The sequence below is a fragment of the Vitis riparia genome, chromosome 14, assembly GCF_004353265.1.
Source record: "Vitis riparia cultivar Riparia Gloire de Montpellier isolate 1030 chromosome 14, EGFV_Vit.rip_1.0, whole genome shotgun sequence".
Lineage (NCBI taxonomy): Eukaryota > Viridiplantae > Streptophyta > Magnoliopsida > Vitales > Vitaceae > Vitis > Vitis riparia.
Window position 1 is genome coordinate 27,010,158 of NC_048444.1, and position 139,960 is coordinate 27,150,117.

A 139,960-nucleotide genomic window follows, 5' to 3' on the forward strand; every position below is an offset into this window, starting at 1 on the left:
AAAGAAACGTGATTACAAATTAGAACTAGTCAAAAGCTTTTGGAGAAACAATCGGCTTTGTCATAAAGACAGTTTTTCTTTTTCTTCTTTGGGAGATTTTTTATATAAACTTGATGACTTTCCTGGATACGTGAAAAGTTTTTGGCATATTTTTACCTGTGCCAACTTAAATTTGTCTAAGGGAGTGCAGTATGCTGGTAGCTTAGTTCCATCTAAATCATTCTTTATGTCTTCATTCTCTTTTTGGTCAACACTCTTATGCTTCATATAAAAAAGAATCTACAGAGTTGAACTGGGATTGCCTGTCAAAAACTATAAAGAAAAAAAAAAGTTGAAGTGGGATCAAGATCTGTTCTTATGTAGGGAACAGAACAACCACCACCAATACTCCCAAGATAAAGCCAGCCCAGGCCAGGGCTTTGCTATGCATTTAAGTGCCCCTCATGTATGTAAAGAAAAGATTTGTCTGGAGGGGAATTATTTATGGGCAGTTTTGTCTTGGTAGCCGATGGTTGAAAGGGTCTTGGATTATAGATCCCATAAGGGTGTTGGGTTGCCTTCTCTCATGGAAGTCTATGGATTGGAAGCTGGCCAATGGAGGATCCTTTTATCTAGTTGATCTCATTGGGGATTTTATGCCTTCTTGAGTCTTGTTGGATGGTTCCCTGGGTTTGGAAAACCAAAGGTTTCTGCTTCTGAGGGCTTTGTTTACTTGTGAACATTTTCCTTGTTTTATCTTTTGTTTACTTGTACATCTTTCCTTTATCTACTGTAAGACAAGTATAGTTGTTAATAAAAATGTATGGGGTAAAAAACAGAGCCAACCAGCATTGGACCATGGCTGTTGCTATGCATTCTACTACTTCTGTTAATTCTGGATGATGGAACAAGGAGTTGAATTTTGTAGAAGTGTCTTTGTTTATAAATTTCATTGATAGGTTGGGATTGATGGCCTTTTTTTCTCTTCTTCTTCTTATATCTTCTTTTTGTCCACTCATTCAGTGTTCTTTGCGCACCACCTTTGTTGAAGGGTTGCAAACCTCTTAATCTATTCCTGATTTTCCTGTCAAAAAGAAAAAAGAAAAAAGAAATAAATAAAAAAATCACTACCAGCAGCAACAACTATTGTTCCATTCTTTCTTGAGAAATCAGCAAAGAGAAGGATATTGATTTTAAGAACCAAAGCTTATGTTGACAAGCATCACAATCAGAGATTGATGAGGATTTAAGGCTAATATGGCTGAGGCAGTTGTAAGTGCCGGGGAATGTGAAGATGCTCATCTTGAAATGGACATTTTGTGCTTGAAATCTTGCAGAAGAAAACCAAGGGAGGACACTGCAAACTAATGCATTGCAGCAGCAATCATGAGGACAATATCTTTGACATTTGATCAACATTCTGCCAAGACAGGATTGAAGTGCTTGCATCAATCCTGAAAGGAACCATGCCTATTGGGGCCCCTGCTGATGCACCCTCTTATTACTTATGCTGCTCAGTACTCATCTCATGTTGAAATTCCAGGAATGATCATGGGGATGCTTGCGATGGACCCAGCTTTGTATGCCCATTAACCTCATCTCTACATGGGTCAATTGATGTGGCTGTTGCAGGAAAAGCAGCAATGGCAATCACCATCAGATTCTTAGTGGCTGCCAGCTTATCGCCAAAAAAAAAAAAAGATTCTTACTGGCTGCCAGCACACAAATTGAGGAAAAGGGTAAGTTCTTTTCAACCATAATTACATTGTGATTGAAGGATGAAAATTTGAAGTGGTTATTTGGATGGCACGTTTTACATACCTATTGTGGTCTGATTACCAGCAATATAATTTTTTTATGCTGACTTTCTGAAATTTAGTATCTTTACGCTCTTTATTGAAATATATGGATGATGATGCCACAGATCATCAAAGTTTAGTAGTATGCTTCACATTTTCTTACTAATATGTATGGGTCAATATGTCATTGTCATCATTTTGATCTTGATTGCATAAATGATCTTTTATGCCTGATCCTTTTTCAAATGTTAAGTGCAACCTGATATGGTCCAATGTTTTTTTTCTACTGTTATGTCTGTTGATCAACTTTGCAATCTCTCTAGCAGTACAGATTAACCGTCCCCCTTCTGAAAGGGTAAAATTTACTGCTTTTAGTTTTTAAAAGTAACAGTTCTGTTTGAGATTGTTGAGTTTCAAGAATCGAGCCTTTTTTTTTCTTCAGATTGTTCTGTCCTTAAATTCAAGTTGTAAATTAGAGTCATAGTCAAATGCTCTTATTGTTCTCCTGGATGAACACTCAAAAGAATGTTGTTTTATTTTGAGGGAAGCACATCAATATAGTGGACAGCTGATCATTCTTTTGTGAATGATTCTTTGCACTACTTAATCCCCATCCAATCCCTCTACTAATTATTCCTTAACAAAACAGGGGGACAAAAAAGAAGTTTGACAGAGTTGGTTTTGCGTGTGATTGTTTTTTAAAGGGTATGTTAAGGCTTTTGGCTAATTCAGTTTGATATACATTGCTGGCCCATCAGTACCAACAACTTAATTAGTACCTTAACATGGTATTAGAGCCTTGGTTGTCAAGAGGTCATGAGTTTAGACCTCATTTGATATTATTTCCCCCAATTTATTGAGGTCATGTGCAAGCCCAAATGAAGGCTGTCTGTGATGCAAGGTGTTAGGGTGTTAAATTAGCTTAATATACATTGTTGGCATATCATTACCTAACAGCTTAAACTTTTGGGTGAATTGGCCACTTGACAGGGTACATATATCCGTATCATTCATCACTATGAGAAGACTTAAAAATGCTTTAACCGTTAAGTTTCTAACCCAGAATAATAACATGGGTTAGCAAAATTTTATTTTTGTATCTATTATTCAATTTTTTTTCTTGAATTCATGAAAACTCTTATATTTTACCTCATCAAAAGTTCTATTCAACTCTCACCTCAGCATTATTGGGAAGGTATGGAATTTGGTACATCATACTTTCATGATTCTCATTACCTTCTGCAGAATGATTATTAATCTAAATTGTTTTTCTGCATCCATGGGAAAGCTAGACTTTACCAAATGGGCATACTAATGGTTTTGCAGCTATCCTTGGAGATGAAAGATTGCCGCCGAAATTGCAAGTAAGAAATATCTTAGCTTTCTCTTCCAATTCTATTTTTCCTTCTACTTATAAGTTTCAATTGAAAGTGCACAACTTCTCTTCACTTGATTATGAGATTAACTCTGTTGTAGTTATTGCTTTTCTAGAGACGAGTTTAGTATTTATTGGCGTTTTAACTTTGAAAAACCACATAGACACATACTTCACTAGCTTCTAAATTGGTTTGTTCGATTGAATCATCCATATATACATATATATGTACTTTTTTATAAAAAAAACTTCCCTGATTTTGCAGACATTTTCTTAATAAATAAAGAGATGATACATAACATCAAATTATGCTCTCTTAGTGCCCAAGAGTTTTCTTAAACCAACCTGATTAGTTGGCTACTAATGTTCACTATAAGTTGGTCTTAGTTATATTGCTATTGTGTTTTGCATGGTTGATTTGCCTATTGACTAAACATTTGATGTTTATAAAGAGAGCTATAAACTGAACATTCATACTTCCGTTTGAAGCTACCTAAATAAGTGTTATTGTTAATGGAATTAATCTACCTAAATAAGTGTTAAAGAAGGAGCTTTTCAACTCTGAGATCCTGTACAGGTTCATACAGTTTCTTAAGTGCAACTTCAGTGTGAAATTATAATGTGCAAGAACCCATCTGCTCTAATTTGCAGCCACTCAAATCTCATAGGTGAGAATATTTTTGGATTCTATTTATTCTTTGCTGGCTCATTGCCAATGCATCTAAGGCTTCTTGTTTGTGTTGATTGTTGGGTATTTTTCACTTTTTCCAATTTTATTAAAATGTGGTTACCATACGTGTTAAGATAAATCAACCCAAAAGCATAAGTTTCCCCAAAACTAAAACTCCACTACCTAGTTGAGCTTCCAATTTATCCAAAAGTTTGAATTGTTAATAATAGGTGAACCATGTCTGTCAAACCCATGAGAGCATAATATATATTGTGAGCCCAAAACCTAACAATTTAAACTTTCAGGAAAATTAGTAATTCAACATGGTATCAAAGCTTTGATTAACTACAGGTCTTGAGTTTGTGCCCTCCCCCTATCTATTTATCTGAGTTAGCATGTACAGCTGATGTACAACTGTGTGTACAGGTGTAATGTACAGCTGTGTACAATTGTAATTGATTGTGTAGTTGTGATTTATACAGCTAACATTATTTTGTATAGTTGACTATCTTAAAATAGCCTTGTGTACGCTGTATAATTGACTATCTTAAAATAGCCTTGTGTACGCTGTATAAATACCCTTGAGATTTATGAAAATATTCATTTAGCAATTTATCAAGTTCGTATCAAAGAGAAAGCAAAGAATTTCCACTACTGCCTAGCCAACACTTCTTCCATTTTTTTTCACCCTCTTCATTACCATATGATCTGCAAAAATAGATATGAGTATTTCTAATAGTAAAAAGTCATCCATGGTGACCATTCATAAGATTGCCTCTCCAGCAATTTCTATTAAGTTGATGGTGCCAATTATTCTGTTTTATCTCAAATTTTGGAAATGCATATTGCTACATAAAGAAGAAGGGATATATCATAGGAAGGAAGGTTGCAACTGCAGAGAATGATCCAAACTATGATGAATGGGAGGCAAAGACACTCTAGTCAAGTCTTAGCTCATCAATTCTATGACCGACCGGCTAATGTCACACTTTGTGCAATGTCGAACGGCTAAGGAGATGTGGGATGCAGTCAAGAGGAGCTATCTTGATGTCTCTGACTCTTCTCTCCAGTATATGAACGGATGAAAAAATCCTTTCAATCACGCCAAGGTGGTTGCCCTCTTGTAGAATACTACAATGAGTTAAACTCAATATTCATGGAGCTTCATTATCGAAGACCCAATGATATGACATGCGTAGCTAATATTGGGAAACAAAGGAAGTGTACTATCGAGGATCGGATTTATATATTTCTTACAAACCTTGATCACAGTTGGAAGGTCGTGTTTTTAGCCACCTCTCCTTTACCAAATCTAAAGGAAACCTATTCACTAGATCATCGTGAAGCGCAGAGACAAGTCACTATGGGAACAAAAGACCACTCTGAGGCATCCATTATGGCTGTCCATAAGAATAACACACAACCAACACCTTTTACTCCTATCGACTCTTCTTCTTGCTTCTGCACTCACTGCAATAACACCAAATATACAGTAGATGTTTGCTAGAAGAAGCATGGTTATCCAGAGTGGTATAAGCTTAAACAAGCTGAAAGGAAGAACAAGAAATTAGCTTAGGTTGCTTATAGTAATGCTACTCCTCCAGCTTCTACTTCTTACGTTTCTCAATTATCTTCTCAAGAAGGTAATTCTGCTTTGGCCTTTATTTCTACTGCCTCTAACATTTGGATTATTAAGTCAGGGGCCATTGATCATATGACTAGTCATTCTTCCTAACTTAACTCTCTTATGCCCTCACTTGTTAAGTCTGTTCAAGTTGCTAATAGGACTCCTATGCTGATTTCAGGAGCTGAGAATATCTCACTTTCCCCCCATACTCTCCATGTCTTTTGTCTTACTTGGGCCAAGTCTCTCATATGTTTTTGGACAATCTTATGAAGATGACGATTGGCATTGGTAAGGAGAGGGAAGGTCTTAACTACTTAGAGTGGGCAAGGGAGTTACAATCTAAATTTGACTGTGTTTTTCAAGTAGCAAGAGAGACGTTTGATAAAAAAAAAGATTCTTTTATGACATTGTAGATTAGGTCACCCATCTTTTTCTTATTTGGAATGTTTATTTCCTTAATTGTTTCGAAACATTTAAGTTTCTAGTTTAAGGTGTGAACAATGCATTTATGCTAAAAATAATAATGTGCCTTTCAAAATAAGTCTCAATAAAAGTCTGATTCATTTTACCCATGTTTTTACTAATGTTTGGGGTCCTTTTTCTACTCCTACTCTGGGTCATAAATACTTTGTGTCTTTTATTGATGACTTTACTGGGGTGAGTTGAGTATATTTGCTTAAGTCTAAGAATGATGTTTTACATGTTATTCCTCAATTTTCCAAAATGATTGTCACACAATTTAATACTCAGGTTAAGTTTTTTCACTTTGACAATTGTTTGTGAGTTTGTGAATCAGTCTCTTGCTGATTTATTCAAAGAAAATGGAATCCTCCACCAGACAACGTGTACATATACGCCACAACAAAACAACATGGCAGAGTGTAAAAACAACCACATTCTAGAGGTGGCTCTAGCTTTACACTTTACCTTGCGTGTTCCAAAACTTCTAAGTTGAGGCCATCCTGACTACTATCTTTCTCATCAACTGAATGTCTGCTCGTGCCATTGATTATCAAACCCCGTTACAAATATTATCACGATTTCACTCCATTCCTTCTACTTTGAATTTTTATCTTAAAGGTTTTGTTGTGTATTTTATATTTGGGAGAATTACCATATAGGGTGGGCTATGAGTGATAATGACCCAAAGGGGTCATCAACTTTGATAATTCTTCAAAAGGCCTCAAAATATAAAAACTCAAATACACCCTTATACCTTTCACTTTAAAGTCAAACATATCCCTACTTTGTCTTTTCTCTATTTTGTCTTTTCTTCATTTTATCTTTTTCTTTTCTAATTATTATTATTTTAAAGATATTATAAATAACTTATTCAAAATAATAATAATAATAATAATAATATAATCTTAAAAATTATTATTTCATTATGATAATTAAAAACATAAATTTATTATTTTTTTATTAAGTAGATTTCATAAGAAGATATTATAATAAAAAATTTATTTTTTATCTCTTTATTAAATAGATTTTAGAAATTTTGAATTGTTTAATTTGCAATGTAATTATTTAAAAAAATATTATAATAAAAAATTTGTTTTTATAATTGTTAGAAAGAGAAATTAAGGCATGTAATAATATATTGTACTTTTAGTATACTTATATTGTAAGTTCAATACATAAGTATCGTACATACAATTTACGTCTTTTTAATTTTCTAATTATTATTATTATTATTATTAACCTATCAAATAAGAATAATAGTAATATATATAAATAATATAATAATTAATTATAAATTATTGTTTCGTTAATTATTATTTTAAAAATATTATAAAATAACTTATCCAAAATAATGATAATAATAGATAATATAATTATTTTACAAATTATTGTTTCATTCTTATAATTAAAAATATAAAGTTATTATATTTTTATTATATAGATTTCATAAATTTTGAAATGTTTAATATTAGAAAATCTATGTATTTTTGTCATACCTATAACTTAAATATTATTAGTTGCATTAATAATATTAATAATAAAACTAATATCATAAATAATAATAGTAATTATGTGTTTACCATAATAATTTAGTTAGTCTTAATGTAGCATATAAAGCATAAAAGGAAAAAAAAAATAAGAATAATTTTTTAATAAAGCTTACTTGCCTTAAGAATTAAAAGAATAGAAATTATCTTTTAGGGTTTTTTTAGTAGTAATAATAAAAATATAAATAATAATCATAAAAATATATAATATTAATAAGAACGATATTAATAAATAACATGAATAATTCAAAATATTAATATCATAAATAATAATATTAATAGTAATAATAATAATGTGTAAAGAAGTATAAAAGAAAAACAATTAAAAGGTAAAGTTAAACGAGAATAAGAGGAAAAAGACAAACAATGGTATAATTGGAATTCCAAAATGGTCAACTTTTCAAAGAACATGATAGGAATTTGCAAACACGGTGACCCTTTTGGGTTATTATCACTAGTAGCCCACCTTAAATGGGAATTCTCCCTTTATATTCATATATGCTTGTCAAAGGGATAAGCTTGATCCTAGTGCTCTTAACTGAATCTTTCTTGGCTACTCTAATTCCCAAAAGGGCTATAAATGTTTTCATCCTCCTACAAGCAAATACTATGTCTCCATGAATGTTCAATTCTATGAAATGGAGTCTTATTTTTCTAGGAATGTGTCCCTAGTTCCTCTTCAGGAGGAGATTGGTAGCAATGAAGAAGAAAAGTTATGGTTAGAAGAGAAGTTATAAATTTCAGGTCAAGGGGAGGATTCAACTGATTTGGGAAGCAGGAACTCTTTAGAGACTCCCAATACCATGGCAACTAAGTTTGAATATGAGGAAAGAAAGGATGAAAGACCGGCCAAATTATTTTAACAAGGTTATACAAGGAAGAACAAAGATGCTATTGTCATGCCCCCTCTAGGCTCCAATACTCCTCTTGATGATACTACTATGCCATCGAATGACTCTTCCAAGACTAATCCTAAGATACATGTTCTTTCACCTTTAACTTTTGAAACTAGTACCTTGAATCCATAAGTTGGTGAACAAGGTAGGAAATATCCTTTTTGTGCTTATAAAGAACCGGATAGGCTGGGTTTCTCAAATTATCCTCTAATGTTATCTATCTCATTTCTAATTTTGTCTCTTATCATTGCCTATCTAAGGGTCACCTTGCTTTTGCTCTTCAATTATCCTTTGTGTCTATTCTTAGTCATTTTTTGGAAGCCCTTGAAGATCCTATGGAAGTTTGCTATGGTAGAAAAAATGAAAGCTCTCCAAAAGAACTCTACTTGGGAGATGGTCGAGCTTCCTCAGGAAAAAAAGTCAGTGGGATGTAAGCGAGTGTTTTCCATAAAGTACAAACTAGATAGGACAATTGACAAGTACAAAGCTAGATTGGTTACCAAAGAATACACCTAGACTTAAGAAATTGACTATCAATAGACCTTTGCCCCTGTGGCCAAGAAGAACGTTGTTAGAGTCATACTCTCTTATGGTCAATTTGGACTAGCCATTAAGACGATTTGATGTAAAGAATGTCTTTTTCCATTGTGTTTTGTTAGAGGAGGTGTACATGGATCCCTCTCTGGGGTTTACACCAAAAGGAGGCAAGGTATGCAAACTAAATAAAAAGGGCTTTGTATGGATTGAAGGAGTCACCAAGGGAATGGTTTGACAGGTTGAGCTGCTCAATGAAGGAGTATGGTTTTAAACAAGGAATGGCAAATCACACTGTTGTATAAGAGAGATGGTGATGACATTACTTTGCTTATTGTTCATGTTGATGACATGATTGTTATAAGTAGTAACTTTATAAAAATAGAGAAGCTTTGGAGCTATCTGGCTAAGGAATTTGAAATAAAGAATTTTGGGTACTATAAAATACTTCTTGGGTATCGAGGTATCTTAGTCCAAGCAAGGACTCTTTCTCTTATAACGAAAGTATACATTAGATCTTTTGGTTGAAAATGGTAACTCCATTTGCAAACCTGTAGATACTCTCATTGAGATAAATCATGGCTTATCCATCTGCCTTAAACAAATTCCAACAAACAAAGAAAGATATCAAAGACTAGTGGAAATTAATCTATGACCCACACTGGACCTGACTTGTCATATGCGGTTAGTGTTGTAAATCAATTCATGCACAATCTGAGTGACTGACACATAAATGCAGTAAATTGTATTCTAGTCTATTTGAAGTCCTCTCCCAGCAAAGGTATTATGTTCTTCAAACATGAACATCTAGATATTAAGGATTACACAGACTAACTTTGTCAGATCTAGATTGGATAAAAAGTCTACTTCAAGGTACATGTCATTTGTAGGAAGAAATTTGGTGACTTGGAGGAGTAAGAAACAAAATGTGGTCTCTTTGTCTAGTGTAGAAGTTGAATACTGTGCGCTTCATCATGCAACTATGGAACTTATTTAGCTAAGAATTCTCTTAAGTGAGCTTTGGTTTGGTTCCAAGAAACCTATGGTGCTCTTTTGTGATAACACGGCAGCTATTAAGATTGCAGATAATCCAGTATAACACAATTGAACTAAGCATATTGAACTTAACAGGAATTACATCAAGGATAACCTAGATTCTAGCATGATAAAGGTTTCCTACATCAAGAGTGAAGATCAGTTGGTGGATATAATGACTCATGTTGTTACTAGTGATCTATTCTATGCATCATTATCCAAGTTGGACATGTGCAATATCTATGTACCAACTTGAGTGGGAGAATTAGCACATAAAGCTGATGTACAGTTGTGGCCGTGCACAGCTGTGTGTACAACTGTAATTGATTGTGTAATTGTGATTTATACAGTTATACATTATTTTGTATAGTTGTCAATTATTTTATATAGTTGGCTATCCTAAAATAGTTTTGTGTACCCTGTATAAATACCGTTGAGATATGTGAAAATATTCATTCAATAATTTATCAAATATCTGTGATCACAAACCGTTACCCACAAAATGTGTTTGGCCTGTTTTAGAAAACTGGAAATGACACCAAGGGTGATGTCCTTGCAACAGGTCTACTCTATTTTATTCAGCATATTTTCTCCAAAAAAAAGAACAATGAGATATTTCTTTTTCATATCTTCTCCATAGAGAAAAATATATATATATATAAAATAAAAAAACAATGAGATATTTATTTTCATTGTTTGATTGGTTACTGAAATCAAACACTACCTACTCGTATTATTAAGAAGATAAATGCTCCTGCTAATTGCTGTTTTAGTCTATGTAAGATAGCTCCTTTCTTTTTCTTTTTCCTTCCATTTTAGTTGGAACCCATTCTCCCTCTATAGAATAAGTGAAAGGAGTTGATGTTTGTATTTCGTTGGGCTAGGTTTTGATCATCATTGCCTTACATCTGTCAATTTCGCAATGGCTTGATTTGAGATGATAAATTTGTATTTTCAAAATGCCATGTAAGATTCAATGCACTCTTTTAATTAAAAAATGGTTGGCTTTACCTTCTCCAAAATAGACAGAAGACTTGGACAATGCCTCATCCCCAACCATTTAAGAGAGGTAAATTGTACAAATTGATCACATAGAAACTATAAAAGAAACTACTGAAGCAGTTTTGATGATTCAATAATATTCTTACGTCACTTCAGAGTTCTTAGTTACCTCAAAAAACCGAATGTTAGCAATGGAATAACCAAATCATGATTCATTGGTTGATTTACCATTAACCTTTTTTTATTTTGGTGTTAGGAACTTATTGAATCCACTGGCTGTAGGGCTTGCTTCTATTGGACTTGGTGTCCAAGTACTACAGCAGACCAGGCTGTAGAAATTATCACATGACAGCCTGATGTGGAGAGAGAAATTTGAGGTACTTCATTCTTTAGTCTAGATATGATGAAGCTTTAACAATTTATGGACTGGTTATAGCATTAGCACTTTTATGGGCAGATCCTTTTATTTAATTGTTAATCCTCTAAATATGTAACTACATATTTCTTTCTTATTTTATTTCCTTGGACTTGCCACTTGCATTTTCAAATTATATCTATACTGAACTACTAGATGATAACCCATGGAAAGGGCTGATTTGGGGATGAGGAATTAGAAAACTGAGGGTGGGCAGTTACTAAGGTTGACTTCTAGCAGATAATAACGCAAAATATGTCTCAGTGAATGGATTTTTCCTACATTATCCATAGGAAAATTTATCTCCCCATTAAAAAAAGAGAACAATCTTGCAATTGGAGTTCCTTGATGTTATTGCAACGTCAAGTCTGTTTTATAGGGTGGGTGCATGTGAAATGTTTATCTTGGAACTGACTTTGCACTCTTGGAGTCTCACAAAACAGCACAGAAGGAGGATACAGCAAAACAATGACACTGGGTCACTTGTGGGAGCTACATCTTTGGCTTTTTGGTTGACATTGTTCAAGGAAGGATTTGAGAGATGAAACCTACGAGAGTTGGAGTTTTGCATACCAAGAGCCTCGCCTTACATGGGTCAATCAACTTAGTCTCAGCAGGCTCCAGAGCAAGAGCAATCATCCACAAAACACGAAGGGGCTGCAGCATATACAGTTAGGAAAATGGTACGTGACTTTTTGAATTTCATTTGTTGTTTGGATGGCATGCTTTAGAAAGCTAATTACATGGTCCAACTGCTTGCACTTCAATTTTTGTGTCCAATATCAGAAAACTAATCTCTTCAGTCTTTATATTCATTTTTGGTGAAAAGTTTGGATTGTGATGGTCTAGTTAATAGAGGCTTAGTGGCGCTTAACATTTCCTTACTGATGGATATGGTAAATGTCTAACTGGGTACATTGTAGATATGTCATTGCCAGTGGTTTTTATGCCTAATGCACCTTAGTTATTCCTATGGTATATTATTCTATTGCCATATATGTTAGACTAATTTTGCAATCTGTCTAGCAGTCCACAGTAGGCATTCCCTTGTGAAACTGGAAACAATATGAGAAAGATCTAAATCTAATCTTATTTAATTAATTTCACATTTCATGTTAGCTGTGTGAATCTACAAATCATAGTATGCTAATTGTATTTGATGAGGACATCCTTTGACATTATTGGCACTGACCTACCTAGGTGACTGAACTGGCCAATTTAGGTGATCTTGTCCTGTTGCAAGTTTTAAATTTAGATTTATTACTTAATTTAGTCTTTTAATTTTTTTGTTATAATAAGAGAAAATCTCAACCAATTTCACATGAGGATAAGCTTTGAATTTGTTACTTAATTTTTTTTTTCCCTCTTAAGTTTCTTAATTTTTTATTTAGATTTATTACTTTAGAGGTTTCAAAAATGCCTACCAGATTTGCAAGATTTTCTAAGTAACTTTTTTTTTTTTTTTTTTAACAATTTTTACTAATAATAATAAGGTGACAAACCCAAATGGGAAAAGGTAAGTTTTGACTCACTAATTTAATATATCTATATATATATATATATATATATATAAAATAGAATCCCAAATTTTATAAATCAGATTTATTTTTATCCATTTAAAAATATTTTAAAATATATGTATTTTTTTCATAAGCCAAATAATTATTTTCTGAAATGTTCCTTTTACTTGTTAGGTTAATAAGCAATTTTTTTTTATGTCCAAAACTGATTTGAGATCAATAAAATAAAAAATTTTAAAAATATAAAAATAAAATATTAACTTTCACTTTGCTAAAACACACTATTGGAAAATATAGATTTTGAGAATGATTCAAAAATAAAATGGGAGTCAATATTTTATTTTATTTTTAATTTCTAAGTTTTGTTGTTTTAATTGTATTTTTAATTTAATTTTTTTTTTATTTGATTGTTGAAGCCAACTCACATTCAATTTTATTTAAAAAAAATGAGAAGATGAGTGGATTTATATAATGCATGATATAAAATCATTATTAATTAGAGAATTAGAAAGATTTTATTTATCTTGAGAATACTAGAGAATTTTTTCACAATAATTTGTATTTTATATTATATAATAAAAATTTTATAATATATTTATTTGTAAGAAATTAAATGTTAAATTAATTTTTTGACAATTTTATTTAATATTATCAAGTAAAATGATATTTTAAGAAATAATTATCTAATTTTTGAAAATATACGTGTATTTTAAAATATTTTAAAATAAATAAATATAAAACTGATTTATAAAAATTTAGATTTTTTTTCTATATTTTTTTAAATTAGTGAATCAAAATCGACTTTTCCCAACCTGAATGCCCTACTCTTAACTCACAAACCACACTCACCTTTATAACTCTGACTTTACCCAAGAAAACCTCTACAACCTGTTCCATACACTTCACTCAGCTCCTCAGACATCTTGCTGCTGGAACTTGTTTCTTTACCATCTCTAATGGTGTCTCCAATCCGGTACTTTTCTTTCCAATTGCTTTTTTCTTTGATTTGTGGAGGCATGGGTTGGTTGCGGGTTCTTATTTGTTATCCAAATATTAAGAGTGTTTTTGGTTCCTTCTATGCACTGTTGTTTCTACGTCGATATTTATCCTTGCTTGAGTTCACTTCGGTTTGATCAACCAGATTTGCTTTTTGGGTTTTATTGCATAAATATTGCTACTTTGCCTTGGGATCATAACCCACTATATTTGCGGTTCTGATGGATTTGCAGGCCTTCTGACACCCATGGGGAAAGAGGTAATGAAAAAGAGCCTGGGAATCCTCAGCAGCATGTTCTTGCTGTTGGGCCCCTTAACAGCATACCTTTTTTTAACCCTGATATGCTAGAGTCATGGTCACCTGAAGCAGACAATGAAAAGGTAGAGAGAGCTGGACCAGGAGTCATTCTGCCAAAGAAAGAGTGGGATGATAGCATTGATGCCACGAGAAGAGGAGTTGGGTCAACCAGGACTGCGGCTTTGGGAATGGTGGGACCAAGTGTAGGACTTCTTGACATTGGGGAGATGGAGGATTCATACATGTTTCGTGTATGCCTCCCAGGGGTTGCAGCCAATGAAAGTAAGTTGCTATATATCCCAAGTAACTTTCTGTAGTTGTAAAACGTTTTCAAGATTTTTTTTTTTTTTTTTGAGGAATGCCTCTTGTTAATTCCACATCCTTGCCTTACCTTTGATTTCTAGGAAAAAAATCATAAGCTTTCTTCCAAATCGATAAAGCTGATTTATCAAATTCTAACAAAATTAAACTCTTGATACAATTTTATTTACACATGGTGTCCAAATGCTTTATGATATTATTGGTCTCATAGACAGAGTTATACATGTGACCATGAACCCTGTGATTGCAGGGTTGTTCAGTTGTAATATCAAGCCAGATGGGAATGTTTTCATCAAGGGAGTATCAACAACAGGTGAGGAAACTGTGTACAGAAACTCCCAACTTTTCAAAATGAAATCCCATAATCTCTGCCCTCCAGGGCCCTTCTCTATCTCTTTCGAGCTACCGGGTCCAGTTGATGATCAACAAATCTCTACTAGTTTTGAGAATGGGGTTTTTGAAGCTATGGTGAAGAAAAGATGACCAACAAGTATTGAAAGGATCAATGAATGGGCCAGTAGGTAGGATTCAAGAAAATCCTTTGCTTTCACAGCTTTTGAATCAGGATTCCGTGTTTTTCTATGAATCCTCAACTTTCTTAAACCCCATTCCCTCCCTTGACTGCCTATTTTTCTTTAACAAGAAACATTTAGGAGAATGTTATGATCTTTCCCTTCTATTGGTCTCAGAACGTGATGAACTGAAAATAATACATTCTGCTGTTGCAAACCTGCATGTCAGATGCCATTGGTTTATTGCACAATTGGTTAGCTACCTCCAGTATAGGATTATTATGGCAGAATTGCATTTGGAGTGAGCATGTTTTTGGCAGTTCACCTAGCATTCATCTTAATGGTTGTCTGTGAAACAAACCGATTTTCTAAAGAACCTGCAGGGTCAGAGCCCAAACCCAGATACAACCAAGTTGGGGAACCAAACACAGACCAATCATACAAGCTATGTATGCCAACTCTGATCTATGGGTTGCCAGCCAGAAATCATGCTCAGTAGGCTTTGCACCATTATAAAGTTTCAGGAGGTTATGGAATATCTAAAGCTCAGTCATCGGTCATCTATTCTCAAGAAAACTGAAAGATGCTATAAACTGGAAAATTCGCCATCCTACAACTCAGCAAATTAGCATTTCTAGCCAACATTATAGTTACTGGTTCAAGCTTGAGCAGCAAGGTTTATGACAATGTGTTAGTTCAGCTACTCATCATCGTTTGTCTCTCTTCATCACAATTCCCTCAAGAATCCCATCAATTCCAAAATTACCAGAGAACTGTTGAGGATCAACAGGACCAGGCAGCTGAAAAGAAATGGAGAAGTGCCCTGATGGACAAAGGTTCTGTGTTTGCATTTCAAACACTTGGTTGCCTGCATACACAGTTCTCTCCCCTGTCGTTGTCACACCCCTTATCGATACTTTCCCATCGTTTTCAACTTCACAGCTAAATTCCCCTGCAGTCAGGAAATCAATACTCATATCAAGCAGCAGCAGTAAAAATCAGGTCATTCCTTGAAATCTTGAGATGAACTGTGTGCAAATGAATGAATTAGGTGATTGATAAATTCTATGTCCTAATTCACAACTTACGTTCATCCCTTTTCACCCCAGGAAGGGATACACGAAAAAGATATGAGTCCTCGCACTCCCCAATATCCATGTGCCCAATGGCTGGTCCTATCTGCCCAACAGCAGCACTTCCAGTCAATGCAAATCCACCTCTTGTGGCAGCAACAATGTTCTTCAACTCCTCCATTGTTGGGTGAGAAGGGAGAAAGATCTGAGCTGCTTCAACCCTATCAGCAGCCGCGGTGTCTCCTTCTCTAGGCAATATAGTCATACCACTGCTAACGGATGTCATACAGTGACTCCGTTGTGGGGGATCATCTGCATGTCTTTTTCTATAAGAATCATGGCAAGACCTGGACGGAGGCTGCTGTCCAGTACATTCAGCTCTCTGCACTGACACATTATGCAAAGCTCCACCCACCCTGGAAATGAGAGATTCTTTAGTTGGAGATGATTCTTTAGTCTGAGATGAACCGATCATTGCAGTTGCAGATATAGTTGTTGGAAAATCTGCAAGAAAAAGTAGCAGCACTTCAGGGGAAATTCATGTGCAAAGTAGAAAGCAGATTTCCACTTAATACTCCCAAGATATGTATGCATTGACAGTTTATCGTTTAATTTTCAGAAGCACCCTACAGTCAAACTCCTTGGTAGAGGATGCCCAAAGAGATGTGAAACATACTCCTATGAGTAATCAACAGATCTTTTCCTGTCCTCGAAGATCCTAGAGTTCCACTTAATACAAATTACCTGAAAAGCTGTTAGCATATACCTCTTCAGTAGCACCCTCCCCCAAAGATTTTCCAAATGCCCCAAAACATAATAACCAACATATCAGCAACATCTCTAGGTAGAGACCAAGAAATTCAGAATATAGGATTTTGCAGGGGAGGTTTTCACTTAAAAGAGAGGAGACCCACCTTATATTCTTGAAGTGTTGTGCCTAAGATCCATTCTCCCTATAACACTAAAATCTTGAAAGTATAGTAAGCAATGGATTTTAACCCATCATATTTCAGGATTCATCAACTTGATTTAGATAAAGAGGAGTGGAGAAAAAATCTTATTGAGCAGAAAATTGATTCTTTTTCCTTCCTTTCCCTACCATTTCCTCCAAATGCTTCAAGATCCAAACACAGCCTTAGAATCATCCTTATTGAAAATTACACTTCCCGTTTAGCTAAATTATGGGAACCTCCCCTCCTTTTCTGCGAAAATACACTCCTTCGAGTTTTAGCCTCAATTGCATGAACTTCAACAACCAGCCCTCAGTTGCATTGGTGGAAATTTTATATTCATGCATCATTTTTCATATCATAGCTATCTGACCATGCCAGAGAACCCAATCAAATTATAAATTCTCTACTTGCTCATTTCTCAACATACGCCAGCCTTAGATTCTATTGATGGTACATGTTGCAAATATAGACAGTTCATTCTTGCATCCAATTATCAAAAATTTGTTCCAATTGTGAGCAGCAACAGAACACTACAAAGTCAATAGCTGTCCAAGATAAACTTTCCCAAACCCAAGCATTGCAAGGAAGCAATTTCTAGGCAATTCTCTCCAACTGGTTTCTCTCACTGCTGAGGTAAAAATTCAAGTGAAAATGTGTGAAAACTCATAGGCTTCACCCTAAACTTAGCTTTAACACCAGACAGCACATTGCAATCTAAAAACTAAATGACTCGAGATACAAAAACCCAGCACAATCCATGAATTGCATTGAAGAAATTCCAGCTATTGAGATTGAAATTCCTGAAATTCACACCTATGCATTTCCAATTACATTCTTGATATGAGGAACAATCAGCCAATTGCAATTTCGGAACTTAACCATCCACAAGTTGCATGGTAAGAAATTTAATTGTTTGTGATTGAAATCTTTACATACATTTTAATTTACATTCTTCATCTACTGTGAAAGGAACATTCAGTAAATTGCAATTTCAAAACTAAATGATCAAAATACACAAAACCCAGAAACATTCACAAATCCTATTGAAGAAATTTCAGTATCCATGATTGAAATTGTTGAAACTTTTTTATCCACTGTGGGAAGAACAATCAGTAGGTGCAATTTCAAAACTTAATGATTATATTACACAAAACCCAGAAAAGCCGAGAAATGTTATTGAAGACATTTCAGTATTTGCGATTAAAATCTTGAAACTTAAACAAATGCATTACATTCTGGATCAACCAGTTGAGAAACAGTCAGTAAATTACAATTTCAAAACTTAATGACTAAAATACACAAAACCCAGCAAAACCCACGAATGGTATTGTAGAAATTTCAATGTTTGTGATTGAAATTGTTGATGTTTAATCCATTTCATTCTTGATTAACTATGTGATCAACATCAGTAAATTGAAATTATTCAAAAATATACAGAACCCAGAAACATCCCCAGAAGAAATTTCAATTTCTGTGATTGCAGTAGTTGAAATTTGCAGCCATGCATTTCCAATTACATTCTTGATTAACCGAGTGAGAAACAGTCACTAAATTGCAATTCCAAAATTTAGAGATTCAAAACACACAAAACCCAGAAAAACCCACAAATTGCATTGAAGAAATTTCAGTGTTTGCTGAAATGCATGCGCATACATGCATTTCCAATTACACTCTTGGGCAAATGTGTGAAAAACAATCTAAATATTGCAATGTCATAAACTTAACTATTCAAAATACACAAAACCCAGAAGAACCCACAAATGATACTGAAGAAATTTCAGTCCTTGAGATAAATTGTTTGAAATATGTATAAATGCATTTCCAATTAAGTATCTGAAGAAAAGTCACGAGGAAAACAAAGGAGATCAAGAAACAGAAAACGTACTAAGAGAAATGGTTTTTGCAGAGACAATGGAGATTGTAAGAGAACCAGCCATGCCATTTGGACCCTTCAGAATTCAGAAAAAGCAAACAAAAGAAGGGAAGAAATTAAGCTAGAGTAGAGGAAGGACCTGAACAAATATTCACAGCAATGGCGGTTTGTTTGCAGCAATCGCTTCAGCTTCTTCTATTTCTTCTTCCCACAGATTATTATTTTGATTTTTCTCCTTTTTATCAAACCAAAATGATTGATCTTTTACGAGGCTAAATTGATGAAAATCAGAAAATGACTACAATTTAAGAATTTTTAATATATATATTATATTTGAAGTTGATATTTCCCCATTTTGAAGTAAGGCAACAAAACAATAAATAAAGTTGATCGCGTAAAATTTAATATTTATTATTTAATAACTTTTTATGGATATTTGGTAAATTAATTTGATAATTTAAAGTGATTTAATAACTTAATTTAAATCATTAAATAAATTAAATATATTTAATAAAATAACTTTAAAAAATAAATAAAATCAATCAACGTATGTTTATTTTATCTTTCTGCCACAAGTTACTTAGTTACTTTTATGATTTCCTTTATTAGTCCACATCTTCACTATTACTCATTTATCCTAATTATAATTTATGAAGATAAATATATTAACAATCCTAATAATTAAATTAAGAATTAAATAATAATTTTTAAGTTAACAATTTAAGTATAATTTAACTTAAAATCAACTTAAGTCATTAAATAATAAGTATTAAGTTTTACCGAACAGCATATTGCTGACTTAAAACTTATTACTTAATCCTTACTTTAAGTATTAAAGTTGTTTAATAAAATTAACTTAAAATTTGTTCTAAATCATCAAATTAATAAATTTATCATTATAAATTATAATTAGGGTAAAAGTGGTCAAATAACAATAAAGGACATAAAATAGCAAAATGGATCATAGAAACAATCAAGACAAATGAAAGTAAAAAGGTAAAATAAAAATGTGAACTTAAAAATAAGTTAATTATTTTTACTTATTAATTAAAGTTAATTTTTCCTTTAAAGCATATCACTAAGTTATTTTACCAAATATACTTAATTTATTAATGACTTAAATTAAGATATTAAATCTTGGTTTATCAAACACCAACTAAAAAATATAATTATTTTTATTTTATAAAAGTTAATAAAAGGATGTATAATTTATGTCTTAGTTAAAATTCTTTATCTATAATATTATATTTTAAATTTAATTTTGTAGAAACATTTTTCCAACTTTAAAGACATGCTTAGAATGTTGGAATAGAAAATAAAAATGAAAAATAATATTTAATTTAAAATATAAATTAAATATATTGAACAATTGAACCAGACATAGACATATTTCCTTGGAATGGTTTGTTTCAACAAAGACCAAATGGTTTTATTTGGAAAGGAAGAAAAGAAGAAAGAAAGAAAGAATCCATTTGGTTGACTGATGAATACTTATGAAAATAGTGCAAAAAAAAAATTTAAGAATTTTTAACTAAAAGTGTCATTTTGAGGTAAAGCAGCGAACATTCTGCAAAACTCTCACAGAACTGAAAAGGACATCAACAGTTCTTGCTTCATTCAGCACTGTTCATAGGTCATTCAAATATTATAATAAATATATATTTTTTCTTTTTTTTTTGGTAAAATATAATTTTATAACTACACAAATTATTCAAATTTTTAATAAAAATAATAATTAAATATTTGTAGTTAGGGTATATGTTTTTTTTATGATTAATTTTTTATTTATTGAGTATATATATATTTTTAGTCTTATTATTTAATAACAAAAACACTCTCAAAATTTATTTTAAAAAAAAAATTATTTTAAATTATATAGAAGGATATTATTATACATTTATTTCTTTTTCATTTTTATTTCTATTATTATCAAATTGGAATGAAAAAATAATCATTCCAATCATCCAAGTGTTAGAAATAGAATCATCAAATTTATTTTTATCCATTAAGAAATAGGAATGGAAACAAAATATTCATTTTTATTTTTTATTCCGACGTACCAAACACCCCTTTAATGTTTGAATTTCAAAAATCACTACTAACATACATTTGGTGGATGTTATTAATATATTGTAAAAAACATTATTAAAAGAATTTTTATTTTTAATCAAATAACCTTATATAGTCAAACCCCTTAAGATTCTCCATTATGAACCAAATCTCAGAACCTGAGGTGTGGAATACCCGTAGGATTTGAACCCTAAGACCACATTTCCCAGTGTTACCTTGATCAATTGGACTATCCTAATAGGTTGAAAAAAAATATATTTATATTTAAATAATAAATAAAATTATATAAAAATAATTACAATAAAAATGTTACTAACAAAAACGAACTTTTACGATACAAGTTGTGGATACGGGTGATTACAAATGGTATCAAAGTGGTCGGAGTCGGAGAGATCTCTGACCTGTATGAAGGTTTGTTTGGTCTTGTGAAGGCTCCACAATCCCATGTGATACAACGAGAACATTCTATAACCACGTCTTAAAGCCGTAAGTGCCCTTTAAGGTAGAGCTGACAGTATCTAAGATATATTTTTATTTCCAAAAACAATTGATTACTATTTTTAGCAACAGATTTAAAGAACATTGCTAACTAAGGCCCAAGTCTTTAGGGCGATGGAACTGATACAAGAGCATGAATGTAGAAAACACAAGAATCATGAAGCCAACATCTTCATTTCAACTGAGCTATGCCCAAGACTTTTCTGAATCTTTCTTTCCTTCATTAGCTCTCTAGCCATCTTCACTTCCTCCCATCTACAGGCTCCGGCGTATATGTTAGAAAGCAGCACATAAACTCCACTCCCATCAACCTCCAGCTCTCTTACCCGCCTTCTTACCCGGTCTGCTACATCGATGTTCTGGTAAATCTTACACCCATTCAAGAGAGCACTCCATATGGCAGTGTTTGGTTCAACTGGCATTTTCTCTACTAGCCTCTCTGCCTCTCCCAACCGGCCTGCTCGGCTGAGAAGATCAACCATGCAGCCATAGTGCTGGGTTGTTGGCTCTATGCCATGAACATTCTTCATGGAGATGAAGTGGTTTTTCCCATCTTCCACCTTTCCAACATGGCTGCAGGCAGATAAGACCCCAATATATGTGATTTCATCTGGAATAAGGGCTGTGTCCTCTTGCATTTTCTTGAAGAAAGTCAGTGCTTCCTCACCATGTCCATGCATAGCTAGGCCTATGATCAAGCTGGTCCATGCTGTGACGTCTTTCTTCTGCAGTTCAGAAAAGACCTGCTGAGCCCTTTCTGCATCTCCACTCTTGGCATACATGTCCACCAAAGCAGTCCCAATGGCAGTATCATCAGTAAGGTTCGTTTTTGAGACATAGGCATGCAGAGCTTGGCCTGATACTAAGGCCCCCAAATGGGCACAGGCACCAATCACACATAAGAATGTAGCTTTGTCTGGATCAAAACCAGCAATTCGCATATCAGAGAAGAGATCCAATGCTTCATTGGCCTGGCCATACTGATTATACGCTCCAATCATGGAATTCCAAGCAACCAAATTTCTGTGAGGCATTTTGTTGAACAAGTCCCTGGCTGTCTTTAAGCTACCGCACTTTGCATACATATCAACAATGGCAGTGGCGAGAATTACATTGAAATTTGAATTTGACTGAAAGGGATCAAGTCCCATTTGGCCAGTTCGATCATGGACCCATCTTCCAGCATTGATATCCCTACTTCTAGCACATGCAACCAACACATTCACCATTGTGATCTCATTTGGGGCGACACTCCAAAGCTCCATATCCTCATACACCCTCACAGCTTCGCTAGGGCAATCATTACTGATACACCCGGCAATCAAGCTAGTCCAGGCCACCACATTCCACTTGGGAATATCATCAAACACTTTCAGAGCCGCCTCCATATCACCACAAGCTGCATACATCTGGAGCAAAGCAGTAGCAGCATACACATCCACTTCAAACCCAGTTTTCACAATGCAGTTGTGAACACACTGCCCCGAATTGTATCCATTAACCAATGAACAAGCTTTGAGCACAAAGGGGAAGGTGAAATGATCCGGGGCATAACCCTTTTGCCGCATTTCTCTGTACATAGTCAAAGCCTCATCTGGGCTTTCACTAATGGAGTAACCCTTGATCATGGAATTCCAAATGTACAGACTAGGCCGATCAATTTGGTTGAAAACTGACTTTGCATAGTTGAGGTTTCCAGAATCCGAATATGCACAAAAATCAACAAGCCTGCTCAGTGGGATTACATCTTGGATTACTGATGTAGTGATCATTAATCCATGCAATCGTTTCAACTCAGCCATGGTTTTGCATTTTTCCAACAAAGAGAGGATGGAGTTGTAGTGTTTCTTCATGAGCTTTTTTGCTGTTCAGAAGCAGCAGACTCATGGGATTTGTAAAGGGTATCTTCAAGAACTGCCAAAAAATATATGGCATCATTAGATATATTTCAATTTCTGCAACTTTCCTAGGAAAATTCAAACTCATCAGCACATATCAAGTTTGGAATGTCTTCAACTATTCATAGGATAATTCAAATCAATTGGTCTGTTTCAGAATTTAAATGTCTGCACATTGTCTAGGAAAATTCAGTCCCAACTCATTGATCAATTCATCAATATGATTGTCGGAGAGATTGATAAAATAAATAAATAAGCAATATCTTATTACAAGGTAAACGAATGTAACAAATTTGATTTATGGTTTTATTTTTCTTCTTCTTCTCCTTGCAACATTCATAATTGGAGAACAAACCCTAGACCTTTCAAGCCATTTCAGCACTTCCTTATTCCTCAACCCTAAACCCATCAAAACTGCACAGCAGCAAAACCCTAAAACCCAATCTTTGAACCCTCTCTTCCACCCTCCAATGGAAAACCCAAATAGAGAAACCCTAAAAACCCCCAAAAATATTCAGTTCCTAGTTCTCGCCCAATCAACACAGCAAAACCAAAAACCATAATCAACCCAAAGAGCGTTAGCCCTAATCGTCTCTTCCTTCCTCTCCAACCATCAAAGCCTCCTCCTCCTCCTCCAAAACCCTTCCGAAACCCCAGTCCACCACCATTACCATTCCCAGCACAGAGTTCTGAAACAACCAAATTCAAGGGCTCCGGTAAGATTTTCAAATTCGATGCGATGACCCACATTGATTCGAGGATGAACTTTGTCGATAATGAGGACCCAGATCGCCTTCTGTTCCTTCTTGCACATACAATTGGTTCGAATGTCTGTGTTTGGTTTGAAAACTGAAGCAAAGACCAGCGAATGGGTGCCGAGAAATTGGAGCATTTGGGAAAGCAATGAGGATTAGGAGATCGGAGAGGAGAGACTTTCAATAGGATAATTTGGGGGTTGAAGTAAAGCATCTTCTGCGTTTTCCTCTCTCCTCTCTTCCCTTCCCCTCTCTGTTTCCCCTTTTACAGAAGAATGGAGGAAAAGAAGAAAGAAAATTTAAAATAAAACAAAAATATATATACATGGAGATGAAGATCAAGAAAACTGACCGTTGAAGGAGACTTTTTGAAATTTATCCGTTTCTTTTTCTTTTTTGAATTCATATACTTTTGCAATGTGGGACATGAAATTGGTAAGCTTGTGGTGGCTAGAGGCCTTAGACAATATTGTGAAATATGGGAAATTTTGGATACCACCAAAATTATACTTAGATTAGGCTTCAAGCCTGCATCAAATTATGTTATTTGTTAATAAAAATAAAAGATTTCCTTTTATCATTCTTACCATTTTTACTTCAAAATTAGTAGCTTATTGTTATAGGCACAAAATATATCCCCAAAATTCTTTTGTTCTTACCATTTTTAAATAGGATTTCACCACTACATACTATATATCTCAACATTGCATAGATTTGCTTAGATTGTGTCATTTGTCAACAAGCTTCTCAATTCACTGTGTTTGTCCTATGTTAGATGCTTTGTAACATCCCATGCTATATGTTATTTCCTTGATGTGTCAACAGCCTTGTGTTTGGGCTTCCACCGTTTCAAGATGGTACGCTCTTATGCCTCGAGTTGTCATGCTATTGGTATCCCGTAACCTTTTGATTGCATTATTGCCCCACACATGCCAACCTTGTTGATTTCTTCCATTTGAAACAGACATCTCATGTCTTGTACTACAGTATATTGCACTTATGAGTTGCACCAAACTTGTGACATTACGTTCATCCATCAATGCTAACAAGGCTCACCAATAGATCTTGACCATGTATAAGGCTCCATGTCTCGTCCTTAGTGTGGCATAGCCATTAACGTCCGCATTCTATTATCACCCTTTGAAAGAGTTAAGGTGTTGACACTCACCATTCTGATGCACATCCATTGCACCATACTTTCATATTTCAATTGGAGACGAGTGGTCTTTCCATTAGGCACTTGATCTCTTCATTTTTCAAAATAAACTTCCTCCATTCGATTTGAATAATAAACATTCAAATTTAAACCTAATCAATCAGACCTCAGAATTCTAGGTGAGTAACCCAAATCTAACTCAACTTAAATGTTTTTCAATCTTGATCAAACTATATTTGCTATATGACATAACACTTCAAAATAAATAAAAACCAACAAAAATGAATAAGTTTATTTTCTGTAGAAAAAATAAAATTTTATATGATATAATTAAATTTAATATTTTTCTTTACAATTATTTAATATATAAAATGAATAAAATAGAAAAAAAATAAAACCTTCACATAAAATTTTGATGGAGGGTTTGAAGCTGACTGGAATGATGATGAACCAGAGCAAGGATACCAGTTGCAACGATTCCTCCTCAGAGGGTCCAAACCCGTGTCCCATCTGTCTCGGGCCTGTAGTTAAGGACTCCTATTTGGATCAATGTTTCCGTACGTTCTTCTTCTCCTGCCTCCTGGTGTTTTCATGCTTTACTCTGACCCACCTTCTGTTTGTTTGCCGAGAATAAAACTGAAAGAAAAGTCTTGAATATTATGGTTTCCACACAAAGAAAGGCTCACCCCAACTGGGTCGATTCAAGATTTAGTTTATTTCGTTTCCTGTGTTTTTTCTCACCGACTCTGGGTGTTTTGATTTTTTGCTCAGTGAGCTTCTGCAAATGATGGTGAAGAACCCCTTTTTTGTTCAATTATTTGATTTAAACAGATTGATTGTTTTGCTTTTGTTGAGATTGATTTGATATGTTTAAGGATTGTCTTGCCCATTAGAAAGAACAATGATTCTGAAAATGATGTGTTTGTATGATTTGGTTATGAACAATCAACTTTAGGGGTTGATTGGTTTTCAAAATAAAAACTGTTTTCCAATTTCAAAAATGGAAAATGGAAATCACATAGGAAACACACTTTGCAGCTCTTCTTATGAAGACTGTTTCTCAAATAATTTCTTGGAAAATGACCCATACTCTGATAGGTTTTTACATTGCCATTTCGATTTTCTGATCAAGAAACCTGAAGCAAAAGTATACAAATCAATCTCAAAGTTTGTTGTGTTCATTTCAGAAATGAGAGCCATTTTCATATGTTTCTTTTTGAGCCCTGGACCAAACAGACCCCCCTTGACATTCCCTGACAATTTAACAGCTTAATTTCAGTCACATAGCCATTAGCATGAAGATGCCTATCAAATTTGTTTAGTGAGGATATTCTTCAGTCTGCCCTCGTAGAATTTGAAAAATTATCCCCAAGCAAGAGTTGCATAACTACATTTTGCTGCTGCGCTACTCAATTTGGTAACAAACGGAAAAGTAAATCATATGATTGTAGCACATGCTCTTCCAACCTTTGTCCAATACAACATAGATTTTACTATTGATTAGTGAAATTTTCATATTCGTCATTTGCTTTGCTGGTTTGAAGAATGAATAAGCTCCAAGCCTGCACTGTTTATAAATAACTGCATGGATTTTAATTGTTTACACTTCTCACTTCCTTCAAACTATATTTGAAGTTTTATCTATTCAGAAAACCTGATTAGCCACATGGTTGAGCATTTTTTCTCTCTTTTCCTTTTGGGTCTAAGATGGACTTGTTGAATATTTGACCTGTTTGACATCTTGCTTGATCTTGAGCAACTGAGAGTGTAAAGATAGGGTGGGAGACAAGTACTATAACATGTTTGTTGTTTTGCAGGTTCTTTTGTTTGCAATTGGTCAAGCTTTAGTCTTACCATTCTTGTGTTGCAGATAAATTTTGCTATGATTGCATTGTACGTTGGACCAAAGTGGTTGCCAGTAAACATTGTCGCTTGTCTTCCACTATAAAATGTCCTTTATGCAAGGTTTGATTTAGTCACATCATTCTTCTACTTCTTTCATTTCCTGTCACTTACCTTGTTTGTGAATGTGATATTGTATTGTTGATGATGGATTTCCAAGTTGTCAGCTTCCCTTTCTTGACAGCATATCAATAAGTAACCCCCACGAGAACTGTCTCTTATAACTTCAGATGATATCAGGGACTCAGGTGTATGTTCAAGGGTTATCATAAGGATGATGTGTTAGGAATCCAATTATTGGCTAGGTACTGACATTGAGAAAGAGAGATATGTGGATATGTTCAAGGAGGCTTCAATGGGCCTTAGTATTAGTGCCTTGTCTCTGATAGAGTTGTTTTTCTCTTTAGTTTAGCCAGATGGAGAGCATGGAGGGTCAGATGAATTTTAGCTGCTAACTGCTGCAGTCTGCATTACAAACTTTTCAAGCTCAACTATCAGGGGTTTGCTTTTTCCTTGTTATAAAAACAAATAGTTAAATGAACTGCAAACAAAAAAGGTTCAATGTAAGGATTATGAAATATTGAACTGTTGCATAATCAATTGGTGTTTGATTGCTCTCATTTCATCATTTTGTCAATAAGATTGAAGTGGTTCTTACAGCCATGTCTTATGGAGGTTAAGAACACTGGAGGGCTTTAGATACTAGCTAAAATCTTGGAGGACATTAATTTCTCAAATTATGATTTTCCTCTTCTCTATGAGCATAACTTCTCTACTGCTGTTGAGGAGGCTATCTCCTTTATCAAAGACACCCATATTCAGAATTTCTTCTAAGTTGAGGCTGTTTCTCTTAATGGATCCTTAAACAAAAATAAAAGATATCCTAATAAGAACTAAAAAGATTAAATGATATGGAATTGTGGATAGATCTTTCCATTAGTTAAATCAATAAGTCCTATTTATTTTCATTTTTCCTTTTGAGCCCTTGGTCCATCTTGGTGAAGTCAATTTGACATATGGGTGATACCATGTTCAGCAAAAGAAACCCTATTAGGGTGGCATAGCTCCTTCATGGATAAGAAATGGAAGAAAGTTTGGAGGATTATTCCCTCATGTGTATTTTGGACATTATGGAAAGAGAGGAACCAGAGATGTTTTGAAAGCAAGGAATTGTTCATGCGCTATGGTTCTCTTTTCTATGTAATCTCTTGATGTTGATTAGGATTTACATTGATGGTGGTTCCTTAACTATGTTAGATTTTATAGACCGGTTAAGATCTCCTTGAAGAGGTGGATGGTTTTTTGTTCCCCTTTCTTTTTTGCTTTGCTTTCTAGGCTTCTTTTGTATACAGCCTATGTACTTTGTTGCACCTTTAGATTGCACTTTTAATATATTTATTTTGTTTAGTTATTGCTCCAAGGTGATTAATCACATTCTTATCCATTGCTCCAAGGCAAGGGTTTTGTGGGAGCTTGTTTTTGCTCTGTTTGGTGTGACGTGGGTCCTTCCGCTGTCGGCTAGAGATACTCTTCTAGGCTGGCATGGTTCCTTTGTGGGCAAGAAGCATAGAAAGGCTTGGATGGCAGCTCCTCTTTGTTTCTTTTGGACAGTTTGGAAGGAAAGAAACAAGATAGCTTTTGTTAATAAGGATATTTCGATTCAAATGATGAAACTTTCGTTGGTTTGTAATCTTTGGTCTTGGTCTAAGTCTTGTTTAGATGTAGGACCTTTACCTTTAATCAACTTTTTTGATCGGTTGGGTTCTAGATGAGGGCTGGTGAGTTTTTGCTTCTTTTTGTTCTTGCCTTTTGGCGTTTCTTGTATACTTCTTGTATGCTTTGGGTTGCCTTTTAAGCGCCTTTTTTCTTAATATATTTTTTCTGTGTGTTTATATATCAAAAAAAAAAAAAAAAAAGTCAATCTGACATTGCTCTGATCAATTTGCAGACTGAAAATTTTTCTATTGTACATGGATATGATGGGAGTTCTTTTCAACAACATTACATTAACCAGGATTTTGGGAAAAGGTATTGAGTCTTTTGGGTTCTTTTCTTTGACTTTCCTTTCATATTTTATGAGATATCATGATTTTCTATATATTCTTTCATGACATCCACAGTTTTTCCTTTTCAAAAGCTCACAAGTATAGATTACAGTGCTACTACACTGAACCAGGTATCATGTCACACATCAATTTGCTTCATTGGTTCACTCTTTCCTTTCAGTTATTTCTTGAAAAACCTACTATTATCTATACGCGTTTTCAGTTAATTATGTGTTAAAACAGGTATCTTAAATGATAAATTCAATGTGTCGCGGTATTGGAAGTTCCATAAGTATCGTCAGCCAAATCAGTGGCTGCAGGCTTGGTTAAGAAGGGAGATTCAAGCTCTAATACAGGTTAATGTAGTCATCAGTTTATTATTCCCCTGTGTTTCATTTCCTTTTCCCATGATATTTGATGTTGGTGGATGTCCCATGGAAACTGAATCACTTCATTGTCATGATAGGTTTCAATCATTCAAATCAATCCTCTAGAAAGATTAAAATGGAATCCATGTCAGAGATAATGGCACATGTTCAGTATTAAGATTTCCCAAAATGCATCATATCATTTTTTTTTTTTTTTTTTGGGGCCATCTTTTTTGGTGTTGACTCTACCTTCTTTGATGATTTCATTTTCTGCGGGTGGATTTGGCACATCAATGCCCTCTAAGATAGGATAGGACAATTCTATTTCCTTGAACATCCAAATGCGTGGTCATCTACTTTTTGTGGGAAGAGGCTCATCTAGCTAAGCAAGCTCACCAATTGAGCCCTTTGGCATAGCTTTTTGGATTGTGTAGAAGTTCTTTTTAACTGTTAAGAGATTTATAGGTTGTTTGGTTGCACAATCAAAAAAGTCTAAAACAGAAGATGACTAGAGTTGAAAACTCTTTTTAGTCAAATTAGAAGTGGGATGCTTTTGCAGAAGAGCTTTCAAGTAGAGGCTTCAGAATTTCAATTTTTTTTAACTTGATAAATAGGAACATATTCTTTATGCAGCCTTTTTTTTTTTTTCCTAAAGCACTACACTTGAAGGTATGGTTGCCAAATGAAGCCTTATAAAACTGTTGATAAATCAGTTTCAAATGAGGATAATGTTCTGTTTTCTTTTGTGAATACCATATGTTGTATTGGTCTAGATCTGATTGTGTAAGCACCAATATATGGAGTTTGACGTGTATTTAAGTTAGAATGTCAACTACATTGAAGTATATTTCTGAGAAATTCAGCATAACTTCAGTTTCTTGTTGCCATCCCACTGAAATGGATTTCAGAATATATTTCAGTTTATGTTTGTATGCCACATATACTAATTGAGTCTCTCTTTGATATTAGCCCAAAATGGACCAGTGAAATGGTTTCACAAAGCCGTATTACCATCATTTTGCAGCACAAGATATCTCAGCTGACACACATCTGATCCAATAGCACAAATACCTCCTTTTCTGAAGACTTCCATTTCCTGCTCAACTGAAGGAGCCTATAAATTTCCAGATCTTGCTCTGATCTTGCCATTTTGAAAAGCTTCATCAACATCAACCCAGTTCCAGTCCTAGTGCCAAGTTTTCTACAGTATGTCTTGTCCAAATGTCCAGATGTTTGAACAAGGATGAAATTGATTCCAATATCATAAGCTATAATGCTGAAATCTTTGCATGTAGAATCATAACATTTACATAATGTACTAGTGATAATTTTAAAAGTCATAACCTAAATGCTCCTTTTATATAGCAAAATCCATGCACAAGTGCTAAACTTATTTCCGTCTCCGTCTTATTTGTAGGAGGAAGATGTTGACATTATTGTGCATCACATCCTTGGTGTGCTTGACTCAGTCATCAAAAGGTAACATTCATTAGTTTTGTTCATCCAACAGCAATTAGAATACAGTTTGAGCTTTATAATCATTTTTTCAATGTTTGGCATGGATGAACTTACCCCGACTCTAAATTGTTCTAGAACCGAGCAAAAAGGTCAGACAATTACACCTGAAAGAAAACAAGAAGAGTTCAAAGCTTCAGTCTCTGATGCAGCTAGGCCTTTCCTAACAGGAAGAACAGACCGATTCGTAAACGAGGTGGAACTATTTCTTGCATCAGGTTTAAACATTGAAGCCTATGATGAAGTTTATCTGCAGCAGTTGGGTTGGACCAACCCTATGGCAACCACAGAGGGTGTAGAAGAACAGAATGGACACACACATGTTGTTCCTTATTTGTACTTGTTTGACTATGACTCTGATGGCACTGATTGAAACATTTCCTTGCTAATGTGGAAGTTGGTCTGATTTTCTTTTGTGAACTTCCCTTGTAGGATTCCTTCCCCATCCCATCTGCTAATGACTCTGTGTATCCCAAATTTATGTCTGCATTGGGTCACATTTACAAGTATTCACATCCTAGAATGTAAGGTCATGTTTGGTTAGGTGGTGTTTGGTCGGTGACTCGGTTGGATATAACATAAGATAGATAAGAGAGGGGATAACATATCATCGGATCCTATTCGATGCATGAATAGTAATGAAATAAGATAAGTTAATAAAATATGTGATATGATAAATTCACCTTTTTTTTTTAATCCCCTTTTATATAGTATTTTAAATATTTTAATTATGAATATCATTAAACATGAGAAATTTCATATTTTTAATAGAAAATATTGGAAGATAATATAATTTTTATTATAAATTGATATTAGATATTAAAAAATAATAAATATTTTATTTTATTTATTATTTATTTTATAAACTAAATATAAATATAATATAACATATCTAATTGGATATATTACCTTAAAATTTCATATCCATTAAATATAATATTTAAGAATATCACATCTAATTGAAAATAATATATATATTTCTTATCCTATTATATCCAATCAATCCAATGTAACCTAGCCTCGGAATTTTTGGCATTCTATTCTTTATAAAAAAAAAAAAAAAAGGAAGAAGCCTTTTTTTAACACTATTATTAAATTTTTTCATATATTTTTTAAAAATATGTTACTTTTTAGAATAATTTTGAGTTATTTGTAGTTTTTTTTTTTAAATGTTGTCAGCATTTTCCCCCAAAAGTATAGTGCTATAAATAATTTGTAAATTCATGACATGGATTTCATTAAGGTGACGTGGAGTGATTTGGTTGGTGGGTAACTCGTCAAATCTAAAAATGTTCCATTTCTTTCCCATTTTGCCCTCCATATGCTTCTTAGGAGTCAGGGCCATATGTTGCCAACTCAACATCCTAATGATAAAGGGCACAAGGGTCCTTACACCTTCTCCTTCATCCAATCCCCACCCTTCTCGGAGGAATCAAGTATTGGCCAATCAAAGTACCCAAATGCCCCTATCCCCTTGTAGAAAACTGGCAAGCACACTCATAAGAACACCATAATTACCAAGAATCATAGGGGTAGAACGGCCATTGGACCACAATTACCGGACCAAGGGTCCAAGGCTGATAACAAACGGAACTGACTGAAGAGCTAGTGAAAGAACAGTAGCAGAGAGATGGCAAAAGCCTCCGACTATGGAGCTTTCATGGAGAGATTCATTCTACAACCAAGCTCTTCTTCCCATGAACTTCCCTTAAATGGCCTCACCTTTGCAGTTAAAGACATGTGAGTTCCTCCACACAACTCTCATTCCAATCTGTAATCTGATTCAGTCAATTTCTTTGATTAAACTCATAATATCACTCTTCTCCTATGTGGGCACATAGAAAATCTGCATACAAGTACTGTTTCTCTGTGTTCCGTACTCATTCATCAATTTCAGAAACTGGGTTTTATCTATATTCTCTTTTAGGATTACACACATGATCATAATTCAAATGATTTTCCTCCTTCCCCTTTGAGAATTTGAAATTTGTAGAGTCTGTAATACTTGTTCTTATGTGTTTCAACTCATTGATCAGTTTCAGCAACTGGGTTTTATCCAAATTGTTTTTACATACTTCAAGTGATTTTTCTCTATTTCATTTTTGGGGAAATTTTGGAACAGATTTGATGTGGATGGATATGTGACTGGGTTTGGGAATCCTGATTGGGCAAGGACTCATCAGGCAGCCATGTTGACGGCTCCGTCGGTTTTGGCTGTTCTAAAAGGAGGTGCCACATGTGTTGGTAAGACTGTCATGGATGAAATGGCATACAGGTTAGAGTGCAGAACCCAATTTGAATTTTGCTCATTTGGCTTAAAGGATTAAATCTTGTTGCATGAGATGCCTATAGTTGTGATGAAATTTGAAGGCTTATCAATTTTGGAACTCGGGAACGAATATCAGCTCAAATTTTTTGTCATGGATCCATTTTAGAAATTGCTATACTCTTCTTGATGAACCAGTGCATTTGAATGCTATCCAATAAAAAGTCAAATCAATTCAATCTCAGCTGATTTCCAAATGCTTTTCAAATGGTTTAAGGCTGTCACCTGGTTTTTCATCTACACATAAAGGTCTCTTGAAAATTCAGGGCATATTTTTTTGAATAATGTGGCAGAAATGACTATTTTTTGGCAGTATAAATGGAGAAAACAAGCATTATGGCACACCCACAAATCCACAGGCACCGGATCGGGTACCTGGAGGATCTTCTAGTGGATCTGCTGTTGCAGTTGGTGCAATGCTTGTGGATTTCTCCCTAGGTAAGCTTTTAGTTTTCGTTTTTTTTTCTTTTTTATTTTTCTTAAATCTTGGAGAACTTCTGAGCAATTCTTTTTATGATGTTAATTAGTTGAACCAGAGTTTTTCCTCCATTACAGGTACTGACACTGGAGGAAGCATAAGAGTCCCTGCATCATACTGTGGAATCTTTGGCATCCGGCCTTCACATGGTGTTGTTTCTACTACAGGAGTCATTCCTATGGCACAAAGTTTTGATACTGTAGGTAAGAACCAACAATATAATGACTTAATACCTTCTGCCTGATTTTCTCCAATTAAATTGTCTGAATGACAACCAATGCGACATTTCAAACATCTTTCTGCTATGAAGCTGAACATGTAGCTGAATTCTCATGAAAATTTTCCCTTATTTTACTTTTCTGGAAGGTAATGTGTGTTGTGTTTAGTCTAATGTTTCATGAATTATGAGCTCCTAAACTTGTAGCACTCTTTCAATTTTGATCTCATTTCTTTGACCCCAAGTTCACTCCCAGGATGGTTTGCTAGGGATCCTGAGATCTTGAACAGAGTTGGACATGTCTTGCTGCCATTCCCTGATGTTAATCCCGTCAAACCTAGTCAGATTATCATTCCTGAAGATTGTTTCCGCCTCCTCAGCATTCCAATTGATCGAGTAACTCAAGTTCTTGTCAAATCAGTGGAGAAGCTATTTGGGAGTAAGTAGTTTGACTATATACTACAAAACTCTAGATTTCATTATCATGGAGTGAGATGACACTTTCTGTATTTACTAGTGCAGGTGATATTGTCAAGCATGTAAGCCTTGGGGACTATGTAGAGGACAAAGTTACAAGTTTGAAGCCTTTTATGAGTAAAGAAAATCAAACACAAGAGTACAATATACCATCCTTGGCAGCCCTTTCAACCGCCATGAGGTTGCTTCAAAGGTACAGATCCTGAACCCTTTTCTGTTGGATTCTTAGTGGATTCAACAATGTGCTTGAATGATAATTGGAGTGCTGTTGATGATCTTGAAGCATAGGTATGAGTTCAAGAATAACCATGGAGAATGGGTCCGTGAAGTTCAACCTGATTTAGGGCCTGGAATCAGAGAAAGAGTATGCGAAGCCCTAGGGACAACAGATGAAAAAATTGATGTCTGCCAGTCTCTGAAGACTGAATTTCGCTCGGCTCTTACTGATCTTCTTGGGGTACTCTCTCCATCTCTCTCTCCCAAAACTCACACAAGCAGCTATACCAACAAAATAGAAGACACCATTTCTCCATGAATTCACCTTTGCCTGCATTAATCTTAGGATTCTGGTGTCCTTGTGCTGCCAACGGTACCTGGGCCTCCACCAAAGCTGCAAACAGACCCTACTACACTTGAAAGTTTTCGTGCCAGGGCTTTTAGCTTGCTGTCCATTGCTGGGGTGTCTGGTTTTTGCCAGGTGATCCTCTCTTTCTCTCCCATTGTGATCTTATCTTTTCCTTGATTATCATCAGTCATTTGGGAAATTTTTTATTCATTTTTGGGAAATGGTTCAATCCACAGGTGAGCATACCACTGGGGCTGTATGACAATCTTCCTGTGGCAGTTTCCTTGTTGGCAAAACATGGTTCTGATGGCTTTCTACTCAATCTTGTTCAGACCCTTTATGGCAGTATCAAAGAACAGGTTGAAGTAGCAGAGAAAACAAGTTACTGAGCTCAATTGAATCTCTTTGTACTATTCAGTTCTAAACTCTAGTACCAACTTGAATAACAAGGCTCTGTTTTGCATGTCTTGTGCTTTGCATTTCTCTCTATTCACACATATGGGGTGTGTTTGGTACACAGGAATGAGGAATGGAAATGAATATTTTGTTTGATCCTATTCCCTCTTGAATAGAAATGAATTTGGTAGGAATGTAAGGTCGGAATGATAATTTTTTTTCCATTTCAATGTTAAGTAAAAATGGAAATGAAAAAAAAAAAATTGTCTATAATATCATATATAAGGTTTAAAATAATTATTTTTATTTTTATTTTTATTTTTATTTAAAAAAAATTTAAATTGTAGATAGTTTGAAATAATTTTTTATTTTCATTTAAAAAAAATCCTTGAGGATTTTTTTTCTAAATAATAATACCACTATTTGGTTGTTATTCTTTAAAAACAATTTTAAAAAACAAAGTAAAATAAAAAATTGTTCTTCCAATTTTTTTTATTAGAGAAAATGAATTTCAAATCAAGTGAGACTTTGTATTAAATGTATTAATAAGTTTAATAATTTTAAAAAATAATTTCAAACTCAAAAAAAATATATGGATATAATCACTATGAAAAATAATGGACATAATTAATATTTTAAAATTTTTAATAAATATTGTGATTTTTAAGAATAATTTAACATTCAAAGAACAAATTGATTAATTATAAATAAAATAAAATAATTGAAAATGTCATCTTGATAATTGAGTAATAAATGTAAGTTTATAATGAAAATTTTGGCTCATTTATTTCTTAAAAAATTAAATATTATTTGTTTTACTTTCTATATTCATTTAAAATATAATAGTATTATTAATTATTAATTTTGAAGAATTATTCTTTATTTTTAACAAAATAAATCAATTAATGTTAATATCTATATTTTTATAATATTTATAAAAAAAATATAATTTATAATTTTATTTTATTATTAATATTAATATTTTATTAAAAACTTTTTATTTTTAATTTATTTGTAACTAAAAATTATTTTTATTTTTAATATGAGGTGAATTAAATTTAGTTTACATTATATAAATTAAATTTATAATTTCTGTTTTTACAAAATCAAAATAAATAAAAATATTTTTAAAGACATCTCTAAAAAAAGTCTTCACAAAATAATGGTAGAACTCAAAGTTTCACAAATAAGTTTGTATGAAATTATATAAGTGGGTCAAAATACTCGTAAAGTTTAAAACCTTTCACAAATTCAAGATAATTCAATCTCTTTAATTTCTTTCATATTAATTAATATAAGATATAAATGACACATTTTTCATTTATAATTACAAATTCAACCCATTATGATATTTTTAGGCTTCCTCTACCATAGCTTTTTATTTCTTGTTTTAGTTGGAAGTTGAAATCGAAGTCCAAATTATAATTTTTTTAAAGGAAATGTTAACATTGTAAAAATTTTATTAAACATGAAAAAATAAAATTTTCCTAACTTTCATATTCGGTTTTATTTGAGTCATAACTTATTTTTCTTTTTTTCCTTTTTTTTTTAAAAAAAAAAATTGATTTCTTAAAAATTGATTTTAATCGGGTCTTAATCCTATAACTCTCATGTGTAGCTATAGAATTAATAAGAGCATACATATACGAAGAAGGTTGCAATTAAGTGAATATAAAAATGTGATAACATTAGGTAAGTTAGGGATTCTTGAGGATCCCATAATCAAGTTTGCAATGTTTTAAAACATTTTGAAGGGTGTATAAGTGTGTAAAACTTCTTTTCTCAAAGATTTGAAGTGACTAGGAATATCAAACCTATTGCTTTATGCAATATGACATCTTTATTGTGACTTATGGTGTCAATACCTCACTCTCCACCCGATATTGTCTGGTTTGGTTTTACTTTTTTATTAGACCTACACCCTCAAGAAAAGGCCTTGATAGTGTGTTGTGAAAACCCTCCATATATGGTTCTTCATCATCCACTCCTCAAGCGATGTGAGACACTACATTCCGTCCCCCTTGGAGCCTAGCGTCATCGCTGACACACTTCCAATCGAATATCAATACCATTTTATCATAGCCCCACTCTCCACCTAATATTGTTGGGTTTAGAGTTGCAGTGGTGCACATGTCCCACCAGTCAACAATAGTTTTACTTCTTTATTGGGTCTACGCCCTCAAGAAAAGACCTCGATAGTGTGTTGTGAAAACCCTCCATATATGGCTCTTTCACATTCATTCCGTAGGTAATATGAAACACTACATATGGTATTCATGTTTGGTATGATAGGGATATTACTTTCATCCTTCTTGCACCATGATACCCTCGTTGTGGCCTCAAATGATATGAGGTGGGGAGATATCATATTCACCCTTCCATCCAATACAACGTCCATGTCTTAGTCAGTAGGGTTCGTGGATGTAACATACATCCTTGTTATAGCCAATGAAGCTTCTTATTGTCAAAATCGCATTTTTTTTTCTCAAAGACCAACAATGATAATTGGTATAGTATGGTCTATGTCAAACTCAAAGAATTTTTTGACTTTAAAACACGTTTATAAAAATAAGAAGAAATACATTTTTTTTCAAGTGCCAAAAACATCTTTCTTCACTAGGACTATGACCAAAATTATCTTTCAATGTAAACCCAACTATCCAAATACTTCACCAAAGAGAGGTCAAGCCCATGCCGGCCCATTGTCAAAGCAATCCATCATTCTCACAAAAAATGATCAAAAAGGTCCAATTTTGTGATCACCCCCAAATTGAGTGGACTTAGAAATGGGCCCACCAACAAGCCCGTGGTTCACGATGAAGGTGGGTAAGAGTATGAGAATGGAGAGTGCCATAATAGTGTTCACTCAAAGCTTCAAACCAAATATATAGACATGTACTCAAGGTTGAAGCTTTGAATTATTTCCGGCTTGTGAACTCTAAACCCACGCTCCACTCACTGGCGCGCACACATTTAGTATCAATTTATGTACTATTTTTAGAAACTCGTGATTAAATTTATATAAAATGAAGAAAAATCATGAAAAATCGACTTGGGTAAGTATAGGTTTGAAAATTTGTGGTGACAATGCCATCAAAGAATTCCACGCGCCACCACCTCAAGTGGGGGGAGTGTCAGGGAGTGTTAACACCCAAAGGGCCTAAAACAAACGAAGTCAAGCATATGTGTCTCTTCTCCGTCACTGTCTCTCCCATTCCCAGCTCTAACTTCCAGCGGTGTGATCCAATCACCCATCAAATATTCGTAAATACAAATTCCAATCCACACCCACGAATCTCCATCACTTCAATTCGTTTCTCCCAAAGTTCCAACTAGAATGGAGGTCAGAGCTCGAGCTCCCGGGAAGATCATCCTCGCTGGCGAACATGCCGTCGTCCACGGATCCGCGGCGGTGGCCGCTTCTATCAATCTCTACACCCACGTTTCTCTTCGATTTCATAGCATTTCTGGTGCACCCGTCAATCTTTTTTTCTCCTTTTGTTTTTAGAGTTATGATCATGGTTGTTTGGTTGCTCAGAAAATATGGGAAAAGGGAAAGAAAGTGAATTTTTTTATATTCCGTTGAATTTTTCCTCCTTTTTCTTTTTTCTAATTGTGATGATTCAGACAAATGTGGGAAAGGAAGACGGTGGATCTTTTAATATTGGGTCATTGATTGGTTATAAGTCGTTCCGGTGAATCCAACGCCCTTTTGTGTCCTTTCTTGCACGAGTTTTGTTTGAATCTATAACTGTTTTTTGTTGGTAATAGGAGATGGATTAGTGGCGCTGTGTTTGATTGCTCAGAAAGTGTGGGAAATGGAAAAAGAGAAAAGTTTTAAATATCGTCTTTGTTATTTTTTTGTATGTCTATGAAAAAGACGGGTTTGGAAGCTCTAATTAATTTGGTTTGGTAGAAATTATCGGTTTAGTAGGGTGATTAATGATGATGAAGAGTGATTAATTATTTGTGTCTCCTGGGAAAAGAGGGTTTGGGAGCTCCAATTGATTTTTGTTGAAATGATGATCAGAAGAAACCCGTTTCTTTTCCTTCTTTCGGTAAGAATTAGGAGAGTGATCGATGATGATGGAAACTGTGATGATAATGATCTGTTTGGTTGCTCAAAAAGATGTAGGCAAGTAAATCTTTTCAATATTGAGGTTTCCATTGTTTGAATCTTTATCCATGAGCTAACTTTTGCATAGATGAAATTTTGCATTGGATTGATTGGGATTTGCTGCAAATTATGATTGAGAGGACATTGTTCAGGTTTTGTATTAATGGTTTTATTTGAAAACATTTTTGCTCTGATTTTTTTTTTCTCTAAGCTACTATTTTTTGTAAAAAAAGAAAAGAAAAGAAAAATCACTGCAGTAAATTTTTCAAGATTGCATTGATTTGTTTTTGCCAAAATAGATGATAAGAAAAAAAAATGCATTTTAAGATTTTGTGCTAATGTTTGTGGTCAGAGTGGATTGTAGAAATGTTATTCTTTTACTTATGTTCAATATATTTCAGACTATTACATTTGTTAAAAAAAAAATTGATGCCAATTATCAAATGATGATCAGTCGGATATGGATCTGATATAGTATGTTCTCTTTTTCCTGATATGGTTTTGTTCATTTCTTCTTGGTTTTCTGTTGACTGTACCTCTAATTAGTATTTTTTAATAGACGATGATCATACCTTAAAACTCCATCTCAAGGATATGGCATTGGAATTTTCATGGTCAATTGAAAGAATCAAAGAAGTACTACAAGAAGTAGGTTGTCCCTTCTCGTTGACGCCTACAACATGCACTCCAGAGTTCATTAAATTGATTGCAGCTCTACTTATAGAACAGAACATTCCAGAGGCAAAAATTGGACTTGCTTCTGGAGTGTCCGCCTTTCTCTGGCTGTACACCTGTATCCAAGGGTATTCCCTTATTATTAGTTTCTATTGTCAACTATTCCCCTGTTATTGTTTGCTTTTCTGATTTGGTTCCTTATGTCTCAGGTTTAAGCCTGCTACAGTGGTCATCACTTCTGAGCTTCCACTTGGTTCAGGCTTGGGTTCATCTGCCTCATTCTGTGTCTCACTCTCAGCTGCCCTGCTTGCATTGTCAGATTCTGCAAGTCTAGATTTTAGCCACCAAGGTTGGTCGGTATTTGGGGAGAATGAGCTTGAATTGGTAAACAAATGGGCCTTTGAAGGTGAAAAGATAATTCATGGAAAGCCATCTGGAATTGACAATTCAGTTAGCACATTTGGTAAGGAATCTTTCTGATAGTGTAGATAAATTTATAATTGTTGTCTTTCAACATTTTATGTACAATCAGTCTCCCTCTTTTTCCCGACTAGGATCTGGCCGCTATTTGATGTCTGGAACAAGTTGGAATTTAATAAGCTTTCATAGTGAAAGAGTTGAAAGAATGGTGGTTTATAAAAAATGGCAAGTATTTTGAGAAAAACTTACAAATGCAGTGCATTTTGTGGAAAAGGATGTCTGTGTTGCTGTCGTGGAATTCTCTCTAATAATTTAGGATTTCCCTCCAATAATTTAGGAATTCCAAATCCTTGGAATTTGTTTCTGATGTACTTATGTAATTTGTGAGCTGGTGAAATTTATACGATAACACTAGGTCATGTAGCATATGTTTGACATGGTCCTGGGTTCGAATTCAATCATTGATAATACCTTGAATTTAACTGGTGCTAATTGTGCAAGGCAGTCAGCACCCAAGGTTTGGGTCCCCATGGAGAGTTTTAAGGGCTTGGCCATGAAAGATTCCTCGGTTATTAAAAAGAAAAAAAAAAATGTTTTAGAAGCTTTAAAAATTCCAAAGCAATTTGTCACCTCTTTCCTTGTCACACACCAATCCACATGCACACATTGTCTTGTGCAGAGAATGATATAACAAGAATAAAAAAAAGAAATGTCAATATCTGGATCTTTCATTCAGCGCAATAAGATGCTTTTATTTTATTAACCAAAGAATATGTAGTTTTTTTTATCTTGAAAATCCTAGGCGGTTGCTTCTTTTTAAATATTTATGTGATAAAAAAGGTTTATGAAACAGGCAACATGATCAAGTTCAAGTCAGGTAGTTTGACGCGCTTATCCTCCAATATGCCACTCAAAATGCTTGTTACCAACACAAAAGTTGGGAGGAACACAAAAGCATTAGTTGCTGGTGTCTCAGAGAGGACCTTAAGGCATCCAAATGCCATGAAAGCTGTGTTTAACGCAGTTGACTTTATCAGCGAGGAATTGTCCACTATCATTCAGTCTCCAGCTCCTGATGAGCTCTCCATAACTGAGAAGGAAGAGAAGCTAGGAGAGTTGATGGAAATGAATCAAGGTTTGCTCCAATGTATGGGGGTCAGCCATGCTTCCATAGAAACTGTGCTTCGAACAACATTGAAATACAAGTTGGCTTCGAAGCTGACAGGAGCTGGGGGTGGAGGCTGTGTTTTGACGCTATTGCCAACCCGTATCCATTTTCAAATTCTGTTTATATTTGGTGGTATCATTCTTGTGATGGCACCCTTAATTTCAATCTTTTCCCATTGCATGCTTTTATATTCTATAATGAATTCCATGATTAAATATTAGTTAGGGGCATATTTGTAGAAAAGACATGCGATATACGATAGGATACATACATGACGCACACAGATTTTTCCATTTAATAGTTATAAGAGAATTTACTTTTGAACATTTAAAAAGAAGAGTAGAATTATTTATAAGGTAATTTAAGATTTTGAGGCTTGCTTTCTGTAATAAAAGTTAAAAACATCTAACTCATGTTGCATCCAGTGAGGAGTGGTTTGACATTTCCTTTACAAGGTTTTGAGACTTGGTTTCTGTAATAATAGTGCATGGAAGCATTAATTTATACTTGCATGTGTATTCCTTTTGGTGAATTGGTTGCAGACTGCTTGGAACCTTTGTTATATTATTAGCTAGTTATAAACCAGTTGAAACTAGAAAGCATAAGTAAAAGTTAGTAGGTTTACCTTTATGGATTTTATAATGAATTAATGCAATGAAATGTCATTAATGTGTGCATCCAAATAATACGATTCAATATATGTTTTTGCCTTTTCAAACATTATATCTTCTATGAAATTGTTTATTTATAGCTTTGTCCCTCATTGTTGCAATATATATCTGTTTTATAACGAAATTTCTTTTATGGTACACCATACAGAAATATTGGAAATTGATTACTATATGCAAGTTGACAACTATTGTTTGGAGGCATTAATTGTTTCTGAAAATATATGTGATTTTCCCCTTTATTTGCCTTGGTACCTCGTATGTACAATTTTGATTCTTACAGAGGCAGGTTGCTTCATTGAATAGGTTTGCCATATGTGCCTAATATTATGCTATAAATGAAGTTTCATGCATCTAGTTTGATTTGTTTTGGGGCTACTACTTTGCAGATGAATAAAATCCTTAGCATAGAGCTCAAAACTTTACCTAGAACTAGGAGAAAATTAGAATAATGAGTCGGAATCCTTGTTTAAATTGAGACAAACAGAATTTTTTGGTTGCGTGCCCACAGAACTTACCTGGTTAATGCAAATATTTGATGAATGGATCTGTACTTGGCTTTAGTTGGGAGTGTAAGAACTTGAAAGGACCATAATAGCAAACTGCTTGACAATCCTAAGGAATTGAATCTAGCTAGAGATGGGGTAAGAGAAGGGTGATGAGTGGGTCATTTGGTTTGTCATTTCAAGAAGCTTAGACTTGGTTGTAAAATGGAAATCCCCAAGGAATGTGACTCCGGTGCTGAGGATTAGATAAGAAAAGTAGCTAAATAGCTTCATGTGGGCAGACTCAAATAGTTGAGAGGGCTTGATTTAGAGCTGGTCTAAGATTTTTATAAATGGGTCTTTCAAGTAGAAACAATTTGAACAGAGCTCAAGCTGCTGGTAGTAAACAGGAGCAATCATGGTAGATTTAGACAGATTTTGCCTAGAACAGATAACCCTCATCATTTTTTGCCCTCATGCAAGTGCACATGACTGAAAGCTCTTTCAGAAACAATTTGCTTGGCTGTAGGGACAATCTCATATATGTTACAATTCAGAATAATGACAGGAAAATGAAACTAGGCAGCAGTCGAACAAATTAAGTTTGACAATCCATATATGGCCACAGAAACATGTTATTTTCTCAGCTTCAATGTGGCTGTAGTCATACAAACCAATATTTCATGTTTCTAAATGTCATTCTCTCTCTCTTTCTCTTTCTCTTTCTTCATTTGTTCCCCTTGACTACATGATACAAGTGCTATCAGGAACGGTTGTTAATAAAGTAATAGCTGCGTTGGAGTCATGTGAATTCCAATGTCTTATCGCTGGAATCGGCGGGAATGGTGTTGAGATTTGCTTTGGTAGTTGTTCATCCTGATTTTCTCAGAGGAAGCAATGAAGCACAGTAAGCTTGTAACAGCTATATTTCATTGATGCTGTTGTGTTTCTGTGTACATTAATTTTAAAGTCAAGGAGGAATGACCATTCTTCCTGGTTCATGGACATTATGATAAAAGAAAATGACTGTATGAATTCTTAATGATGGCCTGATCCTCCTTCATGTTGTAAGGTTGTAGTTTAATTGTAGCACACACTGCAAGCTTTTAACGAGTCCTTTCTCCTTTGCAGTAAATCTACTCTTTTATTTTGAGGTATTGGCTTCAAGGTTATGTATGGTTCTCAAAAAAGTATTAATGAAAGAAACCCCAAGTAGTCCGGTTGGTCATTGGTCAAGACGAACATTGATTTTCAGTAGGTGGCACATAATAAATAAAATATTAGACATAAAAATTATCTTTAAAATATATTTAAAAATATTAAAAATATTTTAAGTTTACAAATAAATTTTTATCATACAAAATAAAAATGGTTTTAAAATTAATTTTATGTATATGTAATATATAAAATTAATAGGGTTTGCTTGGAAATGTTATTCGAAAACAATTGTTATAAAATAGTTCTCAAAAAATAAATCTTTTATGAAAAAAATAATTTAAAAAATTTGACAAATGGAAAATTTTGGATGATGCTCAAATTGTTTCTGTGATTTCTTCTTTATTAAATTATTAAAATATTTAATAAAATAAATCATTAATTCATAAGAAGCATATGACCCATCTCAAAAAATGATCTTCAATTAAATGTACCACAAATAAAAGCCACTGATGAACATGTTCCATTCATCAATCTGTTAGATATCCAAGGTACTGCTGCCTTTTAAACCCACTGGTTAATGGGAGGTCTCCCAAGTTAGATTCTAAAGCTTCACCAGACAAATTCTTGCCACAAACCAAAGTTCCATTTATTTCATGTATCAAACACATCATATTCCCCATGCCACAAAAGTATCAAAACCCTAGTTCCTTACAAACAAAACCCATCTCTATATACCAGGACTTGTTCATCCACAAATCCCCAAGAACACACAAAATTCTCCCTTTTGCAAACCCCATCAAGCATTCACCACAACCCCACCTGCAAAACCAAAAACCCATCAAAACAAAGTCATCAAAACCCCATCTTGAAATCTTAAAAGCTTAAATCTCTAAAAGCCTAAAAGAAAAACTTACCATTAGGGTGGAGAACTTGGCCAGAAATATAGGAGGAGTCTGCATGGGAGGCCAAGAAGACATATGAAGGTGCAACCTCACATGGCTGGCCAGCCCTGCCCATAGGCACTTCAGACCCAAACCTTGCACACTCCTCTTCACTGAAGGAGGCTGGTATGAGTGGAGTCCAGATGGGTCCAGGGGCCACACCATTAACCCTAATGCCTTTGGGTGCAAGCTGCAGCGCCAGTGATCTGATGAAAGCCACAATGGCACCTTTGGTGGATGTATACTCTATCAGTTTATTGTTTCCTTTGTATGCATTGATTGAGGTGGTGTTTATGATGCTGCTCCCTTCCTGCATATACTTCAGAGCATGCCTAATATATATCATCACCAAATAACGGTCATCAGTTAGTGGGTGTGTTTGATTCCTGGGAACACAGAAAGAAAATAGCAGTTCATGGACCTGGTCAAGAGGAAGTAAGAGAAGATGTTGGTTCTGAACACCCTCTCCAGCCTCTCCTCGTCGATCTCCTCCACCGAGCACGACTTGTACTGCTCCGCCGCGTTGTTCACCAGAATGTCTATCCTCCCGTACGCCGCCACCACCTCCTCCACCACCCTCCGGCAGTTATCATCGTACCCCAGATCCGCAGCTATCGCTATCGGCTCCTTCGCATCGTCCCTCTTCGCCTTCCTTATCATCTGCAGCGTCTCCTGCGCGTCCCTGTCCTCCTGCGCCTTCACGTACGTGAAGGCCACGGTGGCCCCTCAAGCGCATACAGGTAGCAGACGGCTCTGCCGATGCCAGAGTCGCCGCCGGTCACCAGCGCCACCTTGCCTTGGAGCTTGTGGGCAGGCCTGTAGTCTGGGTTGATAAACTGCGGGGTGGGGGTCATCACGTGCTCCTTCCCTGGCTGCCTCCCCTGCCTCTGGGGTGGAAACTGTTGGCCGCCGCCGGAAGCCATCGTCCTCTGCAACAGTGCTCTTCTGGGGTTATCTCTTGTCGCTGGTAACCCTGTACGGACAGGCGGAAACTCCAATCTCAGGTGAGTGACACAAGCTATTGATGAGAGTGGTATCGATGAAGAGAGAATGCGAGAGAGCATGAAAATTTATGCGGTATGGGGGTGGTGGAGCTAAGCTTTCGGCTTTATAGTGAGGTGGAAACGGCGCGTGTGGATACGTGGCAGACCTGGCGTCTACGTGTCGCGTCGATCGCATGCGGCGGACACGTCCTCCGAAATGGGCCCTTTGCCTGAGCTCATGGGGCTTCCCTTAAATTATTATTTTTTATAATAAAAACTAAATTAAATTTACTGTGAAAAAAATTGTTCTGGATTAAAATTTTCATATTTTATTAAATTATATATTTTTATATTTTGTTTTCTAAAATTCCTATCAAATCTTTCTAATTGATTTGAATTTTGACTTTTCCTTTTATACATTTCTAGTAAAAAACGATTTTTAAAAATAGTGCTTATGATAATTTTTAAAAACAATTTTTAAAAATAGTTATTTATATTTTTTAAACATAAATTTCAAAAATTAATGGCAACGATACAGGAGTTTGGGAGGGATGACCCTTATTTCAATTTATTTTATTTTTTCATATTTTTATTTTAAAATATTAAATTTTATTAAAAATAAATACTATACATATTTATAATTTATTTTTATAAAAAATATTATATATATATATATATATATATATATATATATATATATATATATATATATTAAAGATTGAAAATAAAAAAACAATTAAAACATATTGAAAAAAACAATTAAAATATATGTTGTCATCCTGTTGGAAATGTTTCTAAATATTTATTAAAAATAATTTTTTTTCTTTTTTTCAATATATTTGGAAAGAGTCAAACAAATCTCAAAAAAAAAAAAAAAAAAACATGTTTTTGAAAATAATTAATAATCAAACATAGTAAATACTAAATATATACCTTCTGTATTTTCTTTTTCTCTCTCATTTTCTCACAACTTTCTCGGACAACCAAACATACCCTAATGAGAAGTTGAGTTTAACAGAGTCAGAGATGGGAACACTTGGCTGAGGAAGGAGAGCAAGAAAAGTGGGTCTTAAGGCAGTTTTGCATGTTGGCCACATGTAGTGCTCTTCCAATTGACACCTTCAACCCTTTCTTCTCTCCTATTTTCTCCCTATTTAACCAACCCCCCACACTCGTTTTCACTCTCTCTACCCCCACATGCAAACCCACAACCCAAACCAGAACTATTGATCCTCTTCTTCCTCCTCTCTCTCTCTCTCCTCTGGTTTTAGAGCTCAACAATGGCTTCTCTTCTTCAACTCAGTACCCTCTCCTTCTTTCTGGTTGCTCTCTCCATTTTTTTCACATCTACTCCAGTCCATTGTGATGGTAATTAATTTCTTTAATTTCATCTTCTTCTCTCTTTCGTATGACCTTTTTGTATTTATGGTTGAGAATGTCAAGTGTGGGTCATGGTATTCATTTCACTCTTGTCTTTTTCTTTTCTTTCTTGAGATGCAGCTGAGGATGACGACCTTCTTCAAGGCCTCAACAGCTACAGAACGGCCAGAAACCTCTCGACCCTGGTCAAGAACGACAAGGCGGAGTGCCTGGCGGAGGAGCTGGCCGGGGAATTAGAGCATCAGCCCTGCACCGCTACCGTCCCCGCCACCCCGCAGCTCCAGCTCGCCAACTACCCCAGCATCCTTAAGAAGTGCAAAATCGACATCAACTACACCAGAGACGGTGTCATCATGCAAGTCTGTGTCCCCCACAGGGTCCCAACCCTCGTCCTCACCAACTTCACCCAGTCTCACTACTCCAGGTACCTCAACGACAGCAAGTTCACCGGCGTCGGCGTCGGGTCAGAGGACGACTGGGTGGTGGCCGTCCTCAGCACCAATGGCATCGAAGGGAGCTTCAGTGGGGCTTCCAGGGCTGCCATGGAGCTGGGTTTGATGATGCTCAGCCCCTGCTTGGTGGCTTTGCTTTTGGGATTATTTGTTGGTATGGTGATCAACTGAGACTGATGGGGTGTTAGGGCTGTGTTTGGTTATTTAATCTTTTGTTTTTGTAGCTTTGTTTTTAGGTTGATGACCAGTTTTCAGTGTAATGTTAATGCGTTTTTCCCCCCTTAATTTCTTATGCATATGAATGGCAATATATGGAATTGCGAATTCTAGTATAGCAAAATTTGGATTTGGACAGTTGATTAAAGGTTCAAAAAACTAAGATTTAACATAAAGCCCGTACAAACGTGTATAGGTGGCCGTATAAGTAAGAGTAGTAAGAGTAGGAGTTTTGGGTCAAAATGGCCCATTTTTTCAAAAAATTGTAACATCTAATCACTTTTTTAAACTTATATTCAAATGGGCCTTTTTGATGCCACATAGACGTTATGTCATTAAAAAATATTTTTTTTCGTCATTTTAATGAAAGCCGCAATTGGCAATCACGACTTTATTTTTGAACTAAAACCGTAATTGGCAAACGTGGTTTCATTTTTGTATTAAAACTGCAATTGCTAAACACGGCTTCATTTTTTAACTAAAGTCGTAGTTGGCAATTGCGACTTTATTTTTGTACTAAAGTTGTAGTTGGCAACTGCGGTTTTATTTTTGTACTAAAGCCGCAGTTGTCAACCGCGGTTTCATTTTTTAACTAAAGCCGTGGTTGGCAACTGCCGCTTTAGTTAATTTTTATTTAAATTCATAAATTGTAATTTGAAAATATACTTAAATAATAAATTATTTATATTTAAATTTAAAATTCTAGTATTACTTCAACAAACATAAATTGCTAAATAGAAGATATTATAAATGAATATTTTATTTATTAATAAATTAATAATATTAAAATAATAAACTTATATAACATATAAATAATATATAAAATTGTATAATTTATTAATTTAAGATATTTAATTTGTTAATTTTTAAGATATTAATTTATTTGTATTATAATAAATTTATCTTTATCGAAATAATAGTATAACAGTTGATAACTGAGATTTCAATTATAATATTTTTTGGATATAACCAAATACAAAAGTCTTTTTAAAGAGAAAGTGTTTGTACTTTAAGAATCTGGCTTTTTTTAAATAAAAAAAAAAAAAGTGTTTACTCATATTTGAGAAGTTTTCTTGATATCAAGGCAAAAAAATTCTAGATGAGTATTTTATATTTAAGAGCCATTAAGACGAAATTATTCAAGATCTCTTTATCATAAAAAAATTATTTATTCAGTTTTTACTTTGAAATTGTTTATATCCAAAATCATTTTTTTCCTAGCAAACATGTTATATTCATGCAAGATACATCCGGTTTATGATAGAAACATTAAATTTAGATAACCAAAAAATATATTTAAATAACCATAAAATTTATAAAAATATTTATATAGTTAACAGAGCACGTTTCTCAGACCTCAATTCGTTACTTTTAAAAAACTAGTATTTTATATTATAACCTCAAATAGATGAGCGATTCATAACAATTCTTCTATAATAGTAGAACTTCTATCAAATACTTCACTTCAGTTTGAGAAAAATAAAATATTTTGAATGTTGAGGTCTTTCCTCCTTCAAAGACAAGGAATGAGTGTAAGTGAATGTATGGGTAGACTGACACAGAAATAAAACATCCTAAATTCAATCATATTAATGACAATGTGTTGTCTCACATTCAGAACAAGTAAAAGTTGGAGTCATCTTTAAGAACAGATTCAATCCAACATATCATCGGTTCAGCCAAGGTCACAACCACTTTACAAAACAGAATATCGCCAGATTTCTGAAACATGGCTTGAAGACTCACATTATCTCTATTGAGTCGGTCGAAATTCTTAGCAAACACATTCCCTATTCCACTCAAATTCTAAAAAAAGAAAAAAGAATTAAAAATCATTCAATTCAAATATGTTTATCATTATTTACAACTTTCATTTTTTTTTAAATCTGTTATCTATGGCTATTAATATTATTAATTAATGCCCCATAATAAATTCAAAAAATTCTTTTCAATTAATCCTAATTTTTTTCCCCTTAACTACAAAATCTTATAAGTTAATTTCGTATATATGATAATATCCTCATAAATCCTTTTATTATTTAAATATTATTGAATATTATATTTTTGTTATTTCCAAATTTAAATTAAAAATGCATTCTAATCTCTATGTGTAATGCATTTCCTACCCAAAGTCCAAACCAATTTGAACCTCTCCTAATCCGTTTCAAGCAACCGTTTCATACTACAAATTTACATAATTAACCCTATTTTTTTCTTTCATCTTTGAAAAATGATGGAGATGGATTTAATATATAAATAATATTATCATAAATCCTATTACTATTCAAATATTATATAAAATTAATTTGATTGAGAGTCATGACTCATGCACACACAAATATTAATCCTGGGATACCTAAAAAAATATTTAAAATATAATACAAATTTTAAATTATTGAAATAGAAATTGGATAATTTTTTGGTGGCCAACTGCTTATTGAAACAAAAGGTTATTGCAAACATGGACTTAAATACAAAAAAAAACAAACCCAGAACCTCCACTTTTTTAACCAACAACCATATTTTTCATGTTCATTTCCTTTTCTTGTTCTGTTTTTCAGAACATTAAAAACTCATTTTAATTAAGCCCAACAGCTGCAATGGGAGGCCTCAGTTTTCTGTGACAATAATTTACTCTCCTTGTAGCCAATTCTCACCAACCAAACGGAGCAACAAATGTAACACAATCAACACAGCCCATCTCACTTTTTTTTTCCATAGACGAGTAGCTCCTCAATACCGACATTGCAGGCCTAATCCTCCCCAACGACTGCCCCAAAACCTGATACAAACAGCCATCAATTCACCATAAGCACACTCCCTAACCAATCATTCACAACAATGGAAAAAAAAAAAATTCTAAAAACCAAGATTTTGAGATGGGAAAAAAAATGGGAAAGTGCCAAAAACTTTACATAAAATAAGCCAAAAAGAATATTAGGACTGACCTCAAACTTGATGCTTTGTGGCTCCAACATCTTTTTCAGTGGCCCATTGGTGGGGTTAGGGTTTAGAACAAAAAAATCACACACGGATGGGAAGAGAGAACGGCAGCACGGGAGAGAACAGCAGCACGGGGATGGAAATGGTAAAGTAAAAACAGTATAAAAATTTGATTTTGAGTTGATGTGGATTCAAGGGACCATTTTGAACAATAGTTTGGAAATGAGCTCATTTTCAATATTAAGTTCCAGCACAGGCTCATTTTGGCCCAAAAGTTTAAGAGTAGAGTAAACATTGGTAGATATGTATCGAATAAAAAAGACATCATCGATATGATCATTATCAATCATGTCATACATTTGTTTTCTTGGAAATCCAAAATTAAAATTTGACAGGCTTATTAGTAGGTGGGTAAATGTAAAGTTTAATACGATTTCTCATACACATATTTAACAGGGTTTTTTTGTAAGTTTGTAATAGTAATTTTAGCATAATATGATACCAACCCGTCTAATAATTTTGCTATTAATTTAGTTATATCTTTAAATTATTTAACTTATATTAGTAAAATACTTATATTTTGACACAACACAATCCCTACTTGTTGGAGTTCAACTCGGGTTTGAAGCCCAAAAGACCCATCCAAATTTAGTTAGGGCATACTTGGGTCGAACACGTTTGAAAAAGCCCGAAATGGCTCCCAAGCCCAAATTTAGGTGGGCATACTTGAGTTTGACAGATTCAGAAAAGCCCAAAATGGCTCAAGCTTGACTCGACCCAAATTTAGGTTGGGCAAGCTTGAGCCGCTGTTTATTTCCAAACCCATTTAAACTTCAACCCGATTGGATCTCGAGCCTGTTCAAAAAGACCAATCCAAAAGTTCATAATTAGGTTAAGAGTGTGTTTGATATTGATAGTGATTTTAAGAAATGTTTTTAGTTTTTTTAACATTTAAACGATAAAAACTTTTAAGTGTTATAAGTGATAGAAACGTTTTCTAAATTCATTATCAAATGGACTCTAGACGAATCAAAAAGTTTGTAATTAGCCAAGTTCATCCGATACCTTCAACAATTTAAAGTTACCCTTAACCTTTGTATATTACATTTGCTAATTTCACTTTGTAATTTATTATGTATTCTTGTTTCTCATGTCATTTCTAAATTTGCATTTAATTGTAGTGGATGTGAATGTATATTGTAATCATGTCATAAATATTATCCATGTCACTAACTGCAACAATCAATTTACACTTATACCCTTGATAAGGCAATGATATATGATGTAAAATTTGGAATTTTTTTTTTCATTTTGGTTGGTATTATCTTAAAATATTAAACATTTTAAGTATAGTTGATTTAGTTAACCATGTTAATATAAAATGGTAAATCTTTTAAAATTATTTAAGACCAGCAATATATGGCATACATATGGAGTTAATTTAACCTTTTTTTTAGATACAATCACTTATCGAAGATACTCATTAAGAGCTAAACAAACTCGTTTAGAACCTTTATTTCAGGCAATAACTTTTTTTCTTTCTTTTTTCATTTTAAGAAAATAACAAATAATTACCATGTCAAGGCCTCGAAAGGATCACTAACAAAATATTGTATTTAGATCATAATTTAGATTTCACATGAGACCAATCTTAACTCTTAATTCAATGACCCCATTTTTGTAAAGATACATATGACATGATATTATAATGACACTCATACCATATGAAGTGATTGTCACATGGTAGAGAAATGGTATCTTGAATCTTACAGTAATTAGAATATAAGATAATGACACTCATACCATATGAAGTGATTGTCACATGGTAGAAATGGTATCTTGAATCTTACAATAATTAGAAAATAAGAAAATAAATTAAATAAATGATATTGTCGTAGTTAAAGGTCTTCATTGTCATCATGGGAGTGGGACATGAGGGTTGTACATCTAAATAATTTCCAATCAAATTTGGAATCCATATTATGTAAGAAGACATTGTTTTTGTTAATTCGAATTGAAAGGTGATATAAAATCAGTCTATTGTCGACATCATATCCATAATTAGAGCATTCATCACAATTAGTAGCTCAAACTCCATATCAAAGTCACGATCGATATCGTCACTAGCATCAATATGCTATATAATTCATACCTATTTGTAACTCTCCCTTGTGATGTTATGAGAAATATCTATATATATAGGAAAACTTCGGATTACTAAATTACTTTTTTGAAATACTCAAGATAAAAAATAAAAGAAAACTAGTCATTTCACTGTTCAATTCTTTACCCCAAGTCATGAATGAAACCACATTAAAATCGAGAATTATTTCATTTCACAACACAAAAATCTTTCACATTTTTTTTTAATTTTTTGTTAGTGGTTTATATACAGTTTTTAGCAGTTCCAACTCCTAGAAATAGTTCCCTTTGATCTTTTATTTGGTTGGATCAACCTAACTTCAACACTCAACCAACTCCAATAATATATATATATATATATATATATATATATATATATATAATTAGAAAAAAATAAATAAATTGAACAAATGATAATACTATAATTAAAAACTTTGGTCATCATCATGAGAGTGGACACATGAGGGTCCTATATTTTAATGAATTCCAACCAAATTCCCCACAAGTGGGGACTTTGAACCTTGGGATGAAATAATAATGTTGAAATTTTATTTATTTATTTATTTAGGAGAATTAGCTTGTGGGTGTGTCTCATTCCACAATAACCCATGCCCCCTTTACTTTTTTGTTTTTGACTAGACCATGGTGGACATTGTGGTCCATTGGGATTTGGCTTAAGTTCATTTGTCACTAATCAATCCTAATAGTATGGCTTTGGTTATGAATTTTTTAGTGGGAAATTTTGAATCATGTATTTTTTATTTTAAAAAATGAAAAATATTTCTCATTTTCTCATTGGAAATAAATTTATTTATTTTTGGATCAAATTCTCATCCAATATATTTTTTAATAATAATTTTTTGGAATCAAATTTAATAAAAAAATTGTTTTAATTTGGGAATTTTGTTATAATTCATTAGTGGGCCAACCCGAATCCAGTTGGCTCAACTGGATTGTGGGTCCATTTTAAACTTTGCCAGCTGCAACTACAGTGAACGGCATGTGCGCACAAGCCTAACGTGCGCACCAAGCACCACCCACAAAAACGATACGTCAGAGAGAGGAACACCTTCAGGGCTTCAACCATGGCGGAGATTTCATCCGTCCACGACGGCGACGAGGGTTTTGGGGATTTCAAATTCGCCTCCTTCCCAAATCCGACCGTCCATTTCAATCAGATCAACGGCACAGATTTCACCGACGATGAATGGGGCGATTTCGTCGTACACCCACTCTCCAATGTACTCTCCCACATTCAGTCATCGTCCAACCCCTCCCAAACCGCAAAGCCCTTCGACCCTTTTGGTTTCTTCCCCAACGATTCAGCGAAGCCCTCCGAATCGGTGGTGAGCTGCGTGGACTCAGTGCCGACTCGATCTGAATCCGAGAAGAAACAGTGGGTTAAGCCTCAAGGTGCCTTGCCGTTATCGATCTTTGGGGAGGAGGAGGAGGAGAAGGAAGAGAAGGAATCTGATTCCTCCGAGCCCGCGCAGACCTTCGATCACAAACGAGTCGATTCTGCGAAGCACGGACCGAAGGTGGATCCGGTTGTTGGGATTAATGATATTCTTTCAAATTTGTACAGTCAGAATCAGCAGATCAAGGGTGAAAATGGGTCGCCTGCGGTCTCTAATGGGCGGAATTTGAACTCAAATTCGGATTCAAATGCGCTGCATGCGGATTTGGTTGATGGGGATGATGGTTTTGATGATGATGATGGATGGGAATTCAAGGGTGCCGTCTCTGAAAATTCTAAGGTAATGTTTCAGTACTTGTTGTTTATGATGGGTTGTGCATAAGATTGGGGGGAAGAAAAAGTTATAAAATTTTGAATGTGAATTATTTTGCGGTTCCCCTTATGCAGAAAAACTGAGACAAATATATATATAATTTATGTAGTTTTTGCTTTCTTTATGCTTGGTTGGTGTCAAACGTGAGGGAGAGAAGAAATTAAATTATTGGGCATTAAGGTGCTTTATAGTTAACCCCTTGCTCGGTTGTGAAGAATGTTGAGGAGCAAAAGAACTGCAAATTTTGAATAAGGACGTTGGAGCTCAGCTTTTATAGTTCACCTTTTTTCCTTTATCTTTCTTTTCTGAGAAAAATGAGGAGCAAAAAAATTTTCAAACTTCCAGCTTTCTGTTGTTTTGGTTTGGGAAAAAAAGGACCTACTGTGAGGTGAGCCAAATAGTTATGCTAGAGAAAACCTGAATGGATGTTTTTGAATAATAAAACAAACTAATGTTAAAAATTTTGAAGTTCTTTTCTAGTCCTGCCATTTTCTCCGGAACCAAATGAAGCATTAGAAAAAATATGATTGTTTTTTTTCCTGTTCATGTCAGGTACAAGTGGGTTCAGGATTATTAGGACTGGAAGTTGAGACAACAGCAAAGCAAGAAATGCAGGCGGGTATTGTTTAATTTTATATATTTGTATGTTGTTTGTGTTTTCATGATCAATTTGTATTGGAGAATTCAGTGTTGCGTGTGTATAATTATCCCTAAAAGAAATCAGTTGATCTATTAAGAATCTTGTTGCTACTTGTTTAGGGAGAGCATTTTGTCTGTAAAGCTGACATTTTCTTGGTTTAAATGTGATGGAAAAGGGCAGGAAAATCCTGATGGAGGCAAATACACATCTGGATTTTGCAATGCTTTGGATGGTTCTAGAGATTTCTTTGCTGCACCAAATGGGCTTTGGCAAGAAAGTCCTAACGGAGCCAAACGCATGTCTGGTTTTCACAATGCTCCTGATAGCTCGGGTGATTTCTGTGCTGCTTCAAATGGGCTTTGGCAGGAAAATTTTGAGGGAGCCAAATATGCATCTGGGTTTCACCATGCTCCTCATAATTCTAGTAGTTTCTTTGATGCATCAAATGTGCTTTGGCAGGAATCTGAGGGAACCAAAAACACATCTGGGTTTCACAATGCTCCTGATAATTCTAGTGGTTTCTTTGATGCTTCAAATGGGCTTTGGCAAGAATCTAGGGGATCTGGGTTTCACATTGCCTCTGGTAATTCTAGGGATTTGTTTGATGCATCAAAAGGGCTTTGGCAGGAACCTGAGGGAGCCAAACACGTAAGTGGGTCTCACAATGGTCATGATAGTTCTAGTGATTTCTTTGATGCATCAAATGAGCTTTGGCAGGAAAATCCTGAGGCATCAAAACAAGTATCTGGGCTTCACAATGCTCCAGATAATTCTGGTGTTTTATTTGCTGCATCGACTGAACTTTGGCAGGAAAATTCTGGAGGAGAAAATTACACATCTGGGTTTATCAATGCTCCAGATAGTTCAACTGATTTTTTTTCCATGTCAAATGGGCTTTGGCAGGAAAATGCTGAGGGAACCAAAGCCTCATCTGGGTTTCACAATGCTACAAATAGTTCTACTGATCCTTTTGCTGTGTCAAATGGACTTTCTTATGAACCTAGCAAATTGGATATTGGATTTGATTTCAAACCAACTCTTGGACAAAATGATACCATTGCAGATTCAAACTCTACAGGCAAGCTGATTGATAGTGAGAATGTGTTGAAGCCTTATCTGGGAGATGAAAATGTTGATCCTGATGAAAATTTTGGGGAATTTAAGGATGCGTTTTCTGAAACCGAGTTGAAGTATGAGGTGAATTAGCAATTTGATTTGATTTGCTTCTCTTGATTAATTATGCATCAGTTTTTAAGAAATGCTCTTATGTTCAAACTTTAATTTTGGTTATAGGAAGAGCAAAAGCTTGCTGGCATTTCTCATCCTGGGGTTCAAGTTCCCAACTTTGATGGTGGAATCCAGGTGGGTGATTCAATTGATTTGCTTCTATATTGTTACAAGATTATACATTGCACTTTATCAGATTCAAAATGTTCTACTTAGCATCCATAATGTATGCTATGTTAAAGATCAAAACGTGTAAAAGATGGGATGATTTTCCCAGAAGAAATGCCTTTCTTTTGATCTTCAATGATAATCTGTTTCTGCTTTTATCACGTGAATGCTTTTCCTTTACAACCACTACAGGTGGAACATAATAGGACACTCAGCCCAAGTAAAGGAAGCCTATCCTAGTAATTTGTGATCAAAACCACAACTTCGTCTAGGGCATACGATAAGTTATAGAAAACCATGTCTTCTCACAGGTTCTGCCATGGTCTTACCATTATCCTTTTAATCCCTTTTGGCCTTGCACTTGTCCGCTCAGTGCCTCCAACTAAAATCGTGGAATTCCGTTTTAGTTACACGGTTACTTCTATCGCATAGTTGTCATCTTGTTGTGATCTGGAGCTGCATCTAATGTTTCACGAATTCCTTCATTTCAAACTCAATGCTGCTTATTTACTTGTTTTGTTTATTGAAGCTTGTGTGATTGCATATCAAACACATGTTTCCAGTAGTGTGGAATTCTGCACTGATTCTGTATTTTAAATATTCTGGGTGATCTTATCTAAGATGTTGAATTTCTCTAACTGAAATAATAAACAAGCCCTATGACCATGCATAAAATGTCAATCCACAATTACTTCATGCCTGATGGGTCCTTGACCTTCTTCCATGTACATGGTGATTCTTGCTTATGAATTGTTGGATTTGTTATTAGCAATTGTATTTCATTGATAAACTGAATTTTGCTACACTAGGTCAAGCTTTGAACCCCAATTTTTTCTTCTTTTAGCTGTTTAACCATTTCACTGTCAACTTTCCAGGAAAATGAGGGAAAGCCAGTGAATCATAAAGGAGCTCTGCCCCTGTCTATGTTTAGCTATGGAGAACTGGAAACTGATGATTCTTTGAATCATCAAGATTTTTTGGCTTACAAGCCCAACTCCAATTCAAGAAATGACACAACCCTTCAGGCTTCTAATATATCTATTAATGATCTTATATCAAGTTTATACAACCAATCTGAGCCAAGCACATCTGTTGATTCTGCCCAAAAACCAAGTGAAAATGGGTTTAGTTTTGCTGAAACAGTGCTGGATTCTGATATAGTTAATGGTAGCGATGATTTTGATGACGATTCCTGGGAATTTAAGGATGCCTTTTCAGGAGCCAAAGCTGAAGATATGACTTCTGCTCATGGTGTTGATAATGCACATCAAAACTTTTCTACCAAAGTAGAGCTAAAGGATTATGTCAACTTCTATTTGAAATTGAAAGAGGAGTCATGCTTTGTTGCACTTTGCCATCTTGACAGTCTTAAGGTTGGTTCACCTCTTAATTTTTATGGATTTTCTCTGGCAGTGTATCATTAAAGGGACTAAATTTGTGAAATATGCTTTTTATTAGAAAGCTAAAACTGATGCTGCCCTGTCTGGTGAAGATGTGAAAGCAGTGGCTCTTGACAAGGAGATCAAGGTTGGTATTTGAACAGCTTCCTTTGATATTATTGTTATGTTTTTTAAATCCTCTGAGATCGGCACAAAAATGATGTTGCTAGTGTTGTTATTTCTAATAAATTTGTTTCTTTGTAAAATAAAACAAATTTTTGGGAAAGGACATGAGTAAATGGGCCATTGGTAGCATCATTACTTTTAGGAAGTTTGTTTCTTGTAAAGTTAAAGGGATCTGGGAAACATCAGAGACTGGATCTGGCTTCTGACTTCAGCCTCACTCCAATTTGTAATAATTTGAAATAAAATTCTCATTAGCCTTGCAGTAACCTTCGTAAGTAATAAGAAAATGTAGCCATTGCCATTGCTTTACGGTAGTTAATATCGGTCCCTTGTACACATGCATAACTTTTACTGCCTCTGTATTTGCACAATATTGTTGAATTACCTTTCTTTGCTTTCACAAGTGGAATTATTATATATATTACTCCATATTTTCTATGTGACAATTTCCCGTTGTAGGAAGCCTGCAAGGAATTGTCCCAAGAGAATATGCTCCCCAAAGAAGTCAATCCTGAGAATGGTCCACCAAGAAATATTTGCCTTGATGGATTTCTTGAAGATCTGTGTGGACCAAAGTTTCAAGTGCTTGAGTCTGAATATCACTTATCAAGAAGACTATCATTGGTATGTGACATTCTCATTGATCTGTGATGAACTTCTTCACCATTAAATCTATTTATTATTCTTTGGCATGTCAATTTTCTGGCCAATTTTTATCATGGACCTATTTATGGCAGGTGAATAGAATAATTCTTCTTTTTTGTGAGAACTTAATGAACTACTTATTAAAGAAATAATCACCTGCTGTCACTCTGTTCAAATTAGTGGTATATATATGCAATATTGATGTTCAGTTTGAGGAGCTTTTCCCCTGTTAACGTATGCTTTGCATGAAGTTACACATACTGAATCTATGAAGACGATGAGTGTTAATAGGAAAAAGAGAGACATAGCTAATGCCTATATCTGCTGTCCGTAAATTCTATTTGAGTTTTTATTTTGTTTTACTGTCTATTCTGTGATTAATTATCTCATGCTTTTCAAGTGACCATGCGACACATCCTGCTGATACACATTTAGTGAATGGCTTATTGTGGATTAGACTTTGTAAGGTACATGGATATTTGTTTTGATGGTCACCAACATTCTTGTTAGCATGCACAATATTTTTATGAGAAGTCAATGGTTTGGGTTTATCAGGATTCTTGGCTTGATACCACTTAACCACTTAATGTAAATTGTTTATTGTCATGAATAGGCAGAGAAGGATTTGAGGTCAGCAGTTGAACTCTTTAAACATGCTACATCAATACTAAAGATTCTCATGTTGGGATCGATGGACGAGGTGACCAACTATGTTTCCACATGGTCTAGAATGATCTCTGTTTGTGCTCAAGAGTTGAAACAGGGTGCCTTTATTTGGAAGCAATCATTGCAGAAGAATGTTCACAATCAAATACTATTTGAACCTCGAGGTATTGCATAGTTCTAGAATTACTATATTAATGCTACAGTGTCTCAACTGTCAAATACAGATTTGACATTGCTACTGCTTCATTCTCCCCTTTGCTGCCGCCCCCTCACCCCCCCTTGGCAGCAGGAGGCAGGTCTTGAAAGCAATGTAAAAGAAGGGCTACCTCATCTGTTAACTTTGATTTTGATTTTATTAACTTTGTGAATGAATGCAGGCCAGAAGTTTATTCTTGCCCTTGGAGAGATTTACAGAATAGTCAAAGTTCTTGGTGCCTCGGCCAGACTTTTCAAGCTATGGGTATTGTTAAGTTCTGCAAAAGTTGACATATTTGTTCTTTTGGAGGAATGTTCTACCATATGGTCAAGTTCAGGACTTGAAGACGCTCTCCACTGTATATGTGATCCAGTTGGTTTTGAATATGATGCGACTGTCCAGGCATTACTGGCATCCATCAAACATGTTCATGATCTTGATGTGCTCCCTCTTCAAAACCACATCTTTGCTCAACAAAAACCTATTTGTCAGCTGTCATTGCTAACACCAGAAATGGTGCCTGGTAAGTGGATCTCTGGAGAGTCTTCGAGTTAGACCAGATAGGAAAAATACCCGCCCCTTTCATCTGTTTCAACAATCTTGGTGGGCAGATGATTCATGGCCAAAAATTGTCCCTCAGATTATGCTAACCACCCAATTAGATTTTGATTCTGGCATATGAATTTTTGACCTCTCAAATCATAATGAAATTTCAGAGGTCATAGAGGTTGACCCTTATTGAAATTAGAAATGTCAATTTTCTCACCTGGACAAATTTGAAAAGAAATTTAAATTTGATATTCCATCTTTGGATCCATGGTGAAGAATGCAGTAGGTTAGACAGCTTCATTTAATGAGGTGAGAATTTTTGGCCTAGAAATTCTTTTACTGGAATGTACCAGGACAGGAGAATCATTATGTTCAGGCTGCCTAAACCAGAAATGAAGCAGATAACAATCTATAAACTTGTTTTAGAATATCCTGAAAACCTTATGCAGATACCAAACTTGTCGTCTAAGTTTCTGTTGTTTCTCCTGAACCAGGTATGAAAATGGTGGCTTGGAATGGGAATCACTACTTTCTGACACTAGCTAATTTGTGGGCAAATCTGATTAGTTCTGATCCTCCTAAGTTGCCAGACCTACAAACTGGGTGAGGGGGAAGAATCAAGCAGAAAAGTTTGGGAAGTACACACCTTTATAAGCTCTTCAGCGAAATCATGGAAAATGTTGGGAAGGTTTTGTTTAGAAACTGTGTGGCTGAGATTACAACACAATCCGATTCTTTTCCTCAAGCACAAGCCCTGTACAGGCATTCATCAAGGTTTCAAAACTGGAAGGTTCGGTCATGGGATGGGCAAGACCACAGAACAACAATTACAAACCCAGATGGCCATGCTGCAGCTCGGCTCTTTCAGGCCATGCATCCAATTCAATCCTTGTTTCTTCGTTTCGCATTCTTTCTGTGGGAGGTGTAGCATAGCATGGTGTGAATGAATGTACAGGTGTTGTATTATCGTCCGAATTTAGTCTTGTATGATGATTTGGAGCTGGGTGATTTGATATAAGCACCCATTTTATACATAGAACAGAACTATGAAAGAACAGAGGGCATTCAATCCACAGACCCTCTCCCCCCACCCCTCCCCCTTGGCCCTTTTTCTGTTATTGGCTTTGCATATTCAGAGTTACAAAGAGAATAATGAGAAAGATTTTTTGGTTTGTTAATGTGCCCCCTGGTGAGAATTTGTAGAGTTCTTCAATGACCTTTTTCATTCTGATTTAGGATTCTGGAGATTGGGATTCAATTTATCAGTTTTTTGTCAGTGGGTTTCTTTTTCAGCAAAAATCCTCTTCAATTCCTGAATGCTTTGCATTACTTCTGCAGTGGATTGATGAAAAGGAGAAAATTTTTCTTCTTTTCTATTTGTGTTTGAACTTGGATGTTAGCTTCTCCCCATGAGCAGCATTGCGAGTTTATTTTGAAATTAATTGATTAGAAGGTATAAAAATATCTTATATTTATAAATCTAACATCTTCCATTTTTTTTTCTTGAGAAGTGAGTTGTTTTTGACATAAATACCTTTCAACATATTGATTAGTTGCCTATGTGTTTTAAAAGAAGGTTATTTTACAAGAGAAAAGTGAGGACATTTTTGTTTAAAACGGTATCATTTTGGTTGAAAAAAGTTGAGAGTTAAATTTACAAAATAAGGATGATTTCATTAGGGTTGCAACTTGATAGGATTAATGACTAATCAACCCTAACCCAAATTAAAAAATAATTAATTTAAACTTAACTAAAAACCAAATTCTAACCCGTCTCGTCCAACGTTGCCCATCAAAAGGCACATGGATGTCCCTTCTCCCATGTAATGAGTGCCCTTCCCACGCACTCCGTCTTGTCTTGGCTCACTGAGGAACCCTCAAGCCCTTAAACGAGCATGTTGCCTTAAAAAAATGTGTCAATGGCCAACGTCACGACTCACCCCGAAGGCTCACCATCGCTCGGTTGAAATGATACTTCAAGGCGCCCCATGCGGCTCGTCCACCACGGGTTTTGCTTGTTGCTCTAATGATTCATGATAACTTGACATATTGCATGACCACCGTGCCGACGACGCATCATTCAAATTTTTGCCCTATCAACTTTCGAAGGTACTTAACTTGAATCCAATCCAACCACATGTTTCTAAGTTCAAGTTGAATTCAAGTTATTCAAGTTAGATTGGGTTGATCAAGTTGGTCGAATTACACTGAGTTGATCAAGTTATATATTTTAAAATTCATTTATAATTTTTTAAAAAAATTTTTTTTTTTAATATATTTATATAAAAATTTAAATAGTAAATGAGGTAAAATTCAAGATAACAATAAAAGAATAAACATAAATTTATAAATGAATTTGATTTTTTTTTTAAAAATGAATATTATTTTATAGAATAATATATATATATATATATATATATATATATATATATATATAAACATTAATTCAAATTCAGGTTAGAGTTGACGTTTATTTAAACTTTAGTCTGAATTCAATCCAAATTAAATTTGGGTTGAAAAAACCTAATTTAAGTCGAACTCGAGTATTTAAAGTAATCGTTCAAATGTTAGATTCGTCTAAGTGATATAGATCATATTTACCTACAATTTTTAAAATGAAAAAATAAAATTCCGTGGCTCAAGACCTACCATGAAAACAATGAAAGAGTTCATCTGGGTCCATAGAATGTGAAATCAATCAAAAGGTGGAGAAAAGTTGGGTAAAATAAAAAGAATGATTATTTAGGGTTTAAAATATTTTGATTTGTGATCAAGTAAGGTTGACCAGTGTGAGTGTGAATCAGTCAAAACCCACCTTTAGAGTGGCTTGTAAGTCACTTTCCCAATCCACAATGTTTCAACTTTCTTTTGCCTTCCTCGTCACCCTCCATGGCCTCCACTGCTCAAAGTTTTCGTTGTAAAGAAATAATTTTTTTTTGTTAAATTCTTTAATAAAATTGGTGATGAGGTGTCAAACAGTGGGCCCATGTTAATGGATCTAATGGGCAGGAAAATTGGGTGCATATTTTTAAATTTTGGAAAATTGGTGATGAGATGGCATAGACCACTAGAATGGATTCAATGGGCAGAATATTGGGTGCGTATTTTTTAATTTTGTAAAATTGGTGATGAGGTGGCAAACTGAGGGCCCATTTGAATGGATCCAATGGGCAGGAATGTTGGGTGCGTGGATGCCCAGTTGGCTATAAGCTTAGAGTCTCAGCTAGGGTTTTGGGCTCAAAGGGAGGAAACCACATCACTGCTGCGTCGCCTTCTTCTTCATCATCGGCGCCTCCATTTTCATCTTCCTTATTCTAGAGAGAGAAGCTAGAGAGAGAAAGAGGAAGAAATGTTGGACATCAACCTCTTCAGAGAAGACAAGGGCCACAACCCTGAAATCATCCGCGAGTCCCAACGACGTCGTTACGCCAACGTTGATCTCGTCGACGAAGTCATCCACCTCGACAAAGAATGGCGCCAGCGTAATCCTCTCCACTTGGATCTCCTTTCTTTTTATCAATTTGCTTTTGGGTTTTCTGGATTCCTGTTTGTGTCCCTGGAAATCAAGTTATTTCCAGAAAAGCTAAAAAAGATCAACTTGAATTGTGGAAACGCATTTTTGTTTATTTATTTATTTTTGATTTGGTTGCTTAGGTCAATTCGAGTATGAGAATCTCCGTAAGGAGTTCAACAAGATCAACAAACAAGTTGCTAAGCTCAAAATTGTGAGTGTCTGCTTCTTTTTTCTTTTATCTTTTTGTCATTTTCAATGGGTGATTTTTTGGGGTTTATTAGTAGTATGAACTGAATTAAATTTTTCCTTGTGATTCCAATTATAGAAAATGTTCAATTTTTTTAGAATGATCTTCATCTGTTGTTAGGGGTTTAGATGTAAGCCTGATCAATTTCTGATCTTGGTCTGTACTTAGGGTTGGACTGGGCACATGGAATTAGTATTAGGTATTAGGCTGCTCTAATAATGGTTCTATGGAAATAAGCCCATAAATCAAAGACTGTAATGTAAATACGGTTCTAAGAAAGTTTGTTATTGAATTAAAACACTCATTTAACCTACAAATATGATATATCTACGGAAAATTTAACATTTCAGTGACACTGACACAGTATTGTCCTGTCCAATATGCCAATTGCCATATGTCTATGTATCCAACTGGTGTATCCAACAAAGGAAAAGCAGAAAAGAAATACTGGTTCATTGTGAGTGGCCTTAGAATCTTGTTGGACATGCTATGCCAGAATCAGTTTCTGTAGCCTTGATGTCCTGTGAAATCTTATTCTGCATGACCAAAGGCAATCTGACTAAAAAGTACCTTATCTATATTTTATAAAAGTTGTTATGTTGAATTTCCATGTTTTATGGTTTGATTATTGTAGTTTGTTTGTTGTGAAACTAAATTATTGAATTGGTTTGAAAAAAGTCTGGTGAGGATGCAAGTGAAATGATCAAGAGCACAGATGAGAACAAGAGGTTAACTGCCAAAAAAGAAGCTGAAGTTCAGGAGGCTTTAGCAGCACTGAACTCAAAATTGGAAATAATTGGAAATCTTGTTCATGATTCAGTTCCAGTGAGCAACGATGAGGTATACAAATCGATAGATTTTAGTTCATTTTAAGCTATTAATTCTAATGCAAAATCTTTGTTTACTCTAACTTCTTTTTTATTTTATAAATTCTGGTAGGCAAATAATGCTGTTATTCGGTCATGGGGTGAGAAAAAAGTGGAGCCAAAACTAAAGAATCATGTTGAGCTTGTTGAACTTCTTGGAATTGCAGATTTGAAGAAAGGTATTAATTAAAGTCTCTATTCAATCTCACACATAATCTGAAGTTCTGTACTTGTATGCTGCCTCTAGCTCCTCATGGATGCATTCATTTGAAGTTGTATGTAACTTATTGATGATGCAAATACACTTGAAATTTGCAGGTGCTAATATAGCAGGGGGTAGAGGTTTCTACTGAAAGGAGATGGTGTACGTCTTAATCAAGCCCTCATCAACTTTGGTCTTGATTTTTTGGAGAAAAGGGGATATACAGCATTGCAAACTCCATTCTTCATGAGAAAAGATATCATGGCAAAGTGTGCTCAATTAGCACAATTTGATGAAGAACTTTACAAGGTAACACTAACATATTATTAAAGAGATAATAACTAAAGTGGGACCATATAAATTTTATGACTATATTCCATATAAAAATACATCTTATGACTTACAAAGTAAGAAGCAGTTTGTTCTTTTACTTCACATTTCTGCTAGGGCTGTAAAATATTTTAGAGGCTTGTGAGCCCATCCATTAGAATTATTATAAAAGTGACCATATGTTGACAAATTTACACAATGGTTTAGATTAGGTTTGTCAACATTGATGAATTGAATGAAGATTGCTCTTTGTAGAAGGTATCTTGTCCAACTAGTGAAGGTATCTTGAATATTATTATGTTTGTTCACCAAGCTCAAGCCAACTCCGCCTTAATCCCAATACCTTTGTGTTGGATCAAGCAGAAGGGAAGGGGAACCTTTAAAATGTCCTTTGCTTTGATTGTTTGGGTTGTAAGTATGGCTGGAATGGGATGGGTAGGATGTGGCCTTTTTACTGAATCATGTTTCTCCACCTGAACTGAATTTGAATTGTGGAGCAAATAAATGGTATTTTTCAGCTACATCAAGCAAATCCTTTCTTCTCAAGTACTGTTGCCTTGTGATTATGATTTCTTTAATTTCAGTTTTATTAAAACAAGAGTACTTGCACTAGTGCCTTATTCCAACTCTTCTTTTTAGATTAAAGAAAGATAACAGCACGCTTATATTGAAACTATTTTTCCCACTATAACGTGGGCCTGACTGATTTAGTTGGTGTTTAATAGGTAACTGGTGAGGGAGATGACAAATATCTGATTGCAACAGCCGAACAACCCCTCTGTGCTTATCATTTGGATGATTGGATACATCCTTCCCAGTTACCCTTAAGGTAAACCCCACTTGTGAACCCTATTTGTCTCACAGTATCTACAAAAGAATGGGGGTTCATATTACATGTTTTCGCAGATATGCTGGATATTCATCTTGTTTTCGTAAAGAGGCTGGATCGCACGGTCGGGATACTTTGGGAATATTCCGAGTTCACCAGTTTGAGAAAGTGGAGCAGTTCTGCATTACCAGCCCAAATGGAAATGACTCTTGGGACATGCATGAGGAAATGATTAAAAACTCAGAGGACTTTTACAAGATGGTACAAGAATTCTTCATTTCCATCAGAACAAGATTTTTAGTTTGCCTTTTTTTCTTATGTTGCTTTATTTAACAAAAAAAAAAGACAAACAACTATAATTAATTTTCTTCTAAATGTTCATGATTCGGTTTCTCTAGGGAACCTATATGGGTAATTTGAATTGCTCTTAACCTCATACATGTCATGATTGATTAGGCAACCAGTTTTCACCATTTGTTCTCTATTTTCTCTCCTAGTGAACAAAATTCAAAGATATATTTGGATAAATGAATGCAGAAGTTCTAAGCTGTACTGTTTCTGCCATTTTAGATGAAAGAAATGTATCTGCTCTTGTGATATGATGATTATTCCTTAGTGAAGAATGCCCTTTTTTCCACCCTTGAATGTAACTCCATTTCCTCTATTACAGCTAAACATTCCCTATCAAGTTGTTGCCATTGTTTCTGGTGCCTTGAATGATGCAGCTGCAAAGAAGTATGATTTGGAAGGATGGTTCCCTGCATCCCAGACTTACAGAGAGCTGGTCTCGTGTTCAAATTGTACGACTACCAGTCCAGAAGATTAGAAATTCGATATGGACAGAAAAAGGTTAGTCCTGTTTACTTATTCTTATTAAAAATTTAATAAGCTGTACGCCATCGCATGCTGCCTCTATCAATAATAGAAGTGCCAGGCAAATAACAGTTGGATGCATAAGTTTTATATTGGAAAAGAATTGATAGGAATTATGGTAAGGTCAGTATAATATTTATCCAAAAGAAAAATGGTAAGGTCAGTATAGTATCTCATATCTCTGAGGTGTCTTAACCAACCAAATTTCATCATCTATACCTATTTTGTTTCAATCATTCCTCTTTGATTTGCTTCTCTTGGTTCATTCAAGACAGCTCTTCTTTAATTGATCTTTGACTACAGTGATTGTTTTAAACCCTTTTCCAAAATATTTTAAGTGATCCAAATAGAGATGAGGGGAAAATGGAAAGAAATGAAAGAAAATTTGCATATGTTACATGGCACTTAGCAAAAAATGAAAGTTTGTATAATAAGATATGTTATTGTCTCCAATTTGCATGATGCTTTATTCCTTTATTTGTTAAAATCATACTTTGATGGCATGCTTGGCACTCCCAACTCCATGTATGGAGGAATCTCTATTTTCCAATTTTTTTTATTGTGCTTGTAATTGTGTTTGGTTGCAGAGCAATGAGCAGATAAAGCAATATGTTCACTTGTTGAACTCTACCCTCACAGCAACTGAGAGGACCATCTGCTGCATCCTTGAGAACTACCAGAAGGAAGATGGTGTTGAGGTACCAGAGCCTTTGCGACCGTTCATGGGTGGAAAGACCTTCCTACCTTTCCAGACCAGCCCAGCAACAGAAGCCAAAGGGAAGAAATCCAAGGCCTAGATTCTCTCTTAAATTCACCATTACAACATTAGATTTAATGCCCCCCCACTTTCACCTCCACCCAAAGTGAACAATACAGTTGAAATCCTAAATTAATGGAGTCATGTGGACTTCAACAGTTGATTGATGTGTTGCTAAACTGTAACCCATATTTAAGGTCAATACTGTTGGAAAGGGGTAGGAATCAAAATAGTATTTTGCCACTCATTCATATGTATCTGGGTGTGTGATTTTTTTTTCCTTTTATATTGTTGGAACTTTTCCATTTGAATGTTGTATTAAATGACAATCATTCATCATCTTGTGCCTTTAAGTATTCCAGTGTCAGCCATTTTTCTCTTAATACCAACCTGTACAACATCTTATGACTGGTTCAAAACTGAGTACTTCCCACTTTGTTGTAGCCAGTCCATTGAACTTCCCCATTAGAAGGAATAAGTCAGTCTGACCCAAAATTTGGGTATTAGTACTTCCCACATCTTATGCCTAGTTCAAAACTGAGTATTTTGACTCAAAAGAAAACAGAAAATCACTGTTACTTGGGTATTAGTGTTGTAGTTGGAACTATGCAAAATTTGGATTGATATGCCTCTGTTTGAACTTTGAGGAAATGCAAGCATCTGCAGATGAGAATAAAAGTGGCAGGAATCTATATCTACCTGTTATATAGAAAAGTTGTATGCATCTGCAGATAGAGAATATAAGTGGCAGGAATCTATCTTGCTGTTGTATGAAAAGTTGTATGGATGTCATGATTGAGGAGGTATGAGTTCCATTTTTTTCTTCTGTGTAAATTCCCTCTAAAACTCAATTATTAAGGCACGATCTCTGCATGGTAAACAAGGGAGTACTGACAGTGGTTTTTTTTGGCTTTTGGTTGTAAACATATGGGCCTACTAGTATGCATCAATGTAGCTATTATGAGAAACAAGAATGCTTAACACATGGATTCATTTCTAGAGGTCACACTCTGACAGGGTTTCCTAGATTTAAAGGTTTTGATAGAAAGCTACTGGTCTCCTACCTACTTCAGATGGAAGGATTGCATTATCAACATGTCAAGGCATCATCCAAGCATTGATATGAATGAATGTCGCTTTCCAGATTGCAACACTAACTTCATTTCTGTTGATCCTGCTTGGGAACTTCATTCACTGACATGGATCCATCCAACAACATCAGGAAGAGTATCCATCCATTCATCCCATCAAGCGATAATTTTCATGAAAACCCGGATCGCTGCCCTCCTTAAGAGGGTAATGCACCTTGATGGTGAGCTTGATCATGCTTCACCACCAAAAACATGGAATTGGTCGAGGAGATCAATTTTGGTGGATAGAGTTGGAGGCTTGTCAAGACAAGAAGTGTCCTAACACCAAGGGCAGGTTGGGTTGAATAGATGTCTTATTGGCTCATGCCCTTGGTGACCCATCTGGTCCTACTCACAAAACTCCTTCAAAGCAACTCAATGGGGATGGGCCAAGGTGCAAGGTGTGGGAAAATCTTGAGTTTATACGCAGCCTAAGACCATGAAAAAACCTTTATTGCATTTGCGACAACACTAGAGAAGAGTACCATTGAGTTTGAAAATTTTTACCCTTTGTTATTTCTCTCAAGACCACATTATGGGAGAGTACAAATCTGAACTCATTCTCATTGGCCAATCTTAAGTCCACTTCCCTTCAACCATGTCAAAGTAGGGAGTTGTTTTGGAAGAAGCTCAGGTTCAAAAAGTAGAGCATGAAAGTGCAGCAATGTCATTATAGTGGGAAGACCCTTCAAAAAGCACCACAATATGGGCAATGAGAGGCTTATAACCTTTGTTTATTTCAACTTGTGTATCACACAAGTTGGGTTACTTTCAACCCATGAATCTTTAAAGTTGAATTTATAACATACCTTTTTGGAATTAGAGTCCACAACATGGAAACTCACACTCTAGGAATAGGTTTAGTCGTCTTAACCTTCAATAATTTTGTTATTTTTCTCTTGGAGTCAAAAAGAAGATGCCCTTTTTGAAGCATGGCTCATTTTACTTTAAAAAGTTCTATACTGTCAACATCTCAGAAATCACACAGATATTTACAAAAACATTTAGGGTTTTCAGGTCTAACATTGCATATTTTGCTTTAGTATTTGTCTTTATGATTCTGCAGTTTACTGTGAAAGTTAAAGAAAACAAAAACAAATCAAAAGAGGAAGATTTCTAAGAGGTTTTACTATTGAGGGAGAGAGAGAGAGAGAGAGGGAGGGAGAGGGAGAAAGAGAGAGTGAGGGAGGGAGGGAGGATCCATCCGAGAGAGAGAGAGAGAGAGATCTTAGCATGTTTTTGAACCAAAACTCTTTGTATGAATGACAAATAAAGATACATGGTGTATGCAATATGATTCTTCTTTATTCTGCTTATTGTAACTCACATGTAAACTGAAATTCACTTTCTGCCAAAATAAAAACAAAAGACAAAGAGAAAGACAAAAATTCACTCTTATTTGAGTTCCTGACTAAGAGTGTGAAACTAAAATCCACAATTATAGTAAGAACATCTCTTCTAGCATTCAAACCGGCGTATCGATCGCTAAGAAGCTCTTGATCAACAGCATGTGATCAAAAGTTTTGATATACACACACACCTTCAACAACTCAACTCACTAGCCAGGTTTACCTGTTGTGTAATGGATCAGGACATGAGGGTACTTCTCTATTGGTGTTTGCAACAAAGCCATCATCTCCACTGTCTGTGTTTTTCCTCCACATATGCTGTTTTTCCATGTCTTTCACCTTCTCTTTTAGATATCTGGCTCCTAGAACTGTTGGGTGTGAAGCTAAAATGCACACCAAAATCAATAAGAGACACAGCACCTGGGTCCTTGAGATGAACATGGCTTGATGATGAGTCTGCAAACTGGCTCTGCTGAACTTTCGCTCTGGAGAGAAGAGAAGGATTGGAGCTTGGGAGGGAGGAGAGAATGAGATTGAGATTGAGGGGGGGAGTTTGTTGTGAATGTAGGAGTAGGATGGTGGAATATAAAGGGGGATGAGGACAGAAGAATATTCAAATGGCTGTCCTTTGTGTGTAAGTTGAAAATATTTGGTCAAATTCCCAAGCAAAACAATGTGGGAGGTGAGAACTCATTTATGGGTTGAGCTCCTGTGGAGGTGGCTTTGTCCCCCCACCCTCTCATGTGATTAACCAACTGTTGGAGGACTTGTTTTGGATCTCTTATTCCTAAATTAGCCTCAATAATCACATAAAATTATAAATGACGACCATTAACATTTGAATTAACATTAAAGCTTAAGTTATTACATATAGCTTATATCAAGCTGATCTCACGATTTGAGATCGAGTTACAACCCTTTAATCTCACTCCATCAATAACTTTCATTGACTTGCTCATCAGTTCAAACAATAAGGAAAATAAACGAACGATGAGGTTCAAATTTATGGCTTTCAAAAATCAAAAGATATCATGTTAAATTATTCTCATTTATTCAAAATCTTAAATTATTAAATCAATTAATAATATTACTATATCTCATATACGTCTAGGGAGGAGATTTTTAATATTTATAAAAGGGTAATTGCCTCTAAACCATTTTGATGCATTTTAAAACAATAAAGGTAGTGTTGACCAATTTTAAATTGAAGGTATGGTAGTTTGTTTAAAAGAAAACGATGTTAAGTAAAACCAATCTTTGTAAATTAGCTACTATTTGCATGTTATGTAATCAAATAAATTTAGTTCAATGTCGAAAATGTGATTATTAAGCCATGACTATAATTTACAAGTTTTTTACTCAAATTTAAGCTAAAAGAAGTTAAATATGAAAAAGCAAAGAAATCCCGATAAAAATATGATTTAAAAAAAAAATACACTTTAAATAATTGGTTTGTTTTATAAATCATTTTAAGATGTAGGAACTTGAGTTTGATTAGGTTATATACAAAGAATTTGATGATATTTTTTCCATGAAAATAGTTCCAAAATAGAATCTAGTGGCACCAAGTAATTTACCAAGAATTGAAGGGCATATGTCCAAAGATTTGAAGGGTGAAGTTGATGACAATGTATTATGTCATCCAAACCAACCAGTCATCTTCTACTTTCACACTGTTCAAACCAATGACACTCAATTTTCAATAAAAATAACCTAACCATGTCTCCCCAAAGGACCTCAATTTCAGGATCTTAGGTTTGACTCTTTCTTGGGTGATTTCCACTTTCTCCATTGCCCTCTTCTAAATTCCAAAACCCTAATGTCCATGCAAATGCAGTTTTCTAGGGCTACCACTACTTGTTCCTCTTTCTTTATCATACTTTGATTTGTTAATCATTTTTGTGTTTCCCAATCTAGGGTTTATGCCTTTTGAAGAAACAACACATTTTTACTAAAAGCCATCTCTACCATTTCTTTTTGTTGGGTTTAGGTTTCTTGCCCTATATTTTACTATCTTTTGTTTCTTCTTTTGTAGTAGCTCATGGCATTTCTTAAATCAAATTTTTCATTTTTTTAATCCTCCTTTTTGGGGATTTGTTTTATTTAATATTTCACTTTGCTTGCACCAAATCTCACATTGGTTGTGAATCTTGTGAATCAAGTCTTGTGACCATTTTTAGGCTTAATATTTATTTAATTTTTTTTTTTTTTTAAGAAAATATTCCATAATTTTGATTTATCCTTGGGGTTGCGAAGCAAGATTGTACTATTGAGCCCATGTCAATGAAGGGTGCATTTATTTTTTTAGGTTTTTTAATTAGTTTTTATTTTACTTGGAACTTGCAATCACTTTTACTTATTTTTATAGCATTTAATACATTTATTTTATTTTCATAAAAAATTATTTTAAGAATGGACCGTATTGATTTTGTCTACCTTATAGTAAAGATCTAAACTATGGTCTCTCACATTCAATATCCCTTTTTTTATTGTTGCAAAAATTGGAGATGTCTTACATTGACTATCAAACTATAATATGGTATCATTTGGCACCACTTTTTATTTCTATTTTGAATCGTAGAAAAAGTAGAGGTAGATCTAGGGGGGTGTTCGTGTTTTTCTTTACTTAATTTTAAAAATAACTTAAAATTAAATAATAATTAATATTATTAATTATTAAATTATTTTTTAATATTTTATTTCTATTAAATATTAAGAAATAAATAAAAGTTAAATATTTTAATTTTTTTCTATTTAAACAAAAATTCAAAAAATAAGTAATAAGTTACTAAAAAGTGAAACAGTACAAACTATCTAAAATCTGAAAGTAAGTTACTTTCAACAAAAGTTTTTTTTAAAAAAAAAACAACACCACCACCTAACTGTATTTATATACAAAAACTCGTATTTTAAAAATACATTTATTAAAATTAAGGACGGTTTTAACATTTTTGAAAATTTAATCAAAATTTCATTACTTCCTATCACCTTATTATATAAAAAGCTCTCCTAAATAGGGGTTAAAATCTTAATCTTAATGCATCGTCTCATGAACTTTTATCTTAAGCTTATGCATTAGCTTATATAAACAAGTGATGAAATTCAAATTCAAACGGGCCAAAAACTTAAACGGTTGTATCAAATCAACATAAACAAAATTAACTAAAACCCTAATTAAGAACCCAACATGAAGAATTGAAAAGTAAGGATGAAATTGAATAGCAGATGATCCCTGAGAGGAGGAGAATGGTTTCTATTTATTAAATAGAGAGGGTTCCAGAACATGAAATTAAAGCCACGAGGCACAACAGCAACTCATAATGATAGGAGACAGGAGACAGACCATGGATGAATGTAATTAGGGTGGCACTGAAGTTGAAGCAACTGAATGAATGAATGATGTGTATTGTATTGGATAGAAGGGATAATGTTGGGAAGCATTTATTGTTTAGTTTCTCACAAACCCATACGTGAAGAGATCCAATGAGCAAGAAGTGATGAATGACAGATTTTCCTTTTTTTTCTTACTCTTCTTACTGTGTCTAGGGCCCATCATGTCTCCAAATTTTGGTTGCGATCTCAATCCAGCTGCCGAACTGATTCGATACATATTGAAAAACACGACCGATCAAATCACATCGGGTGTATATATAGATTTTAATGTGTCAAAATAAATATGATTAATATTTTAATAATTAAATATTATTCATGTATTGTGTTGACTTGTCATAAAATTAAATAATATTTTTTAAAAAAAAGATATTAAGTAAATTAGCAATTGAAAATATGAAAATAAAAATAAATAATAGTATATTTTATAAAGCTTATTTAAAAGTGAAGCATTTAAATATGATAAATTTATTAAAATGACTACTATACCTTCAAATTTTAATTATTATATTCATTTAAATATCTAAATATATAAATATTTTATAAATTTAGTAATGATATTATCAAATTCACAAAAGTTAAAAACTTAACATCAAGTCCCTAAAAATTTCAAAAGCAAGTTTAGGATAATAAAAGATATTACAATTATACAGTAATTATTATTTTTTAACAAGTAATAATAAGTCTTTGACGTAGATAACATAAATTATATTATAAGTAGTGTTAATTTAATAATAATTGACCTGAAAGACCTAAAACCCTCAAACAAACCCTTCCTTTTACTACTCAACGACTGAACATTAGCTTCAAGCTATCAAACACTATAATGAGCACCTTCAAGCAAAAAACCAATTAAGGCCTAAAAGCATTTTCTTCATCAACCAAAAGGGGAAAAAAAAATAGTGAACTGATTCATGGGAGGCATCAAGTTTGGACCATTTAAGTACGTTCTAAATCCAGATCCAAAACCAGATGCTATAATATCAATCCCTCTTTTTCCATGCAGGTTACCCTATATGATGCTTAAGCTAACAAGGCCGAAGTTGAAACCAACCCTCGAGACATTAATCATCACAATATGCAACAGTAGGCCCTGTGTGAGACACCAAGCTCACATGTATGTCTTGAGTTAGGATGCGTCGGAAAGCAACTTCAAGGAAGGATATAGAATTCTTTCTCCCAAAGTCCCAATAGAAAAGGGACAAAAAACAGCCTAGGCAGAGTAGGATGGAAATAGTATAATTGACAATAACACAATGCACGTACGATTCACGCAGATAACGATATGTTCCCACTCTATGCATTCACCTATCACTTTACATCATGGTCTTAATCTGAGTTGGGAAAAGGAGGAAGTGCATGCAATTTTTTTTAATGTTAGTTCATATTGTCACAAATGAATGAATACAAAGAGGTTCTCTATCTGAAGAAGAATACCTCCAGTACAGGAGGACCAAAATCTGTTTCTCTCATAGATCTAAAATTTGTTGATAGCCACCTTATTTGAAAACCAGTTTACTCTCACACTGTGACGGTGAACAAGTAGATCTTCAGTACAGCAGCCAGAGCCAACTGCAATAAAAATATTGCAGCTACAATTAAAAACCACCTTTCACCTGCTGACTTAATGTGGGCTCGGAGGTTGAGGGCCACAAAGGTTGCCGACAAGAACCCAGCTACACCAGCAACCACCCATCTGAACAATTCCAGAGGCACAACGGATAGACACTGCAACCAAATACAGAATTAGAACCTCCCCAAACTGGTGTGTGCCCTGTCTTCATCATAATTCATAAAACTTTCATATGTTTAATAATCATGCAGCTCACTGCTTTTTCTAATATATATTTTATAAATAAAAGTGCAATCATGCACCTGAAATTTGGAAGAAAACATTGGTTTTGTAAATGTAAAACCAGAATCGAAAAAATAGAGTAAGATGGTCATTGTTTTTTGGCTGAATAGAAAAGACTAAAATATTTTGCTAAATAGAAAATATTAAAATATTTGGATTTTTTTATTCAGTTAAAAATAACTTGTTCATATGAACCAACATAACTAAACTGGACCTATTAATAACAAGTTCATTTTAGTCATGTTGGTTGCTATCAACAGACTACTTTTAGCTGAATAGAAAAACCCAAATATTTTGGTTTTTTCAATTCAGCCGAAAAGCAAACACCATCTAAGTGATTACCTAACACGATCACTAATGGGTCCATATTTCATACTTGCATAGAGGTCAGACCATCTCAGATTTGATTATATTCACGAGCAGTAAATTCTATAAAATATCATGTGGAAAATTGAGAGCAGAGAGCTCACCAAAGCAGGAATGAAGATAAACAGGGAGTAGCCATATAGACATAATAGCTGGGCAAGGCCAGATGGGGCTGAGAAATATTTGAGAATTATATACAACCCGAGAGGAATAATTGTGACATAGCCATAAAATAAACCAGCAGACCAAGTCACCAGGTTTATATCATAGTCCCATTCTTTCTTCTGTATTTTGTGAGCCACATAGGTGACAAATGTGCCAATGGAAGCTGCCACAAATATTAAGGTAGTGCATATCCAGAATGGTCCATACCTGCACAGCATTTGAAAAGATTACACAACATGTACTATTTTTATTTATTTATTTGTTAGGGGAGCCAGAAAGAGGGGTAGTTAATAAATCTAAATAGCATATAGACTTTGCTAAAATTAAAATAATTTACTTTCTAAAAACTATTATTACAACTAACAAGCCAAAACTACAGGAAAACCTCTAAAGCTCTCAAAGTGATTTAATGTTAAGGGAAACAATTATCTTACCTTTTTTCCCAATATATGAGAACATTTTTTTCCAGAACCCTACTCTTTTTTTTCTTTATTTGATAGGAAAAGAGAGAAAATGATATTAAAAGCATCAAACAAGAACAGGGGTGCACCTAAGTACAATGGGAGCACACAGAGTGCAAACGTCAAACAGCACTAAAGGAAGGACCCACATCACACCAAAGAGTGCAAAAATTAACTCTCATAATACCTTAGCCTTAGAGCAATGAATTAGGATGTGGTTTATAGACTCTTCTTCGACAAGGCAAAGGAAACATCTATTGGCTAAAGTCCACCCCCTCCTCTTTAATTGATCCAAGGTTAAGACCTTACCCCACAAAGCTTCCCAAGCAAAAAAAACCCACTTTGGAAGGCAAATGATGTTCCACATAAATGGGACCGAATTTCTTGTCTCCAAAGCATCATAAAGGAACTTAATAGAAAACTTCTCATTCTTAGTCTCTTTCCAAAGCACCCTATCTTCTAAGTCCATAAACACCCTCTTCCCTTGAATTGTCGAAAGGAACCACTCCACTAATCCACCTCCCAATCATTAAAAGGCTTTGAGAATCAAGGATTCCTTCCCCTCTCCTTACCCGAAGAATCCCACACCTCTGCCACCCACACCTCTATAGAGTTCACCAAGGCATACAAAGTAGGGAAAGAATCACACAAAGCAATGCCACCACACCACTTATCCTTCCAAAATCTCACTCCTTCCACTACCCACTAAGAACCCAATTTTATTACTCATTAAAAATCCTTCCTTCCTAATTTCCTTCCACAAACCCACACCATAACCCTCCTTAACTGCTCATGTACTCCACCCCCCTTCCTCTACCTCAAACTTCCTACTAATAACTTGTTCCCAAGGAGTCCCCCTTTCATTCACAAAACGCCAACTCCATTTGCACAAAAGGATCCTATTGAGTGTAGAAGGGCATATAACACCCAAGTCACCCTTCCTTTTTATCTAAACAAACCACCACCCACTTTACTATATGAGGCTTCCTCTCTAAGGCCCCCCACCCTAAAGGAAGTCCCTTTGGATCTTTTGTAATCTCAATCTAACCACTCTTGGCATACAGAACATGACATGTAGTAAATAGGCATGCTAGACAATGTGCTCTGAATAATAGTAATTTTCCCTCCTTTAGAGATATATTATCTTTTCCACAAAGCTAGCCTCTTTTGAAACCTCTTCTCCATCCCATCCCAAACCACCATAGATTTATGCAGAGCACCCAAGGGAAGCCCTAAGTAAGAGGAAGGAAGCTCTCCCACCTTACAACCAAGTTCAAGTGCCAAAACCTCAAAATTCTCCCACCTTTCAACTGAGTAATGCTTGACAGAAACATGTTCCCCATACTAACTTCCAAATTCCAATTGAATGGACAAGGTAAAAAAGCTTCATCCATCATGTGCTAAAAACATGCAGGGGGCTAAAGGGTCAGAAACAAAGTATACCTAAGTATTGTAGTTTCTTCTAAATGTTTATTAAACTTTATACATCTATGAATTAACCAAGCTTAGGAACACCTTAAGAACAAGCCCAAGAACCTATAAGTAGTTGATGAGGGCTAACTTGAACTTGAAGAATTAGTGCTTAAGAACTTAACAGCATGCATAAAACCAACTTGTTGCAGAATTCCACTTTTAATATTTCAGAAAAAGTTAATACTGTTTCTATATTCTTCATATTCCACAATTTTTCAAATTCTCCATCCAAAAAGGAATTGCAGTATATCACATTAACCCTCGACTCAAGTTTTGTAATAAAATGTAAAAGAACCTCTACTTTCTCTCCTTTTTTGTTATAGGCAGTAAAAATATTTTATAAACAAATGCCAAAAAAACAGTGCATCAAAAAATGCTTCCACTCTCAAGGCAGAGAAATCCCAATCAAAATTCATATTAACAACTAAAATGTTAAAAAAAAACCCAACATTTTAGTCACCAAGTCCAAAAAGTATATGTATTAACTAATAGGAAGAATTGGTTAATATGACTTACAAATCTGGGTTGCTTGCGACCTTTTCAGAAAAGCTTCCATTAAATGGAAAGAGTGAATCTTTAATCCTCTCTAAAACATCTGAGGTGTCAACATCAAAGTAAGGTTTATATGCAGCAACTGTAAATGAGCGTAACCAGCCACTTGGCGGAGATTCATCAGAACCAGGTACTGGTTTTGAGAATGTTTCTGCATCAATGGAAAATTTTTAATTTAATTTACAAGCAAACATAAAAACTAACCAATCATTTCTGTCTTCTGATATATGAGTTAACAAAGAAAATTACAAGAATATACATATATATATTTCTTTTCATTTTTCTTTTCATATGGTTGCTTAGAAAAATTGGTGAAACAAAGAGGAAAGTAGAAAAAACTTTTTGACTTTTCTGTCTTCTATTGGCATTGTTTCTTTAAAATGACAAGCTCATCCCAATTCCATCAACTGGGTCAATTAAATTGAGCAGATTCTTAAAGAAAAGTTCAAGAATGAAAGGTTTTGATTTGCCTTATTGTTCCTATATTTTCTTTGCAACCAAGCATGGGGGGCTTCCTATATTTTCTTTACTCAAACCATGTGGAATTTATTTATTCTACAGTGCAACATTTGACTTATTTCCCCTCTATTTGAAGCATTTGGGTCACTCCTGAAGGAAATCTAAACTTTCCAAAATTACATTTTATAGTATTCTGCAATTCTCGTTTTCTTTTCTTTTCTCCTTCATACAAGATTTGGTGGAAGATATTTAAAATAATTAGGTGAAATAATACTTTCTTCTAGGATCTCTTTTTATAGGCTACCTTCTTTTAGGACTTTTTTTTTTTTTTTGATAGATAAAAGGATGTATATTAAACGAAAAGAGGAAGCACCAAAAACAGTGCCCTCAAAGTACACAGGAAGTATGCAAAAGCAGCCCAAAGGCTCAAAACAAGAGTCAAGCCATGTGGCCAGTGAGTGATCATGAATTAAGGGGCGAGTAGAGCAAGAGGAAGAGAGAAAAAGAGGCAGAAGGTGTTGGTGTGGTGCCAAAGGGGAGCTCTTAGAAGCGATCTCAAAAGTGCCTGTGGATGCTCAACTGGAAAGTCTGAGATTCTTTAGAGAGGTCAGAGCTAGTAGGTTAACTGTTGTTTAAAAATCTCAGTTGGGAAGTTTAGGACAGGCCTCCAAGGCCTAGTGCTTTAGGACTTCATTGCTCCAAAATACATTCATGGTAAAATATATTCCCTAGACACAATGGATCCCCTACCTCTCAATCCAACCAACATGGGTTCAATTCAGGTCTGATTTATTCTTCCACAACAAGCCTACAACTCTATCCATTAAACCAAATATCTTAAAGCGATCCCAAATATTTAGTAATGGAAGGGTAGGTTCACCACCAAGTTCGCCTTGGACTCCCCTACCTTTGATTCCAACTTGGGCTGCATTAATAACTGCAGCAGTAATAAAATCTAGATTGGTTAGGCTACAGATAAGGGAAAAGAGTGTTTTCTCTCTTCTTGTTCTTTGCTTCATGGAGCCCTATTACACACACCCTGTACTTTGTGTGGCTTTTTTTGGCCCTTATTTATATATTGATTGCCTTGCCTATCAAAAAATAATAGCGTTTAAGTGCTACATCCCCAAGAGAAGGGGGCATCTTCATGGGAGTAACAAATAACTGAAGTAGGTTGTGGAGCACAGTGAGTTTCGGAACCAACCTACTTTGAGTGCAGAATATTCTTTACGTTGACAATTCAAAGAAGGCCAACTCAACCATTGAGAGGAGAACTATTTGCTCTACTAAAAATAACACCATCACAACCCTAAGCCACCACAACACCAACCTCCCTCAGTCACCCTATGCCACACAAAAAGGAGGGACATCCCCTTCTTTATCTTGACAATTATTTTGAGAAAAATCACTTACCTCACACCTTGACACAAAGGCCACACATTTAAAGTGCGTGGAAAGAAACCCCTCACTACAAACACTTTGCAAACAAACATCATTTCACCAGAAAGTGTGTTAGATGAACCTATCATTCACCATGGCCATCAGATATGGGCATCCATGCTAGGTGGGCAACCAAGACACCCAGGCAACCAACCTTAGAGTGGTCATCCGGGCTAAATGTCAATTAAACCTAGCACAGGAAACTAACCAGAGATAATCGTGTACTCATGTAGAGACATGGAACACATGGCCACACATGAAGGAGAATCATCAAAATTTGTGATGACTTAAGACTAAACTGAAGATATGGCCATTGATAAAGCTAGACAGCAATGCATGCACAAGAGAAGTAAAAGTGTTGGAGGGGATGACTTGAGACCAAACTGAAGATATGGTCATTGATGAAGCTGAATAGAAAAAATACAATTCATGTAGCTAACCCCAAGTAGTTGACATATAGGGTTATTTTGCACTTATTGTTTGCAATAGTCAACCAATTTAATCAAAAAGGCCACCACAAATATTGCTGATTTAATAGTAGTTTAAACTGACTAAAATTTAAAGTTACATTTCTAGAGCAAATAAAGAAAACAATTGAAACAATATTACTCCAAGAATGCAAGGAGAACCATCTTCTTTTATACTTATCAGTTATCCCAAAGAACTGCTTATTCAATCTTATAACTCTAGAGTTACTCAAACCCTGATTAAACTATAGATCTGGTGCAGGGTCAAATAAAACCTGATCTAACAAATGCAGACCTATAAAAAGAAAAAATAACAAGCTTTTCTATCATAAACACTGATGAATAGTGACAGTAAATCAATTCACATGCATTTTTAGAGAGAACAATAAAACATATCCAGCCTATATAAAGATTGAATAGCATGTACCGTCAGCATCGCGAGGAGGACGTGAACCACCAGAGATCTTCCCCTGAGCCTCAGATGGTGGAAATGTTTCAAGGTTTGAATCTGAAACAGAAAATCAGAAAATTCATCTATTATACCACCACTAATGCTAAGAAATCTGAGGAAACATGAGCAATAAGGATACTACCCTTTTAACCTCGTGATTTATGCAGTAGTTTAGGTTTATATCATGGTCTAATTTTTGTTTTCTCAATTCTCAGACAACTGAAAACCTAATGGTTTTATGGTTTCTCAGGAAAGAAATACAAATCTCACGAAACAAAAGATAGCTTCCAGCGTAACAAATTCAGACTCTCAATTTCATGCAAAAACAAAACCGTACCTGCGAATTTGACGGTGACCTGACCTGGATCTGAAACCGCCTGAAAAAACAACAAAACCAGACATTAAGATCTGAAGCTTTACCTAAAGACAAAAAGCTAAACCGCAGCAACAATCCGCTTGGTCCCTGAGAAAACCTGGGGAAACGAATGAAAGCTTCGGAATCTCAGAACAGGCCAGGAACTGTCAAAGGACTACTCCGAGATTCCAATTTTTTCACTCATTTCCCTCCAGCTCTCTCGCCGGCCAAACGGAGCGGAATGGAAAATTACAGGTACGGATCCGGAGATTTTCTGGTTATCGATGGTGGTATAATTCCCGCCGGACATCATCTTGTCTATTTATTATTGTTTTCTCTCGGACTGAGGACGGCAAGAAAGTTGAGGCTTCTTTTTTCTTGGAAGCCAAACAGATCTCCGTCCCTCCCCTCTCTCTATTGACTCTTTCTGTTTGGCCTTGTAATGCGCCATTCACTTCTCAAATTTGTCCTAATAACGCAGCTGCTACTGCCCCTTCCCCCTGCGGTGACCCAGATAAGTATCAAAGACGCTGATTGTAGGACACGTGTAATTTGCAACAATATTTTATATATTTTTTCTCCCTTTTCTCTATTAGCATTTTAATGCATTCCAATTAGATACAATTTTAATTGTGTTAATTTATAGAATATTTAATACGATTTACCACATCGCGTGTTTTTCACATCGTATCTTTTAAATTGAAGGAAATATCATAATAAAAAAATAAGAATAAATTTGTAAATTCAATTACCAAAAATATATCACGTGATATTTTTATCTATTGAAATTAACATCATTAAAAAAAAACAAAATGTTAATGTTTAAGAAGCATGTAGTGTGTACTCGATTTAAATGCGAAAAATATAATAAATTAAAGTAAGTAAATCGCATTAAACTCTTTATATAATTTATTCAATAAATAAATCATGTTCGGGTTTGACTATTCAACCCGCTTAACCTATCTATTTATTGATGGCAAAATAATTTATTTATAAATAAACATATGTGACATATTTTATTCATAAAATTTATTAATTTTATGTATTTAAAAATTATAAAAATATAAATATGTTTTTTAGTTACAAATATCATATAATTAAAAAATTAAGAGAAAATTTATACATTTCATTATATAGATTAAAAATTATATAATCAGAATATTAATTTTTACATTTGTTATTTGCATATACGTTTTAAATGAAAAATTAGTTTTACAATAAAAAAAAAAAGTGAGGGCATTATTTATTAGATAAATTAAACGATATAAAATATATATATGAATTTATTTTTTAAAAATATTTATGAGTTTATATTTCTCTTATATGTAATTACTAAATAAAATGATTAAATAAAAATTTATTAAAAAGATTATCGTAATCATCTTTTATATATATATATAAAGGGTAATGAAGATGAAAGTTGACTAAAAGAACCAGCCGATGACTTGACTTCGGGTCGGTCTCCATTTCCATTCGCCTCCCTCAATGAGGAGTGCATGTGAAGCGACGAGGCCTCCTGAAGTAAATGGCTAGTAAATGGCTCGCCGATTTCACGGATATTTTGGCTATAAAATCGGGAATATCGATAAAATGTAGGAATATCACAGATACGAGGACGTGCATGTAAGCTGATATGACTCACCGAATCGCAGATATTTCGGCCAAAAATGAGTAAAATATTGATAAAATCGGAGATATTTCGCCTCCCGGAACCCCGGATATGTCGAGGATATTTCGGCCATAAAATCGGTAAAACTTGTTAAAATCGGGAATATTTAGGATTTCGACCATAAATCGGTGAAGTCTTGATAAAATCAGGTATATTTCGAGATTTCGAGATTTCGTCCATAATATCAAAATCGGTGAAACGTCGATAAAATCGAGGATATTTCGGTCAATAAATCGATAAAATCGGAAAATCAGTAAAATTGGGTCATAAAATCGGTAAAATTTTGATACAATCAGCGATATTTCGGCCTTAAAATCAGTTGAATCTCGATAAAATCGTGATAATCGATAAAATGCAGAAATGTCACCAAAAATCGGATATTATCGGTCCGATAGCCGAAATTTCCACGATTTTTCTCCCACCCCTAACGGAACTTTCATCCATGCTGCTGGGTGACTCATATAAACCCTAACTCGACCGAGTCAATAAAATCAACTACTGCAGCCAAACCTAAGGACAGTCGTGTGATGCATATTCTCAGGTAGCCATAACGGCTCTGTTGGCTTCCTGAATATAACTCTCATTCAACACTCCAATTTTAACTTCGCTTTATGGTTCTGTCAGACCCCCTTTTCAGCCATAAACTCCATAGCTTTTACTCACCCTTCTCATAACTCCGAACGTGTCCAGAACCAGAACCATTTCCAAGGAGAAAGATGATTGAATGAAGCTCTCATACTGCAATCACAAATGGGTTACCAATCCTTTTCTTCAGACAGTTCATTAATACAGTAATCCCTATAAGCTTTAAAGACCAAGAGCACATGCATGGTAGAAAGAAAATGAATTGTCCATAGGATGATTCATAGCATAAATCATCATGCAAGTAGTTCTTTGTTTTCTTAAGTCAGTGCCTTAGCACACAACAACATACCCTGCTGCGTGTTTATTACTCTACTAATGAACTTTCTGATCAAGCTATACGAGAATCACCTGTTCTTAATGTCTAACAATAGCCTAATCCATAATTATTCTTCTTGAAAAAAAATAATCCCTTGTTCCTGCAATCGAATTTCAACGAAAGCAATTGAACCTGGGCTCTATAATTATCCTCCTGTTTGGCAACATCATATGAAACCAAATTATCTACAGCCGATCACGTGTACCACCATTGATGCTATGGCTTCTGAGCACTCTTCAGTCTACTCCCTGTGAGCAATAGATACTTTCTAGCTGCAAGTATTAGTACCCAAGTGCCTGCTGCAATTTTCTCCTTGATCATCAAAAGCAATGCTGAGCTTAGTACAGTTTTCAGGATCTGAGCTTGCAAACCCTTAAAGAACCCTGGCACCCCTTCTCTCTTCCAAATAGCATAAAGAACACCATGTACTGTTTTGTGGGATTTCTGTGGAGCTTTCTTGGCTTCATCGTCATTTGTGTCTGCTGCTTGAATCATGACCTTACACCTGTTCACAGTTCATGTATCAATTACTTCAGCATACGAAGCTGTCAAATATGATAGGCGTAAGAGAATTGCACCAACCTGATTGCTGGATATGTCAAAAAAGTGGCAATACTCTTTGAAATTGCACCCAACATGAAAGCTGAGAGGGCAGAAAGGGCTTCCGGGGATGAGCCCTTCTCTGTTATGTTCTGATTCCTCTTCAGGTGTCTTTGCTTCAGCTGATCAAATACTGTATACTGCAGAAGATAATGATTCTTGTCTCAGCTTGGTCCATTATGTTATTGTCTAAATTTCAAGGAAACTTTCATTTAATGCAAATTGCAGCTTGACATGAGACACAGTTACTTGAATCACATGGTTTGAGATCATACTAATTTACAGTTACAAACTTGAAGGAAAATCAGGTACCTGAATTGCAGGGTTTGTGGTCAAAAGAAGAGAGATTCCAAGACCATCAAATGCTTCACTCCAAGTTCCAGCTGTAAGGGTTTGCCAAAGCCCTTTTGATTTCCCAAAAGCACTTGTCTGCATCCTCGAGGAGGCTGTATCCAGGGGCTACATGGCAATATAAGAGAATGAAACATTACATTTTCAAGAAAAACCAAAAGAGAAAAAAATGGTAATTGTACTTAAAACTAAGAGTAAATTAGGAACAGATTACAGCCATCTCAACTGCAGATAGATGTATGATTCCATACATCCATAGACAACCAAATGGAGCATTAGTTGAAACCCTAATGTGTAATAAAAAAGAAATGAAGACAATATCTCAACATTGTATAAACAGCAATCTTGATTTCAGTATCTTAACACCAGGGATTCCCCCTTTTAAAAAAAAATAAAAATTGCTAGCCATATCCAACCTCAAATAGGAATTATGCCTTTTTTCCATTATTTTCCCAGCTCACAAAGTTGCAAAATAAAAGACCGTGCATATAGTGGATGATACTTCACATTTTTTAAACCGATATGTAACATTCAATATTGTATATAGTGAAATGAGATATAATTATCAACCAACAACATACGGGCCTGCCTCAAATAAGCCTTACCTGAGTCACAATAGCAGTACAGGCCCCAGCAGCTGCTGCAAGAATCAAGTTTGCTTTTGTTCCAATGGAATTGAAGCCACTTCTTTCCAAATATAGTCTTTTGAAGCAGCTATACCCATAGAAGTAGACAAACTGTGCAATGAAAGATTGCAGGTTCTTTGTCCCTAAACCCTGATACAGAGAAACAATTTGACGGGTAGAGATGGCTTCCCATAATACATCTGAGAGGTTCCTACAAACACCAAAGCAGGTGGAATCAAATAAACAAGAGACCAATACTAAGAAATGCATGCAGGCTTGATAAATCAAAGAAAGCATAAAGGAACTATATTCACATTTTCCACAACCGTGAAACAAATTTCCAGAATTATTTCTTTGCAGAAATTCTCACATCGGTTAAGTATTAACTGAACAAACAGGGCCAAAGGAAAAACCAAAAGGAGCAGTTGCTTGCCATGATTTAATAAGCCAAAGATCAAACAGTGCATATCAAACCTTCTGTAAGTCCAACAATCAGCTTCATCATGTCATACTCCGTATGACCCTTTTATCCATGACAAAACACTATGAATTTGATTGCCACCAAAATGTAACAAACAACATGAGTGTGCCGGTGTGACAATAAAAAGCCAAGACCTTCACAGTGAATCCTAAAAGAGACCATCCAATTGGGATACACAGGCCATTCATTTCTATCATCCAAGATTTTGAAGTGACCTTCAATTATCGTGTTCGCAAGAAATCAGAAACCTGGCCTCTTCACCAGCATTATCACCACCACCCAACTCCACAAAAGGAAATCATCAGTCTGTAATGCTCCTACCCCACTGTGTAACCGAAATCCCCCATGAGCAGTGCTAGTATAGAAGCCACACATTTTACCTTTTTGCTAGGTCTAAAACCCAAGCCGATGTACTGCAAAATTGTAAACTCCTCAATAGAATCATTGATTAAGAACTACATGTAGGATGTAACAGAATCGATCAACTTTTTTCATTTCAAAGATATCCTTTCATACTGTGTTTAATGAACAATATCATCCCTGAAAACCAAAAAAAATCTAAATATGCAGATCTACAGACTATAAATCTACTGAAATATATGCCCTAATTCACAGATAAAATGCACAACCTTCCAAAGTGACATAACTGAAAGTGAAAGACAATGAGACATCAAGTAGTTGGACAATAATTATTGACATGAATCAGTCCTCACAGATAATAATAACACCAACAACAACTACAACAACAACAATAAATTGTATGGATCGAATCATAATATACAGACAAAATCAAGCCAAGTTTACATATCAAAACTACTGAAATATACTGGTAAAATCAAGGTATTCAACAATTTCTTAAAAAATCAACAAAAATAAAGAGAGAAAAAAAAAAAAAAAAGGAATCGGGCATCAACTGTACACAACACACCAACAAAGCGATCCACCATAATTGAAACAGACAAGAAATAAAATTTTCCAGTTGATCAAACATCATTAAGAAAAACGAAGAAGAGAAAAAAGAACCCATAAAATAGAAAATAAAAAGACGGTGAAATTAAATGAAGGAAGAATGGGAAAAAAATGAGATGGGCCACCTGTATTTTTGCTGGCCGTGGGCTTTGACCTCAGCTTGGTACTTGGTCTTGCAGGTGTCAAGCGGGTACAAGATGGTGGTGCTCAGCAGTGCTCCTACGGCGCCAGAAGTGGCCTCTGATAAAGATTGAAGATCAACCGCCATCTCTGAATCGCGCTCTTCTCGAGTACCCAGATCAAAATACTATTTATAGGCGTGCTTGGACAGGAAGAAAAATAAAAAAGGAGTTGGCAAGTGGGAAGAGAGAGAGAGAAAGAGAGAGAGGAAATAGGTAAGGGAAATGAATGTAAACAGGAACGGAAAATGACGTTTTTCAGGAAAAGGGAAAGGGAAATGGTTGGTGTTTTCCTGGGAATTGAAAAACGTGAAGCGATTTTCTTCGGCTCTTTTGACGGTCGTGTTTGTCTACGAGGTTATAGTATCCCATGTCAATGCTACACGTGGAAAATAAAAGGAAAATCATATCTATACTACTTATAAAATTACAAGCTATTTTTCACCTTTTTATTTCTTGAAATATTCTTATCAATACTAATAATCAATTTTAAATAATAATTTAACCTTTTTAAAATAATTTAATCTTTTTATTTTATTACGGTTTTAATTATTTGTCACAACGTAAACCATTTTTAAAATTATCATCACAAATTTAAAAGGCAATTCAAAATTTAATATTTTTCGTACTCATAATCAACTTAAACTTAAAAGGTAGCGAAAAATTTAATTTTTCATTTGCCTCTAATTTTTATTTCATCAACTGTTTTAATAAAAATTTAATTTAAAGTTTTAATTACTTGGCACAACGAAAATCTGTATGTTTATAACTTTATTTTGATTTTATATTCAAATTCAATACTTCGTTTTAATTTTATATTCAAATTCAATCTTGAAAATTGTTCTCAATAAATTATATAAGAAAATGTTAATGTTTGTGGAAACCTCTCAAATTGGGCATTCATCTTCGACGTCCCTCCAATATAGTTACTCCATCTTTCATCCTATTTGATAAAACGCACCATGATCCACCAATACAATGTTTATTAGTCTCCATCATTAATTTTGGTTTATTTATAATATATATATGTATAGAAGTTTGGTTATAGTAAGAAATCTTGGATAATGTTTTTCGATTTTGGATTTATAATTGATATAAAAGATAGTTAAAGGTTTGTTTGGAACTCTCCCATAAATCAAAATTTATTTTTTCTTAATATCAAATTTGAAGTATTTTAAATCATATAAATAAAATGTATTTAATACTTATATTTATTATTAGTTTTTCTTCTTATCCTAACTTATCTTTCATTTCTTCAATGAAATAAATTATTTAAAAAAAAATTATATGAAACTTTTTACTTTTTATAACAGAGTGATTTTCATTCATTTTGAGATATTGAAATTTTTTAAAAATTTTATTTAATTAAATAATAATGAATTAATAACTAACACTTGTTATATTATAGATAATTATTGAATAAAAAGTTTCATCACTCATTTACATTATTTATTCAAACAAATTTTAATTTACTAAAAAAATTACTACATTGTTTTAAAGATATTAAGATTTTGATATAAAATTTACCAAAATGATGAAAATTCTTTTATTGAGATTTTAATTCTTTTGATTTTTTTTTTTAAATATTTTTAGAACAAAACTTATTTTTATTTTATATACTTTTCCTTCGACTAAATAATTTGATGTATTATATATTTTTCTTTTATATGAAATTATTTAATTTAATTTGGAATCTAATTTTTGATATAAAATCATTTAATTTAATCTAGTTCTATTTTCTATATTTACAAACGAAAATTAATAATAAATTTTACAAAATATATAATGGTTTTTAAAAACGAATTAAAACCACACTACTAATATAATCAATGTTATAAAAATTTATCATTAAAAATTTGAAAACTTTTCAAATTTCTTGTTACCATTTTATTTTTCATCTTTAAAGTTTGAAATTTTTTACCTTCTTTTGTTATTCTCTATTCTTTTCAAATTTTTCTCTTTAACTTTTTCAGGTATGCTACCGTTCTTTTTTTTAGTCTTTTTATTTTTTGAAGATTTTTTTTAATCCACAAATTTCTTGCTCAAACTAAGTCATTTTTGTTCTAATTTTTATTAAAAAGCTCTAATATAAAAGGGAAAAAAAGTATTTAAACTATATATAAAATAATTAACTAAAAAATTAAAAATTTAGTGTAAAATAAATAAATAATGGGTTTATATTAAGATTGGTAAATGTCATCACTTTCTTTGCAGCTCTCCAGTGGTCCAAACCTGAGTTACTCTGATATCATCCTAACATTCCAATAACAAATGCAATATTAGGCCTTGTGCAGACCTGAGCATACATCAAACTTCCGACCGCAAAAGCATATGAAATGTTCTTCATCTGTTCCATCTCAAGATCGTTTTTCGGGCATTGGTTCATATTGAACCTATCACCCTTCACTATAGGGGAAACACTAGGTGAACAATCCTTCATCCGAAATCTTTCTAAAACTTTATTGATATAGGTTTCCTGAGACAAACCTAAGATACCTTAAAATCTGTCTCTATGGATCTTAATGCCAATGACATAAGATGCTTCACTCATATCCTTTATGTCAAAATTTTTAGAGAGGAATTGTTTCACCTCATGAAGTAAACCCTTATCATTGGTTGCAAGTAAGATGTCATCCACGTACAAAACAAGAAAACTGGCTTTACTCTCACTAACCTTAAGGTATATGCATTGATCCATAACATTTTCTATAAAACCAAATGAAGAAATTATGTTATGGAATTTTAAATACCATTGGCGGGATGCTTGTTTTAAACCATATATGGATTTCTTAAGCTTGCAAACCAATTGTTCACCATCACTAGAGGGGAATCCTTCAGGTTGTTTCATGTAAACTTCTTCTTCTAGCTCTCCATTAAGAAATGCGGTTTTCACATCCATTTGTTGCGATTCCAAATCAAAATGGGCTACTAATGTCAATATAATGCATAAGGAATCTTTCTTAAATACAGGAGAAAAGGTTTTCGTGTAATTAATTCCTTATTTCTGAGTGAACCCCTTTGCAACAAGTTTGGCCTTATATCTCTCAATGTTGCCTAATGAGTCTTTCTTTGTCTTAAAGACCCATTTACAACCAATGACTTTTGCACCATTAGGCAACTCAACAAGGTCCCAAACATCGTTGCACCTCATGGAACTCATCTCATCCTCTTAAGTGCTTCAGTCCACAGGAATCTAGGAAGTTTGAGCTACTCAACATACTCCTCACCATGTCCAATAAAGTTCGGTTTCTTCTTTCTACTACACCATTTTGGTCTGGAGAACCAGGCATGGTATGGCAACAATCTCATGCTCTTGAAGAAACTTTGCAAATGGGCTTGGTGCTTGTCCATCTTCCATATATCTACTATAATATTCTCCATCTCTATCTAATCTCACGATCTTAATTTGTTTACCGCATTGTTTCTCTACTTTTACCTTGAAAACCTTAAAGGCATCTGTTAGCCCAAGGGTTCTCCTAATCGGGTTTTGATGATAACAAACCATGGTTAAGTGACTAATTGGTTTAAATGGTTAAGAATCTCAGATATAAACTAAAAAATTCATCAAATGACCAAATGGATACAAGATCGAGACGCTTGGAAGACTTGTGATCATAAGAAACTAATGTAAGATGAATGCATGAGTGCACTTAGGATTTTCATACGTTTCATGCATCTTAGGAAACTCGGTTTATTCTTTAAAACTTCGATTTCATTAAAACCCAAGTTTTTAACTAATGTACCTTAGGCAAAATGTTTTATAATTGACTTAATAATTTACCTAAAGACCTTACCTAAGTGTTAGAAAAGACAGGAATCAAAAAATAGGTTTTCGGGGCCAAAAAGACTCAACCGATCTAGGCTGTGGCCAACCGGCTCAACCGGTTGAGGAACCGGTCGACCGGTTGGGGTCGTCCAGTCGAGGGAGGTCAAAAACCTTCTCTCTCTCTCTCAGTAGCCTTCTCTTCCAGGTCGAAGTGTTTCTCTTACCGGTCAAGGTTCGGTCGAGTACCGGTTGAGGTCCGATTAAGGCAACGATAATCTGTCATGCATTAAATGCTCCAACGGCTAGTGAACCGGTCGACCCCTAGCTCGACCAGACGAGGTTACCTTTTGCTGTTTTTGACTCCCGAGCTTAGAAACCTATAAATTGAGAGCTCCACTTCATTTGTTGACAAGAGAACACTTGCATTCAATAGCCTACCTACCTGTTCTTGATAAAAAAGTTCTCATTTCTTTCATGGTGCATAAAATCACCACTTGCATATCCTTTAGTGCACTCTTGTGTATCATCCTAACCTTGTCTTGTATTTGAGCTATCCTTAAGCTAGGTTGAGGGATTATATCTTGTAAAAATTTGAGTGTTAAAGCCTTCAAGAGGGTTGAATCTTGAAGAGGTTATGTAAGAGCCCATTGGAGTCGGAATCCAAGTGTAAGAAGATTGGAAGCTTAGTTGAAGTTTCAAGTTAGTGGACCCTCACTCGGTTAGGAGGTTGGGGAGAGTGGACGTAGGCAAGGAAGTGTCGAACCACTATAAACCCGAGTTTGAATTCTCTAAACTCTATCTCTTTACTTTGCTTATATTTTGTTTAAATTTGTTGTGATTGAAAAGATTTTAAAAACCCAATTCACCCTCCCCCTTTTGGGTGTTTTTCTTAACTAAGCATAGCCTTTGTTTTCTCAGCATCTAATGCTTCATTTTTGTTATAAAGTATGTAGAGTTACATGTATTGTGAGAAATCATCTATGAAAAAAATGAAGTATTTCTGATCATGAGAGTCCATGTCTAGACTACATATATCGGTATGTATGATCTCTAATATGACAGAACTCCTAGTAACACCGTTCTTTGACTTGTTGGTCTGCTTTCCTTTAATGCAATTCACACAAGTCTCAAAGCCAGTAAAATCTAGAGTACCCCATCATTTACCAACTTTTTGATTCTAACTACGAAGATATGACCTAATCTTCGGTGCCATAATGTAGAGGAATTCTCATTTACAACACATCTCTTAATGCCAGTTTGGACATGTAATGAATTATAAGTAGTATCATTTTGTAAGAATATGAGATAAAGACCATCAAACAAAATACCATTCCTAACACAATCAAATTTATAAGTCAAACTGGAAGATGTTTATGAAAAATGAAAGGAATATCCAAAATGTACAAGTCTAGAAATTGAAATCAAGTTTTGTGGGAAACTTGGTACATAAAAGGTCATTTGCAATTCTAAAACAAAACCACCATCTAAAGTTAAATAACATGTCCTTATTGCTTCCACATGTGAGCCCATCTTGTTTCCGGATAAGATGAATTGCTCACTACTCATTGGCTTCCTTAAGTTTTGCATACCTTGCAAGGAATTTAAAATGTGGATTGTAGATCCAGAATCAATCCACCATGTGTTGGTGTTTACGTTAAGCATATTAGATTCATAACAAACAAATGAGGTAGGGTTACCTTTCTTCTCAAGTCATTTCTGGAATTTCAGACATTTCTTCTTCGGGTGTCCTTTCTTTTTACAGAGTAAACACTTTTCGTCTTTCTTAATGTCAACTTTGGGGGGAATTTGATGCTTATCTTTCTGATTTGCTTGAGATTTTCCTTTCTTTCCTTTCTTTTGTATTACCAGCATGACACTTTTTCCTTGCTCCATCATTAATCTTCCTTCCTCTTGAACACACATGGTCATCAATTCATTTATAGACCACTTATCCTTATGTGTGTTGTAAGAGATTTTGAAAGGTCCATACTGAGGCGGAAAAGTGTTAAGGATAAAGTGCACCAAGAAGGATTCAGACATTTCTATCTTGAGCTTCTTCAGTTGAGCCACCATGTCCCTCATTTCCATGATGTGTTCGCCCACATCTTTTATATCGATGAGCTTCAGGGATGCGAACTTCATAATTAGGGTGCTCGCCAAGGCTTTATCTGAAGTGACGAATTGCTCGTCAATAGCCTTTAGCAATTTGCAGACATTCTCGTGCTGCTCGATTGAACCACGTATACCACTACTAATTTTTGTTCTCATATACATCACACTGAGGTGATTAGATTTCTCTCAGCATTTCGTACAGTAGATTTGATCAGGTGTGTTGGTATCAGTGATCTTAGGTGGTTCATTTTTCCTGATGGCATAGTCTATGTCCATACACCCTAATTAAAGAAAGAACTCTCTCCTTTCATAACTCAAAGTTATCTCCCTTGAGTTCGGGAACCTCACAATGAATATCGAAAATGCTAGGTAAAATTGTACAAAAAGATTACAAGCTTATTAATATTTGAGGTGTTAAATAAATTCAGGTTTTACCAATGTAAAACAAGCTTAAAAATGAATCTAATTTTATTTAAAATTGCATGTGGGCTAAATCTCTAATTCAATAAGATTCATCATCTTTATGATAGATTTTATCAAACTATTTTTACTAAATTTATAATATTTATTATGAATATAGTTTGATATCTTCTATCTTTAAGCTTTATGATAAACCATTAAATTAATTCTTCCTAACTCCTGTGCGTAAATTAGAAATTTTTTTTCAACATTTTATCCTAATTAATTATATAAACATAATGAAATCTTTGTGGGGTAAAACTGTTATATTCATATAATTAATTACAATTAATGTCCATTATATGATCCTTATCCACTTAATATATAATTTTATATAATTAAAGATGTTGTGATTATTCCTTAATTATTTAAAATTATATGGTTCACTTAGACCTTAAAACTATATGTTATAACTTCAATTTATCTAGCACAACTTAGGCAACGTCGAGGTACTGCAGAAGAAAAAACTGCGTAGCCCACATATTCTTATGATTTAATTCAACCCATTTCTATTTAGAAGGGCCATCTTATATTATAAGAGAGACGCGAGTGATATATTGATTATACACTTGATTATACACACGGATATGCACTTTAGTGATTACTAGTAATCTTTTCGTTATTGACAAATCGATTGATAATCCATTTTTCAATGAAAAAAGATTGCATGCAATTAAAGCTACAATTTTACACATACAAGCATATAAATTAGCATAAAATAACCATATTCGCATGTATAAAAAAATCACATAATAATAATTTATATATATATATATATATAGTAAAAGTGGATTTTGGATTGTGATTGGGTGCCCAAGCCCATATAGTAACACAATCCAGGTCTATGCCCAACAAAATTATTTCAAACGGGCCATAAGGGCCTAAACTGGCCAGTCTTTCTTATTAAGCCCATGGGCTAACAATTTACTAAAACTAGGGATTAAAATGGCTCATTTTCCATAAGATAGTTCGGTTATCGGATGGTGCGGGAAGTGGGCGCTGCTATTATGAAACCAGCAGCAGATCTACGCCACTATAGGAGCCACACCATGAACTCAGTCGGAACTCTAAGCCTCCACTGAAAACTCAACGCGGCCTCTTCCTTTCACCAACATCACCGTGCTTCGGTGCGACGTCTTCCTTTCACCGATAGCACTAGTCCAAGCCTCGAAGCCGCCTACAATTTAATGATGCAAGCCTGGCAGCGGGAAATTGGTGCACTGTGGTCCAACGCGCCTCTTTCCACTCTAGGAACCCAAAAACCCAGGTCTTCGCCTAGATCTCGAGGCTCAACTCCCTACTAAACCATTTCCAAAATCATTCTTGGAAACCCCTATAAGGGTCTATAGGCTGTCGATATCCAAATGACAATTCTGGTTGCCAATCCATTGAAGATTAGAAATGAATGTTTCAAGTAATCCAGAACAATACCAAGTATATTATTAGTTTTAAGTGGTGGTTTTGAGAAATCATAAAAGAAAAAATTTATTTCAAGCATGCTGCATGAATGTATCTCATAACCACATCACCAATTTCATTTTTCATAAGAAAATACCACTAACAAAGTTTCTGGTGCAAAAATTAATACCAAAGCAGAGGCAAGATTCGTGGTCTGATACCAAATGTTAGAATACATACTATCCAAAAGTGTATGAAAACATTGCCATACGAATCAAAACAAAAAAAAGTTTAATATCAGTTATTACTTCCAACCATTGATGTTTGATTTGTTATACCCACTTGTTGCTGCAAGTCTTTGATTCTTCCAAACTCTGATCTCTCATGTGAGATGGTGTATCACTGAAGAAGAGAACAATGGAGAGCGAGTTCGAGGACCAAAAACTAATATTTAGAGTTGTGGCTTCCCATCAAAACCACGTCGTTGCCATTTACCACCATTATGCAGCAGTTGTGGGTCACGTTCCTAGACTATAGGGAACGTGGAAGATGTGTGGAGGACTTGGTCAAGGTGTTGAGCCACTTCAGAGGTGTTGTGGGCATGTAACAGATAACATAATACTCAATTTACTTAATGACTTAAATTAAGTTATTAACTCAAGTTGATTTACCAAACACACACTAAGATACTACATTATAAAAAAAATTATATAGTTTAATGGATGATTCACTTACTAAGTAATTAATAATTTCCTACTATGCTTTATCTAGAAAGCCCTTATAAAATATGTATTTAGTGTTACTTGTTTTTCAAGAAAAAAAAATATATATCCAGTTATACATATAATAATTTATTAATTAATTGACTAAAAAGTAATAATTTTTTTAAATTATTTATAAAAAAGGTATTAAACAAATATTAATACATCAAATTTTAAAGCTTTTAAAGTAATTTTTAAGAATATAAAATAAATCTATACTTTTGTATGAAAATATTTATTTTTTATATAAATTTTATTACTAAAACTAAAAAACAAAAAATATATGCATACGAGGGTTTTTTTTAATGTCCCTATTTGGCATCTACATTGCCCTAAAATATCCAAAAAAAAAAAAACAAAGAATAAAGTTTTATTTTATTAAATTATTGAGTTACGTATTTTTAAATTATTTCGAAACTTTTTTTTTAATTCCATGTGATTTAAGGAAAAATGCAATGCATGTAAAATAGAAAAGAAAAATAATAAAAAAATAAAAAAATAAAAATTTAAAATTAATGAATTATTTTTATAGTATAGCTCAAACTTATTTTACCTATTTTAATTTTTGTATATAAAAATTAATTAACTAATTTAAAAATATATAAAATTTTAAATAATTTTAATTATATTTGATTTTCTTTTATATTTTTTATAATACATCTATATAAAAAAATTATTATTTTTTTTCAATCTTTCCTCAATCCTCTTACTTTTCAAAAACTAAGAAATTAGGTTTAAGTAATGAAAATTTTTATTTTTAATTCTAACATAGGGCAAGGTAATTAGAGCTAAGTTAACCTTGGTCATGGACACACCTTGTAGTTAAATAGTTTTAAGTATGAATGACAATAGAGTGAGTTCAAAATGAGTTCAAAATATTTATTCAAAATGATTTTCATCCCTATTAAAAAAATTAAATGGGACACCCACTCGCTTCACCTTTTAACTTTTGTTTGAAAATTTTAAAATTTTTTAATTACATTAAGATAAATATACTTTATAAATAATTAAAATATTATAAATTTTTATAATTTGTTTTATTGAAAAATATTTATTATTATTATTGTTATAATTATAAAAATATGAAAATAAAAATTAAATTAAATTAAATTGATATATAATCGGGATGGAACAAGGTAATACTGAATTCGTCCCATGTTTTAAAAAAAAATCCAATCCCACCTGTAATGCGTTTATTTAAATTTTAAACTCATTTCGTTAGAGACGAGACGGGGCAGATACCCAAAAAAAACTTGTCGTTACCATCCCTAGTTCCATGTACCACAATCATGACTTTAATTTTCAAACCAAACCTCATAAATGTGAAATTAATATCCAAAAACATGGTAGTAGTGTTATTTCAACAATTTAATATCATAGTACATGGTGGTGTTATTTCAACAATTTATTGATTTTCCTTGTGAAAGGAAAATAAAATTGATTTGTCCTTTGCATAAACTATATCAAATGTAATGATATCCAATAATGTAATTTATTTAAAAATCAAAGCATTACATTCTTTGTCACACAAGTGTATCATTCTTCACACAAATCTTTCCATGCTTTAAATACTTTATTATTGAAAAAAATATAGAGGTCAAATATGATTTTATTACTAATCAATATGTTAGGACATTTTGTCTTTTTTATTGATTAGATGTGACTTATTTTTAGAAGTCTTAATGGTTAGGAAGACTTTAAGGTTTTGTACAATTAAGGGATGTTTGGTAAATAACTTAAAATGACTTAATAACTTAATTTAATTCATTAAATAAATTAATTATATTTTGTAAAATAATTTAATAGTAAAACTTAAAGTAAAAAATAACTTTAAGTAATAAGTAAAAACAATTAACTTATTATTAAATTAATATTTTTATTTTACTTTTTTATCCTCATTTGTCATAATTACTTTCACAATTTCTTTTACTATTCCATGACCTCCATTGCTACTCAACATCCTTTACCCTAATTATAATTTATGAGAATAAATATGTTAATATGATAATTTAAAATAAATTTTAAGCTTATTTTACCCAACAACCTTGATAGTTAAAATAATAATTAAGTAGTAAATTTTAAGTAAATAACTTGAGTATAAATAAACTTAAAGTAAACTTAAATTATTAAATAATAAATATTAAGTTTTACCAAACACTTTTCGATAAAAATGTAAGGTTATCAAATTCAATATAAATATGCATGATTAATACAAAAAAATTAGGATGAAAATCATCTATGTATTTTATAATCAGATATGTATTATTTTTTAATTCCGATTTTGGTAAGTTTTAAATTTGTGATTATTTATAAATTATGATTTGATTTTAAATAACATATTTTTTAATATTTAAAAATTTGGAAATTCTCCTAATTGGTTATTAGAGTTTTTTTTGAATATTTTACAATTAGGAAACTTTTCATAATAGAAGTCTAGGATATTTCAAATATAAAATGATTTGTTTGAAAATTATAGGACTCTAAGAAAACTATAAAAGAAAAATTATAGGATATTTATGTACGAAATTTTTATTCTCATACAAATAAATAAATTATTATAAAAATATATAAAATTTTTATAATTAATAACTCGTGTCTTATTTTAATTATTATTAATATTTTTTATTTTTAAATAATTTTAATCTCAAATTATCTCTAAATAGCGCCAAGATTATTAAATTCAAGATAAATATGGATGACTAATACAAAAAATTAGGATGAAAATCATCTATGTGTTTTATAATCAGGTATGTATTATTTTTTAATTCCGATTTTGGTAAATTTTAAAATTGTTATTATTTCTGAATTATGATTTGATTTTAAATAATATATTTTTTAATATTCAAAAAATTGGAAATTCTCCTAATTGGTTATTAGAGTTTTTTTGAATATTTTACAATTAGGAAACTTTTCATAATAGAAGTCTAGGATATTTCAAATATAAAATGATTTGTTTGAAAATTATTGGACTCTAAGAAAACCATAAAAGAAAAATTATAGGATATTTATGTTCGAAATTTTATTCTCATACAAATAAATAAATCATTATAAAATATATAAAAATTTTATAATTAATAACCCTTGTCTTATTTTAATTATTATTATTATTATTATTATTTATTTTTAAATAATTTCAATCTCAAATTATCTCTAAATATTAAATAAATTATTTATTATTTCTTAATAAAAAATGAGTAGAAAAATCTATATGATAAAAATATGAATAAATTAGATAATATCAAAATAGATAAAAATGAATAATAACTTATATCCAATTTTTATATGGATTTTTAATCAAATTTTGATGAAAAGCTTTAATAAAACAATCTATTTATTATTTTAACATATTTTAATCATTTATAAATTCTTTTAATTTACCCAAAAAATTTACAATTTTAGAAAAACAATATACGAATTTATTGAAATTAAAATACATGCCACTAAAAGTTTTAAGGCTTGTTTGAAAATTATTTTTTGAAAACAGTTTTCTATTATTCATAATAAAAAATATAAAAAAAATATTTGATAATAAAAATTGTTTTATGTTTAATATACAAATATTTTTAAAATATATTTTGAAATATTAAAAATAGATTTATAACATTTTAGGTTTTTGACTTTTATTTTATAAAAATAAAAAAATAATTTTCAAAAATTGTTTTCAAAAATTATTTTTGAAAACTATTACCAAACATGCCTTGCATTTTTTAAATATACATTTCAAATATTTAATTTGTGAAAGGAAAATTCTTGAAAAAAAAAAGAAATATAAAACAAATTACACGTGGTCACAGTGAAAAAGCATGAGAGAAGAAAACACTGATCGTTTTAATCCGAAGCTTCATACTTCTTTCCCAAGCCTCCATCCCTACCATTAGGGTTTTGGCGGTGTCTGCAATTCCCAAAACAACCTTCCACAATTCTCAATCCAAAAAGGTATATCCATTCGCATTCACACCTTTCTCTGTTTGGTTGTTCCGAAAGCAAAAGGAAGGCGAGGAAAAGGCGAGAAAAAGAAAGATTGTTTTTTTTTTTTCTTTTACGGTGCAAGTGCAAAACCCTGGTATTTTTTGAATTTTTTATTTGGAAATTATAAGTTTTATCGATCGCATTTCATTTGTTTTCTGTTTGGTTGCTGAGAAAATAGAAGGGAAAAGCGGGGTATTCGTTTCTGCTGAATATACAAAAACCTGGGTTTTTTTTTTTTTTTTTTTTTAATGTTGTTTTATTTTATTTTTGAAGTTTGAATATCGTTTGTTTTCGTCCGGTTTCTCAGCAACCAAACAGGGGTCATTCGATTTTGAAATTCTTACATCGGATGCTGGGTGTTGGCTGCTGAGAAAATGTAGGAAGAGGGAAGGAAAAATCCATTTTTGAATCTTTGATTTTTCGTGGTCTGAATATGAAACGTTGGAAGGCTTTCTTGATTGAGTCCATTGCAGCTATTTGAATCAGTTGAGGTTTTAGTTTTTCGTTTTCCTCAGTTTTTTCAGCATCCAAAAGGGTAGGGCTAGGATTTTTTAACTGGTCATTCAATTGTTTGTCTGAATCAGAGGTTTTTCTTTTTCTTGAAGGTCTAATGGCGAAAGCTTCAGCTGGAGCTACAAATTCTGGGAATCGAACTGGGGTCCGGATTGTTGTTGCTGGAGACCGAGGCACTGGAAAATCAAGCTTGATTGTTACAGCTGCTGCAGAAAACTTTCCGGCCAATGTGGCACCGGTGTTGCCACCAACGAGATTGCCTGATGATTTCTACCCTGACCGCGTGCCCATCACAATCATCGATACCTCATCTAGGTAACAAATCTTGTTTCTGTATGCTACGTTTGGTTGGAGAGAAAATTTGGTAAAAGTGTAAGGAAATAGTGCTCTCTTTGCTTGGTGAGAAATTGTGCAGACAGATAGGAAGTCAATAACCTGTTTGGTTGCTGAGAAAATATAGGAAAAGAAAAGAAATCAAAAGTTGAGCTTGATTTTTTATTTTATTTTTGAACTCCATTTCATTGGGCATAAAACAAATGTTTGTTCTATTCATCTGTATTTTCATTTTCTTCATTAAGATTTATATCCTGAATTTTTGCCCATTACAGCCATGAATACCGGAGAAAATGTGGAAAAGATAGAAACTAATACATAATGTCTTAGACAAAGTGGTAAAAAAAAAAAGAAGGTAAATAAAGCTAGATTCTTCTTATATATATATATATACTGCTTTGGTTTTCTGAGAAATGGGAAAACCTGCCTTATCATGGCCATTAGGGTAGTCTGCTGCATTTGGTTGCAAGGAAACCAAGGAAAAGAGAAATCAATTGATTTCTTGCCCTTTTTTGTGTCATCTTCTCCCGAGAAGATGGAAAATTTGATCTTTTTGGGCCAAAAATATATTTATTTTTCTCCATCTTCTCATTAACTGGATGGAGCATTGAGTATTCTTTAATTGGGGAAAAAAAACCTGGACTATATTGAGTCTAATTCAACTATTTTGTTTAGTTGAATTCAGTTTTTCTGATTTGGAAAGTGAATCCACAAAGAATATGGTATTTGGATTTTCTTTTTCCTATTTTCTTCCTCAGAGAATAATCCCAGTAATATATTCAGTTAAATTTTGACTGACTTATTGTTATCTATTTTTCAATCAGTTTGGAGAATAGAAGTGCACTTGCTGATGAACTGAGACGGGCTGATGCTGTTGTACTTACTTATGCCTGTGATCAGCCTGCAACTCTTGATCGGCTGAGTACTTTTTGGCTTCCAGAACTTCGTCGCTTAGAGGTTTTTCTTCTTCTTATCATAAAATTTTATATTATTCCTATTGGCTGTTTGTTTTTACAGAATTTATTTCCAGGTTTCATGGATAAAGAGATGATATTTTCATCAACCATCAATATAGAATATCCACTGAATAAGTGGAACATTATTGAGAAATTCTTTTTGGAAAATCTCCCCAGGATATATATGTCAGAATAGCAAAACCAGCGATCTTGTTTTTGACAAATTTGTAATGGGGATGAGTAAATTTTGATGAGCAGGTAAAGGTCCCAGTTATTGTGGTTGGATGTAAGCTAGATCTGAGGGATGAGAATCAGCAAATGAGCCTGGAACAGGTTATGTCACCAATCATGCAGCAGTTTCGGGAGATAGAAACTTGTATAGAATGTTCGGCATCCACACATATCCAGGTAAATTAGGTGCTCTTTACTTTACTTTACTGTTTGGTTCTTTTAGTTGCTTTTCTGGCTACAAGCTTTATCAGTCTGTTATCGGATGCAATACTTAATTTCTTTTCGTTTTTTTTGGAATAAGATGACCTGATATAGTATGAACACTTGTGATATGTTTATTTGTTTAATACATTTGGTTGTATATTATGACAGCTGTTCACAATACTCATGAGCCACTCTATACCTAGGTTATTTGCTAGTTTTTTGGTATTTATTTTGAAGATTGATACATGTTATGAACATTGTATGTTATGTGGAGGGCTGTTAAATACAGAAAACAAATGGAGCTCTGGTATGGTTTGGTTTGTTGAGGCAAGCTTGACTTCTAAGCTTCATCCGAGGCTCCAAGACCAAGGATTGTGCAAGGATCACTTCCAGCTTGACCTCTTTGGAATGCAGATCAGCTTGCTAGTCCTAGTAGCAAGTGCCTGGTTTTGGTCAGGGCTGTTTTGAGGGCCGGGACTAGTTCTCTTTGCATTTCCTATTTAAGGGATATTTTGTCATTCTTTATATGCTTCTTTTTGTTTTTTTATTAATAATATTTCTCATTTTCCTAACACTAAACCCACTCTCACCCAGACCCAACCTGTTGATGAGTCATCTGCCATTAGAATTTTTCATTTGTTTAGGGTGGAAGTGTGAAAAGCCGTGCAAGGGTAAGTTTTGTTTAGCCACATCAGAACGTTACTTTATTTCATGAACTCTGTAAAAGTTATCTCACGTGACAGTCTAAGCCTGTAGCACTCCCTTCCCCCACCTACCCCCACACACACTAAAAATAAAGGGCAAAAAAAGGCTACCTATTGCATGTGATGTCAATATTGCATTTTATCAATATATAGACTTAAAAAAAAAGTTATCCATACTTAATCTGTTGGTTGATTCTGATTTGGTATGGTTAAGGCTCTGTCTTGATGATTTGGCATTGACACAATTTCATCGTCAGAATTCAAAATGATGGGATTTCTCCACTTACAGATCCCTGAAGTTTTCTACTATGCACAAAAGGCAGTGCTTCATCCAACGGGACCGCTATTTGATCAAGAAACGCAGACTTTGAAGCCCCGGTGTGTGAGAGCTTTGAAACGAATATTCATTTTGTGTGATCATGACAGGGATGGTGCCCTGAGTGATGCAGAATTAAATGATTTTCAGGTTTCTTTTCGCTGCTCCAAATTTTTTTTCCTTGAATCTGTCCTGTAGAAAATGATCTAATAATGATTGAAAACAAGTTCTTATTTTTTGCAAAAAGTTATGGTATTTTGTGACTGAGATTGTTGAAGGAATTAATAATTAGTGTAAACAGGTCAAATGTTTCAATGCTCCATTGCAACCTTCTGAAATATCTGGTGTTAAGAGGGTTGTGCAAGAAAAATTGCATGAAGGAGTCAATGATCGTGGTCTTACTTTGACTGGATTCCTCTTTCTCCATGCATTATTCATTGAAAAAGGCCGTCTCGAGACAACATGGACTGTCCTAAGGAAGTTTGGGTACAATAATGATATCAAACTAAGGGAGGATCTCATTCCATTGTCATTTAAACGGGCTCCTGATCAGGTAACTTCTTATTGGTAAACAATCAGTATTATGGTCTTGAATTTGTGGCAATGTTCAGATGCTTTTGTTAAGTGCTGACTCTGCTGACAATTATTTGTATCTGTTTATGTAAAAGTGAGTGCAAATTCAGAGAAGTTGCTTATATTTTGAATGCATAATTTTCAAGAACATTGGTTTGGTTTGTTGAAGTAAGCTCTAATATAAGGACCCTTTACGAGTTATTGGCAAATGACAATTAAGGAAGGGCTGACTTTTTTTTTATGTATTTGTTTTCTTGTCTGGTCTTGTTTCTTGACATATTGGTGTGGCTTGCATGCTGCCTGTGTACTTGGGTTGTATGCCTTTTTGGCATTGTTCATTTTATGCTCAATGGTTATTATCTATCGAAAGAGAAACAATGTTGATGATCGTTTATGCCAAATTCACAGTGATGACTCTCAATGCTAATAGGAATTGATTTATGATAGGGGCTAGAGGCAGATAAAACAGTCTGGCTTTTTGGTGCTGATATGAAATGCTATTCATCTCTTACTTGGAGGTGATATGATTGTTGACATGTTTATTGAACTTTGGTTTTTCCATCTAGATGATATATATGTAGTTACAGATTCTAAATCATTAAATCTGGTTGCTATTAAGCTTCCCCTTTTTCCTTAATGATAAAAATGTGACTCATCATGCCTGCTTACTTTTGTAGGGTCCCTCTGTCCATGTAAAAGTTTATTGTATCATTTATTTTTTGGGAATATCTTGGTACTGGAGTCTCATGGATTTTAGCCATTGAAATGTTATGAAAGATAGCAGTTTATCTAACTGGCTTGGCTTGTCTCAGGTTCAGGCTTACTTTACACCATAATTTAATACAATTGGAATTGTGGGCAAGTGAATTGCATTTTATGGCCGCCCAAATGTTTGGTTATATCTGTCTAATTCATATCCTGGAAGTATATGGTTTCTTGTTTGGAATGCTTACTCCTCTCATGTTTTGTGTAGAATATGGAGCTGACAACTGAAGCCCTTGAGTTTCTGAAGGGAATCTTTAGCTTGTTTGACATTGATGGTGTATGTACTATTTCTTTCCTTATCAATCACTTAGATGTCACATATAGTTTGATACAATGATGCAGTTTTAAATGCTCGATATGGTTTAAATGAACTTAGTTTTATCACATTATTCGTTTATTAGTTCATTTTTAATTGTGATCGGAATTGTTTATATCAACCATAACCTAGTGCTACTCATAGCATCTAGAGTCCTAAGTTGAAGACCCAGAGTGGCTCATATCAGTGATAGCCTTGAGCTATTCACAACATTTAAAGCCCTGAACGCACGACCTATAGTCGTTCATGTCAACCACGACCTTAAGATGTTATAGTATCTGTAGCCCTTAGATCAAAACCCCGAGTCATTCATGTCATCCACAACCCTAAGCTCTTGATTTAGAGTCTTTCATGTCATTAACAACCCTGATCTATTCATAAGATCAAGTTTCTCATTGATGTAATTACATTGCTCTTTTATTGTTGTTATTATATCCATCATAATCTTGATGGTTTACTCATTGTTTTGGAGTCTAAGATACTTAAATTTCATGTCTATTTAGTTCAGATATAGAAAGTATGCTGGGGGCAGAAGTTCCACAGTCATCTTGCATGCCACCTTCCCTCTCTGTCTCTTTCTCTCTAAATAGATTCTGAATTTTCTCATCCCTTTCTTTGCTTTATCCAAAGTACAAAGTTGAGTTGAGGTATAATACAGAATGACTTTGATACTTTCTATTAAGTGTGGATATTTTATTTTATTTTTTGTGCATTTCCACTTTGATGTATCTTTAAACATTTATTATTATAGAAGATATCATACTTATCAAATATACATATAGAAGATACCATCTAAGTAACAAAAGGTGCAGGAAACAATGCCAGATTTGACAGCATCACACCTACATTGAACTCGGTCTGCCTGTCACAATTATGAAGAGAGGCCCATCATATATGACTTCATATTTCACCACAAAGACACACATAAACACGCATGCACACACCATAGTTCATGGAATCAAAATATATAGCTAGAGATAGATATGCTTCATAACTTCACTAAACCCCATAGTAGCTTTATTTATTTCTTTTGATAGGCAAAGAACAAATATATGAACAAAACCTAACAAAAAAGGGGGTGAACCCTATGTACTCGGGGTATGCAAGAGGCATTGAGAGAACAGAACAGAAACAAGAATGCCTAGGCAAAAAAAAAAAAGGCCCTATACCAAATCTAAAATGTTCATCAATGAACAGTTATTGGGGCTATAGACCACTTCACAAGGATATTATAAGGTTCTCCATCAATTTTTGTTTGTGAAGCACTTCCTTGTTGAAAATCCATTTATGAAGCTCTCTCCACATGCACTAAAGCAAACTAAGGGGAGTCATTCACCAAACCTTGGCCTCATATCCAAGCCCCAAAACTTCCATCCCAGTGGGAGATTTCTGGCTTTGTCTGGAAACACTCACTGCTTTAAAAAATGGGTAGTAACATTTCGACAATTTTCTGGTTTTGGCATGGTGGATTAAGATATGGTTTGCCAACTCTTCCTATGTGTTGAAGCCTAAGAAGGTTGCACCGTAGCAGACATAATGTCTTGATGCTTATATGATCTCGACAAAGGCCATTACTTTCTGTTGAAGCTGGATTCCTTATAGAGCAATTTTCATGATTCAATCTGCATTATCTATTTTTAGAGGGTACAAGTCTGAGAATATCTTGGAACCCAATTGCATCACAAATCTTGACAAAAATTAGTCATTAGGGTGCAAGGGGATAAAGTGGGTGTTAGCCACATTTTATAGATGTTGACATATGGGACCCGCTTCGTTTCATGCACGTCCTTATATGGAGGCCTATTTTAATAGTTATATTTGTAAAATGTTATGTTACTTCATGTAACATAGCATTTTTTACTTGGTCATATATCATTATCAGCATGTCTTACTTGATCATAATCACGTCTTATTATGAAGTTTTTCAAGGACATAGTCCAAATTTTCTTTCTTTTGCTTTCTCAAAATTTTCAAGGACATAGGAATCACTAAATATCTTCATTTCCAGTGCATAGGAAGTTGCTGATGTCCTTGTCACTTTGTCAAATTTTCCATATTTTGTTCTGTAGTGGCTCTGGTAAAAATGCTGTGACTGAAGTAAAATCTATTAAATATCTATCAAAAAAAAAAAAAAGACCTGTCAAAAAAATTATAATAATAAACCTCCCTTCCTCTTGCTAGAGCCCAAGACCTGTCAATTTTTTTTTTTGATAAGTAAACAAGACATGCATTAGAAAAAGGCTAAAAGCCGCAAAGCATACAGGGAGTATACAAGGCGGCTACAGCCTCAAAAAAGAACAGGACCAAAAAAAAAACTACCTCCCCTTAAGGGGAGCCCAAGACCTGTCAATAAAGTCTAACAAGGACGAGAATGCCTCACCTGTGGAATTCCTTTGTCCAAAGAATGGGGGGTATAAAGGAAAGAATTATGCTTAGTATTATTACTAACTTGGAGGGTTAGGGTTAGAGTGATGAAATTGTCAGCATAAGCTAAATGTTTTTCAACAGTGTTGGTAAGTAAACTTCCATTCATGTTTTATGATTGTATTCTTCTATTTTATCTAGCCTAGAGCTCTCTAGTTAGTTAAGTAGTTGCACAGCTTCTCAAAATCCTGATCGATATGGATTTTGTTTTGAGCAGGATGGGGCACTGCACCCTGATGAGCTTGTAGATCTTTTTTCTACTGCACCAGAAAGGTACTTCTGTTTTCCTAAAACATCAATTTATGGTTTTGTTTTTGCTACTTTACTTCAACATATATCATTTCCTATTTTATTAATAAGAAATATGATATGTGTTATTGTCTGTTGGAACTTATAAACATCCTGTTGGAATTTGTAGTTGCACAACATATATCATTTCCTATGTAATTGTTTAGTTGGCAGTATTTTGTTTAATAAAAAACAATGAAGCTGTTGTTGACTAATATTTCATATGGAAATTAGGGTAGAATGCATTGATTATAAGTTTTATGAGGCTTGTTAACCAATTTTGTGTTCCTTAAGGGCATCTGGTTTTGCTGTCATCTGAGCTGTCAAACTCAATGTCAGTATGCATACTGTGCTGTACTTTTATATTGCTTAAAAAAAAAAACATGAGTATCACATGTCAAACTTCATTGTTGAAGGATGCTTAACAAATTTGATGCTGTAGAAGAGAATTGCCACCTACAACCATAGCATGTGATGAATTCATGGTATTGTTTAGAAACCTTGGCTGCCAATGAAAGTGAGTTTCTTTTCATGGGAAGTAAATTGGGGCAGGATCCTTACCAGAGATTAGTTGAAAAAGAGGGGCTGGACCATGGTGAACTGATGTTTCGTATGTAAGGATGAGGAGGAATCAACAAATTACCTTTTGCTTCATTGTACCAAAACAAGAATCATACGGCAGCTAGTCTTCTCTTTGTTTGGGGTAGAATGAGTGGCACCAACTTCAGTTAAAGGGGCCTTCTTAAGTTGGTAGCGATCCTTTGTGGGAAAGACAAGAAAGAAAGCATGGAAGACTATCCCCCTTATGTGTCCTTATGTGTTATTTAGACTGCTTGGAAGGAGAGAAATAATGGGTCTTTTGAAGACGTGGAACAAATGGATCAAATGCTAAGGCTTTGTTTTGTAACTGATTTTGAAGGCATTTCCCAAAAAACAGTCATAAAAATCAGCTTTTAAGAATAGTTTTTAAAAACTGTTTTATAATGTTTTGTAAAACAAATGTCTGTTTGAGAACTTGAAATGTTTTTAACCTATTTTTATGTTTTTAAATATATTTTAAAAATAACTTATATATGTAGTATTTTATTTTTAATCATTCTTCATATTTGTGTAATTATTTTTTAAAACAGTCCTCAAATAACAAGTAAAAACAACTGAAAACAACTAAAAAATGTTATCGGAAAACATACTGTTTTCTGTTTTTAAAAATAGAAAAATGATTTATGATTTTAAGAACAGAAAACTAATTTTTGTTTTTTGATTGCCAAACGTGTTTTCATGTTTCTTTGTTCTAGAGAATAGAAAACCGTTTTAAAAAACAATTACCAAACAGGACTTAAAGGTTTCTTTGGGATTGTTTTTGAAAACAATACAATGTTCTTTAAAACATAAAATAGTTTCCTAATTTGGAAAATACATTTGACAATTTTTTTTATAAGAATTTGTTCTAAAAAGACGTGGTTTTCAGTGTTTTTTTTTTTTGTAGGATAATGTTATTTTTTTGTAGAATATTATCAGGAACAATTAAAAACATAGAAAATACTTTAGGAACTTTTCCATTATGCATAAATGTATGATACCTTTGTTGAGAGAATAAGTTGAAAAAACTATTTTTCATATTTGAGATGAATCTATCTGTTGGTTGGGTAAAAAGCAAGTTGGCTATGTTCAGTAGGTTTGTGGGGTTGCCAATGGAGGGGTTTGAGAAGGAAATTTTTTCCCTGTTGAGGTGAGGAAGGTCCTTTTTGTAGCAAATGGTAGGAAGACAACTCTTTCATCCAAAATTGAGAGATCTGAAATTGGAATTTTTAGTGAGGTATAATGGCACAAAAGGGAAAATGGGGAAGGACTGGAGGTGGAAAGGAGTGGTAACAACTATTGTCCGTCAATGACGATTAAAATCTTGTCATGGCATACTAGATGGGCTAATGATAGTGATTAGAGAAAGGCAATTAAATCTTTGATTAGAAGGTAGAAGGTGGGTGTGGTTTGCTTGCAAGAGACTAATACGCAAGAGATGTCGTTGCAATTGGTGAAGAGTCTAGGAGTGTGGAGACATGGAAGCAAGGGGGTCAAGTAGTTGTTTATTGGTTTTTTGGGACAAAAGGGTGTTGGAGTTACTAGTAAATTAGGTGGGAGCGTTCTTTGTTTCTTGTGGTTTTAAAAGCTACTAGGATGGTTTTATTTTAAGTGTTTATTGGTGTGTACAGGCCTATCCTTAGTAGGGAGCAAGATGATTTTGGGTAGGATTGAGGGATATTAGAGGTTTATCAGATGATTCTTGGTAGGGGTCTGGTGAGGGGGGAGCAGTTGGATTTTAATATGGGTAGGTATTCATGGGAAAGGAGGAATTGTGTTAGAATGTCTTTTCTCATTAGGAGATTTTGAGAGATTATTGAGGATCTGAACCTGAATGACCTTTTGCTTAATAGAGGGCCTTTTACTTTGTGTGGAGGCATGAACAACTGATCTATGTCAAGGCTGGATTGTTTTCTAGTGTCAGAAGAATAGGAAAACCATTTTAGTTGTCTCTTGCAGAGTGTTTTGCCATGGCTGGTTTATGATTGTTGGCCTATTTTGTTAGCAAGGGAAGGAGTGAAGGAGGGAAAAAACCCCTTTTAGATTTGAGAATATGTTGGTTAAAGTGGAGGGTTTCAAAAGCTTGATTAAAAATTGGTGGTTGGGCTATAGGTTCAGAGGCTCTAGCAGTCTTATTCTGGTTTTCAAATTGAAAGCCTTGAAGATGAACTTAAAAGCTTGGAATCGGGAGGTGTTTGGAAATGTGTCAGTCACCTAATCAGAAGCCTTCATCAGTTAGGCTTTTGGGATGCCAAGGAAACGGAAAGCTCCTTTGGTTGAGGAAGAAGTGGAGGTTTAAAGGAGTAGTTGTAGAAGATTGTAATAAGTGAGCAAAGCTAGAAGAAACCTCTTGGAGACTTAAGTTGAGAGTGATATGGCTGAAGGAGGGAGACAAAAACACAATATTCTTCTACTAGGTGACAAATGCTTATCAAAGAATTACTTTATGGCTTGAATAAGAGTGAACGAGATTTGATTATCCTGTGAGAGGAGATTAAGGAGGGGGTGACTAACTCCTATTGAAGCCTTCTTGTTGAGTCCAGAGAATGGAGACCTTGCATTAATGGGATGCCCTTTGCTTTTTTGAGAGGGGAGGAAGAGCTTGGAGTTACCTTTTTGAGAGGGGGAAGATTATTTTGCCCTCTTACCCTGGAAGTGGGATAAAGTCTTGGGACCAAATGGGTTTATTATAGCCTTTTGGCAGCTGTGTTGGGAATTTGTGAAGAGTTGCATGATGGGGTTCTTTGGGGAATATTCTATGAACAAGGTCTGAGTGCTACTTTCTTGACCATGGATAAATCAAAGAAGAGAGGATGAACTTTGATGAATAGATGTTTTATGTGCAAAGGTGAGGAAAAATCTATTGAGCACATCCTCTTTCACTGTTCCAATGCAAGAATTCTATGGCAGTAGTCTTCTCCTTGTTTGGAATTGTTTGGGTGCTAAGTTCATCAATTAAAACAACTCTACAAGTTGACATGGATCTTTCATTGGGCAGAAGCGGAAGAAAGCATGAAAAACTGCTTCTTTGTGTTTGTTTTGGACTTTTGGGAAAAAGATAAATAGGAAGGCTTTTGATAATATAGTAATATGGATACCCAATAGATTTTATAAAATATTTATTTGTTTTTATTTTAATTATATTTAAAATTTATAAAATTAAATTTTATTTAAATCCTAATATACATTATAAAATTTATTTTAAAGATTGATAAAAAAATGTATATATAAAATTTATTTTAATAAATTGTTTTTTTTGGTAATTTTCTATTGATATTTTATTAAATATTCTTTTAGTAGTGGATTGTCTTCAGTTTGATTTTGAGATTTTTTTTAAATGTTTATATTTTAGAGTTAATCAAGTAGTTATGAATTTACAATTAACTACAGAGTTATTTAAATTATATACTATTTAATCGTTGATAAAATTTAAATTATTTAATGATTCACATGGAGTCATTAAATTATAGGTAATAACTATATATTTTTTTTATTACCACTTCTCTATTATTTGAGAAGACTTGTGACTCCACCAAATCTCTAACCATCAAATGACATGTTTTAATGATGACTCTTAGATGAAAATTTTATCACTGTCAAGTGATTTATGTTTAATTATTTGAAAAAATTCAAAAAATTTATTAGTGAAATTATTAAAATATTCATCACAAAAACTTATTAAAATTATTAAAATTTTTTAGTGATGCTTCTTGCTGTTTTTTAAAAATGCTTTGGAAAAATCCTTTGAATTTTTTAATAAATTTTTATAAAAGCTCAAATTTTAACTAATATTTTTAGTTTTTTTGTTGTTTAATTTGATAAACTGTATTTTTTTTTTCATGATTAATGTCAATATTTGCTTACCTTTTTGAATTGATATTCTATACCCTATTTTTTTTTAAAAAAAAAATATATAAAAATTTCTTTCACTGTTTAATACATTATCAAAATGTTCTCTTGGCCATCAAGAAATTATTGACCTTTTTCTTTTGGTGGAAGCTTATATTTAAGGGGGATATTCAACTTTATTTTAGAAACGCAATTGTTATTTTTGGCTGTTCCTTTATTTTTAGTAATTTTTAGCATGAGCCTTGCCAGTTTTTCTATATACACTAGCATGTGCATATTCTTGCATGTAATTATCTGTATGCATGTTTGTATATGCAAAATTATTGTTTTGTCAATCTTTCAGTCATTCGTTTTACTCCATTTTTGATTTATCACTTGAATTGATTATTACCTAGTTTACAATTAGGGCCTGTGTTGTAATACCTTCTATGCACTTTTTTGATACTCTGAGAACTATGTTAATGTCTGTGTCTGTTGTGCTAATCAAAGATTTGGACACCTATAACTCACCCCAAGTATTTCACTTGTTTTCTTACTCATGAGAAAATGATAATCATCTGATGTTAATATCTGATCTTGTTCTAATATTTTTCTTTGTGTGTTTAATATTTCTACCATGTAACAAATGAGAACAGATAAAAATTTGGAAACCCCATGGGGCATGGTGTTCTGACTGCATATATATATATATATATATATATATATTTAAATTCAGATATTAACTTTTAACATTACTGTTGTGGATTATCAGAACTTCATGCTATCAATTTGAGTAAATGCACTTTATGAGTTTTTATGTTGGTATGTCTATTGGTTGCAGTATAATACAAGACATTTGTTAGCCCCCCCCCCCCCCCCCCCCAATCTTTTTTTTTTTTTTTGACACTTCCTTTTTGAAATTCAGTCCTTGGATTGAAGCTCCATATAAGGATGCTGCAGAGAAAACTGCATTGGGAGGGTTGTCGCTTGATGGGTTTCTGTCAGAGGTATTTCACCATTTTTTTTTTTTTGGTTGATTTTATACTGACATCACAACACACTTGCACATTTATAAGGTAGCAAAATTAAATAAAGTTTTCTTGTATGAATCAGTACATTTTTATCGTAGTGTATTGATTGTCCCCATTGGTTCACTTGTAAGTTTATTTCAGTCAACTATATGTACCATAGGCAACAATTTCATTAACTCTTCGTGAAATTAGGGAAAAGGACCATCTGGAAAGTCATGCTTTCAATTCAAGTGTAATTGCAAACCAACTTAAACTTAGTTTGAAATTTTTGAAGATAAAGTGTCATTCCTGGATGTGAAAGAACCATGCTGGAGAGTGATTCATTTTGGTTAGTGCACAGTTGGGCCTTTTAGCAGTCTGTGGGAAACAATTTACTTGATATTCTTGAGATGTATTGATAATCATGCTAGGCTTGCTCAGGTAAAGGGTTGGGGTGGGTTTATGGGAGGTTCCAGGTTCAATTCCTAGAGCTGATAAAAAAGAAAAGAGAAAAAAGATAAAAAAAAAAAAATTACCTATAAAAAAAAAAAAAATCATACTAGACTTGCAAAATATTGGGTGCTATGGAGGTTTTTTTTTTTTTTTTTAAATTTCAATGAAGCATCTATATGCCCTGGAGCAGTTCTATCTTATGTTCCTTCTGTAGTTGATAGAGGATGCAAAATATGTAGCTGCAGTGTTTATGTTTTGAGACAAATTTACTTTATCTAACTCTATTTTCTTTGATCGCAAGCTTGTTATCAATTTGGAAGGAAGTTAGTTGATGAACGATTTATTATCAATATGCTGATAACATGGACCTTAATTTTTATTATTTGATGGTAGATAGGAGGAACAGTGCATTTATTCAGTTTTGTCCTTGTACTTTTGATTGTTGTGCGATGTATATGTTGTTTCTGTAAAGAAATTGTTCATTCTTGTTACATCCCAGTAGGACAATAGACACAAAATTTTGTAGTTTGTGCTGTTAGTTGTGTCAACTGATCGTGTCCATATGTATGAATTAGAGATCTTATATATGGTTGTTTATATAGTCTCTAAAAGGAAGAACCAACATGGCTTTGACTGCTTCCACATATGTAATTTTTTTTAGGCAGTCATAACTCGTAGTTTAAGCAATCAGAATTCTATTTCTTTTTCCTAGCTACCATGTACTTATTTTAGATAATGATGATGGTTGCAGTGGGCTCTTCTAACACTTCTGGATCCAGTTAGTAGCTTGGAGAATTTGATATACATTGGATATGCTGGTGATCCTTCTTCTGCCATGCGTGTAACTAGGAAAAGACGTTTAGATCGTAAAAAGCAGCAATCAGACAGAAATGTTTTCCAGTGCTTTGTTTTTGGACCTAAAGAGGCTGGAAAATCTGGATTATTAAATGCTTTTCTGGGGAGGTGCATCTTCTGGTCCATATCAGTTACTCTGATTTATCTTTAGTTGAGTTATATCTGGTTCATCTTGGTACTTCATTTATGTGAGTTGATTGTTATGCTATAATATTCCACCTGTTAAAATGCAGGCCTTTCTCTGATAGTTATAATCCAACCATTGACGAGCGTTATGCAGTGAATGTTGTTGATCAACCTGGGGTGAGTGGTAGTACATTACATACCTCGTGTCTTGATGATTGGGTGGATTATTTGCACTCTCTCTCTCTCTCTCTGTTCATCTGCACGCAAACAAATGTGCTGTTGGTGCACACTAATATGATGTAATGAGTCAAAACTATTGGCCTAGGCGATCTAATTAGCTGCATTTTATTTCTTTTTGTCTCTTCTTTTCTTGCTTTGTCTATGAAAATTGTCTTTTTTTTCTTGTTATGCTGCATAATTCCTGCTTGTGCCTTTTCCTTTTTTCCATTTGGAAGTAATTTTGCATCTTATTAGCAGTCCGTTGACTGACTTATTTTTGTAGGAGGATTAATTGTTTTTCCTGAACCTTTATATTCTTGTAATAAATTGAAGACACAATGGGGACCTGAAAATACATGCAACTTGTTTTCCCTTTGTTTGGAGATCTATTTATGCACGCCATAGATCTCTTTTTCCCTTTCTCTAGAAACTTGTTTTCCCTTTGTTTGGAGATCTATTTATGCTCGCCATAGATCTCTTTCTCCCTTTCTCTATCACCTTCTTGTCTTTTCTTTTCCTTTTTCATTTTTTTAAATCTTTTATTTAGCGATAAGGAATGAAAGAAAGCAGGTACCCATTTGTTGAGCACTTGCATGCTTAGGGAAATTGTAGTCTATATATTAGAGCAAAAGCCCATTTTGCTTTCATAACTAGTGCCCTTAGTTTTGTTTAATATTCAAAGTTCCAACAGCTGATGCAGGAGGAGAAATTCTTTTTTGAAATAGTTGATCCTTCAATCAAAGACTAATGTCCTTAGTTTGGTTTAATATTCAAAGTTACAACAGCCGATGCATGAGGAGAAATTATTTTTTGATATCCCTTCAATCAAATACTTACGTATCTCTTTTGTCCATATTTGGATTCTTGGTATGTGCTTTGGGTGTGCATCTATTTTCATGCTGCTCTCTATTACCGAAATTCATCCCCCCTCCCACCTTTTTCTTATATTGTTTTTGAATTCAGATGTTCTTTTTTGGCTGTTTGTTTCTAATTAGCAGCCGAGGTTGGTTTAAGCTCTTTGATGAAGTATTTCGTTTTATTACCATGTTTGCAGGGAAGTAAGAAAACCCTTGTACTACGGGAGATAGCTGAAGATGGAGTTAGGAAGCTGCTATCTAAAAGAGACTCTTTAGCAGCTTGTGATATTGCACTATTTGTGTATGACAGGTAACTAAGACGTTGTTTTGATATTTTCCTAGAGCATATTTTTTTAATTCTAAGTCAGAGTATTGAAATAGCTGATTTTTGATTTATTTTTAAAATTTTAAATGGAAAAACCAAAGGTTATTTTCATCTACATGAATGTGAATGTAGGCAAATTTTAAATCCATATTCTGCTAATAATTCTCAATTTCCTTTATACTAAGTTCTTATCAGTTTAAAGTGAAACTAAGAGGAGAGTTAGTGTATATTATTAGAAGTATGATGATACTTCATGGGCATCTTTGATTAGTGTTATTATTATCGTCATGTATAAATCTAGGAAACCATGATGAAAGGTTTACACAGTTTACATATGAGAATAGGAAATCAGAAAAATGATTTTTCCTCTCTTTTTAACTTCAACAAGAACCTATTGTAACTTTGAGATGATTGGAAGTCCTGAATCTTGATTCTTTGTGTTAGTTGTGTCTATCTCTTGGAGTTGTGGTTGAGAGATTTAGATTTCAGCGGTGCTTATGGGCGTGTGTGCTCACATGCATGCATGCTCCTATGCGTGTGTCTTTCTTAAAAAAATGAGGTTGCAACATTTAGATCTTCATGGTACCTCTAGAAGTGTGTGCACATGGGTCGTCTCCATAGCATGGTGGTGAACTTCTAGTTGCATTTTTATCTTGGAAGTTCCAAAGTTGATGCTTTATACTTTTCCAGTTCTGATGAGTCCTCGTGGAAGAGAGCAACTGAGTTGCTTGTGGAAGTTGCTAGTCATGGTGAAAATACTAGCTATGAGGTACCTTGCCTCATTGTTGCAGCGAAAGATGATCTGGATCCTTATCCGATGGCAATACACGATTCAACAAGGGTATTTACCTTCTTCAGTAGTGTTATAATTTCTTTTGCATTATGTTATTCATGGGGCTGTCAGTTTGGTGAAGGTATTGATTACACTGGACACCGCATTAAGTCTTTCGTATTGCAAATATTGGTTTTGCAGCTTACTCAGGATATGGGAATAGAGCCTCCTATACCTATCAGTGCAAAGTTGGGAGATTTCAATACCATATTCCGTAGGATTATTGCTGCAGCTGAACATCCCCATCTGAGCATTCCTGAAACTGAAGCTGGGAGAAGCCGCAAGCAATACAGTCGGCTTATTAATCGCTCTCTTATGGTTGTATCAGGTATGTCAATGTCTGAAAACTAATGCTTAGAATGCGGGCTCTCTCGCTCTCTCTCTCTCTCTCATTTACAGTTCATTGGTTTATCCTATGTTGATTTTGTTTTTCACCATTGCAGTTGGAGCTGCAGTTGCTATCGTTGGACTGGCAGCTTACCGTGTCTACGCGGCTAGGAAGAGTGCCTCAAGTTAAGGATATAACGGTTTACCCATGGACCTTCCCTCAACAACATGGTGGTGCCAAGCTTTTCTGTCAATTTAACTCACCCCCATTTTATTTAAGTTTCTTAAAACAGGCCCTGCGGAGGGTTCCTATATTTCTTTTCTATCATCAATTTTCCATTGCTTTTAAGTGTTTGTGTTCCTTATAGGGTGGTTTTACTAGGAAAATTATGTGGGCTCTGTTTTGGGGTGGCAGGGTCTCTGAAGTAGAACATGCCATAGTTGGTTGTACAATGGAATTTGTTGTGCAGGACTTGTGCAATAAAAAAATTTTGCCAAATTGATCCAAGTGATTCAATATGTTGATGAGCATACATTTGGGAGCTCTGAAATTTATGCCCTCTTGGTTGCTTTCTTTGTTCTAATTAACTGAACTTGCAGCCATCAGCTCTGGTTTAATTTTTTTGCATCTTAATTTAATTAATTAATTAATTTTTCATTTTTCCTTTTCTTAATCCATATATATATAAATTATAAAAATTTATAATATTTATTTATAATTTATTTTACTTCAACTCACAAAAAAAAATAAAAAATAAAAATTCAAACATCTAATTAGATGGACCTGCAAGTATACCCTGAAATGGTGGATGCAGCTTGTGATTCCTTGACCCCATGATTTCCGCCGCCGGCAGCTTCCTCCTCCAGCTTCACGCAGCACCGCCTGAAAGTCTCTACAGTCACATGGAGCCTGAAATCCATATCAAACAGCAACTTCACCTCCAGACTGTTCATTTCTTTTATGCTTAGCCCCCCAATCACGGCGTAGAATGCGTTATCGTAAAACCTGCATTCATACGGTTCAATATTAATCCATGAACAACCACATTTTCAGTGAGATCAGTAATATTACTACTAACATATCATCCATGAACTTGGCCGCTAGCATGACGGCAGTGATGAGCAGGCGGTGGACGTTGAGGGAAGTGAGGCGGACGCCCACACGCTTAAGGTACCGGTTTATGTACAGAAAGGCAACGACGTAACAGGAGGGGCTGCAGTTGGCGTACTTGTCGATACGTTCCATGTACTGTTGGACGGTGAGGGAAGGGGCTCTGGAGCTGTGGAAGTCGGTGATGGTGGGCGTGGTTTTCCTCGTTGACGTCTGTATGAACTTCTCATTCTTTCGGATGGATCTCCGGAGAGATGCCGCTATAAGGAAGAGAGCCCGGGGTGGCTTTTCGGCTCTCTTTCTGGATTCAACCAAGCCCAGTGCTGCATAAATTTGTGCTGCTTCATGGCTGTCTTCCGGTGGCTGTTGGGTTTCCATGGTGATGGTTTTTTTTGTGGGAGAAGCTGGGAGGGGCATGCATGCATGGTTTCTTCATCTAGGGGAATTGTCAGGCTGTCAGCTTTGTTCTTTTCTTTAGGGTAAAGCCATGAAGATACGCAACTAAGGAGGGTCCATTCGGGAGTGATTACCGTCGAATCATTTTTAGAATGTAATGCTTTGGTGCTTAGTACTTTTATTAGAAATGCTCGTAGGATCGTTTACGTTATATTTAGTTCCCGAAAAGTATCAAGAAAATAATAAAAATGTTAAAAATACCTTGGAGACTTTGGTATCGTATATAAACCTATATTATTTTTATGAAGAATAAGTTAATAAAATTATTTTTGTTTTCAAATAGAATTAATTTATTTTTCTAAGAGGTTACCAAACAAACCCTTAATATTTAAATATAAACAAAATATTTTGTGATTTTATTAAGTGGTGTTTGTTTTTTGGCTGAATAGAAAAAACCAAAATATCTGACTTTTTCTATTCAGTTAAGAGTAATTCATTGACATCAACCAACACAATTAAATTAAACTTAATAATTTTACTTTAATTGTGTTGGTTAATATTAACAAGATATTTTTAATTGAATAAAAAAAGTCAAATATTTTACATTTTTTTATTCAGTCAAAAAACAAACACCATCTTAATGTTTTTTTTTTTTTTTTTTTTTTAATATATTACTTAAAAAAAATGACATTTGAGAGAAGCCCTTCCTAAGCACTAATACAATAGTAAGTTTATTTGCGTATGCATAAAAAGAAAAAGGGAGAAAGAAAAGTACATGGATTTATTCCTTAACCTCTTGTGTGGGTAAAGAATAAAATGGTTGGCAAATACTTGAATTGTAAGTTTATTAGGTATTTTAAAATATTTTTTTTGCCTATATTACTTTATATTATGAGAAAACAGGTAAAAATAATTAAAATATGTTCTTCCATATCGTGCATTTAAAACAATTTTCAAAAACCGTCTTGAGAATAACTGATAATTTTATATATATTTATTTATTTATTTTAAAAACTAAAATCTTTCTCGATTTGAAGCTAAAATCATAATTTTAAAAGTTTTAATAATTTTCAAATAATTTTTAATTAAATTTTATTTGGGAGGACCTATTTGGCAATGCCTTTTTAAAACATTTCCAAAAAAATAAAAAATAAAATAGTATTTTCTATTTAAGAAATAAAATATAAAAAATAATTTCATTGATTTATTTTGTATAAAAATATTATGCACTTATATATAATAAAAAACTTCCTAAATTATTCTCAATATTTTCAATTATTTCTCAAAATATTTTACAAAAAATATCTTAAAACACCTCAAATTAATTCTAAATGACAACACAACTTCAAAACAAATTCTAAATAAAAGTATTTTTAGTAAAAAAAAAAAAGTATTCAATATACATTTCAAATTAAAAAAATTATTTTATATTTTCAAGAATAATCTACAAATAAATCCTAAAATTCTTAATTAACTTAAAAAGGCTTATAATTTTTTAAAAATAATACATAATTATTAAACCATTGACAATTTTTCTTTAAATTGGAGGCAACATTTTGAATAATTTCCTAAAATTAATTTTTCAAAATTTTTTTATATATCACTTTTACTTTTTTTTTTTAATTTTCAAAATTAGAAAATGAAAATATTTAGTTCTAAAAATATTTCCAAAACATAAAAAAAAAAATAGATATTTTAGATTTTCTTTTAAAATAATAATAATAATAATAAATCTTGGTTGGAAACATGTTCCATCATATCCAATTTTCTTTTCCATGGGCAAATATTTTATTATTATGTAGGTCAACTATTATTTTGAGAATTATACACCACTGATTTGGTACCCACCCACCTAATCAAACGGTGTAGATTACAAGTTGGTGGGTCATGTGGGCCATGGCCACCATCCATTTATATCTCAACTCTAACCCATTTAAATGCAATTTTCCTTAATTAATAACATGATTACTGCACTTCCCATTTATGTCAACCTTCTATACTTGCCATTATGGCGCGTGTATGACACGCTCTATGAATTTAACCTTCAATAAAGAAAAAAAAAATTAATTGGTTAAAATGGATGAAATGATCTTTGTATTTGTGAATTTAACTCGTCTTTTGGTTTGAAAAATAACTCATTTTAGACATAAATGTCTTTAACTATTTCAAGCATTTATATGTATGTTATAAAAGAAAGAGTTATTATTAAAAGAGAAAATAAGGGTATTTTTGTCAAAATGATATTAAGAAAGAAAGAAGGGTTAAATTTTAGAAATTGAGTTTTCAATTACCCTTTTAGTCAAATAATCCAAAAAAAATATTAAATATTTTCCATAATACACTAATCCATTTTTTGAAAAAAATAAAATAAAAATTCCAATTGATTTAAAATATCAAATTAATTTCCCATTTTGCTTTTAATTTCATGCATTAATTACCTTTCTCTACCCAAATGGATTTTCTCCATAATTGCGTAGATTTTTGGTAAATTGATTAATATACGCGCACACGTGCAGCGCGTGGGGTAAAACTGAATGCAAGAAAAAGACATGGAATTGACTGTGCCAACGTGCCGCCATGCAAAACCCTGTCTGTCGAAATAAATACACACAATTTACTCAGGGGTTTTCTTCACCAACCCACAAATATTTGCAGCAAAACCCTAAAATTAATGGCTCCCAGTCTTAAACCTTTCAATTTCAAGCCTAAATTCTTCATTTTCTTTCTCCTTGTTCTCTCTCTAGCCCTCCTCTTCCTCACTCTAAGTCTCCGGCCACTCTACTTGCTAGAGACCTCACTCCGAAACCCAAAATGGCTCGGTATTGCATCGAAAGAACTCAATGGTAGTAGAGTCAAAATAGGGTTGGTCAATGTTGGTGACCAAGATTTTGGAGAACTGTATGGGTTAAGAGACCAAGTTCACGTGCCATTTGATCGCGTCGCCGGCGATGTCAAGTGGGGTGACTTGTTCCCGGAGTGGATAGACGAAGACCAGAAATGGGCTGCGCCGCGGTGCCCGGACATCCCGATGCCGAGGCTCGAGTTGTACAAGGACCTGGATGTTGTGGTAGCCAGGGTTCCATGTGGGCATGGGGTGGTGGAGGGGAGGAAGGGGGTGAGGGATGTGTTCAGGGTGCAGGTGAATTTGGTGGTGGCTAATCTAGCAGTAAAGAGTGGGCTGACGAGGGGTGACATTGATCAGACTGTAATCGTCGTGTTTGTTGGGTCCTGTGGGCCCATGCGGGAGATTTTCCGATGCGATGATCTGGTGGAGCATGGAGAGGATTACTGGGTTTACAGGCCTGATTTGAGGAAGCTGAAGCACAAGCTGGTCATGCCTGTGGGGAGTTGCCAACTTGCTCCTCCTTATGCAGAATTCGGTGAGTTTAAATTTCGACCATTACAATGAGCTTTCCTTCAAAATTTCTACTAAACTCGACACGAAAACAATACCAATTTCTTCGAATTTACGTCTCATAATATGTTAATTTGTTTCATAGATCCAATTTTTTTTTTTCTTTTTCAGAATTAGGGTTTTGTATTCCTACTCATATTTTATTGAAGACCTCATTTGAGGAAGATGATAGAGATGTTGGGGTTAAGGGAATTTGCAAACAAGGAAAAAGATAGGGAATATAGGAAGAATCTCAGTGTATACACCTACCAAATCAGTTTTGGTCACCAAATATCAAGATAGGTTTAGGTTTTGTTTGGTTTATAATTAGAATTAAGATAATGGATTTTTTACCTTTGTCTATCATAAGAAACTCATGATTCTATATACCTTAATTATAGAAATAATTTTTTGTATCAATCCCACAATCAATTGGTTAAATAAGGTTTTAACTTTTAAAGTTTGGAGACAAGTCCAGTTCATTAGGTAGAAGTGTGAGAAGGCATGCAAGATGGATTTATAAGTGGTTGGTGAGTATTACCATATATATATATATATATATATATACTCTAGAGTCTAAACCTAGATGGTGGGTCTATGAATTACTTAACTTTGGAATTGATTTTTTCTATATATGTAACGCCAAAGCATTAGGTGATTCATGAATTAGGGTGACTTCATAAAAGTTAACCCAATATGACAATGCTTGTTTGTTTATTTGTGTCTTTTTTTTTTATTCTTTTTTATTTTTATTTTTTATGGTTTTGAAGTTAAGGTGGAGGGTGTTAGTTTCCCATTTTAAAAAAAGATTATTTTAAAAATAATTGTACAAATGTTGAGATTTAGGATGTAAACTCTTCATAAAAACTAGTCCATTATGATAATACTAATTTGTTTGTTTGTTTGTTTTTCCTAAATTTTCGATAGAGTTCAAATATTTTAGTGAAAATTTGTTTTTGAAGTTAAATTTTAGGTAGTTTGTAAAAGTTTTGATTGTTTATGTGAAATTGAAGTTTGAATAATATTTTACATAGGCGTGAAATGTTGCCCCAACCAAATCCATACTCAACTTAATTTTGGATGGATTTGGATAATCATTTTTAATGCTTAGATTAGATATGAATTAAGGTTTTTATACCCAATTTTAATTTGGGTGGGGTTAAAGTTTGAACAACTCCAATTTAACCTAAATCTTATATAATATTTTAATAATAATTATAATTTATATTATGCTATATAATAATATTCATTTTCTTAATCATCTTTTTATATTTTTAAAGAAAATTTTCAAATTATATATATCATATGTTTTTCATTATATATATATATATATATATATTATTTAGAAATTTTATCCCATTGACTATTTAAATTTTGGTAAAAATATACAAAAAAATGGTTTTTAAGAACTTTATGGGTACATTTTGAATCATATAGCCAAATCAATTTGAATCTAATTTAAGCAACCCAAAGTTAGAAAAATGAAACTGAGTTGGGTTTGGATCAAGTGTTTCGAATCACAGATTAGATTGGATTGAATTCAAGTTAATTGTGGGTGCTTTTACATCGATTATATTCAAATTTCAAACAAATTCAAATATGTTCGGTCTTCAAATGAAAAACAAAGTCCTCCTTAGATTGTCACAAGTCTCTTTCGATTGTTGAGTAAGGCTATAACTAAAGATTTTGTCATCACTTTAGCACCCTAATGATCAAAAACTAAACCTAATGCCTTCAATTGGAAAACCTACCTGTTTACGAGCACACAAGATCATCCGTCCTCTCTTAAACCCTAATCTCGCCCTTGAGCAAATTTTAGCCATGCATGTTGCTACTTTGGGTTCTGATTAATGACTTCTGATTCAATTCTACACCACTATAATAATGAACCTTGAACTGAATTTTCGGTTTCTATTCATGCAGGCAAAGAGAGGTGGAGACGCTATATATCACAATCCACACCATCATCTCTCAACTACGCAATCAACAAACCAAGAGAAGCCTATGCAACCATCCTCCATTCTTCTGAGGCTTATGTTTGTGGTGCCATAGCTTTGGCCCAGAGCATCACCCAAACCGGATCCACCAAAGACCTGGTCCTGCTCGCCGACAATTCCATAACTTCCCGATCCCTCCAAGGCCTTAGGGCTGCAGGGTGGAAGATTAAGCACATTGAAAGAATCCGAAGCCCTAATGCAAAAAAGAATGCCTACAATGAGTGGAACTACAGCAAGCTGAGGCTATGGCAGCTCACTGAGTATGATAAAATCATCTTCATAGACGCCGACTTTATCGTCCTAAACAATATGGATTCCTTGTTTGTTTATCCACAATTATCAGCAGTAGGGAATAACGGAGTGTTGTTCAACTCTGGGATCATGGTGGTGGAGCCCTCCGAGTGTATGTTCCAAACCCTAATGGAGAAAATCTGGACAGTGGTGTCATATAACGGGGGCGATCAGGGCTTTCTCAATGAAGTCTTCACATGGTGGCATCGGTGGCCGAGGAGGCTGAACTTCCTCAAGATCTTCAAAAAGAAAAACGAACATGAGACCCCGGCGAATGTGTATGCGATTCATTACTTAGGGGTGAAGCCATGGATGTGCTATAGAGACTATGACTGCAACTGGGACAGGCTGGATCATCATCCTTTTGCTAGCGACTCGGCTCATAGGAGGTGGTGGGAGGTGTACGACGCCATGCCGGAGGGGTTGTGGGGGTACTGCGGGCTGACAAAGAAGAAGGATGAGAGGATAAGGAAGTGGAGGAAAATAGCTCAGAAGAAGAATTTGTCTGATGGGCATTGGAAGATGGAAGTCAGAGACCCCAGACAGAAGATGCTTGTTGATTTGTAGGAGGAAGAAGATGATCAGGTTTTGGGGATTCCATGTGGTGAATTGTGGTATATGTTGAGGAAGGAAGGGGAGATGTATTTATAACCAAAAACTTGGATTGAATTATTATTCAAAAGTGTATGTAAACTACAAAGCTTTGCTTCATGATATGTATATTTGGCAGAGTTAGAAATGTGCTTGAAGAGACATAAATAAAAGAATTATTTCGGAGGAAGCACAAATAGGGAGAGACAATGGTATATAATGCAGTGGAAAACATGTTTTCAAACGAAGGTTCAAAACCCTTATTATGAATTTAAATTTTTAGAGGGGGCATGTGCCCCTCCTGCGCCTTGGCTGGTTTCATTGATTGCTTATTTTTGGGTTTGTTTATTAGAGTTCATAACCTGAATCTTAAATCCTAAATTCTAATTAAAATATAAATTATTAGCTATGACTTATTTTTGGGCTTGTTTATTAGTCGAAGACCGATAATACCAATTGTGTGTTTCCTATTGTAAACCCTAAACCCTAAATCTTAATTGAAACATGAGTTATTTCCTATTATTTATTATTGGATTTGTTTATTATTGATCGAAAACCAATGATATCAATTATGTTCTGCATCATAAAATCTCAAACCCTAAATCCCAATTGAAACATGAATTATTGGACAAAGATTGTCGACATTAATCGTGTTTTATATTGTAAACTTTAAACCCTAAATTCTAATTTTGAAGTATGAATTAATCGATACTTTTTTATATGTCAATTTTGAATGAAAACATAAAATAATGGGGTGACTCTTTTCTCAAGATGCTTTTAGCATCCTTTTCCTTGTGTGGAGCAGCTAGCTAGTTGGTTTTGGTAGGGTTTGAAATGGGCTTTTATTTTTATTTTTAATTATTATTATTATTATTTTGTTTGGAGAGAAGGAAAATGGCTCAAATGGGAATAGGGGGTTGCAAAAGTTGTGGAAATGAGGGGGCCAAAACTCCCAACCTGCGCCTCTCAATTATCCTTTTAAAAGGTTTAACCGACCTTTTTGAAAATTGTACCAACTTCAATTTCAAAAGTTAAGCCTTACACATTATTCATTGGAAAAAAAAAAGGAAAAATATTATTAATTATTTGATATATTTAAAAGACTATTATTATTATTATTATTCATTTTATCTCCTTTTTCACATTTTTATTATAAGGATGAAATGTATATATATATAAATGTATTTTGGTCACACTTTAATGATTTTTGTACACTTGGAACATGGACAATGTTTTAGGAATAATTTTTTTTAGAAATGGTTTTTAATTATTTTGAGGAATAAAAATATTTGTTTAAAAATTGTTTTTTTTTAAAAAGTTATTCTATGTTAATATATTATACATTTATACATAATTCAAGAGTTTTTCAAATCATTCTTTGTATTTTTACTTATATTTTAGAGTATTAAAAAAAAAACTCATAAAAATACCTTTATTTTTTTTATTTTTATAAAAAATAATCAATTTGGGAATAAGTTTTTAGAAAATTGTTTCCCATTAAAACTTGCATAACGTCAGTTAAAACTTGATTTCTTATCAATTAACATAAAAGTATAAAACTATTATCAATTCAGGACTTGTTTATAGGGGTGTAAATGAGGGTGGTTTGGTTGGTTTTTGAGTAAAAAATGAACTGAATAAATATAATCGATTTTATATGTAATAAAAACTGAATCAACTACATTTGGAGTAAAGAGAAAGAACCAAACCGAGTCTTTTGAGATTGGTTTGATTTGGTTTTTATGTATAGGTTTCTATCCAACTTAATGACCTTTTAGTCCTCAATTCAGGTGTAGATTTGTGTTTGTTTTCAACTCAAAGCTTATTAATTTTAATTTATATTAGACCTTAAGTCTAATTTATTTTTAAAATTAATTGAAATCAACTTAGATTTGATATAAAAAATATATCAAATACATTTAGAATTAATTTAATCATAATATAAAAATAATGAATTATAATCTAATATAAAAAAACTTATCAAATATCAAATAAGGTCTATTTTCAAAATTTTCAAATGGAATTGATTTTTTTTATTATTGAAAACCGAATCAATATAATCAATTTTAATTGATTTGGATCGATTTATTGATTTTTTTCGATTTTGCTTGTACTACTACATGTACATTTCAGGATATTACATCTGAAATTGTAAATAATTGTAGGCTAATTTAATTTAAAATTTTAATATTAACATTTGATGTTTTATTTTTATTTAAAAAATATAAATTTGAAAAAAGAATTTCTCCCTCCTTTTTCCCTCTTCCTCTCTCTCATCATCATGCTTCCTCCTTGTCTCTAAAACCCTACCTTTCCTCGTTCCACAGACCCACAACAATGCAAGACATTTTCGGATCAGTTCGCCGGTCGCTAGTCCTCCGGTCACCCGATGGCGACGACACTTCCCCCGGAACCCTAGTCGACAAAATCAACTCTTGCATTCGCAAATCCAGAGTCTTCTCCAGAGCCTCCCCTCCGCCACTAATTCCCAAAGACGCCACTGCGCCTTCGATCCGATGTCGCAAAGGGGAGCTGATCGGCTGTGGCGCCTTCGGTCGTGTCTATATGGGCATGAATCTCGATTCTGGCGAGCTTATCGCCGTCAAACAGGTCGGTTTTTGTGCATTTTCGATTTCTTTTGCCATCAATTTTGGAATCTGAGTTCCATTGTGTTTCTTTTCCAAGTAATCTTTAATGGGTGGAGTTGGATTTTGATTTTTTTTCATTCATTTTGAAGGTTTTTTTTAATTGTCGGTCTTTCAGTGCTTAATTCTTGGAGGATTGTGTCTAATTTTGTTTTTTAAGTTTAATTTTGTGTTCTTTAATAGTTAGTTTTTAATGTGGCTTTTATGAATCTTGATTTTGGAGTTGGATTTTGGGTTTTTATTTATTTTATTAATTGTTGAAGGATTGGATAAGTTTTGGGATTGGGATTTGTTTTCTGGTCCTTCTGTGATTAATTCTTGAAGGGTTTTGACTAATATGGAGTAGGAGTTCTTTTGAGGTGTTTCCTTGTTAGTTTTTGTAAGATCTTCATCAATTTTGGTTTGGCATTGGGGTCTTGAGTTGCTTGCTGTTTAAATTTTCAGGTTTTGATCACCACAAGCAATGCTACAAAAGAGAAGGCACAGGTTTGAATGTAATTTCTGTTATAAAGTTACTGTCGATGTTTAACTACGCATATGATCTTATCGAGTTTTAGTTATTGTGTCATTAGTAGTTTGTAATTTTCTTACCTCGGCTTTGGTTGCTGAGAAAACTGAGAAATGAAACAACTTGCCTCTGTTTGATGCTCAAATTTTTTATTTGTCTATTTTCTGAGCAACTGAAAGGAGCAATGTGCAATTTTGGTTGATTTGGCATTTATTGTGAGGTGATTAATCAAAGAATAGCATTTATTGACTAAGTGTCTTGATTGTTAATGCTAAGTAGGCTCATATTAGGGAACTTGAAGAAGAAGTGAAGCTTCTTAAGAATCTCTCTCATCCAAACATTGTTGTGAGTATGATCTTCTACCTTTTTCTTATTCTGATATTTTCCAGACAAAATGAATGAAATTGAGTAGAAAATGGGTAATAATGTTTGACAAAGTAAACTGACTATACTTATCAGGGTTCCAATTACATTCATTGTTTTCGTTATGCAGAGGTATTTGGGTATAGTCAGGGAGGAGGAGACCTTGAATATTTTGTTGGAATTTGTTCCTGGTGGATCCATCTCGTCACTTTTGGGGAAATTTGGATCTTTCCCTGAGGCTGTGAGTGATCACCAATCTTGATGTTGCACATTTTGGTTGTTATTTTAATGCTAATATCATCCACTACTTTGCTAAGCAGGTGATAAGAATGTACACAAAACAATTATTATTGGGACTAGATTATCTTCACAACAATGGAATTATGCACAGGGACATCAAGGTGCTGTCTCTCTTTCTCCCCCTCTCTCACTCTCACTTATTCTCTCTCTTATTTCTTCTTTCCTTCTTAGGAGATGACATTTATTTTTGACCCACATTTAGGGGGCAAACATCCTCGTCGATAATAAAGGATGCATTAAACTTGCAGATTTTGGTGCTTCCAAGCAGGTTGTGGAGCTGGTACACACTATCTGCTCTGTGTTTATTCATTTATTCAGTTGACTTAATTTTTGTGATTACTTTTGCTCAAAATCTCGTCTGATTGAGACATTGGTTGCCATAGGCTACCATTTCAGGTGCCAAGTCCATGAAAGGCACCCCGTATTGGATGGCTCCGGAAGTCATTCTCCAGACAGGCCATAGCTTGTAAGGACTATATCAAACCTCTAAAATTATGTTTTTATTTTTATTTTATTTTATTTATTTATAGTTAAGATGACATATCCAAAATTGTTGAACTTGGCTAGCTTTTCTTTGCTCTGAAAACCTTCCCCCTCTCCTCTCTCTCACACACACACAAAAAGAAAAACAAGGTCAAAATTTGAGCTTCTAATTTAATGATCTTCATTATGCATTTATAATTGTTAATATTTCAAACAGTTAATAATAAAATTTCTTAAATGTTTCATGATCATTGATGGATACTATGTATCCCATTTGATACTATTATTTTTAAATAATGGGCATACCAAGATATTTGTTAGCCCCTCAAACTAAGCATGTCAGCATTGTGGCTTCATGTGGGCAGCACCTTGGCCCCATGAGCAGACCACGAGCAACACAAGGTGTAGTGAGTGGAATGGAAGCCTCGGATGTGTGCACAAGCTGTTGGCATGTATGCGTATCAGCAGTGCATAAGCATGTTGGCGTGGCAGCATGCAAGACTTGCGCACACGTTGGTGCCTTCATGTGGCACAACCAGTGGCACAATGACGCGGGGCATGTGGGAACTAGGACAGGATGCCTCGGAAAAGGGGACCATGCTGTAGCACGAATGAGCATAGCCTCAGTAGCAAGGTCTTGTGAGACGCATGAGCCCAACATGCGCATGGATTAGGTGGGAGAGAGTTATGCTAAAACTCACTCCCTAGATTTGGAAGAAGATTAAGAGTAAGTAATTTTAGAAGGGCTTGATTATGAAATATGATGGTCCCTTTGAGGTTGTAATGAAGATTGGTGTTGTATCTTATAAATTGAAGCTTCTTGAGAGATTGAAGCTTCACCCCTCATTCCATGTGAGTTTCTTGAAACCTTATCACGAGGATCCTGATCTCGACAGGGTGTAAGCAAAGAAAGCACCTCCTAACATCCAGAAGGAGTTTAGCAGGGACATAGCGAGCATCCTAAAGCATAGGAAGATGGGGAATTGGAAGAACAAATGGACCATGTTTCTGATTCACTGGAAGGGGATGCTCTAGAGTGAAGCAAGCTGGGAAAAGGGTGCCACCATATGGCAGTTTGAAGATAAAGTGCAAGAGTACCTGCAAGCCAAGTCAATGAGGGTGTTGAAGGGGCAAAGTTGTGGGGGAGGGGTGTTGGGTTTCTTAGCCCCTCAAACCAAGCATTTGGGCAGTGCCTTGGCTCCATGAGCAGACCATGGGCAACACAAGGTGTGGCGAGCAGGATGGAAGCCTCGGATGTGTGCACAAGCTGTTGGCATGTATGGGTAGCTGTAGTGCATAAGCATGTTGGTGCGGCAGCATGAAAGACCCACATACAGGCTTGGTGCCTTCGTGTTGCACATCCCGTGGGCACGATGACATGGGGTATGTGGGAACTAGGGAGGGATGTCTTGGGAAAGGGGGCCATGCTGCAGCATGAATGAGCATAGCCTCAACAGCAAGGTCTTGTGAGATGCGTGAGCCCAACACCTACGGATGATCCATAGATGCAGCAGCAACATGTGACTCCTGTGCAGGTGGGCATGAGAAGAGGCAGTCTGGTGGTATGGCTTGAGTGAGACTGACTCAAGGCAAGCACAGGCGGACTTGAGTCAGATCATGTTGGACACATCTTGGCATTGGGAAGAGCCTAAGCAAGATGTGGTTCTCCTCGTGCTATAAGCACAGTGGACTGATTCATCAGATTTATATAGGCAAGATTTATATTTGCTCCCTTCAGTGATTTTAAATCCTGTTCTGGTAGTGGTGACAGAATTAAGTTTCTGTTCATTTGCATAGTTGTCAAATCATTGTCTTGTTATAGCAAATTTTAAAATTTTTTATTTTGGTGTATGGTATATTGACAATCAAGGAGTGAATGTGTGATAATTTAAGGTTATTTCCATGTACTGTTACAAACCTAAGTGTCAAAAACATCCATTCATCTTCTTCAAGATTGATAAAACCATGAACTTTATATGCTTCATTATTAAACTAACAATGCGGCTATACTACTGCTAAGCCTTGTGTTGTATGTCTTAGCTATAATTTGTGCAATGTTTTTGTGTGTCTGTCAAGTTTAATTGCTTGCTTCTTAATTTCTGAGTTTGTTTCAGTGGCATGCATTTGTATTTTCAAAATTTCATTGCTAGTTTGAAACCTTTTGGTGCAGAAGCAGTTACTAACATGGAGCCGGATTCTGACTATTGCAGAAAGATTAACCCAATTTTCCATGGATGACTTGAAAAACCCTAAAAGAATTTGAAAATTCTTAAAAGACCGGTAACTTTAGTTAGTTTATCATAATCCTTATGTGCCTTTAAGTGATTTCTTTTTTGTGGTAAATGAGTTAAAAAAAAAAGTTTCCTCTTTTGAAAATTGTCTTATATTTTTTTTTGATAGATAATCACAAATATATTAAAGGGCAAAGGTCACAAAGCATACAGGGGAGTATACAAATCAGCCTAAAACAAGAACACAAAAAACAAGCACCCTTACCCACCCTTAAGTGGCCGCTAGCCACTCCAAAAAGCCTAAGAGCGAAGAGGACTCCTCTCCAATATACACCCTAGCCCAACTCCACAAGGTATATACAAAAGAATTTTTGAGTTTCTGTATATCTAACACACCTCCCCTAAAAGCTAATCTATTCCTCTCCTTCCATACCATCCAAAAAATACACAACGGGATGGAATTCCAATTTTTTTTCCTTTTTCCCCCCACAAAATAGCCCCTCCAACTGAATAACACCTCTTTAACTAACTCTGGGAACACCCACTAAACCCCAACAAGGGCAAGGACGTTCTCCCATAGGGCCCTTACCACTATACAATGTAAAAGAATGTGATTTACATTTTCCTCTTCACAACCACACAAAAAACAGCGGTTAGGGAGCTGCCATCCCCTTTTTTGAAGCCTATCCAAGTTGAGAATCTTCCCCCATGCAGCTTCCCAAGCAAAAAAGGCCGCTTTGGTTGGGACCTTGTCCACCCAAACGCATTTAGTTGGAAAGGCGCATGCATTGGTAACAGCCAGCACATTGTAGGCAACCCTAACCCCATATTTGTCATGACCCCCACATTGTCTTATATTTTATTATTGCATGCATTGTTTGTAATGTATCTACTAGCACACTCTGCAGTATATCATGTTGCAAAACATGGAGCCAAAATTTGATTCATGACTGCACTTTATTTATTTTTTGGTGCTTCGGAAATGGCTCTATGACCATATTGTTCTAGAATATCCACATTTTCTGGCATTCCTTTTGGGATTCCCTTCGCTTGTAAGTACATTCTTACCTGTTTTTCTTGGGCTCTTAACTCTATAGATGTCAAAATCATCTTACAAGGAGTTGAGTTTTACTTCCTTTCTGCTCTCTGATTGCAACGCCATGTTTTTCTACTACTGGAACATAAACTTAGGTTCCCCTTTATTCTAATTTTTTGTTGAGAGGTTTGTCCATTGAAAACCTAAGAAGGTGAGCCAGTCTCCAAAGAATATTCTTTGCATAGCATATGCATGCGATCTTTAGTGCAATCTCATTATGCTTCTGCATCTGTGATGTTCTGACATTGATAATGAAGATCACAAATTCTTGCTATATTATTCTGATTATTTTCAAAATAATTTATTAGCTCGGCTGATATATGGAGTGTTGGATGTACCGTTATTGAGATGGCCACTGGAAAGCCTCCTTGGAGCCAAAAGTACCAAGAGGTACACACTCATTAAACATTCAATCTTTGATTTATTTGTTTTTCACTCCATTCTGCTGATTTCTAAGATTACATTCGATTTAACTTTAGTGTCCTTGATTTCAGAAGATTTTGCACATACGACACTAATGACAGGTTACATTCAGGTTGCTGCTCTCTTTTATATTGGGACAACAAAGTCTCATCCGCCAATTCCTGCACATCTCTCTGCTGAGGCAAAAGATTTTCTACTGAAGTGTTTACAAAAGTATATTCATTTTCCCCCTGCTGATCCTTTCTGCTTTTTGTATTCTTTTTAATTCTGGAAAAAGTCCTAAATATAATTACGCCATAAATCACTATTATTCTCTGTAAGACATTTTATCCTGTCTCTATCTCTCTCTGTGTATTATCAATCTATGGTCTATCTCTCTCTATTTCACTATGAACTTTTACATTGTACCATTGAGATATGATAGAAAAGAACATTTCCCAGTACAGAAAAATTTTGTTTTATTTTATTGTAATCTTTTTAAATATTGAGATTTATGTCTGCATGCGAGGTGATCTCTTTCTTAGTAGAGTTACTGAACTATCCTTCTGTTATATTCTTGTTACCTTTTTCCATCTGCGGTGTTTTTATGAATTTATGATAACATGGAATTGTCAGGGAACCAGATTTGAGGCCAGCTGCCTATGAGTTGCTGAAGGTGATTCTGATTGAATAACATCTCTCTTTCTTGCTCTTTTTTTTAATCCATTTCCCATATAATAAATAGAATGCAGCTTTTTTATTCAGTATTTGATTTTCTACTTTGCTAATTTCTTGCAGCATCCATTTGTTACTGGAGAGTATAACGAAGCTCAACTTGCTCTTCAAACTTCCGTTATGGTTAGTGTAGTTGTAGTGGTTTCGTATTCATTATATTGTTCCAAACTATTCTATCCTGAAATTTTGCTACCATCAGGAAAATTCTGAAACTCCTGTATCAACTTCTGAGGAAAACTTGCCAAATCCGTAAGCATTAAAATTTTGTGGATTTTGGAATTCTGGTTGTATGTTGTCTGCAAGCTTGATCATAAAAGCCTTTTGGTGATGCTGCATCAATTGTGTTTCCAGTCAAATGACAAATGACTCTAGCTTGCTGGATGTCTGTGAGATGGGGAATTTGAGCTGCTCAACTGGATATCCTGAGAATTCAGAATCCAAACCTAATTGGGGAACAAGCAGCAGTATTGATGACATGTGTCAAATTGATGACAAAGATGATGTTATGATGGTTGGGGAAGTAAAGTTCAATTCTATCCTGCTGCCTGATAACTTTAATAAGGTCTGATATTGTTTTCATACTACTCTGATGAGTTGAGTACTTTTTTTAGTCATGAAGATCTTCAGCATCTAATTATTCTAGTGTAATCCTGTTTGCATTAGAGTTTCAATCCGATTTCTGAGCCCTCACATGATTGGAGCTGTGAAATTGATGGAAATCTACGACCAGAACAAAGTGGAATGGACATGGACACCAATCCATCTCTTGATATGCCTGCTGGTAGCTCTGGCATATCCAATAAGGGAGGCAATGATTTCTCATTTCCTTGTGGGCCATCAGTATCTGAGGATGATGATGAAGTTACTGAGTCAAAAATCAGAGACTTCCTGGATGAGAAGGTATTGTTTTCTTTTGTTTGTGCAAATGCCTGTGCATGTGTGCATTGCTGGTTCATTGTCTGACAACTTAAGTTTTTGGGTTAATTGGTTGGTTAACATAGTCTCATAGCTTTGATTGTTGGGAGGTAATGAGTTTGAATCTCAATGTTACTTATTTCTCCATTTATTGAGTCCATGTGTGAGACTGAAGAAGGCTGCATGTGAGATGAGGTGTTAAGACATTAATCTAATAACTCGATATTCATTGTCGGTCCATTATTTAACCACTCTAGTGTTTTGGTTAATTAACCGCTTATCAATTTTCAGTTTAAGTTTTGCATTAGACTGTCTTCTATGACATTAAACAGCTTCTTGACTCTATTCAGGCCATTGAACTGAAGAAACTGCAAACGCCATTATATGAGGAGTTCTACAACACTTTGAATGCTGCATGCTCTCCAAGTGTTGCTGAGCGTACACAGGATGAAAATGTTATAAACTACTTGAAATTGCCTCCTAAAAGCCGATCACCAAGTCGGGCTCCAATTGGAACCCCATCTGCGGCTGTTGATTCCACTAGTACTGCGAGCCCTGGGAGTTGTGGCAGACGAATGTCAAATGTTGGCAATGCAGGTGATCAAACTGCACAGGACACCCCATCACCTCCACATAATGACTGGAAAGGCCTTCTTGTTGATTCTCAGCAGGAACCTAATAGCCCAAGGTTAGCCCATTGTTTTCATTTAGCTTATCCATTATTTGGTGTCTTTTTTACTATCAAGCCATCTGAAATACGAAAGTGTGCTGCTTGCAGTGTGAGCTTTTATGAGATACAGAGGAAGTGGAAGGAGGAGCTTGACCAAGAACTAGAGAGAAAACGAGGTAGCTATTTATTTTTTATGCATTTTGGGTGCCAACAATATTGTGTTCTAAGTGTTTCTGCTAAGCCATTGGTCGTTTCTTGGACCATAAAGTGTCGTGGATGGATCCACCTCTGCGTTAAATCCTGATTATTGGGCTGCGAGTGGTTGCATCTTTAACAAAAATGTGTTTGCAGAGATGATGCGCCAAGCAGGGAAAACATCATCACCAAAGGACCGAGCTTTGAATCGGCCAAGAGAACGTTCAAGGTTTGCATCTCCAGGCAAATGAGAATTATATGTGAGTGCGCAGTTATACCGGTCCAATCTAGTCCAATCTGGTGAAATGGATCATTAATACCTTACCACCATTGGCTCCCCAAGAAGATAGCTATGCCACCTCACGCCAATCTTATTCAGCTCTCATGGTCATCATGGTGTGTCCCTAAACTGAGTGATTTTGTATGTCCCTTGAAAGCCCAAGCCTGTGTATTTGCTCTATATAAAAAGAGTGGATTGGGTGATACATATTTTCATTTTTCTCCTTTTTTGAGTGAGGTTTGTGTCCAGTGCATAAAAAAAAAAAAAATATATTGATCCTGTTCTATAGAATAATTTGGATTGTTATGGCCCACATGAGACAGCCTAAGAAATCCTATGCCACTTTGTTTCTGAACTATCATCTCTGCTCCAATTGATTCATATATATGCTTTCATTATTTTTCAGCCTGTAATTTGTGTGTTCACAATCGTTATTGATGAAATACCCCACAAACTTGTACAAGAATCAATAAAGTAAGGTAGTAAAAATCAATACAAGAATCAAAGGATCACCGGAAAACTCACACCAATACTGAGAATTCAAAGTAATGGACTATGGACATCGAGACAATATCTTAAATTCTTTCTACTGACAGTCGAGTTGGCATCACCAAAGAAGAAGCTGGGCGCTGCTTCAATCCACTCATCATCATCAACCCATCGCTCTTCTGTACACATTTTCTGTTCTTCAATGGAGATACAAGTCTGTTAGCCAGTCTTGAAGGTGAAAATGACCGGCGGAACTTCACTGCAGCCGATACCTTGGGTGACGACTTCTTGCCCAAAGCAGTTGTTGATCTTGTGGGAGAGATGGAAACAGGCAGGTTCTTGATCTTGACTTGAGATTTGGATGCTGATGGTGGGGACTTGATCAAGAATTTATGTGGCAGTTCTCGGGTTTTTGCCAGCACTGGAGATCTTGTTCTGCAGAACTTCTGCTGGTGTGAAGCTGTATTGTGAAGGAACAAAGGGTTGGGAAACATCACAGTTTTTCTCGCCCATGGCCTATTCCTGGGAGACACTCTGTTAGCCGAAAGATGATAGTTTTCTTTGTTGAACTCCCCTTTCTTTGGAGACACAACCTTGAAATTAATCCGGGATCGAGCCCTTTGAAGCGATGGAGCATCAGACTCTGATCGAATAGACTGTAGTCTAACTTGTTTCTCCCTGTTTCTCCTAGCTCTCAGTTCAGTGTTTTCGGGTTGTGGCCGCTGCTTTCTCCCTTGAGTCACTGGAGTTTTTGGATCATCCATGGAGGTTTTCTTGGTTGCTGCTACAATTTCTCTGGCAAATTGACTAGCTTGTAGAATTTCACCGACGGTTTCTCCCACAAGCATCGCTGGTAGCGACATTCGACGCCATTCTCCTGCACCAAACAGTCCAATTTAGAAACACAGATCATGGCAAAAGATCTCTCGAACATGAAGAAGAGGCATAGAGAGTGGAAAAAGAGAGACACCTCCTGTACTTCCTGCAAATTTTCCCACTGGAGATTTTCTTGGAGCTGCATTCTTGATCCTTCAAATTGGCATAGAGGAAAAAGAGAGAAACCCCATTTGAGTAATGCTAATAAAATGGCTGAAAATGAACAGAAAACTATAATTTTCTCATGAACCTGGATCTGTTTGGCTGAGGAGAAAAATGTGGAAAACTAGAAGAATAAAATTTTGAAACCCATGCCTAATATGACTTTGTATCAGTTGGAAATGTTCTAAGGGCAGCATCTTCTGTCCTTCAAAATCCCATTTAAATGATACAAACAAAATGAAAAAATTAGCAAGCACTGACACTATAGTGGAACATATCTTTCTGTTTGGTTGAGGGGAAAATGTAGGTAAATGAACTGATATAATATAAAGATTCATTATCCCAGGAACTAAACAGTAGTGGGAAAATGGAAGAAACTGAGAGAAGTGGAAGGTGATACCTGAGAGACTCTTGCTTGCATCTGAAACTAGTTTTTAGATAACCTCTGGTACTGCGAGGGCTGAGACTTTTCCCAGATATGACCTTTGTTCCACCTGCTACTGTGTACTGAAGCTCTTGTAATCGAGCCATGCATTGATCCACCTGAGATTTCACCCAACAAAGAAAAAAAAAATTAAAAAAAAAAAAAAACACAGGCCCAGAAGTTAGGAACAGAGAAATCTGAATGTAAGTCTCTGCTTGGTTGCTGAGAAAATTAAAGTAAGAAAAACCCAGTAAAGACAGGACACTGGATGAGAGATGCTCAAACCCCATTAATGATAAACGCTCAAAACACAGTATAAAAACTAAAGATTCAAAAACCAGGAACTTTTTTAATTTCTTGTTCTGCAATTTTTTCGGGAACCAAACAGAGGATAAGGAAAAAGAAAATCCCAGGGAAAGGGATGAAGTTGCCACCTTCTTAACAGTTTCTCTGAGAAGAATGGGATTGAGAGGAGCAGCAATTTTCTTCTGCTTTGGTGGGGTTCTTGCAACCATTTCCTTTTTTCCCAGGGAAATCAAGTCACAAATGGTGGGTCTCTCAAAGATCTCTCTGTGTCCCTCCCTCTCTCTCTCTCTCTAAGAGTCTCTCAACACAACATTCACTCTCTCTCTCTAAAATACGCAGTCTCTCTCTCTACATTATATGTATTTTTTTTCTGTCTCTTTCTCTAGAAAAACTTCTCATTGGAAGCGAATCTGAAAGTCAAAAAGACAGACTTAAGTGCTAACGGATCTCTGGTTTCAACGGTCGATTCTATCTCACTGTACACGTCATCCAAACGGCTAGTTCTCATGTTTTCAAGGAAAAAGTGAGACCCACCCCAGTGATGGAAGGCCGTTGATTCACCACCGTGCGATCCTCTAGGGATATTGCATCGACGGCGTGTGGCTAATAGGGACCTCGTGAAGAGCATGAAGAATATGGGGTTTACACGTGGCTTGTATTGTGTGGTCGAGATTTAGGTAATTTGAAAATCTTGTGCTTGAGCAAATTCATTAAATATTGTTAACGTCAACGTTAATTAAGAATTGTGAAATATTGATTGATTTTGTAATTTCTTTTATTTGAACTGTTTTTAATAACATTTTTTTTATTCTCTAAAAAAAAAATATAAAAAAAAATTTAACAATATTAATATTATCAAATAGTTACCGAAAAGACCCTATGATTTCTTTTCTTTTCTTTTGTTATTCACTTTATTATTTATAATATTAATACAAATATTATTTATATTATTTTTAATAATAAATAATTATTTATAATAATAAGAATGATAATATTTATATGATAATAATAATATTAAATATGATAATACTAATACCGTTATTCATAATATTTTACTAATAATAATAATAATAATGATGATGATGATATAGATTAAAAATATTGATATATCTTTTATTGTGTTAATAAAATACTAAAAAATTCAAAATAATAACAATGATTATAATTAAACATAATAGTCTTAGTATACGTTAGTTTCAGAGTTTTCTTAACTAAGTTTTGATGATTTTAAAATAAAATTAAGTTTATCAACATTTTAAATTAAGTGAAGAGTTCAAGTTTCAATGAAAAATTCTAAAGAAATCTCAAATAACATTAAACGAAAATTAACGGCATGAAGATTTGGGTCTTTTGAAGACTTAAAATTTATAAGATGGTATTCTATGGTGCACTTCGATTTAAAACCTTTTTCATGTACTTCAAAACTAATTTCTTCATCTATACTTGAGTTTAAAAACGATGTTTTATCATGAAAATGGATGAATCCT

General features: G+C 34.3%; 19 protein-coding genes and 1 long non-coding RNA gene across 27 annotated transcripts in view; 12 read left to right on the forward strand and 8 right to left on the reverse strand.

The window, feature by feature from the left end:
- LOC117929739 (alpha-crystallin domain-containing protein 22.3-like) overlaps window positions 1-880 on the forward strand; it is a 9,361-nt gene extending 8,481 nt beyond the window's left edge. Inside the window, exon 4 of the mRNA XM_034850136.1 lies at window positions 1-880. This exon is cut by the window's left edge and continues 2,657 nt beyond it. The gene's annotated coding sequence lies outside the window, so the exon portion shown is untranslated.
- A 6,918-nt stretch (window positions 881-7,798) lies between these two features.
- LOC117929740 (alpha-crystallin domain-containing protein 22.3-like) lies at window positions 7,799-15,236 on the forward strand. 2 transcript variants are annotated; one of them, XR_004653806.1, is made up of 3 exons: window positions 7,799-11,303; window positions 11,785-12,024; window positions 14,091-14,177. XR_004653806.1 is itself a non-coding variant. In XM_034850137.1 (3 exons), exons 1-3 carry the CDS (start codon window positions 13,818-13,820, stop codon window positions 14,957-14,959), a joined length of 597 nt encoding a protein of 198 aa, XP_034706028.1. In that variant the 5' UTR covers window positions 13,728-13,817; the 3' UTR covers window positions 14,960-15,236. The 2 variants fall into 2 exon arrangements, 1 of the variants encoding a protein (XP_034706028.1); XM_034850137.1 differs by lacking the exons at window positions 7,799-11,303; window positions 11,785-12,024 and adding exons at window positions 13,728-13,834; window positions 14,727-15,236 and having other exon boundaries at window positions 14,091-14,437.
- Window positions 15,237-15,310: 74 nt separating this feature from the next.
- LOC117929738 (alpha-crystallin domain-containing protein 22.3-like) lies at window positions 15,311-16,568 on the reverse strand. Its single transcript, XM_034850134.1, has 2 exons — window positions 16,077-16,568; window positions 15,311-15,940 (listed from the first exon to the last, which is right to left on the reverse strand). The coding sequence occupies exons 1-2, from the start codon at window positions 16,534-16,536 to the stop codon at window positions 15,696-15,698; spliced, it is 705 nt and encodes a 234-aa protein (XP_034706025.1). The 5' UTR covers window positions 16,537-16,568; the 3' UTR covers window positions 15,311-15,695.
- Window positions 16,569-21,435: 4,867 nt separating this feature from the next.
- Window positions 21,436-24,543, reverse strand: LOC117929743 (putative pentatricopeptide repeat-containing protein At3g05240). Its single transcript, XM_034850140.1, has 2 exons — window positions 24,461-24,543; window positions 21,436-23,369 (listed from the first exon to the last, which is right to left on the reverse strand). Exon 2 carries the CDS (start codon window positions 23,306-23,308, stop codon window positions 21,611-21,613), a length of 1,698 nt encoding a protein of 565 aa, XP_034706031.1. The 5' UTR covers window positions 23,309-23,369; window positions 24,461-24,543; the 3' UTR covers window positions 21,436-21,610.
- LOC117929744 lies at window positions 23,578-24,400 on the reverse strand. The gene has a single exon (XM_034850141.1). The coding sequence runs from the start codon at window positions 24,320-24,322 to the stop codon at window positions 23,786-23,788; it is 537 nt and encodes a 178-aa protein (XP_034706032.1). The 5' UTR covers window positions 24,323-24,400; the 3' UTR covers window positions 23,578-23,785.
- A 1,137-nt stretch (window positions 24,544-25,680) lies between the features above and the next one.
- Window positions 25,681-31,517, forward strand: LOC117929798. Its single transcript, XM_034850210.1, has 7 exons — window positions 25,681-25,821; window positions 27,135-27,229; window positions 29,115-29,194; window positions 29,287-29,342; window positions 29,455-29,567; window positions 30,997-31,058; window positions 31,173-31,517. The coding sequence occupies exons 1-7, from the start codon at window positions 25,704-25,706 to the stop codon at window positions 31,465-31,467; spliced, it is 819 nt and encodes a 272-aa protein (XP_034706101.1). The 5' UTR covers window positions 25,681-25,703; the 3' UTR covers window positions 31,468-31,517.
- On the forward strand, window positions 27,251-27,784 carry LOC117929799. The gene is made up of 2 exons (XR_004653808.1): window positions 27,251-27,471; window positions 27,574-27,784. It is a non-coding gene; the product is annotated as an uncharacterized LOC117929799 (long non-coding RNA).
- A 1,162-nt stretch (window positions 31,518-32,679) lies between the features above and the next one.
- Window positions 32,680-35,726, forward strand: LOC117929770 (amidase 1). Its single transcript, XM_034850169.1, has 9 exons — window positions 32,680-32,834; window positions 33,217-33,369; window positions 33,734-33,858; window positions 33,976-34,101; window positions 34,372-34,554; window positions 34,638-34,785; window positions 34,881-35,049; window positions 35,155-35,289; window positions 35,394-35,726. The coding sequence occupies exons 1-9, from the start codon at window positions 32,725-32,727 to the stop codon at window positions 35,544-35,546; spliced, it is 1,302 nt and encodes a 433-aa protein (XP_034706060.1). The 5' UTR covers window positions 32,680-32,724; the 3' UTR covers window positions 35,547-35,726.
- Window positions 35,727-38,698: 2,972 nt separating this feature from the next.
- Window positions 38,699-44,292, forward strand: LOC117931246 (mevalonate kinase-like). Its single transcript, XM_034852176.1, has 5 exons — window positions 38,699-39,023; window positions 40,230-40,473; window positions 40,555-40,808; window positions 41,619-42,032; window positions 43,845-44,292. The coding sequence occupies exons 1-5, from the start codon at window positions 38,891-38,893 to the stop codon at window positions 43,964-43,966; spliced, it is 1,167 nt and encodes a 388-aa protein (XP_034708067.1). The 5' UTR covers window positions 38,699-38,890; the 3' UTR covers window positions 43,967-44,292.
- A 558-nt stretch (window positions 44,293-44,850) lies between these two features.
- On the reverse strand, window positions 44,851-46,190 carry LOC117931175 (glucose and ribitol dehydrogenase). Its single transcript, XM_034852088.1, is given in 4 exon segments — window positions 44,851-45,063; window positions 45,159-45,517; window positions 45,607-45,907; window positions 45,910-46,190. Coding segments are annotated over 4 exon segments (882 nt in total). The 5' UTR covers window positions 46,109-46,190; the 3' UTR covers window positions 44,851-45,040.
- Window positions 46,191-47,359: 1,169 nt separating this feature from the next.
- LOC117931311 (uncharacterized GPI-anchored protein At3g06035-like) lies at window positions 47,360-48,324 on the forward strand. 2 transcript variants are annotated; one of them, XM_034852259.1, is made up of 2 exons: window positions 47,360-47,536; window positions 47,663-48,324. In XM_034852259.1, exons 1-2 carry the CDS (start codon window positions 47,449-47,451, stop codon window positions 48,169-48,171), a joined length of 597 nt encoding a protein of 198 aa, XP_034708150.1. In that variant the 5' UTR covers window positions 47,360-47,448; the 3' UTR covers window positions 48,172-48,324. The 2 variants fall into 2 exon arrangements, with proteins under 2 accessions (XP_034708150.1, XP_034708151.1); XM_034852260.1 differs by having other exon boundaries at window positions 47,669-48,324.
- A 6,035-nt stretch (window positions 48,325-54,359) lies between these two features.
- On the forward strand, window positions 54,360-62,023 carry LOC117930412. Of its 2 annotated transcripts, none has more exons than XM_034851066.1 (10): window positions 54,360-55,058; window positions 55,644-55,710; window positions 55,907-56,928; window positions 57,025-57,093; window positions 58,002-58,499; window positions 58,585-58,653; window positions 59,151-59,315; window positions 59,950-60,166; window positions 60,380-60,721; window positions 61,242-62,023. In XM_034851066.1, exons 1-10 carry the CDS (start codon window positions 54,387-54,389, stop codon window positions 61,352-61,354), a joined length of 3,234 nt encoding a protein of 1,077 aa, XP_034706957.1. In that variant the 5' UTR covers window positions 54,360-54,386; the 3' UTR covers window positions 61,355-62,023. The 2 variants fall into 2 exon arrangements, with proteins under 2 accessions (XP_034706957.1, XP_034706958.1); XM_034851067.1 differs by having other exon boundaries at window positions 55,644-55,706; window positions 55,912-56,928.
- Window positions 62,024-63,981: 1,958 nt separating this feature from the next.
- Window positions 63,982-68,721, forward strand: LOC117931425 (serine--tRNA ligase-like). The gene is given in 11 exon segments (XM_034852422.1): window positions 63,982-64,229; window positions 64,402-64,472; window positions 65,187-65,348; window positions 65,448-65,553; window positions 65,693-65,719; window positions 65,722-65,885; window positions 66,632-66,735; window positions 66,813-66,996; window positions 67,406-67,535; window positions 67,538-67,584; window positions 68,196-68,721. Coding segments are annotated over 11 exon segments (1,338 nt in total). The 5' UTR covers window positions 63,982-64,096; the 3' UTR covers window positions 68,406-68,721.
- A 6,671-nt stretch (window positions 68,722-75,392) lies between these two features.
- Window positions 75,393-82,734, reverse strand: LOC117930386 (protein YIPF1 homolog). The gene is made up of 6 exons (XM_034851019.1): window positions 82,532-82,734; window positions 82,261-82,300; window positions 81,900-81,980; window positions 79,071-79,257; window positions 76,560-76,827; window positions 75,393-75,962 (listed from the first exon to the last, which is right to left on the reverse strand). The coding sequence occupies exons 1-6, from the start codon at window positions 82,589-82,591 to the stop codon at window positions 75,756-75,758; spliced, it is 843 nt and encodes a 280-aa protein (XP_034706910.1). The 5' UTR covers window positions 82,592-82,734; the 3' UTR covers window positions 75,393-75,755.
- A 2,042-nt stretch (window positions 82,735-84,776) lies between these two features.
- LOC117930385 (peroxisomal adenine nucleotide carrier 1) lies at window positions 84,777-88,307 on the reverse strand. The gene is made up of 5 exons (XM_034851017.1): window positions 88,061-88,307; window positions 86,465-86,696; window positions 85,821-85,967; window positions 85,491-85,648; window positions 84,777-85,413 (listed from the first exon to the last, which is right to left on the reverse strand). Exons 1-5 carry the CDS (start codon window positions 88,201-88,203, stop codon window positions 85,125-85,127), a joined length of 969 nt encoding a protein of 322 aa, XP_034706908.1. The 5' UTR covers window positions 88,204-88,307; the 3' UTR covers window positions 84,777-85,124.
- Window positions 88,308-100,441: 12,134 nt separating this feature from the next.
- Window positions 100,442-118,164, forward strand: LOC117930371 (mitochondrial Rho GTPase 1-like). Of its 4 annotated transcripts, none has more exons than XM_034850993.1 (15): window positions 100,442-100,546; window positions 101,185-101,407; window positions 102,250-102,382; window positions 102,640-102,789; window positions 103,810-103,986; window positions 104,138-104,389; window positions 105,383-105,451; window positions 108,132-108,187; window positions 113,535-113,616; window positions 114,824-115,035; window positions 115,161-115,230; window positions 116,327-116,439; window positions 117,145-117,295; window positions 117,428-117,614; window positions 117,730-118,164. In XM_034850993.1, exons 2-15 carry the CDS (start codon window positions 101,190-101,192, stop codon window positions 117,801-117,803), a joined length of 1,944 nt encoding a protein of 647 aa, XP_034706884.1. In that variant the 5' UTR covers window positions 100,442-100,546; window positions 101,185-101,189; the 3' UTR covers window positions 117,804-118,164. The 4 variants fall into 4 exon arrangements, with proteins under 4 accessions (XP_034706884.1, XP_034706885.1, XP_034706887.1 ...); XM_034850994.1 differs by lacking the exon at window positions 100,442-100,546 and adding an exon at window positions 100,579-100,673; XM_034850996.1 differs by lacking the exon at window positions 100,442-100,546 and adding an exon at window positions 100,925-101,070.
- A 186-nt stretch (window positions 118,165-118,350) lies between these two features.
- Window positions 118,351-119,145, reverse strand: LOC117931170 (cyclin-P3-1-like). The gene is made up of 2 exons (XM_034852081.1): window positions 118,693-119,145; window positions 118,351-118,619 (listed from the first exon to the last, which is right to left on the reverse strand). The coding sequence occupies exons 1-2, from the start codon at window positions 119,139-119,141 to the stop codon at window positions 118,388-118,390; spliced, it is 681 nt and encodes a 226-aa protein (XP_034707972.1). The 5' UTR covers window positions 119,142-119,145; the 3' UTR covers window positions 118,351-118,387.
- Window positions 119,146-121,781: 2,636 nt separating this feature from the next.
- Window positions 121,782-125,636, forward strand: LOC117931046 (putative UDP-glucuronate:xylan alpha-glucuronosyltransferase 4). The gene is made up of 2 exons (XM_034851898.1): window positions 121,782-122,500; window positions 124,438-125,636. The coding sequence occupies exons 1-2, from the start codon at window positions 121,792-121,794 to the stop codon at window positions 125,367-125,369; spliced, it is 1,641 nt and encodes a 546-aa protein (XP_034707789.1). The 5' UTR covers window positions 121,782-121,791; the 3' UTR covers window positions 125,370-125,636.
- Window positions 125,637-127,671: 2,035 nt separating this feature from the next.
- LOC117931026 (mitogen-activated protein kinase kinase kinase NPK1-like) lies at window positions 127,672-136,614 on the forward strand. 2 transcript variants are annotated; one of them, XM_034851870.1, is made up of 17 exons: window positions 127,672-128,003; window positions 128,483-128,524; window positions 128,826-128,891; window positions 129,040-129,150; window positions 129,230-129,310; window positions 129,412-129,489; window positions 129,593-129,675; window positions 133,328-133,409; window positions 133,555-133,655; window positions 134,058-134,097; window positions 134,220-134,279; window positions 134,356-134,405; window positions 134,508-134,718; window positions 134,820-135,056; window positions 135,422-135,759; window positions 135,850-135,917; window positions 136,093-136,614. In XM_034851870.1, the coding sequence occupies exons 1-17, from the start codon at window positions 127,731-127,733 to the stop codon at window positions 136,185-136,187; spliced, it is 2,016 nt and encodes a 671-aa protein (XP_034707761.1). In that variant the 5' UTR covers window positions 127,672-127,730; the 3' UTR covers window positions 136,188-136,614. The 2 variants fall into 2 exon arrangements, with proteins under 2 accessions (XP_034707761.1, XP_034707762.1); XM_034851871.1 differs by having other exon boundaries at window positions 129,412-129,477.
- Window positions 136,594-138,806, reverse strand: LOC117931027 (probable microtubule-binding protein TANGLED). Its single transcript, XM_034851872.1, has 4 exons — window positions 138,602-138,806; window positions 138,144-138,286; window positions 137,676-137,734; window positions 136,594-137,582 (listed from the first exon to the last, which is right to left on the reverse strand). Exons 1-4 carry the CDS (start codon window positions 138,680-138,682, stop codon window positions 136,792-136,794), a joined length of 1,074 nt encoding a protein of 357 aa, XP_034707763.1. The 5' UTR covers window positions 138,683-138,806; the 3' UTR covers window positions 136,594-136,791.
- Window positions 138,807-139,960: the final 1,154 nt, after the last annotated feature.

Coding starts and splice junctions, on each gene's coding strand:
- LOC117930385 (XM_034851017.1), bottom strand. CDS start 88,203: ATGGCGGTTGATCTTCAATCTTTATCAGAGGCCACTTCTGGCGCCGTA. Junction 85,649..85,820: donor CCACAAACCCTGCAATTCAG/GTACCTGATTTT, acceptor TATCTTCTGCAG/TATACAGTATTTGATCAGCT. Junction 85,414..85,490: donor TTGACATATCCAGCAATCAG/GTTGGTGCAATT, acceptor AACTGTGAACAG/GTGTAAGGTCATGATTCAAG.
- LOC117929744 (XM_034850141.1), bottom strand. CDS start 24,322: ATGCTTTACTTCAACCCCCAAATTATCCTATTGAAAGTCTCTCCTCTC.
- LOC117930371 (XM_034850993.1), top strand. CDS start 101,190: ATGGCGAAAGCTTCAGCTGGAGCTACAAATTCTGGGAATCGAACTGGG. Junction 101,408..102,249: donor ATCATCGATACCTCATCTAG/GTAACAAATCTT, acceptor TTTTTCAATCAG/TTTGGAGAATAGAAGTGCAC. Junction 102,383..102,639: donor CAGAACTTCGTCGCTTAGAG/GTTTTTCTTCTT, acceptor TTTGATGAGCAG/GTAAAGGTCCCAGTTATTGT.
- LOC117931170 (XM_034852081.1), bottom strand. CDS start 119,141: ATGCCCCTCCCAGCTTCTCCCACAAAAAAAACCATCACCATGGAAACC. Junction 118,620..118,692: donor GCCAAGTTCATGGATGATAT/GTTAGTAGTAAT, acceptor GTATGAATGCAG/GTTTTACGATAACGCATTCT.
- LOC117929738 (XM_034850134.1), bottom strand. CDS start 16,536: ATGATCGGTTCATCTCAGACTAAAGAATCATCTCCAACTAAAGAATCT. Junction 15,941..16,076: donor TGGGGTGAAAAGGGATGAAC/GTAAGTTGTGAA, acceptor TCCTGACTGCAG/GGGAATTTAGCTGTGAAGTT.
- LOC117930412 (XM_034851066.1), top strand. CDS start 54,387: ATGGCGGAGATTTCATCCGTCCACGACGGCGACGAGGGTTTTGGGGAT. Junction 55,711..55,906: donor AAAGCAAGAAATGCAGGCGG/GTATTGTTTAAT, acceptor GTGATGGAAAAG/GGCAGGAAAATCCTGATGGA. Junction 58,654..59,150: donor CTCTTGACAAGGAGATCAAG/GTTGGTATTTGA, acceptor TTCCCGTTGTAG/GAAGCCTGCAAGGAATTGTC.
- LOC117931046 (XM_034851898.1), top strand. CDS start 121,792: ATGGCTCCCAGTCTTAAACCTTTCAATTTCAAGCCTAAATTCTTCATT. Junction 122,501..124,437: donor TCCTCCTTATGCAGAATTCG/GTGAGTTTAAAT, acceptor CTATTCATGCAG/GCAAAGAGAGGTGGAGACGC.
- LOC117929743 (XM_034850140.1), bottom strand. CDS start 23,308: ATGAAGAAACACTACAACTCCATCCTCTCTTTGTTGGAAAAATGCAAA.
- LOC117931311 (XM_034852259.1), top strand. CDS start 47,449: ATGGCTTCTCTTCTTCAACTCAGTACCCTCTCCTTCTTTCTGGTTGCT. Junction 47,537..47,662: donor TACTCCAGTCCATTGTGATG/GTAATTAATTTC, acceptor TTCTTTCTTGAG/ATGCAGCTGAGGATGACGAC.
- LOC117929798 (XM_034850210.1), top strand. CDS start 25,704: ATGATGATGAACCAGAGCAAGGATACCAGTTGCAACGATTCCTCCTCA. Junction 29,195..29,286: donor AACCAGGATTTTGGGAAAAG/GTATTGAGTCTT, acceptor TGACATCCACAG/TTTTTCCTTTTCAAAAGCTC. Junction 31,059..31,172: donor CTTGACTCAGTCATCAAAAG/GTAACATTCATT, acceptor AAATTGTTCTAG/AACCGAGCAAAAAGGTCAGA.
- LOC117931026 (XM_034851870.1), top strand. CDS start 127,731: ATGCAAGACATTTTCGGATCAGTTCGCCGGTCGCTAGTCCTCCGGTCA. Junction 128,004..128,482: donor AGCTTATCGCCGTCAAACAG/GTCGGTTTTTGT, acceptor TTAAATTTTCAG/GTTTTGATCACCACAAGCAA. Junction 134,280..134,355: donor CTCTTCAAACTTCCGTTATG/GTTAGTGTAGTT, acceptor TGCTACCATCAG/GAAAATTCTGAAACTCCTGT.
- LOC117929740 (XM_034850137.1), top strand. Junction 14,438..14,726: donor AGGGGTTGCAGCCAATGAAA/GTAAGTTGCTAT, acceptor CTGTGATTGCAG/GGTTGTTCAGTTGTAATATC.
- LOC117931246 (XM_034852176.1), top strand. CDS start 38,891: ATGGAGGTCAGAGCTCGAGCTCCCGGGAAGATCATCCTCGCTGGCGAA. Junction 40,474..40,554: donor CTGTACACCTGTATCCAAGG/GTATTCCCTTAT, acceptor CTTATGTCTCAG/GTTTAAGCCTGCTACAGTGG. Junction 40,809..41,618: donor CAATTCAGTTAGCACATTTG/GTAAGGAATCTT, acceptor TTTATGAAACAG/GCAACATGATCAAGTTCAAG.
- LOC117929770 (XM_034850169.1), top strand. CDS start 32,725: ATGGCAAAAGCCTCCGACTATGGAGCTTTCATGGAGAGATTCATTCTA. Junction 34,102..34,371: donor ACAAAGTTTTGATACTGTAG/GTAAGAACCAAC, acceptor GTTCACTCCCAG/GATGGTTTGCTAGGGATCCT. Junction 34,786..34,880: donor GCCATGAGGTTGCTTCAAAG/GTACAGATCCTG, acceptor CTTGAAGCATAG/GTATGAGTTCAAGAATAACC.
- LOC117931027 (XM_034851872.1), bottom strand. CDS start 138,682: ATGGTTGCAAGAACCCCACCAAAGCAGAAGAAAATTGCTGCTCCTCTC. Junction 138,287..138,601: donor TCAGAGAAACTGTTAAGAAG/GTGGCAACTTCA, acceptor GTGAAATCTCAG/GTGGATCAATGCATGGCTCG. Junction 137,735..138,143: donor TGCAAGCAAGAGTCTCTCAG/GTATCACCTTCC, acceptor GCCAATTTGAAG/GATCAAGAATGCAGCTCCAA.
- LOC117930386 (XM_034851019.1), bottom strand. CDS start 82,591: ATGATGTCCGGCGGGAATTATACCACCATCGATAACCAGAAAATCTCC. Junction 82,301..82,531: donor AAATCTCCGGATCCGTACCT/GTAATTTTCCAT, acceptor TTGTTTTTTCAG/GCGGTTTCAGATCCAGGTCA. Junction 76,828..79,070: donor GTCGCAAGCAACCCAGATTT/GTAAGTCATATT, acceptor AATGCTGTGCAG/GTATGGACCATTCTGGATAT.